At 43.2% G+C, this 131,461-nt stretch overlaps 1 protein-coding gene across 1 annotated transcript; it reads left to right on the top strand.

Annotated features, from left to right (window-relative positions):
- Positions 1-44,780: 44,780 nt before the first annotated feature.
- Positions 44,781-95,272, top strand: LOC144797960 (vomeronasal type-2 receptor 1-like). Its single transcript, XM_078668765.1, has 7 exons — positions 44,781-45,055; positions 47,262-47,558; positions 63,317-64,145; positions 74,267-75,364; positions 81,095-81,322; positions 93,391-93,514; positions 94,229-95,272. The coding sequence occupies exons 1-7, from the start codon at positions 44,835-44,837 to the stop codon at positions 95,155-95,157; spliced, it is 3,726 nt and encodes a 1,241-aa protein (XP_078524891.1). The 5' UTR covers positions 44,781-44,834; the 3' UTR covers positions 95,158-95,272.
- Positions 95,273-131,461: the final 36,189 nt, after the last annotated feature.

Raw genomic sequence — 131,461 nt, 5'->3', positions numbered from 1 at the left:
CTGGGGTGCTGCACAGTCTAAGGTTTGGAGCTCTTCAGTATCCTGCTCCCACTCTCTAGGCTCTGTGTTCTGTTTGTGGGTGGGGTAAGCCTACTTCCTGGTTGTGATGTCATCAGTGGGCTCGAAATGCAACTTCCCGTTTTTGCGATCTTGCAGTTAGCGAGATCGCAAAATGCGATATCGCTAATTGCGAGGTCGCAATTTCTACACGGAAAAATGCTGATTCTGCGATTAATTTGCGATTGTGGCAAGAACGCAATCGGCAATTGCGATCGATTGCGATGCGCATATTTGCATCGCATTTCTACATGAATGCCATTCTGCGATTTTCAAAATGCGAATCGCTATTTTTCGCAATTTGCTAATCGCAGAATGACACCTTCATGAATCTGGCTGTATGTCTGTGAAATCCAATTTTCCAGAGGAGTGAACACTTGAAATTTACTCTGATAATACTCAAAAGTTATAGGACTACTGTGTTGGGACTTAACTGCCAAGGAAATAGTGAGGTCGAGTTGTCAAGGCACACTCAAGGAAGTGGTGTTAGATAAAAACTCAATTCCTGTAACTAAATCATAGAAAACACAATCACTGTGGATGTCCTGTTACTTTTAGTTTTCATGGAAGAAAATAGGACTGTATTTACTGAAAACCTTTAAAGAAATATCAATATGTACACAAGGAACCTGATATTCACCTATAGGGAAAACTACATGCAAAAATGTAGTAAAAATATTAGTGGTTTGTTTACATTTAGAAGTTGTTTATGCTAAAAAACTAAACAGTGTTTGCAAACTGTAGAGTCTCAAACCAATGAAAAGTGAATGTGATCAGATGAATTATTATCATAGGATGTAAACCTCAGTCTTTCAAATGTAGAAGTAAATGTTCTATAGAGATGCATACGTTACCTAGTGGTACATTCAATGCTAAAAGGCAGACCAGACAATATGACAATTCTGTTGTCCATCCTCATTTCACTTGCTTGCTTTACCCACATAAATGCTGCGTTCCATTAAATACTATTTCCAAACACTCATGCCATGTCAAATCCATCACCAAATGGAAACAATGACAACCAGTCCAAATGTCAGTCAATGTGGGCTAATCCAGCTGGGGACTCATGACACTTCTCCTGCTAAGTTGTTGGAGGTCACAAGAATTGGTAAGGCACAGAGGCATAGCAAGAGGGGGGGGCTCCTGAGTTTTGGGGGCAGCTGCAGTTTTACCCACCCCGCTCTTCGCTCTTACCTCGGCCAAAGCTGGGTGGAAAATGCAGGGACCACCACGAATGGCAAAAGGTCTGGCTATGCCACTGGTAAGCAGGATGTGACACAACATAAAGCAGGTCCCCTAAGTCAAATCAAATCAATTTAAGAAACTTTATTTGGTCTAATAAATAAGCCATAAAAGTACTAACAATACATTACCATACCATGCTATCAAAGTAGGTTATAACAATATACATAATCAAAAATAGTTCAGATGTAAACATGAAACACAAGCAAGAAATATAAATTAAAATGTAATGCTCACCTGCACAGAAGTACATAATGATTTTGACAAACAGAAGAAAAAGAACAAAAACCTCTAATAAAAGGGTTCGCTATGTGCACCTACGCGAGCAAACTTCAAAAAGAAAACCTCAGCAAGGCACCACAAATCAAGACAAATCCTGATGTAACATGAGAAATCATAGTTGTGCATCTTCCTGGACATGATCAAAATTCTAGAACCGGAATTAGGCAGTTGCAAATGTTTCGTCAGGTGCTGTACATTAAACACTGAGGAGTAAAATTTGACTATATAAATCTTTGCAGTAATTGATCACTAGGTCTTTTTAATAGTACATGATCAAGGTGAGGAACGTATTGTGTGGCGATTTTAGTTTCCAATTTGAGCCTCTTAGTGTTGATAGCAGGTCACTCGTTTCTAACGAGGACGCTGTTTGGAATATTCCTGAGGCCAGATTTGCACCAATTAAGAAGTGTTCTATATTTGCTCCTCAGCTCAACACCCTTACATTTATCCAGGGACTGTGTGCATGTAATGGGAAAACAAAGATCTAAATTGGTCAAGGCAGTGAAGGGGAGGAATAGGTTATAGATTCTCAATGCCAAGTGCTGGTAAGCAAAAGCTCTCCTTGATGCTAAAAAAGGAAGGGACAGGGCAATTTAGGTAGGACTCTTTGAGACAGTGAGATCCAAAGACCATCAAACCTTTTAGAAGCTGGTGACCACTGGGAGATAGGATGGGTCTTACCCAATTGAAACTTATATTGCAGCTGATGAGTGGGTAGAACACTTCACTAACCTCGACTAAGGGGCTAATCAGGTCCTTTTCTAGGCCAGGAGTAATGGTCTGTAGTGACAGTAGGAAGGAAGAGAAATGTTTTGCGGCTGGTCTTCGGCAGACTACTGTTCACCACCCCTGTGAGATTTGAATCCCTGAATTGTCAAAAGCTATTGGAGCGATAGCCCTAAAAAAAGTACCAAGCCGTGGATAAAATTCCTGGTGATTCATTTCTGAATGAACCAGATATTGGGAGTGTTATTTCTCCGTAGAATTTCTGCCATCATGGAAGGAGGCCCAATTACCCCGACGTGGGTAGGAGCTGAAATTATTCCAATCTATAAGGGCACATGGGATTCCCCCTCACCCATAGTCCCATAAGTCTTATCAATAACATGCACAAGCTTATTAGCAAGGTAGTCCTGGGTAGGTTACAGAAAAGGATGGCCTCAGCAAAGTACTTAACCTGTTGCAGGCTTAGTTCTGCCTTTTATTTAGTTCCAAGAAGGACCTTTTTGAAGGTCCTTGCTGACAAGGAAATTCCGGCCTATTTGCTTGATATCCTGGTGAGTATAAGCACTGATAACTAGGCACAAGTGAGATGTGGTAGTGCTGGATATTTTACAGGATCATTTCCAGTGAACAGGTGAGTAAGGCAAGGGTATGTCCGTGCTCCCACACTGTTTTCTTTGTAAATAAATGGCGTTATAGATTATCTTGAATAGTGTGATAATGATGCAGCGAGGCTGGCTAAGGTGAGGATCCCTGCACTTATGTTTGTGGTAAAGCAAACTCAAAGAGATGATGGACGGAGAGCTGAAACTTTTGAGACACTCACCCCCAGTCACAGATCTGGGTTGAATCCATTATCGTTAGCTCACTTCTCCACCCCAGTTCAGACCCGTATGTTTGTGGATGACCCGTTGCTCCTCTCTAAAACACCAATGTGTTTGAAGAGGCTGCTGGATTGTTTCACTAGCTACTGTAATGAGAGGGGCTTGGAGATCAACCTATGCAAAATAAAGTCCATGATTTTTAACCCAGGGAACATCAATAGGGTAAACCCTAAATTAGCAGGCATCACCGTTGAGTATGTGGGTACATTTGATTATCTGGGTGTAACCTTGACAGAGAGTATAGTGTGGCACATTCACCTCATATGTCGTAGGCTTAAGTTGAAACAGGAATCAGTGGAATTATTAAGAGGATACTAAGGTCCCAGTGCTAAACAATCAGCCCTGCCCTAAAAATATATAATTCTCAAGTATTGGGGACAGTGTGTTATGGAGCTGAATTATGGGGTCATCTTAAAGTGGACCTCTTTCTAGCTGTGGAAAACCATTTTATGAGGCAGTTTGTAGGATTTCCTGTTAGTACACCTCTGCTGCCACTTAGGCAGGACCTGAGCTTGAGACCAATCTCTGACAAAATAGAGTTACGTCCACTGCTCTACTGGAGAAGAATCTGGTTTACACAAGAGCTCACCTGGTATTGTAAAGGCCTGGAAGATATTCTGTCTATTTCTGGTTCATTAGATAGTTCATAGATAAGGTATTTTAAGATCTTTTTAATGGAAATGGGTTTTGAGAGTTTGTGGATTTCCCATGGCGCAGTTAGGGCTACACCTAAGAAATTGCTTAAATTAGTGGTTTGGGAAAACAACATTTTTGTGTAGCTCTCCAGGCAGAGTCTAGGATCCCTGACAGAAACTTTCCTCTCTATTAAAATTCTTCAGGAAGGAAACCTTTCTGGATGATTAACATCTGCCACTAGCTTGGCGCCTATATCTGCAGCTTCAGCATGAATCGTTGCCTATCGGCTCGTTCATAGCTGGTTGGGCACAAAATAAGGAAAATTAATGTCTCCCAGTACTCAAGGTACGGCGCTTCCAAAGAAACTGTTGAACATGTCTTGTTTTTTTTGCCCCCTTTATAGCAACTGCACTGCCAATGTGCCACGTTGTCAAAGACTGGGAGTTAGAAAATACACAGATGCCTTTGGGAAGTTCAAATATAATGACAATCATTTAATTTGTTTTGGTGTTAGTAGGTTCCTGTTGGGAATGTGTAGACTATAAAAAAACAAACAGATGTGATGAAGGATCAAAGGGATATTTTACCGACCAGCCACAGATTACTTCCCCAAAACGTGCCAAATATAACAACTAATCCGGGGGTCTAAAAAAGGGGGGGCTACGCAAAAGCGATAATTGGAGTACAATATGAAATATTTTGCAGATTACGAAGAGTAGAAAGACCCTGAGGGAGAAGTTGGATTCCCATCAATCACCATAGCGATCAGTATCATCATCTGGGTATCCTTCCAACCATCCACTGTACCTCTTGATCATAAAGGTTATCTCAGTGGAATAGATCTCAAGTGGGTCATGAAGGAGGACCAGAAAAGGGAGAAATTGAGCTCTCTAACAGAACAAGAGTTTACTCACAAATGGTGTCTAAGAGAAGTGAGTGCAGTGCAATGGTGTGAAAGTGCAAATTAAAAAAGGATTTATAAGAGAGAAACAGTCTTTTATTCTTGATATATCCTATGATCCTTAATAATACAGTGCAAGAAGCAGTTTTCAAACATAGCTGCTTTTGAGTAAGGTCGACATGTTTCAGCCTGCTGGACAATTAGTTTTCAGCTTTCTTCAGGACCTGTCTATATCTATATTTGCTACTGCATTAAAAAGAAGTGACCAGTCAGTTCACACTCAAAAAAGTACGAAGAATAAAACTGAAAGGTTGAAATAAATACTTTCTTTCTACTCTTCCTAATCTGAAAAATATTTCATATAGTGCTCCAATTATCACTTTTGTGTAGCCCCCACCTCCCTTTTTTAGACCCCCAGATTAGTTGTTATATTTAATAATGTATAGACTAAGACAAAAAATAAATTCTGATTTGATAGGACAGGGCATGTGAATCATCTAGTGTATTGTTTTATATTATATTTTGATTACTGTATATATGTACTAGTGTGTGATATGGGGAATTTTATCATCATTGCATTCAGTGATATGTTCTTGTTAAAATATATACCCTAGAGAAGTGTAGTAATAGTCATATTTGCACTACTCACTTTATATGTGGTGATGCATATTTATAATTTTTTCATTATTTATTTAAGTAAAGTGCTATTATGTGAGTGAGAGGCCATATTTTGTATCCCAGGATTCAGTGGAAGTAGTACTTAGATTACTGAACTGTTTCTTTTATTCTATATCTTGTTGAAGACGTTATTGTTCTATTTTATCAATTGTTTTATTCTGCTTTTATGGCTTTGTGCCATAATAAAGCTACTTTGATGATGATGATGAAGATGAGGATATAGAAGGATTAATATAGTTAAAAAAACAATGTAAACATTACGAGCTCCAGCATTCAGCAGTCTATAAGTTTGATATAGAGGTAATTAATAATTTTTCATAGTGAAGTTTCAAAATCAGAATCAGATCCCTCCTAAACCAGAGCACATTAATGTATCATCCACTCTGAAATATGTAGAGTCAAAATCTCCTATAAATAGTCCGCTCCATACTTCTATTCATTGCTGGCATCAACACCGCGTAGCATCACAAGTCTAAAATAAGTCCCAAACAGGTCATGTTTGATCATGCTCAAGGGTCTTCCTAGCCTTCAATACAAGCCAAAAGTAAGCGTATAGAGTTGTTAATATTTCATCAGTTGCTAGGCATTGAAGTAAATATAGTGCCTGAGTGCAATGTCCAATGAAAGTTTATTCAGAAGGGCTTTAATAGTTGTAGACCATTGTTCAGAGTAAAATCTACAAAAAACATTACGTGCAATGCGATTTGTGTACAGACCTGGTCACAGAGGCATGCAGCCAGGTCTCGGTTACAATTGTTACAGTAGGGAAAAGCAACTAACCTATGAAAACGGGTTTAGTATAAACCTCAATAGAGGGAAATTTTTATGGGGCTGGACATTAAGTAACAGAAATGGCTGTCGGGGCCAGCGAGATGTAGGAAATGACAGATGACAGATGACAAAGTTCTAACTTTTTCCCACCTATCAGCTCAATACAGAGAATACACACATCCCTCAATTACCTTTTACTCAAGGAGGATAACATTGTAGGATTTTTAAACAAATCAGGTCTAGACAGTGCCAAGGCAATTTCCCTGACTGCCCTCAGCCAAGACATTATAAAGTTGTGGTTCAAAGATAGGCTGTCATCAATTATCACTCTATGTTCAGCCGATGACTTGTTAGTCCAGACTCAATACCACAGCATAAATGGGCAAATCTACATTGTATCCTCCAGATGAAACAACCCTAACTTCTTGAGGAAATTATAGATAGCAGTACATTGAGAAAGTGAGAGTATATGATGGACAAAACTATTTTCAGTGACCTCTACCACAGTTGCATTGTTGATTCCCCAGATTCCAGCCCCAAGGCTGCCACACTTAGGCATTTGGCCTTATAAATTGTTACAAACAGATCTTTTGCCAAATTTTGCGGCAAAGTAGAAGAGGGCATTAATGCTCCTGGCAAACAGGCTGTTTCTAATCCACTACTGCAGGAACCAAGAGCCCTTGTTGTTAAAATGTGCACCAAGATATCTAAAGTTAGTTGTGTCTTGGATGAGATGGGAATACAAATATAATTTAGGTTTAGCCATGTGTTTGGAGCTGCAGGATAAAACAAATGTTTTACTTCTGCATTGGCTAAAAGCGGTCTGGTATGAATATCCTGCCTTGTGGGTCGGCATACAAGGACAGTATCATCTGCATACAGCAAACCTGGTTTGGGGCTCTGTACAATCCAGGGCATATCCCTGCACATAAGATATATGTGAAGAGGAAGGGTGCCAGTACACAGCCTTCCTTACTCACCAGCGTACACCAAATGATGCTCAACATTCCCCCCAGGCCAAACCTGACTGAAGCGCTAGAGTCACAATGCATTCCCCTAATGGGATTTATAATTGCTTTATCCATGCCAAGATCTTTCATAATTCACCACAGTTTACTATGAGATTCACGATCAAAGGCACTGAACAGGTCCAAAACCCCAGGAATATAGAGCCATTTATTTCAATGGTGTACTTGCCCAACAAAAGGGAGAGGTTGAGACACTGATTCTCCATCCCATGCCCTCTCCTAAACCCATACTAGATAGCTGAAAGTATTCTGGTCTCCTCGTCCCAGGCCTCTAAATGTGACACGACCCAAGATTTTCACCGTTGAGCCCAGGATAGAGATTGAGTCGTAACAACTCATGTCCCCAAGGTCCGTCTTTTAAATATGGGAATGATCATTGATTCCGAACAACTGGGCAGTTTGCGGGAAAAGACCCGCTGGCTGTAAAATATTTGCTACCAACGTGGCCTTTAAAAATAAGACTGGTTCTTGAAGAGAACCAACGGAACCCCCTTGGGATCATTGACTTTACAAGTAAGGCTAGATCTAATAGCCTCCAACACTTTCTTGAGGGAAGAAGGTGTTTAGTCTGAAATTCGCCATTTGGAGCTGCATGTGGATTAAATAGGGATGACCCCCCCCCCCCCACACCATGTTCACTCGCCTTATCCTCTGACCTCTAAACGCTGCTACTTAAACTGCCCCAAAAAAGGAGACCCACTTCTGTCCTGGTATAGCAATTTTGATAGAGGGCTCATCAGCCTTCTTTAAAAAGGGATGAGTCACAATGCCCCAGAATGACTTCAGGTCTCTCTTGCAACTAGCTTCCTCTGGGTCCTCCCAAGCTTTAATATTTAAGGACTTTTTCCTGGCCTTATTTGCCATGTGATACGCTTTATAACACTGTACCACTTCTTGCAGATCCTAGTGGGTTCATGAGTACTCTGGGAGTACATGAGCACACTTTGTCAAACCACCCCTCTACTTACCTGTGGATGATGTGGGGGACCTGATGAGTGCTAACTTAATGGCCTCTGATAGGGAAGAAAAGGCCTCCATGATGTTACAAGTATCTGCCTCCATCATCTAAACAAATGTTTAACAGAGTATGCTAATCCCCTATCAATTTAGACATGAAAGCCACAATATTCATAGACTCCAACTTGATCCTAAAACCCTTCTTTTTGTGCATTGCGCCTGCCATTGGGAAGTGTTAATAGAAAAGGTTTGTGGCAAGTGATCACAAAAAAACACAAATGTATAGTGAATTAGTCAGCACACAAATCTAAGTTGACTGATAAGAGAATACAATCTATAAGAGGACCCTCTCCCTTGCCAATATATGCATTCAAATAGGGGACATTATTTTTTACAAGATTCTTTGGCAAACCCCCATATTGAACTTGGTCTTGATGAAGTTGGGGCTGCTTCCATAGATGTCATGTGAAAATTTGGTCTGATGACTTCCATCTATGACTAAGTCCACAGGCATCCCAAAGAGCAGTGTGGCAGAGATGAACATTCCAATCTGTTCCCCCCACACCAAGCCAGAGTCTTTGCTACAAATTTTAGTGTAAGGGCATCTATGCCCAGCTCCAGCCTAGCAACACACACTCTCTGTAAGCAGCAGGAATACTGTGGAAATTGATAATGCCCAGCATTGTGCCATTCCTGAATTCAAGGGAGAGTGGGTGATAAAAAGGTGTTTTGTTTAATATAGAAAGGTTCTAAGGTGGGCCATAACTGAAAGATAAATTACCAGGCTGGCCATTGGTCGGCCAGATGGAGATGGAATTGCAGCAAGATGCAAGGTCTTAAATCCATTTAAATGTACCAGCTAACCTGTCCAGGTTTCTTGGAAGCAGGCTATGGCAAATGTGACCATAATGTTAATCCATGATTCGTTTCCACTTTTAGCTCTGATGCCTGCCGCATTCCAGAAAAGGATAGTCAACTTTTGTGCTTCAAAACTAGATGGGCATACAGACGATTCTACAGCAGGAGCATTGATAGGCTAATCAGGGACGATCTCCTCTTTATAGGTTGATTGACAACCAAACATTTCCAGATTGCTCATGTTATTAGCAGCGAGGGCACATGTTGCTTAAATAATGTCAAAAATAGGGAAGTAGTGTGACCAATGGCTGTCACAGGAATAGCAGATGAATTGAGGCAGATAGGTTGATCAGATCTCATTTCATATAGAATGTGACATAAAGGTGAAGTTAAATTTGCCAGGTGAAAGCGACAGATATGAAATTCATGCACAGGAAGGCCCCCTTTTATACCTGGGCCCCGAATCACCAGCCAGAGGTACAAAAGAGTGTTGATTTGGTATTGAGATGGATTCATAACCCTCTCATGCCATTTTGAGCCAAAAGCACCTCTTAGAGTGCCACTGTGAGGTGAAACAAGGTTTTTAGGGGCTCAAGGCTAAGGGGGTAGGATAACGCAAAGGGGGCTTGCAATAAAACCTCAATGGCCAAATCCGAAAATGTATCACTAAATTCTCAGATCCAATTTGCTATTTCGTGGGTAGACCAGTGGATCACAGTAATCTCCGTGCTTCACAATGTTGGGTGGGGCTTAAATTCTACAAATTTAAGGTCGTTAGAGGTTATGTGTTCTACTCTCTTTGAGGTGCTAATCAATTCAATTATAGCATCTCTGTTAAGAAGGTCTTGTTTACCTTTAGACACAGCTGGGAAGTAGCCCAAGATTCATTGTTTGCAGACAAGATCTGTTTATGGTCTCAGGCTCCACAGAAGTTGTCACACAAGGCATTTTCCATTACTCCCAGATACCATCATCCTAGTACCTACAGATGATGTAAACCATAGTCAGAGGGTTATGCTGTTTCTCCAAATGTAAATGCGAAGACACAGGGTCACCTATGCCTAGGGGAGTTGAGCTGCCTGTTGTTTTGTCGTGCTTTTGGGTCTTGTTGACTAATAGGCAGTGCTTCATTCTTGGGAATAATGGTATCATTACTATTCCTGGAAAGAACAAGGCAAGGCACTGCTTGCTTTGCAGGGGGAAAAGCTCTGGGAAGCCTGACAAATTGCAATGGGAGGGGGATTGACTCTATTGCAGGGCAGGCGGGCCAGCAGAATATTCTTGGTCGCTGTGGACCACCCAGGATTGCAACTGTCCTGCCTTTTAAAAAGTATTAGCTTGATAAATTGGAAAAATGGATAATTCAGCTTTCTGGTTGGTGACATATTCACTTTTTTAAAGGAGTACCCTTTCAGCCAGCATATACGTAAAGCCCATTGAGATGTGATTGAAAACAAGCCTTGGGGGGCCAGGGACTGTCCCCCTCTGCACACTATGACTGGGGTCCTCCCTTGTGAGATTTGAGTGCAGAGGGGTCCCCCTAGGCCTACTCCAAGACCCAGGTGTGGCTAGCGCGGGATTGAGGCTCTCCCTTAGAAGGACTACTGTGGTGAGCTCTGGGTCCCCTCCTTCACTAAGGCACCGAGAGGGCACCATGTCGGAGGGCCTGCTTTTGGGCTGCAGCCTGTGTATGTTCGGTTGGGGGAACTGAAATTCCTCCACAGCGCTGGCAACCACTGGCCACATGCCGGCCACCCGCCCAGAAGGTGGCCAGAGCTAGACACACATAATCCTTGGCTCCAGCACCGCTAGGCTTGATGGAATTTCGGACTGCCACCAACTACTGCACCATACCCAGAAGTAGGGACTCAGTGGACAATTACTGAGGCACCAGGCAGTGCACTGATGTTGCAGTTAGGCAGCCACTGGTCCTTCCTCTGACAGGGTTGCCCTGATGCTAGAGGTAGTGAACTCTTGAAGAACCTCCATGTAGTTGAAGATAGACACAATGGGCATGGAGCTGAGCCTTCTCCAGGACCTACTGCAGGAGGAACAAAATAAATTGCACAAGAGGGTGACCCAAGCAGAGTCATCTCTACAACAGCTGCAGCCCCAAGACAATGCCTACGAGGGCACTATAAGTGATGAAATAATGTAAAATTTGAAGGTAATGCTAACTCGTGCTCCACACTGTTGGTTGAGGGGAATGCTTCTAAAACATACATTTGCGGGATCTGCATTAAAACCTCCTGAGGGGTACACTCCGCTCTGTGGTCCCGACTGAATGGCATGGACAATGAGCTAGGTTTCTTGAAACCAAGCATGATTTTGGATGTGGCGGCACGTCATACACAGAGCCAACAAAGACGGGAGCAAGTTGACGTGAACTCTGGCTGGACCAGCATGATTTCCGGGAACACATGCCATAGAGGCATGTGGATGTGGATCTGGCGAGACGCCCACTAGCAGATCTCCTGTAGGTGGAGCACAGCCCACCCCTGGCTACAGCTCTCTGACACCTGAAAGGCCACTGCATGCATAGGCAGGCAGAAATTATTGCAGTGTTCCTACACTATTACAAAACCCTGTATGGACCCGCACCAGAGGCGGATGAAGATTAGTTTATCTCGTTACTGGCCAACATGCCTCTGACCACATTGACCAAGGAAGACAGATTTGAGATGGAGAGACTAATCACAGGATCAATATAGCCCTGGTGATTAAGTAGTAGCCAACGGACAAGACACCTGGCCGCAATGGCCTCTCCTGGATATCTTCAAGCGATTTCAGGTGGGCCTGCTTATGCACTTAGCTTAGGTATACCTGGTGGGCCACATGATTTCCTGCATGGCAGGACATCTGCTGAAATCCTCACCAGAGGCCTTCATAGTAATTATCTCTGAACAGGTAAGGGGTTTCTAGACAGGAGCACTTATAGGAACTTGATCCTGGTGGTAATGAACACTTCAAAAACCTCCATGTAGTTGAAGACACAGTGGGAGTGGAGCTGGTTCTTCTCCAGAGCCTACTCCAGGAGGAATGAAAGAAATTTCACAAGAGGGTAACCCAAGCAGAGTCATCACTACAACACCTGCTGCCTGAGGACACTGCCAACTGGGGCACTATGAGCGATGAAATAATGCACAATTTTCAAGATAATGCTAACTCGGCATCCACACTGTTGGTTGAGAGGAATGTACATTTGAGGGATCCACATTAAAACCTCCTGTGGGGTACGCTCCGTTCTGTGGTCACAGCTGAATGGCATGGACCATGAGGTAGGTTTCTTGAAACTACTCTGAGTCAACAAAGACAGGAGAACGTTGACCTGAACTCTGGCTGGCCCAGCATGATTTCCCGGAATATGTGTCATGGTGGAATGTGGATGTGGATCTGGCCAGATGCCCTCTAAGAGATCTCCTGTAGGCGGAGACTTGCGGTTGACATTTCTGTCTCATCATCTGTATAATATGCAAAAGAAATACAGTGTAAAAGTTGGTAATACTATATTGGTGCAAAAGGTTGCCATTAATATTGATTTTCAACAATGACCACCTGTAAAGAGTAAATGATCAAATAATGTATTCTAATAGTTAAACATGTATTGAATTAAAAAAGATTAGGAGTCCAAACCTTAAACAAGAGGTACTAAACCTAACTAAGTAAATCATGTAAAACCATGAGCACTATATTCATCATATGTTGAAATACATAAAAGTGCTGATGAAACAATAAGTTTAGAAGAAAACTGTTTATTGTTGTATTACATTTCTCTCCTACCAATCAAATACCTCATGCATAATTAATAATCATTCAAATAATTATAGAGATCAGCGCTCACCTCAAATTGTATTTTAGTAATAATGATCTTCTTATATATTGAGTCTAATTTTAGGTTGTCAATCCAGTTTTCAATTCAGAAACGTTGTTGCAACCTCATGTGTCCCATTATACCTCCTTTCGGTAAGTAAGAGGTGAAAGTTTTGTCAGTCGCAGCTCCTGCAGGTAAGCGTCATGGGGCAGTGGGGCGGGTGCGTGGTGGGGGCAGACAGACGACGGGAAAGGGGAAACAAACCAAATAAATAAATCCTATTCTGGCGTCTGTTGACTCCCCCCTTCACCCACCCACCCCACCCCGCTGCCCCACTGTACTTACCTGCAGAAGCCACGACTGAGGTTTGGTAAACAGCCACACGGTAGGAACGAATTAGTCAGCAGAATGCATTGACTAAAAGCTACATTGTCAACTCACATGGGAAGCTAATGTAAACAATTAAAGACTCATTCAGTGCTACCTATCCCTCTCAAACTAGTGATCACAAATAAAGTTATATATTTATAGACAATGTTGTTTGTAACTAATTACTAAAACATTTCACATATTTAAAGATCACGGTAAGCTAAAAGAAATAAGCTTTGTGACCTAATCAGAAACAACACGTGCAAAAATAGATACATTCTAAGAACTAATAACGCCATCTCAACAACGTACTCAAAATAACTAAGCATCCATCAATAAAGGCATAGATATTGAAAATGTATGAGGGGCAATTAAAAAATGAGCAATGTCAGCAAGCTATGACATTGTAGGTAAGAGTATATAGCTTAGTCAGTCACATTATTGACCAAAACAGTAACAGGTCGAGAGGATATGCAGTATGTCACCCCAAATACAGCATGAATCAACCAAAACTAGATAGCCAAATATTTAAAAAAAACTTGAATTCTTTTATTTCCCAATCATATTTTTTTCACAATTTTCTTTTGATTTTGCCATTCAAATATTCGGACAATATATACAGCAAGCAATAATTCATAAAGAGCAGTACAACTAAAACTTAGACAAGTTGATGGCGGCAAGGCGGTAGAAAAGACTATGCGCATTTCGGCGTTATCGCCTTCATCAGGTCACTGTCTTATTGCACTGAAAATTAAATAAAAACAGGATATAACTTATAAATACAAAAGGATAATAATGGGAGACATGGAATCATTAGTATATACAGACCTGAAACAGTTTACTATTTGACCACATAAAGGAAAAACCATATTGTGTATAGTACATTTTTTGTCTCCAGTAATTCACCTACGTATATATGTATATGTATTTTGTTGAAGTGGGCTTTTTGGTTTTCATATCAAAGACCAGTTTGCTGTTTACTGGTCAACTGGTCAACCGGCATGCCCTCCTGATCTGGTGTGAAGCGCAAAGGCAGCAACCTTTGGACTTCGTATCAACCTACAAGCTCTTCACCCCCCCCCGAGTGGGTTCACGGTATGTGCCTGTGACTCACTATTTCGGGGAAGGAGGCTGCAGCGCGTCTGCAGGGACCCCCGCCAGGTACTGTGAAAAATAACCCTGTGGATGAATGACAGGGGTGTGGTGACATCGAGACAAGCCACTGGGCGTTTGCCAGCCTCTCACTGCATTGGCTGTCACATGGACTCGAAGTACCAGCGTGCTCCTGGTCTCAACATCTTCACAGGAGGCACTGCAACTGTGAGCGGAGGCGGGGAGTAATCACCAGTTTTGAAAAAGCGTGGCCAGAGACTGCTCAGAACACTGCAAGTATTCCCAGGTGCGAGGCTCTGAGAGGAAACAGGAACCGGCACTGAAGAAAGCTAACACACTCGCTAGAAACGCGTCTGCCTGGCGTTTCCTGAACGGTGCTTTATCTTTTGTTTTTTGCTGAATAAATCCTCGTGGGAAGTCAGCATATGTCGGGCTCATTTTGTTGAAGTGGGCTTTTTGGTTTTCATATCAAAGACCAGTTTGCTGTTTACTGGTCAACCGGCATGCCCTCCTGATCTGGTGTGAAGCGCAAAGGCAGCAACCTTTGGACTTCGTATTAAACTACAAGCGCTTCACCCCCCGAGTGGGTTCACGGTATGTGGCTGTGACTCACTATTTCGGGGAAGGAGGCTGCAGCGTGTCTGCAGGGACCCCCGCCAGGTACTGTGAAAAATAACCCTGTGGATGAATGACAGGGGTGCGGTGACATCGAGACAAGCCACTGGGCGTTTGCCAGCCTCTCACTGCATTGGCTGTCACATGGACTCGAAGTACCAGCGTGCTCCTGGTCTCAACATCTTCACAGGAGGCACTGCAGCTGTGAGCGGAGGCGGGGAGTAATCACCAGTTTTGAAAAAGCGTGGCCAGAGACTGCTCAGGACACTGCAAGTATCCCCAGGTGCGAGGTTCTGAGAGGAAACAGGAACCGGCACTGAAGAAAGCTAACACACTAGCTAGAAACGCGTCTGCCTGGCGTTTCCTGAACGGTGCTTTATCTTTTGTTTTTTGGAGAATAAATCCTGGTGGGAAGTCAGCATATGTCGGGCTCATTTTGTTGAAGTGGGCTTTTTGGTTTTCATATATATGTATATATATATATATATATATATATATATATATATATATATATATATATATATATATATATATATATATATATATACAGTGCAACATTGAGACAGAAGATAAAAATATAAATATATATCTATATACAGAATATTGGTGCAATAATACAGTTTAGCATGCTTCAAGAATATCATTCATATATGTACATATGAATAGTCCAGAGAAAAGGGCTTGATAACTTAAGGACACGAATTCCTGCCTGTAAGGGTTACAATTCATGTTGCTCTTAATGGCTGTGGTCCATAAGTATGGACTTGGTACACCTGTGTAGCACCGCAAGACTCCTGCTGGAGTTGTCATAACGCAAGACCATGCAGGCTTCAACAAGAGACGATTGCTTGGTTTTGTGGTACCACTGTTGATGCTTCAGCAGTGTTACAGCAGAAGTACCACAGGAGTGCAAAAAGAAAAAATACAAGAAAAATGTGAGTTTGGAGTCTACGGTTGGTAGGCCTCCCATGGGGATGTTGGACACCAGGGCGGCTGGTGTTGGGATCAGGGAAGAGTCACATGACTGGCCCCGAAGCCAACCCCGTTCTGCACACAACCTAAAGCTAGGCACTGTGTGGGAGTTGGCTGAATATGATAAAAAATAGACATTTACTGAAAATCCAGGTTAGAGTGATGTTATAATTAGGGATAGCAGTAAGATCTTATTTTACCCTAACAGAAAACGTTGCAATTCACTGAAAAAACAAAGGTTAAAGTGACACAACAGGCATGCTAATAAAATGTTACTTTACATTTAAAAAAGCCTCAGAAATTCAATATACAACAGAAGGTTAAAGCAATGTTGAAATTAAAAGATATTAGCTTATGTTTAAAAAACCATAAAAAATCCAATGAAAAAGGCAAAGGTTAAAGTGACATTATAAGTAGGACTTGTATTTGTATAAAGTTTAAAAATTTAAATTTCGACTGAAATTTGCCAGCTAAATCTAACATGCACTCCTACCATGCACTGCTTATGACTTCACATATTACGTCACCCATGACATGTTAAATGACATAATGTATGTAATCACTGATGACATCTCAAGTGACATAATTGATGACATCGCTGATCACATCACTAATCACATCATCCAATGGATATTACAGTTTGCTGTAAGCTTTTCAGACCGGGAGGTATTCAGCAAAGTAGACATAAACCTCATTTCCCATAACATCTGCACTACTAATGTGTGTCTCTATTTGCAACAAGTAGAGCAAGCAGTGTATGATGCATGTCTTTAAAATCACCCAACATAAGTAGCTAATATACCCTTTATACTCTTTTTTACTGGTAATGAGGTGCATTAGAAATGCAAAGGTTCTGTAGACGTTAATGAAATTATCCACATATTATAACTTGAATACGCCTGATAAACACCTCGTTTGACATAGAATTATAAGGTAGCAGCTGCCAAACAGGTACTACCAGGCCCTAAGTACAACTCTTCATAGTATGTAAAAGTACCCTACAGATATTGCTGAAATAAGCAGAATGGTGTGTATCATTTTAACAACGCTTGCAGTCAATGAGCCATCTGTAAATGATTCACCCAGAGATTTTTACATTTGAAACAATGTATAATGTCTCAGAATTCTCACTGAACTTTTGAAAATAATCTCCAGATGATATAGAAATTGTATATGACACTACATGACAGCTCTTTAACAAACACAGAAACTATCAGGTAAATAATGCACTGTGAGAAGAAGCTTTAGGTTTTCTCTCATATTTTTGGTAGAAGGCATTTGAATTAAGGCACAATCTATATGAAATGTATCACCGCACTGCAGTCACACTAGTTGAGCTGAGTCTCTACCTTAATATAATAAAGTACTGGTTGCACTTACAACTTCTCTGTCCGCTAAAGTGTGCACCATTTAATTTTTACTATACAAAATAAGACTTTTCTCCGGTATTGCGCTGTTTCTATTTCAGGAGCAGTACCTTAGATGATGTGATCAATAATATCATCAATGATATTATCAATGATGTCATTTAACAACTCCTAAGTTATGTATCATGGAAGGGCATAAGCAGTTCATGGCGGGTGTGCAAGTTATAGTTAGATCAGTAAAATATCACTGGTGACTTTTTATATTTTTTGTTTTTAAACATTACTGTAGTCTTTGTTTTTTTTCCAGTGAATATCTAGGGTTTTGTAAATGTAAGGAACAATCTTATAACCTCACCTAAATTAGCATTATTTTAACCTTTATTTCTGTGGGGAGTTTCTAAGGTTTCTAAAACATAAAGTAAAATATCAGTGTCAGTCATAGTCATTTAAGGCCCAACGGGAAAAGTGATCATCTTGCCCATCAAGTCTCTCTTCAATTTCCCAGTTTCTAGTTTTGAAAGATGTGTCTCCTGGAGGAGAGGAATGTGGGGCTTTTTTAAGCTAACTGAGAGTGTGCTTTCTTCCCTTTGAAATAATGTGTCATTCTATTCACATTGAGTGACCATATATTTAGGTCTTTTTTCCAGAGGAGAATAATTTCTCCCCCATAGCATTCTAAAATAGATATAATAAATGATGAGAGATCTCTGAATGCTTTCAATGTGACCTTGTTCAAGTGGCCTTGTGCCCTATAAGATAAAGTGGCAAGCATTTCTCAACTAAAGTAATAAAGGTGGGCATCTTCAGAAACTGAGCAAAACTTGTCAATTATATTTATATGAAAAAATTAAGAAGTGAAGATCAAGAAATAAAAGGATTTAGTCGGGTGAGTGGTAGCATCCTTCTCATGTGTGTGTGCTTGTAGTAAGAAAGTTATGAAACCCTTGTAACATATTTTAGTATTGTGATTAGGAGAAGGATTGGGGGGGAGCATTTGGCCACTTAAGGGACAACACATCACAGCTTAGGAGTAAATTGGTTTATGTGGAAAGTTGGGGAGCCACGCTTTCAATAGCAATTTGGATTTGTCCCTGTCTGTAATATTATGGGGTCCAACTCTGTGAAAATCGTGATCAGTATCTCTGTGCTTAGGGGGCAACTCTCATCTGAGATTCATTGGCTCTGTTATCACATGGTGAGGTATCTTTATGTCTGTGGATGAAGTTCTACCTTTTCCTACGCTTTTTCCAGTTCCTAAGGTTTGTGAACTTCCTTGGTAACTCCATTCAGAGTCACTAACAATAAAGCTAGGTTCAGTAAACCACATCTGATTTATTTTTTTTTGCCTTGAAAGAAGGACAAATCAATGATTTCTTGTGAAAGAATACAGGGCTCATGAGAAGAATCTACTTCAAAAAAAATTATATGGTCTTTGTATAGATAGGGGCCACGATAGACGTATAGCAGCTGGGTCATGTTGATGCTGCTGTAGACATGGAATGACACATCACCAGGAGCCTTTCAAGGTTTGAGTCATTTTTGTAATGCTCTTTGAATTGAATCATGTCTTTGGCCTCTTACATTTCCAGTGTGCCTGAAATCCAGACATTATCCTGCTAGCTTCGGTCCTAGAAGTTGGTCAGAATTTTCCGTAGAGGCGAGAGCTCAGCCCCTAGTCTACATATTTCACAGCTTTGCTTACCAGGGTATTTATTCTAATTTCTGTTGATTAATGCTGTGTTCTCAATGCAGTAATTTTATCTCAGAGCAATTTCATTTCTTTATTTTCTAGCGCCGTAGAGAACTTTACCACAGAAATTTATGACTGAATAGTCTTAATTTCACACTTTATAGTCTCTGTTGTTACTATTGCCATGTTGAGGTATTCAGATCTTGAGGTTGGCTTTTTATTAGTAAGGTCTTCTGAGAATAGTAGTTATCTGGCTATCTTATTCCCTGACATTGAGTCACACTCCAGTGTGCACCTCCGCAACACTGTCCTTAGGGAATCACAGAGGATTTGTCATGTTCCCAACTCTGTGTACTATGTTCTAAAGAAGTAGGGGAAAAAGCAGTAGATGCTCGGAGGAAGAGCAGTTCCATTTCACTGATATCAAATGGGGACAAATAACGGTCGTTTTGCACCAGGTGATGGCAGTGAATCAATTCCACCTGTCGATCAACAGCAAAAGATGGCTATTCCCTTTCAGAGAAGTAATGTCATACTAATGTGATCTCCCCAGTCCAACATGGTGGGACCCAGTGGAACCCGTAGATTGATTCTCTGCCCAATAGAGGGCAGTCATTTGGAACAAAGTGTAGTTCTGCGCCTTTATGCCCTTTGTAAGAGGTTGCATCTCCCAGTAGAAAGCCCTCCAGACTTGAACTCTTAAAATGGTATATTTTTAGGCATGTTTTACCACAACTATTCAGGACCCCATAATGCTAATTTGGTCACATTTCTTTTTAACAAATAATAGTGGACACTGAGTAAGAATTCTGACAGCTATTGACGGAGCAGATTTCATCTGGAGTCAGGCATTGCTTTATTTTTGTGCTTCAGACAGACTGCACTTAAATTGACACACACATTTTGGTGCAAGTGAAAACACATGGCACATAAGATATGAAATGAGGCCTAGTCAGTCTGAAATGTTTGTGCTGAATTAACATGTGTTTTTTCAGTGTAGAGAAAACTTGTGATTTAAGTGGCCTTTTTAGTTGTGAAGAATAACCATCGAATGTGTTCTCTCTTCCCAGCTCATTTTCCTTGCAATCTACATTCACTATTCCTGTCTTATGAGACATTGCCTTTGTTGCATATTTAGCTAAACATGTTCAGTTTATAACACCTCTTTTTATAATGTGTGTTAATTAACAATGCAACAAAAACACTACACGTGGGGCAAAACGCTTTTTGCATGAAAAGCTATCTAAAACATTAAAGAATGTTGCTGTGGATATGTATTCATTTTTTTTTGCATGTTGTGCACAAACAATAAGAAGAGCTGCTTTAAACTAATAGCTTTGCTAGGTAATCATTTATAAATGGTATTAGTATGGGGGTGGAAAAACATAATGGGTGTAGTTACATAAAGTTAATACTCTTTTGTGTTTGTTTTGTTTTTGGGCCTAAGATAAAATGGCTGCCTGTGAATCCAGCAAGGCTGTGAATGGTATAAAAGAAGAGAGCATGCGCAGATTATACCAGCTTGCCTCAAGAACAGAAGGAGTCAAGGCCACTGAACTGTCCATTCTTGTTATTGTTCTAATGTACCCGTGTTAATTAAAGTATCCTTCCTGCGTGCGATGTGACAGGAAGGAGGAAAATAGAATGAAACATTTTTCCTAGTAAATGTTGCTAAAACATATAAATGTATTAATCATTAACGCTTCTTTTGTTAAAACTGGTATGGTTTAGAATTTCCAATGAGATCAGGATGGTGAGACCAGGGAAGGCATGGCTTGGCAGTTTGGGCTGGACTGTTCCCATTAAGCACAGGGTCAAGACTGATTTGCATATGGCAATGTCTGAACTGGGGTGGCGTGGTGAGCAAAATCACGATAGATTAAACCCAGATCTATGACTGGGGTTGAATGTTTTGCCAATGTGCAACATTCCATCACCTTGTGTGTTTTGCTGGAGACCCTTATGCCATCATGGCTAACCAATCAGGTACAAGCTTTTCTGAATATGAAACATTTTTGTGTAGTCTGCAAAGAATTAGAGTATAAATAATGACCTCTTAGGGGCGTGTAGGCTTCCCTCTTTAAGCCAGGGGGCCTCTGTCAGAGATGGAGGAGAGAGGAGAGGCAACAGATGAGATCAGAAATCATATGGCTTTGGTACGTGATCGTCGCTGGTGCAGCCTGGGAGGAGATTGCATCCGAGGAGAGACAGAGAGAGGTGGGGGGCCTTTGCTCATATTTTTCAGAGAAGATCACATTCCTCTGAGGACTTGTGAAGGAAGGGCATTATCAAGGAGCAACTTTTTTGTCAGATGATGGAGAGGGAGAGAGACAGATTGCGCATCACCAGAGCAAAGAGTGCAGCTGATTAGAACAGGTTTAGATGCTAAAATTCTAAGTTTATGCTTTGACTAATTAATTAGTTTAGAAAAGATGTATTTGTCTTATGCATTTATTTCTCTTAACCTAAGGTCCCTGATAATCTTCCATGTAATTTCCATTGAAATCAATGGAAACTCCATGACGAGCTGAGCTCTTCATGAGCGTCGAAGGGGTTAATAGGAGATTTTTGCAAATTATTAATTATTGATTAGCCTTGCAAGACTCTTTTTTCCTAGAAACTCTTTAAGAGTTTTGACTGACATTTGCGCCACATTTTCCTTTCTACATGTGATGCTTATATGCAAACTGTAATATGTTCTGTATTAATGGTATTTTTCCTGTTTTCAAAATTCTGTGAACTGATTGGTATTGGAATAATGAATAAAGGGTTAGAGAAAACCTTTTTATGTTACTAGAAAATAAAACCCTTTAAAATACTCACCAACTCTCTTTATTGGCTTAAATAATAATTGCATTTTTGACTGTGCATATTTATGTAAAGTCTCCTGAAGGTAATACATGGTGTCAAGGGCCCAACACCTTTTCAGCGGTAAATTAGAGGTATATTAGGTTTTGTATTGAGAAATTACAGTGAAATTACTGCTGTATCACTATTCCCACCCACCTTGTGCGCACAATTTTGCTGCTGTGTTATCATTATATTGATTACAGAAACTGGCTAGCAACAGCTGGAATAGGTCTACCATCATTCTTGAAGATTTCTGTTGAGGAATATGTTAGTGGGGACAAAAGAGTTCTTTAAACCACTGTTAATTGGTAATTAGTTTACCCCATAATTATAGATTACATTTGAACATTGCTCCAGGAATTCTATCAGCCTGTAGAGTCTTCCTAGATGGCAAAATGCTCATTATCACTTTACTGACTCCACTCAATAAATTCAGTAAAATTTCACATAGTCATATTTATCAGATTTGGGCCACTAACACGGGTTAGTGAGAATCCAAGTTCTATAGATACATAAATATATTTTTCCAACTGTGGTGATAAATATATGAGTGTTACTATCATGTTAATAGTTAGCGATAAACCTTTTGTGATCACCTGCCAGAAACACTTAGTGGCAGATTTATCATGGGGTTTTGTGTTACCCTTGTGTTACGCAAGGTAAAGCAAGGGGCAACGCAGCACTAAAATAATATTTACTAAGCAATGCAAGGCCACCCTGCGTGGCCTTGTGAAGCTTGATGAATCTGGAGCAATGCATGACAGCGCAAGTAGCTGCTTTGTGTTACTCTGCCCTGGATGGGCATTCCATTGCTGGTGCGTAGTTGTTACCAGGAGAGGCATTACATTCCATTTTTCCTCATTACTCAGCACATGTAAAAAGGGGAAAAAGCATCAGAGGATTGTTTTTGTGCAGGAAGGTGTGTTGCCTCACAGGAAGCAGTTGTTGCAACCAAATAACCATGCTTCATATGTGCCTTTAACATATTGATGGTAATGAACCTTTGTGTCTGCTTCTAAATATGCACTGTACTGTGCATTTATACCTCTGTGTGACTGGTGACCCTTCTCAGCAAAATCGCATACACTGTTAACCAACACATGTTTGTTCACATGGTCACGTCCAGGGCACAAAAGATCTGTATCACCTGTGGAGTTCCCAAGGGATCCATATTGTCTCTTCCCGTCTTCAGCATTTACATGGAGTCACTTACTGCTCTATTCACAGATAACAGCATCAAGATTCACCAATATCCTGATAAATCACATCTCTGCTTGAATGTCTGCACTATTCAGGAATCCAACCCTCAAACCCTACTTGCACATCATTTAGATCTGTATATCAAGAGTCTAACCAAAGCTCAACAAAGCCAAGATAGAATTCCTATTACATTCAGAGAATAAAAAATATGATACAGTACAAACCTGGTTCAATGGGATGAAGCTTGCCGACTTCAAACTCCAACTCCCACTAAGTGCCAAATCACCTGGTTTCACTCAGGACACCAACCTCTATCTCAAGGAACACATTGCCATAAAGCAAAGACGGAATCACCATTTCTTTTTTCTAAAGAAAGACAAACCAATTCTACTAAAAAGTGACTTCGGAATTGCCGTTCTAGCCCTTAGAATCTTGCATCTGGGAGGTGGTAATGCCCTACTCATTCGTGGTATCCTACACACTTCAGCACATCTTATCCTGGGGCTGAAGAAATTTGTTCACATCACCCCCATCCTGAATGGACTCCATTGGCTCCCTTTGCTAGCCCACACCTTCTTCAAAATCAGCGGCGTCATCTACAAAACCATCACAAGCGGGACCATCACTTATCTCACAGACAAGCTCACCATCTCTGGGGGTCTCAGCAAACCCTCAGCCAGTACACTGTCAGACTGCAGACTAAAAAGTGTAAAAAAGAAAAAACAAGTCCAGAGGCCTTTTGCATCTATGCACTTAGGATCAGGATCAATGAGCCAGATGTACAAAGTATTTTTACGTTTGCAAACCCTTAGATCCACTAAATATGATGGCTGGCATCCGCTAACGGACTTTTTGAAATGTACCAACCTGATTTAATGATTCGAAAAAGTTTTCATGATCTTTAAGTGGATTAGGAAACATTCATGAATCACAATTTGGAAGTGGCATGTTGAGGGCATTGTTTCCAAATATGGATTCCTTATGTTCGATCCGGCCCTCTTTGCAGGAAATTCCTCCGATTCACAAAGGACCTCCACACTCGTGGTGGAGGACCAGCAGTTGTGGCCGGGGGCCCACACTCAAGGCAGGACCTCCAAACTGGGAAGCTGCAATGTGGAGGACCCACAATGAGTGCAGACCCCCATTAATGACTGCAAAGCCTCTGCCACAAATGCAGAGGCCCTTTGTAAAATGAGCCCTTTGCCTTTACCCTTCACTTTTATGTTGAATTTGTTTTTGTTATCTTTAGGATTCTGTGCACGTTGACACTGCTAACCAGTGCTTAAGTGCTTGTGCTCTCTCCTTTAAATATAGTTAATTTGGCTTATACCCAATTGGCATATTTAATTTTTCTGTAATCCCCTCATAGAGTGGTATACCATATAATCAGTGCCTGGAAATGATATGCTACGTGTGGGCCTGCAGCACTTATAGTGTCACCCATTTAAGTATCCCAGGCTTGCCATTGCAGATGAATGCAATATTAATTTGCCATGTCGACTTGCCATTAGAACCCCATAGAAAAGCTTCAAACTCCCTTTTTATTACATGTAAGTTACCCCTAAAGTAGGCCCTTGGTAGCCCATAGGGCAGGATGCTGTGTAGTTAAAAGGTTGCACATGCACTTTTAAGTTTTACATGTCCTGGTAGTGAAACACTCCTTAATTCGTTTTTCACCACTGCAAGGCATACTACCTCTCAAATAGGATAACATAGGGGATTCCTTATTACATTTAATAAGCTGAAATTTCCAAATGGGAGCCGGTAGCTATTTCATGTTTGGTGTCTATGAAATTGTAACGACAAACTCTTTGTAATAATAAAGCCACATTTTTCATTACAATTTAGAAAAAGTTCCATTTGCAAAGTTTGAAGCTCGCAAACAAACCAGTACTGGCATTACTTCACAGAATTGTTTGTACATCGTGTTGAGAAAACTGAATTTGAGTAGCGATATTTTATTTGCAAATTGATTTTCTCAATACTTTTGTGATTTTTGCTGAACCTGTCATAAACATTGGAGCACCAAACAACATACAGCACAATGTATAAGTCAATTTGATAACTCACACAACTAACAAAATAATTTATGTGTCACTCACAACAAAAATGAATTCTGACAGTGAAATTTGGCATCAACAAAACATAGACTTAAAACAATGAATATATTCCAGTCCTAAATTTTGAAGACAGGAGTAGCTGATATTTGATTATCGCATTCCTTCAATGAGCCACAACTAGGGGTTGGAATGTCAATTCCTAATCAGGCCATGAGAAAGGACCCAGAATAAGTGTTACTCAAAAAGAGGGTTCCCTAGGTGCCAGAGTTCCTTTTTTCACAGCAACTCCCTGATTTTTTAACTGTTTACACATTTTGAATCCAAGAAGTCCATGGTTCTCATCAGGACCAAGAACTGGCAGACAATGTTATTCATTCTTTAGGGCCGAACTTCTCACTTGAAATCTTTTTATTGTCCATTTCTATTGTGACAATTGCCATTCAATGAATTTTTGAAGCAACGAAGAATTTCATTTGGGACTTGTGTCTCATGTGTCTCATCATTTATGAGTGGTTTTTTAATTAAAAGAGACAAAAGACACACAGATGATGGCTGGAATGCAGAGCACATCAAACATTCGCCCCAGTCAAGAGATCTGGGTTAAAACCATTGTTCTTTTGCTCACCATGGTACCCCAGTTTGGACCCAGTCATATGCAAATCAGTCTTTACCCTGTGCCTCATGGGAACAGTCCAGACTGAACTGCCAGCCCTGGTCCTCCCTGGACCAGAAACAAGCATCCTAGGACCAGTTTTGGGGCATCACCCCTCGTCAGCCAAGCTAGCTTGAATCCTGTGGGACAGTGAGCCCAGGACCCACATCTGGGCATACCCGGCACACCTAGGGCAAGAAAGCAAAAGACACACAGATGATGGACGGAATGCAGTACAAATAAAACATTCATCACAGTCAAGAGATCTGGGTTAAATCCATGGTTCTTTTGCTCACCATGAATCGAGGCAGTCAAATTAGCAAGCAATCTATGAAGAATTTGTCTTCATCCATCAGAAATATTTAAGGTTCCTTGTTCATTCTCACTTCAAACCTTCACTCTGTCGGACCTCATTGCTTCATGGTAAACTTCGTCCACAGACCGCTGTGTCTTTTAGAAAGTTGACATTGACCTGCCCTTATCCCTTTTTTGCCTGCAGCCTGTCTTGAGTCACATGACTGGATGTAACTGACAGTTAGACTTTGCAAATTCCTCCCAAGCAGTCACACAATAGAGGGAGTTGGTGTAACTCAATGAGCGATCTGCTGACAGGATAGGAGAGAAGCACAGCACATGCCCACTTACAACTCAATAGCCTGTGCTCTGCTTTCAGACAAATGGCCTAATTACCTCACATTGTCACTGTGGCCAGCTTGGAGCCAGGGCAGGCAGGGGAGGCAGGAAAGTCCATGCACTTCAAAGCCACTGTCTAGAAGTGTCTTCCACCTTCCAGAACCAGGGCACCAGAATATAAAAAATGTACTTCAGACACCAACTCTTCAATACACTTCTGGACCAGTGGAGACTCTGCCAGGAAGAAGAACTGTTGTGTTGCTGAAAGGACTGCCACCCTGCTGGACTGCTAACCTGCTGCTGCCTTGCTGAACTGCCGCCTCTTTGCTCTGCTGTCCTGTGGAAGAAGAACTGGAACCTTAGCTTATTCTTGAAACCAGGCTACAAGAGTGACTCCAAAGGCTAGACCACTGGCCTTCTGATCTGAGCCTCAGGGATATAAAAGGCTCTCCCAACATCCTGCACCAGCACCTGAATTCAGCTGAAGTGAGTCCTGACCCCCAAGTGGTTCCCCTTAACTGTTGGACTACTGGTGTGGCTCAGAGAACTGCATTCAAGCTTTTGGGCTCTTTTTGACAGCGAATGGGCCTTTTCGCACCGAGACCTCGCAGCTCGTACTGCGATAAGTGACGTGCCTTCAGCCCCCCCTTCACGCTACAGCATCAACCGCTTGTGGGGACTGCCTGTGCAAAACTCCAGTAATGCCTGTCTATTATACCTGGCCTGCTCTTTGCGGTCCTGTCTCCCACAAACAAGACTCTTAAGAAGGTACAACGTCAGCGCAACTAACCCTAGATGGGCCTTTGTGCTTTTTGGAGCTATTTTCACTAAAATCTTTATAAATTCATAACTCAGTTTGTACTGATTGGATTGCTGTCCTTTTTGGTGTCAAATTACTTATTGAAATGTTCTCTGTTTTTCTAAATTGATGTGGGATTTTTCTTGTGTTGTGTTTTCACTTTGTTACTATTTGTGTGCTTCATAAATACTTTATAAATTGACTCTAAGTTAAGCCTGACTGTTTTTCTGCCAAGTTACTCATGGTTATGCACAGGTTAAAATTGCACGCTTATTGTGGTTCACCCTGCAAAACATGAATATTTTACTACCAACTTAAAGGGAGTTGTAACCCATTCTCAAACGGACTGCGGTCGCCAAGGGACCCTTCCTCTGTGTGAATGGTGAAAAAACATTTTTAAGAGAAGGCAGTCAAGGACGACCACTTAATCTTGAAAAAATATTTTAAACATTGGCAATTTCATTTTCAGACACATCCCATTTGGCTCTTAGGAAAAATGGCAGATTTTCTTTTTAAGTTTTCTTTATTTAAAAAGAATCACAGACCCCAGCTGGCCACCATGTCTGTGATTTCAGCCTAATTGCAGTGTGTCGGAATTTGCAACCTACCTCATTAATATTAATGAGGTAGGTCAATTTGCAACCTACCATGATTTTTTATTTTGTGACCCAATCCATTAATACATAGGTTGGTTTACAAAAGAAGAAAGCACTCAGTAAAAGGTCGCACTATAGAAATACCATATACAAACATACAAACATACACAATATTGATGCAGTTGTTGGTACTGTAGCTAAATTCTCTTGTGGTCAAAAATGTTACCAGCATTTGATAACTAATAATTAGGGCAGAGCCAGTGTATCATTTCAGAGATGGTGACAATGACATAAGTTAGAATCATCTACATTTTCTTTAGCGCTCTCCATAAAAACTGCGCATCAATGGAACTATTATACATACCTCAATGTGTTAAATGTACCCAGCGGCGGCCGCTACTTAACAGGGGTGGCGGCTGCTACTTACCAGGGTTAGCGGGTGGGTTGGATGGTGGGGTAATTCATTTTATTTTTAAATAGTTACCTAAAGGCCGGCTGGCAGCTGCCTTTCGGTCCTCCTAGGCTCCTCAGACGACAGCTGGAACCAGGAACCACACAGGCTTCCATACTACCCTACCCATTAACAACACTGGCTTACATCAGCATTGTGATTGGTCTGAGCACCGTGGTTTAGCGCTCAAAGAGGGAGTGAGAGCCTGTGTAAGTTCTTCACCCAGGCTGTGCATTACAGCCGATGGAGAACATGCAAAGTGCGCCTGACTGTTTGGCCGGCCGAAGACAATAGGCCAAACCGTAATGCGCACCTTAGAGTGTGCTCACCACCACTCCTCCACCTGGCCCCTGCTGCAGGAACGGAAAACTAAAATGATAATAACATTGGTTATTATCATTTTAGTTTTCCCTTTTAAACTGCTAGCAGGGCAGTGGGGCAATGCTCTTCCCCCTTAGCGGAGGAGCCGCCGCTGCATGTCCCTGCCATTCTCACAGTGTGCAATATGCATCTTACTAAGACGTCCATGTACATGCAGGATATGTTACAGAAAAACGTGCAGTACTGCTGCAGTTTGCATTTAGTTCCTATATTGGGCCTAAGTGTGTTATTGCATGGTGCATAGCATACCTCACCAATACAGTGCAACTTGTAGTCAAGACCACAGTGGACCCGCACTCCCACCCGTCTAAAGTTGTGCTTTCTCTTCTGCGTCGTCAGGGGTGGCTGCCAGTGCTCCCGCAAACACTCTTGGTAGAAGGAGCGAGGGGCGGCCAATATTGTAGCGCTAGGACGTCTCTTGATACTAGGTGTGCGCTGTAGAAACAGCATATTCTTTATTTTTTTATTTTTTTATTTTTATTGAAGGTTCATGACAATAGCATATCCAATAAATACGAGAAAAACACATTAATATAGAGATACCGAATAAGTATACATACAGGATGTTAAAACAGATAAAAAACCAATATTATAGGAGAAGTAATACTATGTATGTGAAGGACAGGAGGGAATATCTACATAGGTATTAAAAGCTATTGGCGCGTGGTTTTTGACCGCCTCCATGCTGCCACGGGCGACCAAATCCTTAGCCCCATATCCCTGGATTTCACTCCCTTCAGTGCGTACAGCTCCGACTCGATATTATGGATCCCGAGCAGCCTACAGATCCACATCTGAAAGGTTGGAGCATCAACGTCCTTCCATGCAGCAGCAATTAATATTCTAAGAACAGCTGTTGCTATAAACACAAGTGCCTCAGACTCTGTGCTTAAACCCAGTTTGGCGTCATACCCGAATATTAAAAGTGTAGGGGATAGGTTGATCCTGACAGCTAGCAGCCCCTCTAAAAACTTTGCGATTTCGTTTTTCGTTGGCCCTAGTTTCTCACAGCTACAAAACATGTGAAGCAGATCGGCAGGGCCCTTACCACATCTAGGGCAGTTGTTATCCGCTCTCTTACCCCAATCATACAGTTTTGCCGGTGTATAATATAAGTTAAATAGGGTTTTAAAATGCTGTGCTCTAAGGTTTGAAGAGCGTAGAAACCTTTTATCCATAAGGATGGCTCTGTCTAGATCGATATCGGGGTCGTTCAGTTTCCCAGCCCAGGTAGCCTCTGTCTTAAGCATATCATCAGGCAGCGTTCCCAGGAATAATGCATATATTTTCCTTATGCGGCGGCCGCCACCCTTCATGTAATGTTATGTTATGTTATGTTATTTTTTATTTGTTAAGCGCACATACGCCCGAAGGCTTCTTGGCGCTGGAGAGAATCAAACATAACAGTACATAAAAGACACAAATCACTACTTACAATAAGCCTGAGAAAAAAGAAAGGTTTTGAATGCCTTCCTAAAGGTGAGGAGGTCCCTGCTGTGTCGCAGAGTCAGGGGGAGTGAGTTCCACAATGAGGCAGCTAAAAATTGGAAACTGCTACCTCCCTGACGTTTTCTTTTAAAACGGGGAACCTCGAGTAGGTCTTTGTGGGCAGATCTCAAGCTGCGCAGAGGTTGATATCTACGTAGCAGTTGTCTAAGAAACATGGGACCCTTGCCCTCCAAAGCCTTAAACACAATACAACCCACCTTAAACATTGCTCTCTGCTCCACAGGCAGCCAGTGCAAGGTCTCCAGTCCATGTCTAATCGATTCCCACTTCGGGACTTTACAAATAAGTCTCGCTGCTTGATTTTGCAGGTATTGCAATCTTTTCAATTGGCCAATAGGAGCCCCCAAATAGAGGCCATTTGAAAAATCGATATGAGACAGGACAAGAGCACTGACTGTTTGAATTAAGGCCAAACCTGTGAGGAGATGTGCTATTTTCTTGATCTTCCTCAGTTGTAAAAACCCCGTGGAAACCACTGTTCCAACTTGACTTTCCAAGGAGAGGTCCTCACTGAGAGTCACTCCCAAGCTTTTTGTTGTACGGGATTTTATTGGAGGCGAGCCCATGTCCGATGGCCAAAAGCAAGGGCTCCAACTAATCTCACTCTTCCCAGGTAGAATGAGCTCAGTTTTTCCCGGATTTAGCTTAAGGTGGTTTAAGGACATCCACCTTTGGATAAAGGACATGGTTGCTCGAAAATCCTCAGCCGCATTGTCTGAGTTTAGGACAAAAACCAACTGCAGATCGTCTGCATAGTTGTATACCTCAACATTAAACTGTTGTAAGGAGAACAAAAGAGGCCGCATATACAAATTAAATAATAAAGGGGACAAGGAAGATCCCTGGGGAACCCCACAGAAAGAAATATTTTTAGGGGCTGTAAAAGAACCCAGACGAACCGACTGGGTACGTTCTGAAATAAAGGACCTGATCCAGGCCAAAGCCGAATCTCGAAGTCCAGCCTGTTCGACACGGTTGACCAAGATGGTGTAGTCAACCGTGTCGAACGCGGCGGACAGATCTAATAACACCAAGGCCTGGTGCAGGTCCCCGTCAGCGTTAGACCTCAAGGTGTTCTGAACGGCCATTATCACTGCCTCGGTGGAATGACCAGGCCGGAAACCTGCCTGGTTAGATTGTAAATAACCAGAGGCTTCCACAAAACTTGATAGACAATTGGTCACATGGGCCTCCAATATTTTGGATAGGTAAGGCAGTAACGATATTGGTCTATAATTTGAGAGGTCTGAGGAGTCAATGCCGGGTTTCTTTTTTAAAGGGATCAGCAAGGCCTGTTTAAAACTATCCGGAACAGTCCCTGACATCAGGGAATTGTTAAGCAGAGGAAGCAGGCTATTGGGGATTGCCCGACCAATCTCCCTCATTATTTGAGGAGGGCAGACATCCTGAGGGGATCCACTTTTAACTCTAGTAAGCAAATCTAAAAGGATTTGGTCAGTGATTAAAGGGAAAGAATGCAAAGTAAAGGGATTAAAAAAGGTATCATCTATCGGCATGCAGACTGGAAGCCTGGATAGAGTATCCTTAATCAACACTATTTTGTCATAAAAATAATCATTCAAGGAATTGCAGAGGAATTGAGAAGGGACAACTGGGGGAGAAGTTCTTTCATCATTGCACAGCTCAGTCACAATCCTGAAAATTTCTTTCGACTTATTAGTCGCATTGAGTATTTTAGAAGAGAAATAATCAGTTTTGTGAGTGTGCAGTGTCTTTTGGTAGGCTTTACGAATTAGACAATATGCAATCCTTGCTTGAGGACAGTAATTGGTACGCCATGTCCTCTCATGTTGCCTCACTTCAAGTTTTAGTTTCCTCAACTCCGGTGTGTACCACTTATGTGCGCCCACATCGCGTGAGTTATCGAAGCGAGTGAGAGGGACACAGACATTGATGGCCAACTTAAGCCATTCTTGAAGCCTACAGTCGGCAGTCTCCACATCCAAGCTCTGCTCTGGCAAGGTAGACTTTAACAGATTTAAAAAAGTTGAAATGTCCAAAGAGGACCATTTCCGAGTCAGACTGGTAGCCTTCAGTTTAAATTGAGGAGCTTTCACAACACAAAAAGAGAAACTAATAATAAAATGATCAGACCAACTACATGGTTTAATATCAATAAAATCAATAGGTAAGTTCAATGACCAAATTTGATCGAGACTGTGGCCCTTTTGATGGGTTTGAGTGTCTATATGTTGTATTAAATTCAGATCACTCAAAAGATCCTTCGTTTCAGCTGCTTGGGGGTCTAGTAATATATTATCAAAGCAGAGATTTAAATCCCCGATCAAAAGTAATTTAGAATTATTAGTGGTCAGCATGGCCAGTTGCTGAGCGAAAATAGCAGGAAACATAGCCATATTTTGGGGCGGGCGGTATAACAGAACCACCACAAGTGTCCCATTACCAGTATCCAATTTAGCAACAATGTTCTCCACATTAGGTACATCTAAGGAGGAGAGTTGTCTAAGTTGATGTTTCTTATTGGAGATAATGGCCACCCCGCCCCCAATTTTACCTGCCGGTCGAGACACAGACATGATGTAATACTCAGCAGGCAAAGCAGCCAAGATGTCCGGTAAAGAATCCGGTGTAAGCCATGTCTCGGTCAACAAGAGTAAATCCAGTTTAGTATCAGATAGCAGCATAAAGATGTCCATCTGATGTTTGGGCATAGAACGAGTGTTTAAGTAAACATATTTAAAATTGCAAATAGTGCCAGCCGTACTTTCCAACACCGCATAGTTAGAGCCAGGGTCCATAGCTATATTAATGGGATTAGTAATGCCTAAGCGAAATGTCCGTTTCACCGTATTAAGGGGTACGGGGGGGCATGTGATAATAGTGGGTCGCAACGCTAACAAGTCAGCAGATGTATATACTACAGGACCGACAGGGTCCTTAGCCCCTAGCCCCAGACGCTCGCGGACGAGCGCAGACGAGCTTGACTCTAGCGCGACTCTGGCGCGCCTCCGTCGCGCCCGCTGCGCTCGTCCGCTGCGCTCCCTCCAACACATTACGTTTTATGTGAGGGAGCCTCGAGCGACTGGACCGCTGCCACAGGTCCCTGCGCTCTCTGACTCCTCCCAATATGGCGCCCGTTCCCACCACCAGACCGGCACTAGGAGCCACGGTAAGTGAGCCGCCCTCCACACAATCGGCAGAAGCCGCGATGGAACGAGGCAGAGGGGCCGCAGTTCAGGTGAGAGTGCGAGTGGCGCTATTAATCAGCCGCCCTGCACACATACAAATTTAAAAGCACTCGCGCGTGCAAGTGGCAGTTGTAATCACCGCTTTGCACAAAGTGACTATTAAAAACACAATATGGCCCAAGAAAAATACAAGTTAAAATAAGTTAAGCAATTGTAGTCAGGTCTGCTGTTATGCAGTCTCTCAACAAATGGCGCCGGGCTGCTACCACCAACCCGGAATCCACGAGTGAGAAGGGACTCCCAATCGTTTTATGGGAGGGAGCCTCGAGCGACTGGACCGCTGCCACAGGTCCCTGCGCTCTCTGACTCCTCCCAATATGGCGCCCGTTCCCACCACCGGACCGGCACTAGGAGCCGCGGTAAGTGAGCCGCCCTCCACACAATCGGCAGAAGCCGCGATGGAACGAGGCAGAGGGGCCGCAGTTCAGGTGAGAGTGCGAGTGGCGCTATTAATCAGCCGCCCTGCACACATACAAATTTAAAAGCACTCGCGCGTGCAAGTGGCAGTTGTAATCACTGCTTTGCACAAAGTGACTATTAAAAACACAATATGGCCCAAGAAAAATACAAGTTAAAATAAGTTAAGCAATTGTAGTCAGGTCTGCCGTTATGCAGTCTCTCAACAAATGGCGCCGGGCTGCTACCACCAACCCGGAATCTAATAGTATACATTCTTTTGATATATCTATAGTAGGTCTTTTCGATTTAATTGTGTTAGTCAATTGTATATATTTAAACTCTTGAGAGCCTTGGAGTGAATATCGTGACTTCAGAAGATCGAGGGGCCTCAGAGCATCCTTTACCATAACTTGGCCCAATGTAGTGATTCCCTGACTTTCCCAGTGTCTCCAAGAGCCATCTTTGCTTAAGTGCGGGAATAACCCTGATTTCCAAAGTGGAGTGTGTTTATTAAACTTAGGAATGCTCTGGTTCTTTTGTATTGCCAGCCATACCACCCGGATATCTTACAATATTTTGTAGCCTGGGGACTTGAAGAAGCGTTTATCATAGTTCCTTAACAGTATACCATACGCCTCGTTCCCTAATGCTAGCTGGTATATGGATGGGATACTGCACTGGGAATGTATCATATCAGCAGGGAAGAAAAGTATAGCCATATCTGTGAGGAGGCAAGACCAGTGGTATAGTTTTAGATTAGGTATACCCAATCCACCCTGTTCCTGGGGTAGAGACATACATTTAATTGATCTCCTCACCTTGCCGTATTGCCAAACAAAATTCATAAAAATGGCCTCCATCTCCCTGATCAGAATATAATCTATTTTAAAGGGGATTGACCTAAACTTATATAGGATTTTTGGGAACATTACCATTTTGATGACATTGGCCCTACCTATAATTGATAAATGGAGAGTATCGATTCTTTTTAGGTCCTGTTTCATTTTCAAAATTAGTGGTGAGAAGTTATCTTTAATAATTTCCTGTGTCTGGGCGTTGATTGTAATTCCCAGATATACTACTGAATCCACATATCTATCATCCAGTTTAACTGTTTGGCTTGAACATAATACCAGTGTTTTTGCCACATTAAGTCTATATCCAGAAGCATTCCCAAAATCGGAGGTGATGTTGATTATTTCCCTCATAGCACTAGCTGGATCGACAGTGGGGATAGCTATGTCATCCGCATATGCGAGAATTTTGGTTTCAAGACCATTGGTGATAATTGGTTTTATATTAATATTACTCATAATGCGGCAAATCAGGGGGTCGATATAGAGTGCAAATAGGATGGGTGAGCACGGACACCCTTGTCTCGTCCCTCTTGAAATATGGATCAGGTTGGAGCCCTCGCCCATTAACTGGATGCTAGCTATTGGATTGTAATACATGGCCTTGATACCCTGGAGAAATCGGGGACCAAATCATTTGCCGACCAACACTTCCCAGAGAAAGCTCCACCTGACCCGGTCGAACGCCTTCTCTGCGTCGAGGAGGATCATCGCGATCCCCCCTCCCCCCGTGCATGCAAGTCAAACAAAGTTATGGCTCTTTTAATATGGTCGGTGGTACCTCTTCCAGGGATAAAGCCATGCTGCCAGGGAGAGACGAGGCCCGCGATGATCCTACCCATCCGTGAAGCCAATATTTTAGCATAGAGTTTATTATCACTATTAATTAGTGATATAGGCCGATAAGAGCCCGGGCTCTCCTTGGGTTTGCCCTTTTTGTGAAAGACCACAATATTGGTTTTAGTCCAGGATTCTGGTATAGTACCTGTGTTAATGACCCCGTTAAATAGATCTAGCAAGAGGGGGGCCGTTTCTTCCCTCAGGCATTTATAAACTTCAAGAGGTATGAAATCGGGCCCTGCTGCCTTGCCAGCAGAAAGATCTTTTAGTGCCTGAAGAAGCTCCTCCATAGTAATATCCTGTTCTAGGGATTCCCTCTCATTGGACGTCAGATTAAGACCTGTATCCTGCCAATTTATACCAGGATGTGCTGTGTCTGCCTCCTCCTTATAGAGGACCTGATAGAATCGCCTAAAGACCTCTATGATTTCTATTGGCTTTGTATACGTCTGCCCGCCATCTTTAATCTCGGTGATGATATTTTTTGAGGTGGCCTGTCTTATCCGAAGTGCTAGAGCCCTGCCAGCATTCTCGCCTGTTTCATACATGCCCACTCTGCGGGTCTGATATTCTGCTGCAGCCTTCTTTGCTAATTGTCGCTGGATATCTGCTTGTATAATATTTAGGCTCTCTAGGCTCTGCGACCCCTGGATCGCGTGACAGACATCTTTCCTATGTTGCTCCTCTGCCTTCACCAGTTTAACCAAAAGACATTCCCTATCTTCCTTCATTTTTTTCCAAAGCCGTGCAGAAAAACTAATTGTCTCCCCTCTTAGACCAGCCTTAAAGCTATCCCAGACCATGCCGCGGGAAGCGCTATATCTATTAGCATCAAAGAAGGATTTGGACCACTCCTTTATATGTGCTATATAGTCGCTGTCCACTAGTAGTTTCCTGTCAAAGGACCATGGTCTCATTTTTTCTCTTGGTTTGGTGACAGACATATTCAAGACAAGGGGATTATGGTCCGAAATTAGCTTTGGGAGCATTGAAATTTCAACATTGCTAAATTGTGTGGCTGAAACAAAAAAATAGTCCAATTTTGTGTATTTATTAAATGGGTGTGAGAAGTATGTGAACCCAGGTTCATTTTTCTTTTGGTTGCCCCAGACATCCTTCAGGCCATAAGAGTGGATTATAGAGGACACTGCCCTAAATACTCGAGGCTTGCGGCCACTATAAGGGGTGTTGCCTGTGAAATCGGCTGAAATATTAAGATCACCGCAAAATACCATAGGTGATGGCCAGTTAGTAAACTCCCGTTCAATGTAATCCATCACCCCTGAGTCGTCCAGATTAGAACCATACACTGAGCATAGAGTGATGCCTAGTTTCAATTCACAAATTGCCCATCTTCCCAACGGATCAGCTTTTGATTTTCTAGCACCCCCCAGTCCTACCCGGCCTAAAATGGCTACCCCCCTGATAGTTGAGGTCTGTGAGGAGCAAGACAAAATTTCATACCCCCTTATGTTCAGCCAATGTTTCTTTTTCCAAGGTAGGTGAGTCTCTTGTATACACATAATGTCGGCCTGGATTAATTTAACATACTCCACGAATTTTTCCCTCTTTTTCCAATCGTTCAGTCCTCCTATGTTGAGACTGATTATCTTAATCCTTGACATATCCCTGGAGAGAGACGAGCCAACATACTAACCAGTCACATTTTATCCTAAATCTGACATCAACAGGTTTGACCACTTTCAACATCTCCGATATATCAATAGACATATTTATTGCATGAACTTTCTTTTTGCTTCTTTTTCCCCCTTCCACACCCTCCCTCGAGATTCCCCCCCTCCCCTCCCCCCTGACCCCAACTTACTCCCAGGTGAGGCGCGCAGACTAGGTCTGTGCGTGTGATGGGTGCGGCCCTGCGCCGGACACAGTGCAATCAATAGATCCAAACTTCAACCTCAACCTTATGTGTACCCACAAATCTCCATAACGTGACACACTTTCTTCTGTGAGATTCAAACTTAAGCTTAAACCAAGCTAACCCTTAGACTTCAACCAGTGACATAAATTAGAGCCTTAGCCTTTGTTGGCTAACATAAGTGATATGACATATTATAGAGAGTCTAGGAACTCCTGAGCCTTAATTTCCGAGGAAAAGTATATAATCTTGCCTAGGTGGATTATCTTTAACTGAGCAGGATTGATAAGATAAACCTGCACTCTTTTATCCTGGAAGGGTTTGATTAATTGTCTTAATCTCCATCGGCGTTCCACGGTGGTATGGCAGAAATCCGGCCTGACAAAGAAGGACCCTCCTTCAAAGGTTCTTTTGGAGTCTGGCCGGGCTTTCTCTGATATGGACTGACGAAGAAGAAAATTGCCTATATAGATTAAGATCGCTCTAGGCTTATCCCCTTCTCTGGCGTTTTTTCTCAATCTGAAGGGTGTCCTGTGTGCTCTCTGTATTTCAGTAGTCCAGTTCCATCCGGCAATGTCTGGAAAGGCTTTCTCAAATGTTTTGACAATAAACATTTTGGCATCCTGACCCTCAGCCCCTTCCGGAATACCCAGGACCCTGAGATTGTTCCTTCTTTGCCGGTTCTCTAGGTCCTCCAGCTTCCACTGGATGTCGATTGCTTGGGCTCCCAGTGTTTCAACTTTATTTGTGGCTGCGGCCGCCTCAGCTTCAGTGGCGACTACCCTCTCCTCTAGATTCGAGACCCTGTCTCCAACATTTACCCAGGCTTTTGACATCTTTCTAACCACTGCTTTCATCTTTCTTATTGCAGCTTGGGATTTAAGGCTGTCTGAGCGGGTTTCTTCTCTGTGTGCAGTTATCCCTTGCTGAATTGATTCCATCATCGCCATCATTGACAACTGCGCAGTCTCGTTGTGCCTCGCATTACCCATAGCCAGGTTAGAGTTCCCTTGCAGAGATGTCGTAGGAGAATGGTCCCAAGTTAGTGCTGTGTGGTCCCTTTGAGGGTGCACATTTTTGATAATAGATGACGGTAGCCCTGCCTCACTGTCGCTCTCTGTCTCCGGATTACTGCCATCTATATCTGAGCTGTGTGGCTCGTCATCATCATCCTCTGACCAGTTGGCCTCCTCTGTGACAGAAAAGAAGCACTCGCTGGGGGTCTTTTCCTTTTCCCTCTCACCATGTGTGACCCCGAGGTGGATTGTATTAGCTTTAGAGTTGGCGAGTAGGCCCCTATGTATCTCTGGGGCAGTGAATATCTCAGCTGTTGTTGGGCCTCCTTGATTGCCCTCGCTGTTGACTGGTGGGGCTGCTGACTCTTCTGTTGAAAGGTTCAACGCAGGGTTCATCGCACCTTGTGAGGGCAGTGAGGTGATGGCAACTCCGATATCGTCAGCACTAAATTCAGCAACTAGAGACTCTGATTGTGTCATCAGGATCATGCCCCCGCCTGCGGCGTCCTCCCTGGCTCCCACCTGACATGACCGAGGGAGTTATGCCTGTGGATGAAACTGCTGCAACTGCTGCAGATTCGGGACTAATTGTGCTACTGGTTGCGGTGCTGGAACTATACCAGGATCCTCTACTGAAATAATGGCTGGTGTCGGTGGAGAGAGCAACTCGGGTAAAACAGATAGAGTAGGTAGTGCGGATGACCCCGGTAGTCCAGGCGCCGTGGCTACTGAGGCTGGCTCACTGTCCTTCAGTGTTTTTTCTTTCATTTCGATTCAGCATTTCCACCACACTGACAGTCGCTGTGGCTGTAGCTTGTCGGGTTCTGGCTGAGGGAGGACGCATTTCCTTAGGGGTGTTCTGCCCTGTGGGCTGTAGAGGTTTTGCCCGCCCTAATCCAACTTCCAATGCAGCACCTTCCACCTCGATGTTTGCCATAGAGTCTAAGCTTAGGACACTGTCTGCGCTGCCACCATCAGCCGTGCCTTTCTTTTTTGACTTGCCCCCAGTGTTGTTTTTAGGAGCCATAGATAGGGCAAATACTATGAGCAGAGAGACCCTCTGCCTCACCTTGACTGTGCCCCCGCAGCGCCGAGCCCCTCCGCCTCCTTGCACCAAACTGTCGTGTCTGATGGGTCTGTCGGGTCTGCCAGAGCCGCTGCTGCCGCCTCTGCACCGCTTCCCAAGTCTCGCCTGCTCCGTGTGGCCCCGCCTCCAGGCCGCGCGAACTCCGCGAGCTCCGCTGTGCGCCAGCCCAACTCCGAGCGAAGCTGCAGCCAGGAGCCGCCGCAGACCCGTATGAAGCAGCCCGCTGTGGAGACCGCTGACAGCACCATTGCTTTCCGTCGTGTTCAGGGAGGTAAACACCAAGCGCGCTTTGCCGCCGCTATGCCGCTTTAGTTTCCCCGCCGCTTTGTAGCTGTTAATGGCAATATATCTGTCTCATATGCGATGCGATATCTGTATGCCCCTGCCGCTCTGCTGGCATATGCACCGTGTACCGTGTATCCAGCCGGCCATGTAACCTCGATATTTTCGCTGCCCTTCCTTTTCCTTTCCTTTAGTAATCTTTTAGTGCTCAAAAGATGCTGGCATGAAAAAGCAAAGGACTTGGGTGTCGAAGTTGCATCAGATATAATCACTTCATCTCCGCACTGTGTCTGGTGCTGCCGCACTCCCACCCGTCTAAAGTTGTGCTTTCTCTTCTGCGACGTCAGGGGTGGCTGCCAGTGCTCCCGCAAACACTCTTGGTAGAAGGAGCGAGGGGCGGCCAATATTGTAGCGCTAGGACGTCTCTTGATACTAGGTGTGCGCTGTAGAAACAGCATATTCATAGTCATCCATTCATTCATTCTTATGGGATTAGTGTAAGGAAGTGTACTGTTGATGACTCTGCATGCGGTCTGTAAGGAGCCTCAAGCAGGGATGAATGTGTCTGCCCAGGCACAGAAGGCTAACATTAAGCATGCTGGATGTATACAAAATGCCTTAATAATGCAGTGCACGTGCAACAATTAATAGATTATTACTTATAAAAAATAGGCTCCTAATGTAAACAGATGCCCATAAGAGAAATATCAGTGAGGCTGCACATATATTGATTTCTTTAGCATCAGTTTCTTCTAAACTCCTACATTCCATGAAGTATACATGTGCATAAGCAGAAGTTGATTGTACTAACTTGATCTTTTTTTCTCTCCCTGGAGTACATGCCTCGAGAGCCGAGCTGTACGCGCGCTTTCCATATTTTCGCGTAAACGCATTCCCTCCCGTGGGATTGGACAGCTGTCAGCCGCAGCCGCCTGAATGGTATAAACTCCGGCCGGCGCGTGGCCATCTCAGCTGCGGGAGCTCGCGCTAACACCGGCTGCTGTAGCGTGATCTCACGCTTTGCGCGGCATCAGCCCACCTCGGAGACAACATGGCGGAAGGTAACATCAGTGAATGGGGTGGCTCGGAACCCTTCTGCTGTGTATGGATTGTAGCCTACAATATCGGGAAGGGAATGTTTGAGATATCTTAATGTCGTAGCCAAAATAATGAGGTGCCAAAAAAGACAAAAGGTAGCCTTTTATAGGTAGGAATAGATTTGATATTGTAAACACCACGTTTTCGTACCTTGAAGATATATATTGGCAAGGTACATACAAGTGGAATTAGGTATAGAAAATCTGTACATACATACCTGTCGATTTTTTTGTCCTCAATATGTCGGCTGCTGTACTATGGAGGAATTATATTCCCTACTCGATATTCTGGTCCCACAGGCTGTTTATGGCACCCTGTGCTGGTAGACACAGAGATTCGAAGAAGGCTTCCGAGCATCTCCAGTCTTCTTTTCCGCTCTTCCACTTTGTCAAACAAACACATAAATACAGTTGTTATAATAAAGAAAATGGTGAGCAATCGAACGTGTTGGATGAAAAAGAAAAAATAGATTTATAAGAGAGAAGAAGACCAAGAAATATCAGTTTGGAGACAATAAATGTGAAGAAAGGTTAATATAGATAAGATACATGAACAAAGAGAGAGATGGAAAGGAGGATAGAAGTGAAGAAGTGACAGAGAGAGAAAGGAGGAGGGGGAACTGAGATGTAAAAGAATAGAGAAAGAAAACATAACTGATAAAATAATGGAGAGCAAAGGAGATGAAGAGCTGCTAGAGAAGGGAACCATGAAAAAGAAGACAGGAGAGCGAGATCAGAGTTATATAAAGAGACATAGAGATATGGGATGAAGATATAAAAACAGATTGTAAAATGGAGACCCCGTCCTGGACAGCACCCTGGACCTCATACACAGTTCCATGCTCCCTTGAACTACCGTTCCACTAGTCACACACTGCACTACACACCATCTGCCCACCAAAGACAACAAAACACATCCAGGCATATATCTAACACATTCAAACATTTTCTTATTTTTTTCTTTTTCATTAATATTTTTTTACTTCGTTATTAAAGTGCATAGCCAGGCGCTTTGTGAAACTATCCGTGTGACAATCTGTGAATACATTATTAGCATATATAAAGAAACGGGACAGAAAACAGACAACTCTTGTCAGTCCACAGAGGGGCAAGTGAGAAGCCGCAATAGATGGCACTTTTTAAAAATTGATTTTATGTTTTTTTGTTTTGTTATTATAAATTGGTGATTCAAGGTAATAACCAGAGGACAGTACACCCCCTCCTCATTTTCACTGGGTAGAACTTAGTCCAGTGTCAGTCATTTATGGGACAGCCGTAAGCACCTGGACAGACATGCATTATGTTTACTGCTGACACTTAAATTCAATATTTCATCATCAGACTAGGCTTTGGAAGGATCATATTCCTACGTCCCTGCAGGATGGAGCAGGGCATAAACCTACGGGCAGGTTGCGCCCTCCCGTGTTACACCCGGATCATCGACAACTTGGCAAAAACGAACTTTTACAGAGTATTTTGGGGATGTGATACTGATAGAATACTGTGCTAAAATGCTGCACCTTTATTTTTAGATGCGGCAGACAGCTGCTCTCTTCCACCTCAAGCTTCAAAGACTCACCTTAGGAGTTGCCCAGGGATTCTTATGGGGCTTTAAGGCAGCACTGCATGTCTAGAGTGTTTCACACAAACTTCTGTGATCACTCAGAAACTGGCAGGGAAATTTGGATTCCCTCGCGACTTTTTTACATCAGTATGGAATGCTCATTTAATCCAGCCGCAGAATTACCAGCATTTCCGCTAGCTGTGATTTTGTGGGTAAAATATACTTAATTCACTGATGTAAATTCATCCAAGTTTCTGGCACAAATATGGCAGGCTTCTAGTGGTTCAGGGACTGAAAAGCAATCCACTACTGTACTCTGAGACCCCCATTAGAGAATGCAAACAACCTCGAGGCCCTTGTTCTCAAGAAATGTGCCACAGGCCTATGTTCGTTTCCTTGCAGACATTAGGAAACCTTCCTCTTGAATCCTGTTTAAAAAACGTTACTACAACACCTGCTACAAAAGCGTTCGCAATCCTATCACCCTCAAGTGTCACTGATGAAACATCACCCTCTTATACAAACCAGTTTGTTATATTCCTAATTCCGCTGCATCCTCTTCTTACACATGAGCTTTCTCCTAATGCAGTGTCCTTCCTTTCACTAAATCACTGAAGTACACAACCACAAATGTTCAGTGCTCGCACTCCGGTAGATATGTGCTCTCCTCCTTGAGGGAAGAATGATCAATATATCTTCCTTCCATGTGTCTCAAGACTTGCTTCTGGGATATTAATGTTTATCATCTTTATTCTTGTGCTGTAGTTACACAAAATTAACTGTATGGTCCTAACGTATTTATAAAGCGCACAGTTAGTGCTGCCAAATACCAGGGCTACTGGATGTCAAGGTTGCCTACTCCTAATTCCACCGTATGCCTTTTTGTTCCACCTCCTTCTATCTCCCGCCTCTTTATCTCACTGGTGCGGGTTAATTCCCTGCCCTGATTTTGCCCTTTTCCACTTTTTTCCCTCTTCCTCCTTTCACCCTTTAGTGACTTGCACTCTCTTGATTTGGGTCAAAATCTGATGATGAAAAGTTAGTCCTGTTCCCCAAAAATGAGTTTTGGTGCCCATCGCCTGCACACACTGGCACTAATTAACCACAGTTTTTTTACCTCCACTCATTGAAACAAAATAGGCAGGTCCTCTTCATCGACCACAAGGACTCATATGAAGAAAGTTCATAACGAGAAGAGAACCAGGGGCATACCTTGGGGGCAGGGGTTTACACCCTCCAATAAATGTATTATTTAATGAATAGTTGGGTACATGTGCTTTCAGTCTGGTATGGTGAGGTGTCTGTCAGATTTCACCTGGGAGGTTTACATACTCACTCAGACAAACACACATACACACACACACTCGTCTCCCTTTACAAAATATTGTGTTTTAAATACCCTCACAATCCGCACTTCTTTCCCTTTCCACGACCTCTTAAGAATCCCTCATGTGCTGCTTCTCATTTAATGATTAACATGATATGCACACATGATTGTTGGAAAATCTGAAGTCCACCCCACTCCCAGTCTTACTGACCAGACTACACACCTAAAGAGAAGGCCTTGAGGAACACAGCCATGACAATAAATACTTAGGGCCTCATTTATGAGAAGTGATGCACCGCTGCGTGAAAGCAGCGATGCGTCACTTCCCAGTGCGCCCTCCTTGTGACATGATTGATGCGTCATAATTACTGTATGATGCATCATGTCGCAAGGAGTTACAGATACGTCAGTATTTCTGACGTATCTGTATGGCGCAAAAGTGACGCATTGCTGGAGTGTGTCCAGCAATGTGTCCTTTCACATGGGGCAAGCCCCATGTGAAAGGGCTTGCGTCAGTCTTACGCCTGCTGTGAGGCAGGCGTAAGATTTTGACGCAATTGAGTCCTAGAAGTGGCGCAGTGAAATCTGATAGATTTCACTGCGTCACTTCTACGACCCTTTCTTGCGTCAATACGCCCCCCTTGCATACATTATACCTGGCGCAGGTATAATGTGGCGCAGGGGTTTACAAAGTGACGCATTTACCTAGATGCGTCACTTTGTAAATATGGCGCAACACAGCGCATTTTTTACGCCACTGGTGGTCACAAAAAGTGACGCACCGGCGGCGTAAAAGTGACGCACAGCCTCATAAATGAGGCCCCTAGATCCCTTTAGAGGAACTCACGTGTCAAGTAAGTGTCTTGAAGCACAATCACGCCGTGAAAAGACAAACATCCTTCTCAGGGTGTTCCACTCTCGAGTTACTGATAGAAGCAGAGGTCCAGGACTCACATTTAACACTGATAGTTATAGTTTTCAGACCAGTGTTTGATGCGAATGTTGCTAGTCAATCATTTCTTCAACCAGACAGAAAGATCTTCTTTGCTTTTGAAAACAATTTCAATTTTGTATGTGCTAAACATGAGATTTTTGTCAACAGGTACTTTCTGTGAGTGAAAAATTGAGTGCCAAGCCTCAACTCAAACTAAGATTTGCAGTAATCAATGTAAGTAGAATGCTGAGTTCACCACCCCCACTGAGGCTCTCCCTGATGCTGGTTCTGCTCTGGATGCCTGTTCCATCAAATGGAAAGAGCTGCAGTCTGAGGAGCTCTGAACAAGCCGGGTACAGAGAGGCCGGTGATGTCCTTATCGGAGGCACCTTCCCTGTAACCTATGACCGGATGGATTTTATATTTCCCTACACCGAGGAGCCCAAGTACCCTGAATGCCATGTGTAAGCCCATGATTACATAACCTCCATTGACGCTTCATTGAACTTCATGGTGTTCCTCCAAGCCTTGTTTGAAACAGTGGCTCTTACCACTAACTCCCTAAAATTGTACAATAATGAATACATGTCAATAAAATCAATGCAAAGTAAATATGATGTTCTCTTTTTATGTTTTATAGTTATGCTCCTACAGGTAGCCTTTTTATTTCTTCCAATCACTCTTTTTCCCATCAGACATATATCACTATTTCCCTCGCACAAAAAACGTAGGGGCATATTTACAAGCCCCTATCACCACAAGAAACATTTTTTTAAATGTTCTTGTGGCAATACAGGCTTCGCCTTATTTACAAAGCAGTGTTAAGCCACTTAATGTGGCTTAACGCTGCCTTGTAAACAAGGCACCCTTTTAGGCTATAATTAGCATGAAAAGGGGAGGCAATGGGTGTTGCGGTGTGCATTCTGCCACAACAGCCATTGATTTTGGACATCGTCAAAACTAAGACAAAAAAAACCTGGTCTGAACATGACACAATGAGGAGAAATACTTTATTTCTCCTCGTTTTTACTGTATCAATGTGTCCTGCATTGTGCAGCACACATAAAAAGAGAAAAATGCCATGCATGATTGTTTAGGTGCAGGAACGGACACCTTTTGTCCCTTCCTGCACATAAGGGAATCATTTCCACAATGCAGGCACCCTTGCACTATGGTGAAAGTGTGCCAGGGTTGGCACTACACAGCTGTAATTAGCACCAGCACAGGGGGAAACACAGGGCTGCACCGTATTGTTGCAAATAGGGTGCAGGGCTGCATTCCAAAAGTGGCAGAGCGCAACATTAACCCCTTCGCTGCGGCGGCAATTCCGCCGCAGCGCTAGGGGGTGGGGGGGGCGAGCGGCGCTCGAATGCTCGTGACGGAGCCGCTCCGTCACGAGCCGCGGTTGAGCTGTGCTCATGACGGAGCGGTTCCGTCATGGCACTGCCTGCTCAATGGAATGCTCAGCGCAGGCGTGGAATCCGCGCCGCGCAGGCGCGGCAGCAGGGCCATGACGGAACCGCTCCGTCATGAGCACAGCTCAACCGATGCTCATGATGGAGCGGCTCCATCATGAGCATGCAAGGAGTTAAGCCAAGAAGGCTAATGCCACACTCCGTCACTTTTCTTGCAAACATGCCCTGTAGTGTTGCTTAGTTTGAAGTGTTTTTGTCTGTCATTGCCAACCCAGAACCTTATAAGGGACATTAATTGTACTGTTAATATGCTCCAACCTCTTCAGTGGACATCATAACAAAACAACGTTTTTCTAAGACTTTGTTCACCTCTGACAGTAACTGATGGAACGTTGTCCTTTTCCCCAGTCCTTATTTGATGCATACTTATCACTCTTTCATTCTTTGATCGATCACTGCTAACCTATTTTGCAAACTCTTATGGAGTTGACCATTCTTTGACTTGTATTGGCTCAATGACTGCTCAGCTCTTTCAAAATCCCAGATTGTTGAGTGTACTGCTCCACTCTTTGAATGATACGAGCTCAGCCAAATAATGTAGTGCTTGGTTGATCAGTGCTCACCTTAACAGCCCATGTCTGATGAATGCTCATGATTGTTCTGTCTCTTATTGATGAGAGTTTACCTTTTTAGAATCTATAATGAATGTTTTTGCAATTCTTTGGTTCTTGTTTGTTGCTTGAGGAATGTGCTTACCTCTCTAAGAACCTCTAATCAATGTTTGTGCACTTCTTTGGCATGGCTGAAATGTTCTTTTAATATCCCTCATTAATGAGTAGTCATCACTTTTATTCTGTCTGATAGAGGAGTGCTCACCCTTAAACATGTATGATGTCACCGAATGGTACTTTTTTTATAGCCCTTGATCGATAGGTGCTTATTTCTTCCACTTCTTGTCCATTAATGAGCACTAGCGTCTTTTACCATCTCTGAGTGAAAGTCACTATTGTTTTTTTTACAAATATTGGTCATCGAGTGCAGAACCAATCTACAGTCCTGAACTGAAGAGCACTTGGCCTCCTATTTTTAGAACAAGAAATGAGGCATCTAACCAATAGTATTTTAGATCTGTTTCGCTGTTCTCTACCTGTGCTGAGGCACTTGGACAGCCATGCGGTGTAGTTACTTTACAAAGATTTAATACTGAGTAATTTACATATAATTAACGTTTAATTTCCATTATCCCTGTGTGAAGTTTTCACATCTACAGCTACTTTATGGCCCAGGCTATGGCTTTTGCAGTTGCTGAAATTAACCACAACAAGACCCTGCTTCCAAATATCACACTGGGATTTGTGATCTACAACACCTGTGTGTCTCTCAGAAGAATCCACCATGGCACCATGTGGATGTTGACAGGAAAGGAGGTGCCCATCCTGAACTACCGTTGCCAGAGTAACCCACCGATGGTGGCCATCATTGGAGACTCATCCTCAACTCGATCAATTCCCATGGCCCGGCTGCTGGGTCTCTCCAGACACCCACAAGTAAGGTCACTTTATATTTTTTCTAACACAACACCACTGTTGCACTTGCTGGTAGCCTAGTGCACAACTTTTCCTCAATCTACCATTCTGATTTTTAGTTATCACTATCTAATCCATTCCACCCGTTACCCTTCAATAGATCTTACATTTACTAATTTTCTAATACCTACCACTTTTCATTGCAGTGACTCCACTACTGGGTTCACCAGTAATCGTGTTCACATTTTCACTAATAATCATATTCATATTTTAAAAGGTCTTTAGCTTAACCCCCCCAAAAAAAACAATAGCTTGCTTATGTCAGGAGTTAAATGATTCATAATGCGCCTCATTATGAACTGTCTATTGTGAGGCCAAATAACTTCCCTCCTGGAGTTACTGATACCGGATACACAGAGTTACTGGATGTGCAAGTTGGACCTTGATAGGCCTTTTAGGAATGAGGAATCACCTGGGGAATCAGTGATCCCAGGACCGACTCCCCCAACAATTCCTCATCATTTCTTCCCTGAGTTTCGCCTGGAGATTTCGGTGCTTTCAGAGTCTGAAACCTCCTTGTGATCACAGAGGATTTGTGGTGTTCCCATGGATCTCATCATTGTGCCCAATAACTTTGATTATCGGCTCCGTCAGAATGACAGAGGACTCATAATAGGGTTCCCTGTGATTTCTACCTTGATCTTGCCTCCAAAGTTTGACTGCCTTCACTCTCCTCTTGATCACTTTCTCAGTTGCTGTAATTTTTTTGGTCCATGGACGAATTGATATGTTGTTTGTTGTTAATTAGCACTATTTGTTAAAGGCGTTTTTTGCACAATCCTGATTATTTGGGTGCGCGAGCTGAGCGTTTTGAAGTTCAGTGTTGCAGAATGCTTCCACTTCGGGTGGCTAAGGACCGATTAGTCACTCATTGCATCCCAGTACTGCCCGCATCTTATTACAATTGGCTACTGAGAGTGGCTGCTGGCCAATGTTAAATATTGGGCATGATAACTATGAGTTATTTTAATAATATTACTGCATTTCGCACAAACATATATAATCACATACCTAGGGGCCTATTTAGAGTTGATGGTAGTTATTTACTCTGCCCGTCAGGGTGGCAGAAGCAATACATCCACCACCCTGGGGCGCAGAGGAATGCCATATTTAAAGATCACAACCACCATGGCGATTCCTCTGAAGGTACCAAACTTTTGGTGGACAGCCTCCATCGGTTTTGATGGCTGCCTACCAAACATTTTGTTTTTCAACGACAAACTTTGAAAGTGAGATTTCGTTTTGTGTAAAAGCACATAACTCGATTTCCCACTCCCAGGAAGCTTTTTTTGTGGGGTGTCATTATTTTAATGTTTCTATTCATCACTGACAGTTTTTCCATGGCTGTGACAGACGGAAAAAGAACATAAGGTCTACAATTTGCCAGGTTTAATGGTGATGTCCTCACTATGATAGCTAGCACTCCACCAGGCAGTCGGGGAGTTCTTAATTTAAGCTGGTGGCTGCCGGTGGGGCCAACATCACTTCTTTATGGAGACCAGCACTTATTATTCCATATCAGATATTTTGGAGTGCAAAAGAGGTAAAAAAATAACAAATTGGAAAGATGGTGGAGGAGAAAGATGGTAAAATCATTTAGGACAAACCAGGGACCTGAAAGAGTGAGCTAAATGGGCTGGGAGTGTCTGGTAGTGGATGAAAGGGTCGTGAGGTAGATTTCAAACTACCAGCCTTGGTATTCAGTGCTCCAACATTTATTAGCTCTATCCTCTGGCATCTGAGCAGAGCTACTTGCACTTCCACTCTTTCTTTCACAAATTAGGCACAGCTATCACAGTAAACTGTGAGAAATGCATCCTTTTTGCCCTGATCACCCCCATGATTTAACTTGACTGATACTGGTGGTATTTGACTCTGATTGTGCCCTGATCTCTGCTAACCAGACCTAGGTTCAGTGGCCTATGTAAAAAGTATACAGTAATTAGGTGTAATTGCAATTGGTCGGACAACCTACCTATACTGTAGGGCATGTAGGTTTAGAGGCCCAGAAGATTTACTGCACTTGGATGTGCACTGCTGTGTTGCCTGCTGTCTATTTAAAGGCAGCCCTGCTTTGCAGGTTGCTTTTAAAATTAAATTATATGCAAATTAGACTTTAGAGTTAAAGGAATTTCCAAAGTCTTAAACGACCTTATTTTACATATATGCCTCTCCTAGGTTCCCCCCTAAGTGCCACGGGGGTAGGATGCCTTGCAACGGTAAGCAGGGACATTTTAAAATATGTTTTATATGACCTGGTGAGGAGAAAACTGCCAGTTTCATTTTTTCCCATTGTAGAACCATGGCTCCATAGGCTTGCCTGGGCATAGTTTAATAACGTATAACTATTGACAGGAGTGAGCTAAAATGTACTTCAAAGTATTAAAATGATAGAATAAATCCAACAACTTGCCAAGGTAGGATTTCTTATAACTATCACAGAAAAGAAGTTATAGAACTTGATTTGCCAAACTGCTATGATGAGGTGTGAAGTGCCCTGCATAGAGACAAAGGACATTCGGGGAAAGGAGATCTGCAGCTGCAGAGTAAAAGGCAGGATAGCCAAGCTGGTCTTCAAAGAGGCAATGCCAGTTAGGATAGGCCACATCCTGCACCCCCTGCCTGAAAGGGGCCCTAGTTATTGAATAAGCAGAGGGGCTGGAAGGGGAGTGTTAGGGAAACTTAGCCACGCCAGTCAGTTGACTTAACCAGATCTTAACCTCCAGAAGAGAGCTTCTCCATTTTGGATTTTTAAAGAACAGCGCTTTCTAGGAAACGAATATGCCACTGTAGGAAGCTGGCTCTGTACATACTAAACCAAAGTAAACTATAGTGTGCACAGTGTGGAGAAGTGTGGCTCACTGGTTAGAGGAGGCAGACCTGGAAGCAGAGGTCAGCCTGGGACCAGGGTTCAATTCCCAACTCGGCAGGGTCTTGAGTCCTAAAATGTCCATGGACTCGACAATTCTCGCTCCGGTGCCTACTCGATTCACGGGTTCACACTCTGCGACTCTGGGCAATAGCTTGCTTAATCTCCACAACGGCCCCTTGCAGCGGGATGCCTGGCTTTCACCTTGCGGATACCCTGCCGGGGTTATCTCACAGGGGAATACCAGGACGGGTTCCCTAAGCAAGCGCTTAGAAACCGCTCGGTGATTTGCGCTATATAAATTCCTGTACATTTACAGTGTCCGGGGAGTCCCCAGAGGTATATCAGAGGCTAGTTGTTCTCTTTGTGGTAGTGTGGGCGAACAGTTAGGCTTATCAAGTGGGTGTGTTAAGCATTTATTCTATTCACTCAGTCAAGGACTGATACACACACTCAGAGACAGAATCTAAACCAAGTAGGTAAGTGTACAAAATATATACTTATGTTTTATTTTAGAACAAAGCAGGACTTGGCACAGGTGAGTAAAATATACTTTGAAATGCAAGACTGTTCAAGGAAATGCAGTTGTGCTTACAATTACAATTCTTACAGGTTTGAATCACATTTAAATGCAGTTTGTATCATACAGTAAATACGTTTCGATTACTTTTGAGTTACCTTGGATTACTTTGAGAATTAGGGGTAGTATGCCTAGATACCACACCCAAGGAGTTCTACATACAAGGTATGTATCACTTTTTATGCTTTGCAATTGAATTCACTTTTGGCCATACATTAGCAGTTCCACACTTAGAACAATTTTAGGCTACAAATCTTACAACATGGGTTCCTATGGGAGAGAAATGGTTATCGGTTTAAGAGTTAAGTACTCGACTCACAAGGGTGAGCTTTGGGGAATAGGACCAACGTTCTCTAGGGTCTAGGAAGGCACTCAATTTGCACCACCAGCGGTGTGGGTCGGCTGGGTGCAGAGTGCAGGGGCCCAACTTTAGCGAATGGGGCTAAGAGGGCTTCGATTAGGGTCTGTTGACCACCAGGTCACTCGGCTGTAGGAGCCAAGCTCCTGGACTAAGGTCAGCACTGCAGGGTCCAATGGCCAGCACAGGAGCTGCACCACCAGCGGCACTTGGGCAGCCAGGTGCAGGGTGCAAAACGGATGTTGGGGATCCTGTGATTTCTAATAAAGACCTTCGGTTTTGGAAAGATGCTTCAGGCGTGGGCAGGAAGACTTCCTGAAGGTGACCACTGGCTTGAGAGGAAAGTTGATATCTTGGGGGATGCCTGGACACCATCTTTTGGCCCACCCAAGGCGGTGGGGCATTGGTTGCAGGGGTGTCTTCTGGGATCGTGTTTTTCTTAGCAGCTTTGGTCGCGGACGGGGGGACCCTTAAGGTTGATGTTGCAGGCATCGTCGGGAGTCTTGAGGCAGGTCAGCGATGACCAAATCCCATGTCATGATTGCTGGGGAGACCTCCTTGGTGTTGTGCCAATCAAACTCAGGCCATGGGCATCGGATGCAGAGTGGCAGGGAATTGCAGAGTCGATGGAATCCAGATTCTGGAGGTGAGACTTTGGTTGAGCAAACCTGGTAGTCTGTGGGAACGTAGCAGGGCATGTCCTCTGGACTCTGGGGGTTGCTGGCTCCTGGACTCAAAAGGGGTGATTGCTGTAGGCAGGTGATAGATGGGACAGGCCGAAAGGGCTGGGGCCAAGGGAGTTGGTGTCCTCTTTGTCTTCCTGGGTCAGCACGGCTCTTCAGTCCTTCTCCTTTCTTCCTCAAATCTGAGGAGACAAGGTTTAGGGTCACCCCTAAATACTAGATTTAGGGGTGTTCAAGGGGGGTGCATGTCAGGACCAATAGGTGAGTTCCTTGGGGTAGGTGCACCCCCTAATATGCCACTCTCTAGTGGGAGGGGGCATGAGCCTCTTCCGAATTGGCTGAGTCCCCTCATCTTCAAGATAAAGGGGACTGAGCTATCTGTTTCACTTTACCCCCCCCCCCACCTGAGGCTTGGGGTTGACATAGGTTGGCACACCTCTCTTCCTAGCTTGGATTTTCTGCAGATTTTCCTGCCCAAAGTGGGCAGCCAAAGGCAGAGACAGCGTCCAAAGGTGGCAGGCCTTAGATGCTTCTCCTTTCATGGACCTAGCGGGAGGAGGCATGTCACCTCTGCCCAGGACTGGCTTTCTTTTTGGACCCAGAGAGTGGAGGCTCACTACCCAGGGGAGCAGAAACCTGTCTGGTGGTGGCAAATGGCCGGCAGCCATTCAGGAACCGCACCACAGCTGGGCGATTTCCAGGGGGCATCTCTAAAATGCCCTCTAAGTGCTTTTACATTAAATCCCACATTGGCATCAGTGTGGGTTTAATGTGCTGAGAAGTGTTCTACCAAACTTCCCAGTTTTTGGCTATCTGAAACCAAAGTTGGGGGTATGTGGTGTCACCGAAAGATTTAAGTCAACTTGTTCTGAATAAAATTGTGCATAACAGCATCAATATGTTGTTTAAAAAAGTTTTTCTGAATATTGTTCATAAGTTTTGACTGCAAAGTTCTGGGGCACTCAGTTGTGAATTCTGGGTTTAGCTCATCTGCTGGTGAACTAGCTGGCTGTTACCTACAAGTTTGCCACCCCACATCATCCTCAGACTAATGGTCTGGTGTAAACATTCAATAGGACTGTGAAGGGCATGATCGTGGGTTTTTCTGGCTTACGAGGAGATGGGACCTTTCCTCCCATGCCTACTGTTTGCATACAGGGAAGTGCTACAAACAGTGCCATAAAAGGGGTTGGCTCCAGTCCCTTTGAAGGGGCTATTGTGTCTGGTGAGAGAATCTTTTGAAAAGCCTCTCAAGGAAGCCAAGGACAATATGCTTGATTATGTACTATGCCTAAAATCTTGCGTTGTAGAGTACATGTCCAAAGAAAGTAGAGAACTAGAGGCCGGCCAAGAGCTCATAGTTCTGATGGATGTATGATTTAACAACTACTACTTTAACAACGAATTTCAAAACCACGAATGATAAACCACGACCATTTCCCAACCACTACATTCTTAACAACGAATTCCTAAACAACGAGAATTATTCTATTTGCTCATTTCCTAAAAATACCATTCAGAGTTCATGTAAAAACGAAACCATCTAATTACACCAGATACAACACTTTGAACAGAAGAACGCTGTGCAAAGAATTCACAGCTGTGGTATTTTAAAGTGATTTAAAATCCTCGCTCAAATGCAGCCTTTTGCTCGGAAACAGAAAGGACAGAAAATAAAATGCCCGCACCTACTTGGTTTTTTGTAGCCTATCTCTCCCCGGTGTTGTGTCTTATTTCGCTGACAGCCTTTGACAACCACGAGCCTGATGGGTAGCTCTCTTCAAGGGCGAGTCCAGGAACAGATAAAACAGCCTCTTTGTCGGGTTGTCTGCCGTGGAGATGGCGATACAAGGAGAAACTTTGAACATACCCCATCGTCTTCATAGAAGTGCAAAGCAGAGACTTTCAAAGCCATGTATTTAAATAAAGACACATATGTTGCATATATTTCTTTTTGAGGAGACATGGGCCAGAGATTTTATATTTTCTTTGTAGTGACTCTATATACATATATGTAACTAATGAACACTTGTGAGAGATTACAGGCAGTGCATCAGGGCATACAAATCTAAATTGTTTCTTAAAGGAGATGATTTTACAAAACCCTTGTTTGTTTGCTTTTTCCTTATGTTCCCCAGATTTCTATGTCCAGTGGAGATGGTGCCGAATTTGTACAACGTACTGCTTTTATTTCAATTTCTTTTCCTCTATCAGTGTCAACCCTTGGGAAAAGGCTTTTCCTTAATTTTGCTTTATCTTATGTTAGACTTGACGGAGTGCACCAGGCTCCATCGTTCCTTTTGGGATTCCCATGGTTATGAATAATCATAACAAAAATACACATAACAATAGTGCCATCTATTGGCTTGGCCAGTTAGAAGATCATTTTATTTGTGGTTTCGAAAAGTCGTTGTTCGTGTTATTCGTGGATAATGATGTTGTGGTTCACAGAAAGGTCGGTGTTTTGGATTCGTAGCTCAGGTCAGTCATTGTTAAGGGTTCGTTATTAAGGCTGTTTCCCAGCTCTGGTATGACCAACAGGTTACTATGCTTGAATATACTCCAGGACAATTGGTGTGATGGTTGGAGTTCATAGCTCCCAGGGCACTCCTGGACAAGTGGACTGGGCCCTACACAATCCTAGAGAATAAGTGTGAGGTTGCCTACTTGGTAGACCTTAAAACCCCCAGGAATCCCAAAAGGGTCCTGCATGTCAATAGGTTAAAACTCCACTAAGAAAGGCAGACAGATTCCATGTTCACCAACCTTAAAGTCACAAAGCAGCTCCCTGAAAGAACCCAGCTTTAGTTAAATGGCAGGAAAATTCAAGCGTGCTTACTTAATTACCACGTAGTGCACACTGCTGTGTAATTGACACTCATCATTGACGGCTTCAAGGAGAATGGCGTATTGTTTCACTCTCCCTTGCTCTGGCCGTCTGACTTCAGCAGCAGCGTCCAGTGAATCCAGGATGCCCCTCCACTACTGGTAAGATTGTAACATTCATTAAGCCTCCGAGCACAGGCTTTGTCTGTAGACATGCTCGCAGTGTATATATACCGCAGCTTTTTTCAAAAACGACTCCATGAGTGATATATATATTTTTTTTAAACAGGCATTTATCATCATCGCGGTTTGAATTCACTGTGACTTAAGAAACTGTGCAGTGGTTACTGCCTCAAATTTCCAATAATAAGGGTGATGATCACCGCGGTCATAGCAGGTACTCCATGCTGTCATACGTGGAATATAATCATACTCATAGCTCACAACCACAGCGGTTTTCACCACTGCCCAGTGGTTACTACATCAAGGAATCTGTTTATATATTTCATACTACCTTCCCACATATCAGAAGGGCACACACTGTCCTACATTATGAGGTGCAATGCAGTTACGCTGTGACAAACACCAGAAAATTCTAGCCAACTCCCCAGTGGAGTGTTTGTCTACTAAGTTTCACTATTTCCACCTCTTCCAATAAATGTAGGCCGATAAATGTCCCACTAGTGAATTACCACCATCATACTGCTTTTCTTTATATGGGGGTTTTTACACCACCCCAGACAGTTTCAAGGTGCTCTTCTTTTATACAGATAATCATTGGATGATTCAAGGATCCATATGCCATTCTATCAAGCAGTTGCATTTCCAGTTGCATGGAATAACATCTCCCCAAAGGGTGAGTAATGGTATTTCCTACAATGCATTGACAGCAGCAGCACATTACTTGAGCCTCCACAATAGCCTATAATGACTCTTTTCTTTCCATTTTTAGATGGACTATTGACACATTCATTGTGTATGAACAATTGTATTACACTCCATACCCTTACATGATAGGACTGTCTGTCTACATGTCTCCCTCGCATTGGGGTGAGTGACCACATAGGCTATCATTACAGGTGTATCCATCATTCATCTATATGAAAGTATACTCAATTGTTTCATCTCTTTTCTCCCCTTCACTGACAGTACCTGGCTGGGCCCTTTTGTGAGGAACCCTTGTCTTTCCTAATCTTGTCTTGAGCTACACAATTTTTTGATGTATAAAAGCAACAAGGGTGCCCATACGAGTCAGCATAGGACCTCGGGGAACATATTTTCTAAAATAACAGTGGTCCCATGCATAGGTAATATACGGACAACAATGAATATAGACACAATGGAAACTATATTTAGTTATGACTTGTCCAGCCGGACAGAGGTCCCAGTCTTTTACTTTAAAAGGAATCACACAAAATAACTTCAACAATTCTTCGAAGTAGGGCACAAGCCTGTACCCTAACGCATACAAATTGGCATGGTGAAGAATTAGCAAACAGACAGAACAAGGTTTTTATGCAAAAGCTACGGATTTCTGTGAGTAAAACAGTAACAGAAATTCAATTCACACCATTACGAGCATATCACATGTGGTATACATTCACAGTATATGGTGTTTAGAAAAGTCGACGGCGTTTCGATCCCATTATAAAATCAGAGGGATCATCATCAGGACAAAATAATGCCTAAACAGTAAAAGCCTCAGTAGCCTAAAGGGAAGGAAAAAATGGGGAGAAGGCGTACAAGGAACAAATTAGTTGATCTGACAATAATTGTGAAATAATAAAATACCAGTGATAGTGACATACGAACGAGCGAGGTAATATTGTACCAGTGATGGTGAGGTACAGTTGTTATTGGTGGGATAAGCCAACCAGTTAAAATGTAAGCGACCGTGAGAATTTTCTAATTGTGAGAACGCTGGGAGGTCACGATAAAAATAGCAGCCGCATCCATAAATCGATTACCTCTGAATCGTAGTGAGTAAAAGTGTAGGTGGATCAATAAACAGGATGCCAACCAAGTACCGAAGGTGTATGGGCGAGCAATGAGTGAATAGTGGGTTTAAAGTGACTAAATCGTCTTGTGGGCGAACAATCAACCAATTACCGCAAACGCTTACAAATGAGGCCCGAACAATAAGTATTGGCCAGGCGGAATATAGAGAGAAGGACGAGTGACCGGACAACCTGGGAGTAAGGGACAAGAGATCCCATCGTACATGGGGTACGGTGCGTACACCCATCATTTATGGGGTACGGTGCGTACACCCATCGTACATGGGGTACGGTGTGCACACCCTTCGTACATGGGGTACGATGCGTACACCCAGCGTACATGGGGTACAGTGCGTATACCCAGCGTACATGGGGTATGGTGCGTTCACCCATCGTACATGGGGTACGGTGCGTACACCCAGCGTACATGGGGTACGGTGCGTACACCCCATGATCGCAGGGGTACGCACCGTACCCCTGCAATCATGGGGGTACGCACCGTACCCGGGGGGGCCGTTCTGTACCTGTTTCGGCACAAACTCTGCTTTTACGGCTGTTTTCAGCTCCTGTAGAAAAAGGGTCATACGGTGCGTACCCAACACGAATCGTACTAGCCGGTTTGGAAAAAGCAGCCGCGAACCGTACAGATGTCGCGTACAGCGGGTTCCGAGGGAGAATCGTACGGAGATTAGAGTCGTACGGTCTCTGTACGACTCGTACGGAGTACGGCTCCTGGTACGAATCATACTTCGTCGTACGTATGGGAGACGTTGCAGGGTACGATTCGTACAGGAAAAACGCTCCAAAACGCTATTCGGAGCGTTTTTTCCCGAATCGGAATCGGCCCCAGAGTGTATTTTTATCTTAATTTAGACATCAGAACTAACAGAATAGCATACATATAACTAGAGTTATTGATTTGTTAAACAATATTAAATCAGTGCAAAATAATTCAGTTAAACTTTATCCTCAGGGGACCGCTTCCCCTTTGTGAGTGTTTGCGAACATATTTTTTAAGAGCAGGCAGTAGTCCCATAAGCCACTGCTTCCTCTAAAAAAATTAAAAATTAATCGTTTCATTTTTATTTTTTAAATGTATCTCGTTTTTCTTTGAGGAAAACGAGAATCCATTTTAAGGCACTTGTTCTGGTCTACAGAGCCTACACTCATAAAGGCCCTCTATATCTTAGGAGAAGCTTTGGGCACTACTTCCAGTCCAGAGATCTGTGATTCAACAATCTCAAGCTACTGTATGTTTCACGCATACATAAAGCCAGGTGAGGCGAGCGCTCCTTCACGTATCTGTCCTCCAAATTGTGGAACACAATGCCGCTCAGTCTGCACAGCTGCCCCTTGGAATCTATCTTCAGACTCAATCTTGAAACCTTTTTGTTTGATTCCTCTCTTGTAGGTATTTAAGCATCAGTTCCTTCTTTACTCTCACGAATGTTCCGTTAGCGCCGGGACACCTCTTCGGAGGCAGCTGTGCACTCTATAAATATTATAAATTGGATTGAATTGAATAGACCAGTGATTTTGCCAATGCTTAGGTCAACTACAACTGATAAGCTTGTTAAGAAGTACAAACTTCCAAAGCTTGAGTCCCTTTTTCTAACATGAAAAATGGCCTTCACACACTGTGAGATTTCTCCTGCGTGTTTGAGTCATTCCTGAATTATCCTGTTTGGGACCACCAGGCTTCCATTTATGGTCGCAAACAGGACAAAAGTCCACAAGAATGCGCTAAATGCTGCAGACACTCCGAGGTACTTAGACGGGTGGCCTGATGTCTGAGGGGCAGTCAGTCTAAACATTATCCTTGCAGGGCCAGAAGAGACTACACCGAAGGAAACATGATGGTTTGACCAACTTTAAATAAAAAAAAAAAAACGAAAGTCAAGAAGCAAGGAAAATATTAGTTAATAGCAGGTGGGTAACAGAAATACAGGAAAATAGAAGGGAAGAACAAAAGGTTGGGCAAAACAACAGAACAGGCTACCATCACTGTCTCACTCTTTCCAAGGAGAGAACAAACATGTCTGACTCCTTTGTAAGTAAATCACTAATAAAAACCAAGTGATGACCCAATAAATCACCAGCATTTTGTATTCATGGATTTACTTTGCATACCTATTCCATGTCGATGACTCCACACATATGAGAGGAGGTTACACAGATTACACTTGCATTCAAATGTTGAAAGTGGGGAGTTGGGGATAGTGAAGCATCGCAAAACTCATGATTCTCACATGAGAGACCAGTGGCCTCCGCAACTTTGTTTTCATTGCTTTGGCATCCACCATCACCAGGTACAGGAAAAAATCAATGCACAACTCCACACAGTGGTTGGCCACACCAGTAGGTTGTTCATGTGCTGAATAAGCCACAGTTGTCCTGAAGTTTGGACAGTAGTTATTTGACATGGGGGTGTCCTTTGTCTGGGCAGGTCCAGGTAAGAATATCCCACATTCATTATCTTGCAGCAACCAACTGTAATGTGTGTTTTCTCTATAGTGCAGCAATGCGCCCTCTATGTTAGTTTGGTAACAACCAATAAAAATCAGAGGATGATTGAAACACAGCAATGCAAAACCCCTTGTTTTTAAATAAGTAAGTAAATCTTTATTGCATGCTTCATAAAAACATATGCAATACAATGCATGTAAAAACACCTGTGCAAAGCAATATGCAGTCCGCTTCTTAACAGTATGGTGAAAAAAAACAATTTTAAAAGAATTATTTATGTTGCTTTAGCAGTAAAATATAAGATCTATACCTAAACGGGCATTAAATGGGCCATAAAAATGATCAAATGTGCGTTATAGGGTCATTAAATACATTTGTGGAACATTTGTAGGACCAATGTTAAAATCAGGTGTGATCGGTCCCTCTTTCGAGGTTTGGGATTTTGAGTTGAACATTACAGTGGGTGATTACGAGTTTGAGGGTGTTAAGTGCACATATAATGACTTTTCAATAGATCCTGCTCCTCTGCGGTTGCTGGCTCCTTACTCGCAGTTCTCTTTTAAAACCTTTGTAGGAATTAGATCGTGGGACAGTTCACGCTGATGTCTATGGGGTCAAAGCAAATGAGCACAGCTCCCAGCAGGACCTTATGACCCAGTTTCTCCACTTCCTGCACAAAAGCTCACATCGGTCCCCCAAACTGGCGTGGCACAGGCCTCAGACATTGTATGCATTACCAGCATAAGTCTTTCCCTGGTCTTGAGGGGAGGTGCTTTATTTATGGTAGTGAGTCCATCCTGTACTTTAAAATTATGACTTTTATCCTGTTTGCCTTAGGTTTCCCCTAGGTAGCCCTGTGAATTTAGCCTTGTGTAATTTTTAAGTGTCCTCCACCCATGGCTGCGTGTAGACCGTTTTTCTTTGTTCTCAAGCATAGGTAACAGCTGTACAATAGATTTGGTCAGTTTCATGAGTTCCCGGTGGCCAAGATTTAAATCCCAAGCATCTGTTACCCCAAAGTCATGGCCTGGTTTAGATAGACTTGGGTGGGGTATGCCCAGACGTGGGTCCCGTGCTCCCCATGCCACTGGATTCAAGCTCTACTGGCTGATGAGGGGTGAAACCCCAAAACCGGTCCTAGGATGCTTATTTCCAGTCCAGGGAGGACCTGGCATGGCAGTTTGGATTGGACTGTTCCCATTGGGCGCAGGTGTCAAGACTGATTTGCATATGGCTGGGTTCAAATTGGAAAGGCATGTTGAGCAAAAAAACAATGGACTTAGGCCCAGGTCTCTGTACTGGGGTGAATGTATGACATTGTTCTGCATTCTGTCCATCAACTGTTCCTTTTGCATTATTTCACAACTAGGCACGGGTTTCATGTAACAAAAGCTGCAGCCCGACCTTAGTTCTACTTGCGAGGACTAAATCATTCCCCTAAAGTTGGTTTGACAGCAGGAAAACCCCCAATTTTGGCGGGTAAAATTTCACCTTTTTTAGTGAGGGTGTGAGGTCAGCCATGTACAGATTAAACAAGTTTGGGGCTAAGACACAACTCTGTTTCAAGTCTTGCGTATTTTTGATTTTCCTCGATTCGTGGGAGTCATCCCTACCTTGATCCTAAACCCATGTGTCTGTATGTACTGTTTCCAGGGCTCTTGACAGACCATTTGGAATGTGTACATTTGATAGTTTTCCTCCAGAGCCTCCCCCAATCCACAGTGTCAAAGGCAGCTTTAAAATGAATAAAACCCAGATGCATGAGGCATTCAGTTGTTTTAGCAACATCAGTCAGCATCGAAAGCACCATTGTTGGCTGTTGTCTGTGTTTGTTTAGTAAAACCAGTTTGATTCACAGGAATAATGGAACGTGCCACAGCCCAATGTTGTACTTTCTCAAATAGAACTCACACAAAGTATATTGCTTCATTATCGATTAACATTATTGGGAGTAGTTTCCAGGGTCGCTCTTGTCCTACCCCTTGTATATTGGTGTGAGGATTAACAATGAATCTCTTGAAATCACATGATGTCACTCCGTTATGATCATTATAGAACAGAGAGCATTGCTTAAATTATTTATGCGTCTTCATGAGATATACCTGGATTTCATGGCACCTTCATCAAGAAAACCTCAAGTAGGACTGTAGGATATCCAACATACGACTGGAAAAACTCTGGGGTACTAAAAACTCAGGAATGTCCGTGGGGGAATGAATGGGGCTGGGCACTTTATTCTATAGCTGGAGATGAACAGAATATCAGGAGATTAGTTTTAGCCCAGAATTGATTTGCCAAGGTTTAAATAGATGCATATAATGAATAGAGGTCCCTTTGGTATTTCAAATATCACAGAGCAAAGATGAATCACTCCATTGCAAAGGAGGAGGCTTCTGCTACTGAATACATACGTGGTGACATATGGAGCAGAAGTTGGATGAAAAGCTGATTTAAGGATCCAATGTCATGTCTTTCACCAAATTGAATGGCAGCCATTATTAATCATGATATTAAACGGAGCCTAAATAAATTTAGGACAATTACAATCATTGCAATTTGATGATGTGTTATTGTATGATTGTGTGACTGGGTGGATAACTGTTTGTTGTATTTATATTCTATTGTTTTTTGTGATTTATTCATTCATTATATTCCGCATGTCAGAATTTGTAAAAAGATAATGATTAAGTCATAAAAAAAGATTTTATTCATAAGTCTCAGTCTGTTGGCCAATGTATAGAGTAATCATGTATTGTGTGTGTATTCTCAGTTGCTCAGGGTTGCTCCTACTTTGACAAGAAAAGCAAGGCCATACTCCCATTGGGTACCTGATGACATAACAGGAAATAAAATAAGACATCCTTTGTTCCAGTTTATTTCAAAGTTGAGGACATCACACAACATTTAACTCTTATACAGTGATAGGTAGGGGATGTGAATGGGTAAATTACTGATAACACAGTTCATGGGCGAGAATTACTGGTGCTAAAAGCAACTACTCTTGCCAATAATTTTTCCCCTGCACTATGCTAGTCCATGTTTCTCGGCCCAGAGTATGGGTTAAATGCACAGACCAGATTTACCGGCGAGTTTCTTGCCTGTGGAGAGGTGATTCTAGACCGATTTCCACCATTTCTCATCCGGAGAAATGTCTGTGTAGAAACAGAGGCGACACCAGGTGAGTGTCCATAACCACTTGCACCCAGGTGGCAATTTCCCTGAAGAAATGCCTACTGAGACAGTAAAATGGCAGCCATACACTTAAAAGGGGGAGCCTTGGGTTTACATTAGCCAATGCTGGAGTCTCCTACCTGATTTCACCAAAGGGCATTGCATTAATATGCAATCAATGTCTAGTTGGCTTCTGTGTTAGCAGAAGCTGTACATATTCAACCACATGACCATGTCTGTGTAGTCTAGAGATGCAGGGAATGGCTAATAAAGAAGAGAAACATCTCATGGGGCTGATAGACAGACATAGAAGTTATTTGAAGTACGATAAGAAGCACAACCAAGGCTGTAGATTCGATAGTATCTTCAGATTTCAGTCTTCCTCAGTATGAAGTAACTTACCTTTAGCCAGACATTTGGCATCTGTATTTATGGAGCTATAGTTTTCGTGTTTTTACTGCGTTTGGGAGAAAATGAATTCAACTTACTAAAGCTTGTAAACTTCTTAAGTGTTTTGCACGTTTTTTGAAAATGTGGCAAAAGAAAATGTTTCTATAAAAAATTTGAGGAAGTCACCATTGCACCTTAGTGACGTGAGGCAAGTTCAGAGACTCTACAAACTCATGAATGTAAATGATGTGATCTTTGCCCAATATTGTGAAAGTACACTTTTACTCGCCTCCAGTTTTACTCCAACTCAGATTGAAATGTCTTCTCTTCTCCTCATGCTCCAAGCAACGCTCTTAACAACATTTGTTGTCTATTTTAGATAAGCTACTTTGCAACTAGCCCCCTGCTCAGTGACAAGGTCCAGTTTCCTTCCTTCCTCCGAACCATCCCTAGTGACATCCACCTGATCCTTGGTCTTGCAGAACTTGTGGTGCACTTTGGCTGGACTTGGGTGGGGCTCCTCACCAATGATAATGACTATGGAGAATTTGGTGGCAATGTATTGAAAGAAGAACTTCTGATTGCAGGAGTTTGCATTGCCTTTCATGAGATCATCCCTGTTGTCATCACAGCTTCAAAGACTAAAAGCATCATTGAGGTGCTGAAGAAGTCCTCAGCCAGAGTTGTCATTGCTTATACTACCGCAACGTATATGATCCCAGTGATGGATGAGCTTTCTAGAGAAAATGTATCTGGAATAGTGTGGATTGCAACAGAGAGTTGGGCAGCCTCGCCCACCATTGCCAACAAGGGCTATGGAGCAGTGATGAATGGCACCATAGGACTTGCCATACATGAGGAGGAGATGCCAGGCTTTAAAGACTTCCTCCATCACCTACATCCTTCTACCTCTCCCAATGACATCCTCTTGAAACCATTTTGGGAGGCAGCATTTGGATGCCAGTGGCCACGTTTGGAGAACACCATCACACCTCAAAGTCAGGAAATGAAAAGACTCTGTTCAGGCATGGAGAAACTAGAGACCAATGAAAATCCAGATATTGCTCATCCAGATTTTAGACTGACCTATAACATTTACAATGCAGTTTACATAGTGGCGAAAGCTCTCCAAGACATGCATGCATGCATTCCAGGAAAAGGTCCCCTTTACAACAACACTTGTGCCAGTCTGTGGAATTTTAGCCCATGGCAGGTAAGAAATGTTGTCTTGGGTGAAGTGGGTAAGGTCAAATGAGAAAAGAAAACTTACAGCTACCATTGGAGTAGAAGAGGAATTGAAAGCAAATCCGTTTGTTTATGAAATATCTGTTCTACGAAGCAGCTATTTGGACTTCTTCCAATAACTTTACCATCACCAAATTTATTTGAGGTTGTCAAACACATTTATTGCCAAGCAGGGACAGTGAATTTGGCCCCAAATTCAGTCTCCTTCTCATTGCGAGTTATCCAACATATTTGCCTCTAATTCGAGTTGAGTTAATTCAATTCACTCAAAAGTAAAATGAGTTATTTGTGTCCCAAAATATATTCTGCGTAAAATTGTGATTAATCCCATATTCACCCTAAGAGTCACCCTTAGAAAGTGGCAAATACAATTCACTTCTCAAAACAAAATTGATACTTAGAAAGTAAATGATTACACCTATTATCAATCTGCCACAAAAGCTAATCTGCTATAAAAAAATCTGACTGTATTGGATGTTACCCACAAATTTCAATAGCAATACATCATATTCTCATTTTACTAGCCTTGTTAGCAATTCAGTGAATGATGGCAAAAATAAAACATGTGCCTAGCCTTAGTACTTACAAGAGGAACATCAAGCCTTTTACAGGAAGTGGTATCAAACAATCCAAGAAAAAGCTAGATGCTAACGATCGTTATTATACAGGCAAACTAAGGTGACAGCCATTTGAAAGGTAAGAGCACCAAAAGGTTGTAGGTGAAATCATTGTCTGTGAAAGTCTGTCCATTTTGGGATTATGGATATTATGCAGCTAGACTGAAGTTTTTCAGGGAAAACAAATACTCTGGTCTGGCCATCTCCAAAGTTCTCAATGTCATCAATACTATCTTTTGTGAAATTTGAAAACTGACTTGTTGACACCAAAGCTCACATTGGATGTGTATTCACTGGATGATATTAATTAAGAAGCTCAGTTAGAGTTTTAAATAGAGGATGTTCTCAAAATCAAACCTCAGACAAAAAGACATACATTAAGGATTTTAGATCAACCTTAACATAGGTATGAAAATGATTACAAAATATTATGAATGTATACATGTTCATATTTATGCCGACTACGCTCCCATAAACGATCCTAAAATTGGTTTAGCATATAATATGCAAGCTCAAAGCATTTGAGTGCTCTGACAAATGCAGAGAGATATCACACTCAAATCACTATTTTTGTAAATTATCATACAAATGTTCGAAACAAATGAATAATGCCAAAGAGATAAAGTTAAAAAAATACAATTAATTAAACCCACATACAGATGAACAAGTGGATACGAAAGCAATGGAAGAGAGAGAGGGCACAACAGACTTATTGTTGGCTGGAAGCAAAATAGATCACTTTATATTGAAGCATAAAGCAACACAGGTCAGGCAAAGAGAATCAGTGCTGATGAATAGGTTAGTATAGGAGAAAGCAGGTATGGGAAGCTCTATTGCTGTGAATTGAGTTAAAAGTGAGACAATTATGAAGAATTCAGACTAAAACAAAAGCAATACACTGATAAGTGGAATAGATGCAGAGATGAGTGACACAGTGGATGTATGAATGAACAATATGGATTGCTGAGTGAAGGGAGGAGCCACTGGACGAACAGAATAATGACTGAGGTGAGAAGATAGTGGATTTACTGCATGAAAATCAAACTGTTGGGCCTACAGCTACATGATTTCTTTGAATAAGAACAGTAAAGGGAATCAACTAGGAATAATCCTCACAATGGAAGTTTCTCAGCAACTGTGTGAAGGCTTTACAAACTGTTCAAAAAACAATAAACATAATATAACAACTCTTTGCCTTTGTTACTCTGGTGGCGGAGTTCTCTGTTTTCGGAGGCCCCTCTTTCTCATAATTCTTGGTTCCTCTCATTCCTTCCAGAAGAACATATAAGTTTACAACATCTGCCCGGTGTAACATTATTTATAATTCGCGTTTGGCCCTAAAAGATTTATAGAAAGTACATACTCAGAAAATGGAAATTTGCTCTGCAAGAAGGCTGATTTGCTATTTTGTACCCTTGGCTGCTTCCCATAAATGCCACAAATAGCAATATTACGGGTATCTTGTAAAATTGATACTACATGCATCTTCTAATGTAACATATGTACACACGGAGTTCACGGAGACAGCGAGTGGAACGACCGAGGAGAATGCGGCGATCCTGATGGAAACAGATTGATTTTCAATTAATGCTTTGAGACGCCATATAATAGAATTACATTCTTTTCATGGACAATACAACATGCGGTATATAGTGAGGTGATATAAGAGGACCCCGGCTCACAGCATTGTGATTGACCAGGGTACATTCCTATATACGGTCCAAACTGTGAGGTGGAATTGAGAAATTATGCACTCGGCGGCCCTAGTCCTGATGAGGTCTATAATCAAAATGGCTGAAACGCGTCAACAGATATATTAAGACACCATATACAATTAAAATAAAATATATTGAACAAGTATAGATCGCCTATAGTAGAAAAAGGGTTGGAATTTATTTTACCTAGAGGCGACCTGAGAAATGGTGATCGAATATAGGAAAATGCACTGTGGTAATGATTTGTGAGGTGCACCTGGTTAGAAAAAAGATAGGGCAAAGAGAGCAGAAAAGTTCCTGTTGTTCATTTACATGTTTATATGTGTTATATGTATACATGTAAATAAGTGTCTACATACATGTCAAATCAATGTATCTATGTATGAAAATTGTGTTTTGAAAAGATAGTTTGTTGGAAAGTATATACAGATAAAAGATTAATTTAATTTGAACAGAGGGGTGTACTTGTTTTTTCTTTTTTTTGTCCTTGGCTACAGAGAGTGAAAACTAAGGAGATTTATTGCAGAGATTTATATGGATAGGAAGAGTTGAAATTAATTTTCTCTTCATCTTACTGTTTAGCCTCTGTATCGATCCCGTGGCATTATTTGTTTTTTTGATTGTAACATATGTACTAAGCATGAGGGAATGAGATTACTACTGAGTTTGTCTCAGTGTGCATGAGAACAATGTAGGATCTTCTCAAGAAGAAACACACCTTTATGTGCAATACATTAAAATCCTCAGACATTGATACATAGAAACAATAGCCAGTATGAAATTCAGATATTAAAGATTATCATGTATAATAATAACTAAAGGGAACCCCTATATTCTCAGTTCAGTAATCATGAGCCTTTATCATCTCAACCCCTGTTGAGGGCCTGCTTGTATACCCCTTTAACCATTAGTTATGTGGCAAGCTCCTCCAGAATCCATCAGTGGGTATCCCTATGTCCAAAGTACCATGACTAGATATTTTTTACAAGGAGTCAACAGAATGGATTTTCTGCAGAGGTTCACAGCCTGTGGTGGATGGTTAAGAGCTGTATGCTCCCCTCTTATCACTAACCAATCCCAATAAGCTCATGTTTTCCTCTAGGCTGTAACAAACAATACCTGGGTTTATTATAATTACTGGCTCTTGGCACAAATAGCTTTTCCAATCCTCCTCTTGATGGATCCAACTGACAGAGTTAAAGTTGATTACTGATGAGATCAAATTGTGATTTTAAGTACTTTGATATAGTCATTAATGTTCTCTCAAAAACGGACGTCATCATTTCTTCCTCACTGCTAGACCTGGCATCCCCCTAACCTTTTTTCTTTCAGACCTCTTGTTTTGCTGACATCGTTTTTGGTGTCCTTAGGACTCTGCACACTTTATCTCTGCTAACCAGTGCTGAAGTGTTTGTGTTCTCCCCTCAAAACATAGTAGAAATGGCTTATAAACAATTGGCATATTTAGTTTACTTGTAAGTCCCTAGAAAGGTAGTACTGCATGTACCAAGGGCCTTAAATGAAATGCTACTAGTGGGCCTACAGCATTGGTTGTGCCACCCACTTTAGCCTGGTAAACATGTCTCTGACCTGCCATTGCAGAGGCTGCGTTGGCAGTTTTACACTGCCATTTTCACTTGGAAAAATAAACTGTTTGCCAGGCCCAAACCTTCCTTTGTAATACATATAAGTCACATCTAGGGTAGGCGCTGGACAGCCCAGAGGGTGCAGTGTATTAAAAAAAGGTGGACATGTAGATTTAAGTTTTACATGTTTGTTCTGATAGTGAAAAACGATTTCACTACTATTTCACTACTGCAAGGCCAACCTCTCACATAGACTAATGGAGTTACCTTATTACATTTTATAATCTGTAACTTCCAAATGGCAGTTCATTTTTGGTGTCTTTGCAATTTTATTGAAAAATCCTAACTTGTGGTGAAGTCGGATTTTTAATTACAATTTTTAAAATGCCAGTTTTAGAAAGAGGGCATTTTTCAGCCTTACCTGTTTGGTGCCTGCAGCCTGTCTCTGTGTCACACCACTGGGTGTAGCTGACAGTTGGGCTTTGTGTAATCCTCCTAGACAGCCACAAACAAGGAGGAGCTTAGTTGTGGCTGGATGGGCCATCACTGGCAGGATAGGAGGGAGTTGCTGGGCCCAACCTCACTTACACTTGAATAGGCTGTGTCCTACCTCCACACAAAGGGCTGCATAACCCCTGTAGTTAGTCTGAAGTAAGGGCTAAGAAGGAAGGTAGCCTGCACAATTTAAAACCTGCCTCTAGAAGCTTCTCCACACTTCAAGGGCACACCTGGGTATAAATACTGGACCTCTGACAGCAACTCTTCAGCACACTTATGGACCTGTGGATACTCTACCACGAAAAAAGACTACTGTGCTGCTGAAAGGACTGCCGCTCTGCTGGAATGCTGCTCTGAAGAAATTGCTGCCCTGATGAGCTGAACTGCTGCCTTCTGCCCTCTTGCCTTTGTGAGAAGAACTGAACTTGCATCTCTTGAACCCAGAAATCAGAGTGATGCCAATGGCTAAATGGCTAGCCTCCTGATCTGAAGCCTCAGGGACATAACAGATTTCCAACAACCCTGTACCTGCACCTGGACTCTGCCATTTGTGAATCTACCCTGCCAAGTAGTGCACCCCAGTTCTGGACCCTTGCAAGTGGGCTTAAGGTGCTTGCCAGCCTCTGTGGATCCAATGGAACCAAAGCATCTACTCTGCTGTACGGCACACTCCTGAGCAGAACCACTGCACCACCACTGCTGCATGAAATGGACCCATCACAAAGACTGCGTCACCCTCGCAGTCCCCAACCACTTCAGACCTACCGATGCACAATACACCCTTGGTGCAGGCACTCATATCCCTCGTCGACAGCAGCCGTGATGACAGATTCCACATCACAGTCTTGCAGCTCCTCAGAACCAACGCATTGCCCCAACTGTACATTGCATTCTTGATGCCAGACTTTGCATCGGAAGCCCATGTCAATGAGTTCTTCAATGACTATGCAGGACCACACATCGCAACCTCACTGCATATCTGAACTGATTTTTTGCTTCTGCTGCGTGACTCATCTTGGACGTGAATCCTTGCAATGCTCTGCATACCAGGATTTAAGGTACTCTGTTCAACGAGTCTAACTGGGTCACTGTAGCCGGCCCACACTCCATAAACCTGTGATATTTGTTGCGGTCCTGCAAGCCCAGATAAGCACACTTGACACATTGTGCAGTTTGGCACTATTTTCACTCAACTCTTTAAAATTGCATATCTCCAATTCTTCTAATTGGATCTTTGTGGTTTTGGTCTTATTTTATTTATTAGAAATAATTATTTATTCTAACTTGCGTGGGATCCTCTTTCTTCTGGTGTTTTCACTTCATTACTATTTGAAGTGTTGCACAAAAACTTTACATATTGTCTCTAACTTAGGTCTGACTGCTCTGTGCCAAGCTTCCAAAGGGATGAGCACAGGTCAATTTAGGTTGGCTTGTGCCTCACCCTCACAAGAATTGTAGTTGCTGTTTTTCCAAGGCTCTCATCCCAGCTAACCAACAACTCAATTTCTCACAATCAATTTGTACTAAAAATAATTCGATTAGGAAGGGTCACGTTTCCTAAAAGTGAGTGTCATTCTCTTACATAACGACCGCTGCTACTTAACATTTCAAGCTCATACTCACCACTCCTGTCATTGCCTTTATCCTTACTGCTGCCTTTCTTCTGACAAGGATCATGCCCTACTACTGATAATTTGCAGTTACTTGTTCTTCCACATATGCTCTTCATTCTTGTATAATGCCTAGCTGATGTGAGCTAAATGGTGCTTAGGGTAAGAGGTGGTCTAACAGAGTCAGTCTAACAGAGTCAGTCTTGTTCTCCAGTGCTACAGGCCTTTCAGCGCTCGTCATCTTACCAGCCTCTCTACTCGGTTTCCTTTTCATGCTGTTTATTCTAATCTGAACTGAACACAGATAATGGACCTATGGTGCTCACCCTCTAGATACACCACTCTGAGCAAGCAACTTCTTTAAATAGAACAAGCACAAGAAGGCATAGAAAAAACAGAACCCACCCAAATATGTTGATCAACAATCAACAACAAATTCCAAATGCAAATGTATTGTTTATTATTTGAATATTTAAAACAATGTTACTGGTACGAAAACATGCTAAAAGCCAATAGGACAATTTAAGACAATGATACTATAATAATGCAGACTCAGGTGGACCAAGACATTGATTGTTTAAAAGCAAGGCGTGGCACATTATCAAAGGTAAAATCCACAACTTAAGTAAATCATCACAAACCAATAAAATGCATGTGATGTTGCAAATTGACATAAACAAAAAGAATCCACTCCTTGGGTGTATCCTCCAAAAGTGGGGAACACCCTTGTTGTTTTTGGTCCCCTCACACACCAACAGGCCCCTTAGTGTCATGCTTCATGATCGGGGTCATCTTACCCCTCTGCGGGGTACGGCGTGCTGCGACCTACGAATACGCGGGAGCACTTAAGATGACTATGTGTGGTGTGGATGGGGTATTCAAATGTGAGTGTAAAGTGGGGTTTAGATCTAAGTGAGTGAAGTTTAAAAAAGAACCTGGCCTGCGGGGTAACAAAAAACTTTTAATGGGCCCCCAGGCTGGTACTAATAAAATAGAGTGTGGGTGGTTGATAATGCAAACAATGTGCACTACCTCCTCTCTGTGTGCGTCGACATGTTTAGGTAAAAACACCTTCTTCAGGACGGGGTACACAAATCCCCACCTTACTCACGTTTCTCTATCTTATATCAGGATTTCTAATAAAAGTGATATTATAAAGTGCAGATAATAATGTACCTAACAAAAACGTCGCTTATTGGTCGACCTGTTGGGAGAAAATAGACAAAATTATTTTTGTGGTGGTCTACTTTTCACAACCATAGGTAAAGTGACCGGTGGTTACAGGTGACTTGATAGCGGTAAAAGTATCAGACTATAGGTGTCCATTGTGCCTATAGTGGAAAAAAGGACAAACTAGACTCACTAACATATAACATTAAAACACAAACTTTTTCTTAGTGAATATGGCATTATAGCGACATTCTGAACATTGTATCCTAGGTGGTTAAGGGTTGTCAAATCTAATGTTGAGTGCTCCTGTGAATAAAAAGGGGAGACACTGCATGGCCATATACACTGGTAACATACTGTTTTCTTAGTGAATATGACATTATAGCTATATTCCGAACATTGCACCCGTGGTGGTTGGGGGTTGTCAAATATAGTGCTGGGTGCTCCAGTGAATAAAAAAGAGAGACTATGCAAGCCCATATACACTTGTAACATACTGTTTTGTAGGGGTAGAAGTGCCTCATGAGCGCATCGTCAGGGTCTTTTTATGCTAGTTAGCACCTGTCAAAAGAATGGAGTATCAGATTGCCATTTTTACTTACATTGGCGTCATGGAGATAACCTTGCTATCTACCCATATTACTCACGATTTCAGCGAGGAAATTCCTCCCGACCGGCCCCTCCGTAGCTCCGGTGATTCTGTCAAGGGAGGTGCCGAGTACCGGTATTTGTACTTTTTCTCAGGCTCCGATCATTGTAAGATTGGATAATTGGCGTTTCCTGCCTGCCCTTGTAAGGGCTTGGTGCCGGTTCTGCTCGCGTCCCCAGGCATTAGTGTTGCGTTACCGCCCATGCGTGCTGCCATCCTGCACAGATGTAAATGTCTGTGGAGCCGCGCATGCGTTCTGCTCACCCTCACGTGTCTTGCGCACGTTGGATTGAAGTGGGCAGCCCAGGCGTGTATGTCTGTGGAGCCGCGCATGCGTGGTGCTCATTCTCATGAGTGTTTCGCTAGGTTTGCTGCGGGCGAGCGCATGTGAGTACTATTCTTATCGCCCTACTTCTTTCATGCAAACATTTTTCTGGCTAATTATTAAAAAAAGGAGAGGCGGGGGGAAGGATTAAACGCTAATGTGCCTAGATATGTTACCTGACCATTAGTGGGAGTTGATAAAACCCACTTGGTATTACCGATAAAACATATGCAATCCAGGGAGGACTCTATTGCTTTATGAAAAGGTGTGATCCACCGGGGAGATCGAATACATCTAGACTGTGTTCAATGTCGATGCAATACCTCAGTCTATTCGCTCATTGTTCTATAGTACATTGGAACCGGTCGGATGGGGTCCTTTCTAGGCTAAGTGAGTATTACAGTGTCATCCCTTAGGGTATAGGTGGGGACGCTCAGGTAGACCAACCCTAGGTCAATTGTCCCCACGGGATGTCATCGTTCAGGCCTTGGGTACTGGTCCCCTGGCGAAAAACCCACCTTTGCTCTTTTTCAAAGAGTCCTTGTTCTGATTGTAGTTGTTCCACCACTGTCCACATTATGTCGTTGACACAATGTTTGTTCTCCAAGAAATGGGTTGCCATTTATGTCGTGATTTTTCTGCAACATATGTTGCTCTTGTGCTCACCTATTCGTACCTTCACAGGTCTCGTTGTCATGCCAATGTACTCTAAATTACACGGGCAGGTGATCATGTAAATAACATTTCTGCTATTATAGTTAGTCAGTTTATGTTGTTCCCACTTGGTACCATTGCTGAAGGTCAAATGTTTACTTTTCTTTGTGAGATGGCAGCTTGCGCAGTTTCCACAAGGGTAGTGGCCACCCAGACCATGTTGTGAGAGGTGGACTTGCTTTTGTGGTTTTGGGCGCGTGTGTACCAACATGTCTTTGAGGTTTTTACCTCTTCTATGAGCAAACATTGGCTTCTCAATTTTCAGGGTCCCACTATTCAAAATGCGCCAGTGTTTGTTCATTAAGTTGGACACTTCGTTGGTGCTGGAACTGTAAGTGGTAACGCATATAGGTCTAGTGGATGCCTCATCTGGTGGGATTTTGTTCTCCAGCAGAGCTTCCCTGTTATTGTTTCTAGCCCTTTTCATTGCTACATCAATGATCTTCTCTGGATACCTTCTTTGTTGCAATTTCTTTTTCAGGTCTTGTGCTTGTGTTTTGTAATCCTTGATTTGGGTACAGTTACGCCTTAGTCGTAGAAATTGTCCGTACGGTAGATTGGTCCGTAAATTACGCGGATGGAAGCTGTCATACCTGAGGAGGCAGTTCCTAGAAGTTGGTTTGAAATGAGTGGTAGTGTGCAATTTGCCATCCTTAGAGAAATGTATTTTCAGGTTACATACTGAAGTACAGGAGTTCATTCGAAAGATCAAACTGCAAGTCTTTTTCAAAGGGAGAGAGAAGAGCCCCGAAACCGACACGGGTTTAAGACCTAAGTCCACCTTCACAATACCGGACAACGCTCTTCCAGTCGAGGTTCTGGCTTTTGAAAACGCAATAATGGCTGAACTAAAAAACATGACCAGAGTACACCAATAAGTGTTCCACAACACCAGCCGCCGAGAACAGGACGCTATTCGCGAACTGTCCAGCAATCAAGACATAACCATTAAACCCGCTGACAAAGGGGGAGCGATAGTGGTGCAGACAACAGAAGCTTACAAAAGAGAGTGTATGAGGTTGTTATCAGATCAACGAAATTACACTATCCTTCCCACAGACCCGACAGAATCCATCAGGATCACCATCGGAGGCATGGTGGAGGAAGCCCTAGCACACTACTGGCTTTCCAAAAAGGAAGCGGAATTCCAAGTGCAAAAAACTCCGAGAATACCGTACTTTTATTGTATTCCAAAAATACATTAGAGTCTTGAAAGTCCACCTGGTAGACCTATTGTCTCAGGAATTGGCTCCATTTTGGAACCACTCTCGAAATTCTCTGATGCATTCCTGCGCCCTTTGGTACAAGGGACAAATACCTACCTCAAGGACACAAAATCTGTACTGCAACTATTACAGAACCTCGATTTTGACCCCAACAGCCAACTACTCCTAAGTCTTGATGTGGAAAGCCTGTACATGAGCCTCCCTCATGATGAAACCATTAACATAATTGAGGAGGTGTTGTACAGTGCCAACTGGAAGTACCAGACACCACGTGGTGTGGTCATGGAGTGCATCACCATGGCACTAACAAAAAACTTTTTTGAGTTTGAGGGAACCCTCTACCTCCGGAGCCATGGCACCAGTATGGGCAGTACATTCGCGCCGAACCTGGCCGGACTGTACGTCCATCATTTAGAAAGCACAAAAATTCTACACACTAACAACCCATACAAACAACATATCGTCATCTGGAGGAGATACAGCGACGATGTGTTTGTAATCTGGCAGGGTGACCACCAAACAGTGAGCGAGTTCATGCAATGGCTGAACCAGCAGAACCGTTTCTTGAAATTCACCCACACAGTCTCTAACAAAGAGCTGGTGTTCCTTGATCTTAACATTTTCTCTAAGGATGGCAAATTGCACACTACCACTCATTTCAAACCAACTTCTAGGACCTGCCTCCTCAGGTATGACAGCTTCCATCCGCGTAATTTACGGACCAATCTACCGTACGGACAATTTCTACGACTAAGGCGTAACTGTACCCAAATCAAGGATTACAAAACACAAGCACAAGACCTGAAAAAGAAATTGCAACAAAGAAGGTATCCAGAGAAGATCATTGATGTAGCAATGAAAAGGGCTAGAAACAATAACAGGGAAGCTCTGCTGGAGAACAAAATCCCACCAGATGAGGCATCCACTAGACCTATATGCGTTACCACTTACAGTTCCAGCACCAACGAAGTGTCTAAATTAATGAACAAACACTGGCGCATTTTGAATAGTGGGACCCTGAATATTGAGAAGCCAATGTTTGCTCATAGAAGAGGTAAAAAGCTCAAAGACATGTTGGTACACACGCGCCCAAAACCACAAAAGCAAGTCCACCTCTCACAACATGGTCTGGGTGGCCACTACCCTTGTGGAAACTGCGCAAGCTGGCATCTCACAAAGAAAAGTAAACATTTGACCTTCAGCAATGGTACCAAATGGGAACAACGTAAACTGACTAACTGTAATAGCAGAAATGTTATTTACATGATCACCTGCCCGTGTAATTTAGAGTACATTGGCATGACAACGAGACCTGTGAAGGTACGAATAGGTGAGCACAAGAGCAACATACGTTGCAGAAAAATCACGACAAAAATGGCAACCCATTTCTTGGAGAACGAACATTGTGTCAACGACATAAGGTGGACAGTGGTGGAACAACTACAATCAGAACAAGGACTCTTTGAAAAAGAGCAAAGCTGGGTTTTTCGCCTGGGGACCAGTACGCAAGGCCTGAACGATGACATCCCGTGGGACAATTGACCTAGGGTTGGTCTACCTGAGCGTCCCCACCTATACCCTAAGGGATGACACTGTAATACTCACTTAGCCTAGAAAGGACCCCATCCGACCGGTTCCAATGTACTATAGAACAATGAGCGAATAGACTGAGTTATTGCATCAACATTGAACACAGTCTAGATGTATTCGATCTCCCCGGTGGATCACACCTTTTCATAAAGCAATAGGGACCCCCCTGGATTGCATATGTTTTATCGGTAATACCAAGTGGGTTTTATCAACTCCCACTAATGGTCAGGTAACATATCTAGACACATTAGCATTTAATTCTTCCCCCCGCCTCTCCTTTTTTTAATAATTAGCCAGAATAATGTTTGCATGAAAGAAGTAGGGCAATAAGAATAGTACTCGCTTGCGCTCGCCTGCAGACATACACGCCTGGGCTGCCCACTTCAATCCAACGTGCGCAAGACACGTGAGGGTGAGCAGAACGCATGCGCGGCTCCACAGACATTTACATCTGTGCAGGATGGCAGCACGCATGGGCGGTAACGCAACATTAATGCATGGGGACGCGAGCAGAACCGGCCCCGAGCCCTTACAAGGGGAGGCAGGAAAAGCCAGTTATCCAATCTTACAATGATCGGAGCCTGAGAAAAAGTGCAAATACCCGAACTCGGCACCTCCCTTGACACAATCTCCGGAGCCACGACGGGGTCGGTCGGGAGGAATTTCCTCGCTGAAATCGTGAGTAATATGGGTAGAGAGCAAGGTTATCTCCACGACGCCAATGTAAGTAAAAATGGCAATCTGATACTCCATTCTTTTGACAGGTGCTAACTAGCATAAAAAGACCCTGACGATGCGCTCATGAGTCACTTCTACCCCTACAAAACAGTATGTTACAAGTGTATATGGGCTTGCATAGTCTCTCTTTTTATTCACAGGAGCACCACAGCACTATATTTGACAACCCCCAACCACCAAGGGTGCAATGTTCACAATATCGCTATAATGTCGTATTCACTAAGAAAACAGTATTTTACCAGTGTATATGGGCATGTAGTGTCTCCCCTTTTTATTCACAGGAGCACTCAACATTAGATTTGACAACCCTTAACCACCTAGGATACAATGTTCAGAATGTCGCTATATTGCCATATTCACTAAGAAAAAGTGTGTGTTTTATGTTATATGTTAGTGAGTCTAGTTTGTACTTTTTTCCACTATAGGCACAATGGACACCTATAGTCTGATACTTTTACCGCTATCAAGTCACCTGTAACCACCGGTCACTTTACCTATGGTTGTGAAAAGTAGACCACCACAAAAATGTTTTTGTCTATTTTCTCCCAACAGGTCGACCAATAAGCGATGTTTTTGTTAGGTACATTATTACCTGCACTTTATAATCTCACTTTTATTAGAAATCCTGATATAAGATAGAGAAACGTGAGTAAGGTGGGGATTTGTGTACCCCGTCCTGAAGAAGGTGTTTTCACCTAAACATGTCGACGCACACAGAGAGGAGGTAGTGCACATTGTTTGAATTATCAACCTCCCACACTCTATTTTAATAGTACCAGCCTGGGGGCCCATTAAAGGTTTTTTGTTACCCCACAGGCCAGGTTCTTTTTTAAACTTCACTCACTTAGATCTAAACCCCACTTTACACTCACATTTGAATACCCCATCCACACCACACATAGTCATCTTAAGTGCTCCCGCGTATTCGTAGGTCGCAGCACGCCGTACCCCGCAGTAATAAAGTTGCTAATTGACAAACATATGAGTATACATTTATTGTCAAGCATACAAGGGCAGGGTGGCGATGATATTAATAGAGTATTAATAAAGTCAGCTATAAAATGTTGTTAAAAAGAGTGGACTTGACCAATAAGTGCAACTGTGCCATCTTCATAAAATATATATCACAGGTATGTGTTTGAGGCTTTGTCACAGGCCCATCTGGTTAGTATGGTATTACTAAGAAAATTGCAGATACCAATATACAGAGTAGAATCAATTGACAAATGCAATTCGGCCAATGGGTTATGTCTGTGCACAGCAAACTATTCTCAGCCTCCTTTTGACTCTCAGTTCTTGGAAATCTCTAATTTGTATCGGGTTTTCACGTAGCTGTAGATATTGGATCAGTTTGCAGTTCATTTGTGGGTCTAAAGGGTCCAAGCTTTTTATTATTGCAGCCCTACTAGTGCCTATGTCTTCAATGTTTGAGCACTTTTTTAGCAAGGTGACACAAGCTTTTTACATGTTGGGGCATATGCAAACCACATGAATGAAGTCCTCCTTCGTTGATCCACAACCTTTGAATGCAATCACCATCATTTTGTACCTTTTCTTGTGTTGGGCTTTTTTCAGTATCTACTTGTTTTTTACTGCGAACGGAATATAGGGCCAGGTGTAGGTAATCCTAATTTACAGATTCTAAAATAACGAATTTTATGGATTCATTATTTTAGAATTGGTAAATGCTATGTAGGAAAAAATTCGGTAAGTATTACCGAATCGGTACGATTCGGTATTTACCGAATCCGTATTTACTGATTCGGTAATTCCCATTTATTCCTCTGGGCCTGGAGGCCAATAGTAATGAATGGGATTTACCGAATCGGTAAATACCGATTCAGTAATGGGGGAACACATTCAAGGGTGGCAGGGTGTCACATTGATACCCTGTTGCACCCCTGAATCGTGCATGTGTGCACATGTGGCACACATACATGCCCTAATGTATGTCTGCCACATGGCACTTTTGGAAATGCACAAAAATGCTTTTCCAAAGGTTTTCGATATTTACCACCAACTTTTAGTTGTTCGTAAATACCAACTCCTTAACTATGTAATTCACTCATTTGAGTGCTCCCTACATTGCAGATTCTGTAATTTTCCGATTCGGTATTTTAAGGAATCGGTAATTTACCGATTCCTTAAAATACCAATTCGGTCAAAAGCCTAATACCGGTCGGTAACGGCCGAAATTCAGAAATTTCGACCGTTACTGACCAGTATTAGGCTACCTACATCTGGCCCGTAGTTAGTCAAAGTACCTTATTCTAGAAGAGACCATGCTAGGCCCATGATTTCAGCTGCGATATTAGCAGAGGTTTCAGGCTCAAACTCATAGATAAATTTACATTATTGAATTATAAATGTAACTAATTAAATAGTAAGTAATTTTCCTGAAATTCTGGAAAACAATAGGCACCTCCACCTTAATGCAGTTGCGAAAGGTATTCTTGGCAGTTACAATTTTCTATCATTGGTGAAGGTGCGTTCATCTATGAGCAAATGATATAACAACCAATGGCGAAGTGGAGGTGATCTTTGCACCTCTCTGTTGAACTTATATTAACTCTGTGAAACAGCTACGGGTACATCATCCAGTCAGGCCTGCAAACAAGAGCTGTGAAAGTCAACAGAGTAGAGATAGGGAGAAACTATATGTAGATAATTGCTCACTATGAAGCAAGACGTAAACCACAGTAATGACATAATGCAACATGAGGTCACAGGTCTGTTCAGAATGAAAGCAGAAGTACAGCAAAACACAATTTGTCAGAAGTATGAATTGTTGAGCCGAAACAGTCAATGACACACCCTTGATGCTGTGGAGCTCAGAAAGTTGTGTCTCATTGGGATTCAAGAACGAATCAGTTCTAAATGTCTGTGTTTCTTCACTTTTCCATTGCAAATAGAGAATTAACATTCCAACTAAATTGCCCAAATCAGCATGTTGCCTCAAGAAGGGAGGAAAGTGCTCTGTGGTATAGGGCTAGACCACAGACTATGGAATGTGAAATATTGTGGGGTGGTTCTTAAGTTGGCGGTAAGGAATAGCAGTTGCTGGTGGTGAATGTTCATAATAGACGCTGGTGCCACTCTTTGGGAGGAACATTTTAGTTAATACATATTTATGATCCTCTTAATGTATGATGACTTGTTTGCTTCCAATATTCCCATTGCAATTTTGGGAAATATTGGTGAACAGTGGGACTTGCGGGTGGGAAGTTGAATGGACAGTGGTCAATGAAACAAGAGGGTAGCTGTTTGAGTGGAAATTGTGGCTTAATGGTGAATAGATAAAATGGTAGACAATAATATGAGTTATACTTATGGTATTATAGATATGGGATGGGTAGTTGAAAGCTCAGTAAGTTAAGCTTGACATGGTATGGAGAGATGGATAAGCAGGTTGGAACTAATGTAGCAAATGGACGGATGTATGGACAATGGCCTCATGAGACAGGCAGGTGGTGGGGAATAGGAGAATTACCAGTGCCAAGCTCAGTGTCTAGAGGGGCAAAAGTCAGATGGCTAGATAGGTGGAAATATGCAGAAACAGATGTCTGAATAGGAAGAAATATTTGTGAACAGCGAAGTATATTTGTGGACACGAAACTAAGTGATGGATGTATAAACAATGAGATATATATTTATCGGCTCTGCTGTATGATGACATATGGGATCTTCACAGAATGAGATATGTTCTTCTAACCTGGTCTAGGCAATGTGATAGGTAAGTGGAAAATGAGACAGGGTAGTTTGACTGTGTGACAGCTTGATATTCATTGGATTATGGAGCAGATTAAGTGAGTGAGATTGAAAGGGTGAAAAATGGATGGGATGACTGATAAGAAGGTAGGTGGTGGATTCTATTGCTGAACAATTGTATTGATTATTGAACAGTACAATGGAGAGACAGATGGTGGGTTGGGCATTTTTGTAGAGACTATGAAGAGACATAGATAGACTATTTGATGAGACAGACATGGAGTAATGAAAAAATTAGAGTGTATAAGAACAGATAAAATTGATGAATTAGCTAAGCATAGGACGGAGGGGTGTATAAAAAACATGCGTGGATAATTAAAGCAATGCATTGGAGTCAACTAGAAAAGCCCAATTCTTAGTGTGCATTTACTATAACACACAAGAGCACTCATTAAATACAAAATTACGGAAGAATGCGTAAATTTGTAATTGAGGATTAAAAAGGATGGCCCAAGAAAATGGGTCCAATGATGTTTCAAGGAAAATATGCAAAAATGAAAGAAAGAGTGCAAAGGATTTAGTAAAATAAACATTCAGAAAGAAAATGAGCAGATAACTATTAATGTGAAGTGAAGTAAGGCAGACTGAAAGTGGAGGTTCAGGGAATAAAGCTAAGTAGAATAAATGGAATACTGTATTGAAGCACAACTTGACCTCCTTAGTATCCCTAACACTTCTCCTTTCCTTTCTCCTCAATCCCTCATCCTCCAGCTCCTACACTACTTGAAAAGGGTGCACCTCAAGAGCCAAGTGGATGGAGCAATGTACTTTGACCAACATGGTGACCCCCCCACAGTGTACGACATTGTGAACTGGCATCTTCAGCCTGATGGGAATCCGCATGTTGTGACGGTGGGAAGCTTCAACAGGCGTGCACCCAAGGGCCAGCGACTCATCTTCTATGGAACCGCACTCCACTGGAATACACAAGAAACACAGGTGTGATGACCAACAATGCAAATAGTGGGCAATGGGTACTTGAATGGACTTTTTTCTAATCTATGTCATGATTATAGATTATGGGAGGAATAAATGTTGCAAACACAGTTGTTCATAAGAAATGAGATGTCAAGCCACAGGGACTATTGTAGTCATAAGGTATGCATGTGTCAGCCACTTGCATGCATAAAACTCTGCAATGAACTAGATCACAGATAGCTTCTCTTCTCCTAGGTAGACATGAGTGCCTGTATTTACATAACACCAAATGTAAGCAATTACTCTAAATTCTTCCTGGATTTATCAGGGTGTGTCTGGTAAGCAAGAGCATGGCAACGATGGGAGCGGCAGGGTTAATTTGGGTCAATGAAAATACAATGATCATAGAAGAGAATGGCAAGTGACTAAATGGAAACACACATACACACAACAGCAGAGTTCAGGGGAAGAGCATTATGAGTTAGTGGCATTTATGTTTTCAATTTCCCACCACAAATGTGAAGGAGATTGGACACAATGCATTATGCACAATTTGCATCAGAAGAGTATAGGAACAAATCCAGGAGTTTTTCATTTAACTAGTGCCACATTTATGGTTTTGCTCCCTCCGAACATGATGAAAACCTCTCGTATGTGTGATCTGGCCCAGAATGTATTTACCTTTCCAACACCCCTGCATGTGTTCCCTGTATATTGAAGGCATCAAGACTACTCATTGAGTGGCTAGCTGGGGGCTAGGTCTGCTTAGAATGCAAGAAGTTATTGGTCATGAGCTGAAAATAATAGTAAAAGTGAAATCCGAAGTGCCGGTGGGTCGTCTCCTGGTTTAAGTACGAGCTTTGCACTGTGCACAATGCATCCCTTTACCCTTTCAGAAGGTGTTTAAAAGGAATTATGTAGAGAGGGGGTAATTTACGGTTTGACAAAAGGGAGTAATACCAACTACTGACTGACGCCTCCTACTATCCCCACCCCAGAAGAAAGATGGGAACCGCTAGGTTTATGACAGCATAACTTCAGCTCAGAGAAAGCCTTGGACCGGAGGAGCACTCACCACAGCGCCCTTGATTTATTTACAGCTGAATATTTCGGCTGTTTCCTCTTTGTTTACTCTGAATGAATAACAACGTTCAAAGCTCATTGTTGCAGCGGCCCACGTCTCCATTTTGCCCATTGTCCTCAGACGTTTACCTTTCTTTTTCACTGTTGAGTCACTTTTATTGGTTAATCTAATAGTCCTGCCAAAAATGCAAATGTGGTGTTGTTGAGGGATAACTTGTGTGACAGCTTGGATCATCACACCCTAATCTCAATGGGGTATTTACTTAAAACTCACATCCATCATCCTGATAGGTGGCAGATTGTATATAATCCTGGGGTGCAGTAGCAAAACCTATTTTTTTAAGGAGTTTTGTTCAGGTATTGTGGGCACATTAATGATCACAAAAATTGAAATGCTTAAGAATGAGAAAATGGAGGGGGGCATAGCCCGCAAGATGGCCGCCCAGTAGTGTAGAGCCAGAGCCCCTTGCCCGTCGACAAGATCCTGTGCATCCTCCCATCCCAAAGCACCTGTGAGCCCCGTGCGCTTGGTGCTAATTAGCAGTTTGCACCAAGAGGGTGGAAGAACCTTAAAATTCCAAATCCTGCGTGGGGAAGCAGGATTATACAGCGGCGTCCCTGAGGACAGCTGGTGACATTTGGGAGGCCTTGCTCTTCAGCGCAGTGGTTCCGCCCCTGGGCCTGAGTGCTGCCAGTGCCACTGGCCTCCTCTGATGGCTGCACACCTGCAAGTGGTGCAGTACCCCCGGGGCATGACCTCTCTCTGCTGGTGGGGGATCACATCGCCCTTGAAATGCTGGATGCGCCACACCAGGGGACACCAAAGTTGGAGCCCAGGAGGCCTATCCTGAGTCAAAGGAGGTCTGGTTCCTCACAGGGCAGCAGGCTCGTCTTTGGGCCTGAAAGCGGGCTGCACCACATACCTCTTATGGGCTGCATATGCCTGTGGGTGGCATGTTTGCTACCCGGCCAGCCTCTTTCCCCAGATGAGGGCCTGTATTGAGTGACAATATCAAAGACGTGGGGAAACCCAATCAACCCTTGTAGGCTCGGGCAGTCAATTGTCAAAGTAAAAGGTAGCTACAAGGGAATTCATTCAGTACTTTTCAGTTAATATATAACATCTTTTTGGTTCATTAAAAAATTGAACCCTGTGTATCCATAGGATTACTTAGGCTACTAGTCAAAGTATTTCTTTACGGAACAAACAACATTTAAATGTAGAAGAGAGAAGAGACACACAGCAGTAAAGGTTATATTATAAATCAATTGTATTGGCATAAATCACAACATAAATTGATGGGGACAAATAGTAGAACAAAACTAATAAAAGGTCATGAAAAGCGATATGTTAACATCCAATTGACAGTCCATCACATTGACATCAGCTCTATAGAATAATAGGGAAAACAGAATCATAAATGAAACTTGATATCCTTCTGTGTACAAAATGGCTGTGGAGTTGATGCTTTATGTCGACGTTTCGGTCTTGTAAGCTGACGTCTGTAAGACCATCATCAGGACTAAGTTTTCATCAGATATGTATCAGAGACGGCTCAACCGAGTGATACCGGAGCGCCTTTCCCTACAAGACTATCTCGAAGGATTTCATCCACTACCGCCTTTTTGGCATACAAAATATACTCATCTATACTGCCATCCTATAAGCCTCGATTGAATAGAGGAACCCAACCAGACCCTTCTGGAGAATCTTCTTCACAAGGTGCCCATTTCAAGATTGGCTTCATATTCTGTATATACCCAAGGGGTTTTTATCTGATGAAAACTTAGTCCTGATGATGGTCTTACAGACGTCAGCTTACAAGACCGAAACGTCGACATAAAGCATCAACTCCACAGCCATTTTGTACACAGAAGGATATCAAGTTTCATTTATGATTCTGTTTTCCCTATTATTCTATGGAGCTGATGTCAATGTGATGGACTGTCGATTGGATGTTAACATATCGCTTTTCATGACCTTTTATTAGTTTTGTTCTACTATTTGTCCCCATCAATTTATGTTGTGATTTATGCCAATACAATTGATTTATAATATAACCTTTACTGCTGTGTGTCTCTTCTCTCTTCTACATTTAAATGTTGTGTGTTCCGTAAAGAAATACTTTGACTAGTAGCCTAAGTAATCCTATGGATACACAGGGTTCAATTTTTTAATGAACCAAAAAGATGTTATATATTAACTGAAAAGTACTGAATGAATTCCCTTGTAGCTACCTTTTACTTTGTATTGAGTGACAGCAGCTCAACACACTGCAAGTAGAAGACAGCAGAGTTGTGGTCCAGCCAGGGAGGCCTCACCTGAGAAGTCAGATGCCTTGTGCCTGTGCAGACTGGTCTGGGTGCTGCTGCATCCATCAATCCCCCCTTTTCTGGACTACCATAAGAAAGCAGGAGGCTTGGTTCTCCCCTGGGGCAGATCTCAATATACCAGCATGGTACTACATCAGCTAACGACTCCTCGCCACGCCACCGTTGTAATCTGCAGAATTTGTGGTCCAGCCCGGGTTGCCTCATAAACCCGGTGGGGTTGAGGACTGGTGCATCGTGGCATCAGTGAGATGGCCTATCCCGTTGCCTGGTGCGTTGAGCGAAACTGGCCTGCGTTGGGCCTGGTGCTCTGGTGCCATTGCTGGTGGGGAGGTACGGTCAGCCTTGAAGGGGCAGCAAGCCTTGCCTTGCAAGTGGGGGCCGCAGAAAAGTGATCTTCTGCTTTCATCCTCCCCCTAAAATCCACATCTCAGCTTACTCTGGAGTGTCCTGGGGAGTCTGACCATGGATGGAGTCTCTTCCCTCCACCTTGTTGTGTGTTTTTACATTCACCTGGTGACATCACAGCAGACCCCGTGTGAGGAGGGGACATCTGAACTGAGTTGGGAGCCCACCTGGAGGTGAGAAACTATGGAAAGGGGGCCTCCTGGAACTTGTCAATCTGTTCTGCAGGGGCCGCTGTTATGGGTGAGGCTGCTGGTGTGACCCATTTCAGATTGAACATGAGCAGAGCCAGGGCACCACATGGTGCCCAATAGACTAAAATAGACCAGTTCACTGTCAGAGGGTCTGCAGGAAGTCAGTCGGGTGAGACTGGAGGGAGCTTGAAGGCGTGCCTGTGCCCCAACGAAGCACAGATTTTAGTGGCCATTGAAGCTTCTAGCATAAACGTCCAGGCTAAGATCCACTCTGTCTCCCTTGATGTAAACCTACTCTGGGCGGACCTCCGTAAAGTGGCAGAAAGAGCTACAGCAACAGAACAACAAGTTGTACAAATGTGGGAGGAACTGTCGTCCCTAAGGGCCATGGTAGCGGCCCTCACGACGCAGACACAAAAGTTGGAAATGAGTGCTGAGGATGCGGAAGATCAGGCAAGGAAATGCAATTTATGCTTCGTGGTATTCCTCATGAAGATTAAGGGCAATGCACCTGAGCTATTCCTGGCGAGGTTGCTCAGAGAAAAGATCTCTGAGGCCTCCCTTTCATAGGTCTTTGTGGTGGAAAGCGTGCATCAATCCCTGGCATCGCTCCCTCCCATGGGGGGACTACCTCAAACTATAATTGCAAAACTCCTTAGTTATAGTGACAGGAATGCCATCCTGCAGACAGTTTAACGGCAGGGAGACCCAGTGTTTGACAATCATACAATTCGCATCTTCCAAGATTACACTCAACATGTCCAGCAGCAGGGACAGACTTGTGGGGGGGCAAACCGAAACTGAAGGCCGTGGGATGGCATACATGCTACGCTCTACCCTACAAAGTTGAAGGTGCTGCACAAGGGTCAATCACATTTCTTCACCAGCCCGGAGGATGTGTAGGACTGGTTGTAGACGCATGGGGAGGGTTGTCCCCCTGCTTAAGGGGAGGACGCTGGAGGCCTGGTTGCAGAGAAGATGCCTCAACGGTAGACCTAAACATCCAAAGGCCAGACACAGGTGGAGATCGACAGCCGGGTGGGGGTGCGAGAAGATGGTACTCTGGACATGGAGAGCCGGAGACAGGAAGCCAGAGCCCTTGTGGCATCTGTCACTTTGGCTACATCTGTAGATATTGGCTTAGAAGTGGTGGAGTATACGCCGGACCTTGGGAATGAACAGCACCCATACCCCTCCCTCCCTTAGCTCATGACAGTTGGCTTGTATGAGCCTTCTGTATTGGGACCTGCCTGGCCCAAAGAGTGGTCTTGAACATGACTCTTGGCCTTGTGTAGCTGGCATGGGCAGTGGTGGCGAGATATGGCGGACTCTACGAAACTGGCTGAAACTGCTTTCCTGGTAACTGAACCGTACAGGGATGCCAGACACTTTGGCATTGCTGAGGGCAGTCCGAGGTGGGGAGAGAGATGGTAAGCTGGGTCTGACTTCAGTGGCCACCCTGTCACCCTTTTCTTCACTTACCTATTACCTTAGGACTGCTCTTTTCTGTTCTTTTCCTCCTTGTGGGGGGAAGGTGGTGTGCTGTTTCGCCTCTAAGTTCGATCCGCAGAAGTTGGAGTACAAGTGGGTTGTTGTGGGTGTTTTGTGGGTGGAAGACAGACCTCTCTTGCCCCACACACAAATAGTTGTCTAGTTGACATGTGTTTTTGCTCTCACTAGAGACAGTGGAGTAGTGGGGTTTTCATGGGATGCTTAGTTGTTTCTGATTTGTTTGTTGAGGAATGAGAAATGTATGGATACACCATGTTGCCAGCCAGGACGGGAGGTAGTCTGGGTGGAACTACATTTGCACCTTATGGCACCTGTTGGGCTTCCTGACAACACACATAATGCCCTCAAACATGAATGGACTGGGTGATAAGGTGACACGGGCCATTAGAAATTAGATATAGTCCTACTCCAAGAGATACATTTAATGAGGACACACGAGGTGTGGGATAGAAACTTAACATGTGGGAACTCAGAAATGCAGAGGTTGCCTGGGAACTGCAGATCAACTCTATTTTGCAGAAAACAAGGGGACTGAAGAGACAACAGTAGTGCTCTGGGAGGCCTATAGGACAGTCATGAGGGATAGAGCACAGAATGTCTTGGCAGAAAAGAATCATAAAGCAAATGCGTAGGTAGAGGGGATCGAGCATCAGCGCAAAGACCTTGAGGACTCTCCTGGAGCCTGGACAGACCCACAGATCTTCTGCGCCGTGGAGGTGCTCCAGAGGGAATATCAGGACCTGGTACAGGGGGAGCTTAGGAAACAGCTATTAGCCATGCAATACAGTCTTTATGATTCAGGTGACAAGGTGGGAAAGTTGCTTGCCTGGATCAGTAAATGGGAGGAGAAGGAAATATAGGAGCAGTGTATTACTGACGAGACAGGGGCTCCCCACTTGACAGATATGGTAATTGCAGAGGCCTTTGCACAGTTCTATGCCTTGCTTTACAGGGCTCGACTGATGGCCGGCAATCCGTGAATAACAGACTATTTGGATACGATTGACATGTCAGTGATACCAGTTGATAATTGGCTGGTGCTGGAGGATGATCTTACGTTTCTGGAGATTTAGGCGGCAATTGCGCGACTCACACCAGGGAAGGTGCCGGGACAGAAGGACCTGCTGGCTGAATTCCTACTGCCCTATCGCTTTATTAAACATCAAAATGAAGGTGTTGGCCATGATTCTGGCCACAAGAATTTTAAAGTTGATAGTCCCACTCATCCACAAAGATCAATCGGGGTTCATGCCTGGCAGACCCACCAGACTTAGCCTCCATCATTTACACAACTGGATGGCAGAGTTTCGCAATAGGAAGGAACTCTGTTTATTGTTAGCATTGGATGCTTAAAAGGTGTTCAACACAATCCACTGACCTTTCCTTCATCAGACTCTGCATGAATTCGGCTTTGGCCCTAAAGATGGTGGGTCTCCCTGCTCTACCAGGCCTCCACTGCAATGGTGAGGATGAATAGCACCCTATTGTCTGCCTTCTCGATTGGGTGGGGCACCTGACAGGGATGCCCACTGTCCCCTTTGCTATTTGCCCTCCCCATAGAGCCTTGGGCTGCAATGGTCTGTGCCTGTCCTGACAATCATGGGTTCAAAATTCTGGAACTGACTGAGATGTAAAAAAAAGTCTAATTATACGCAGATGACATACTCCTTCATGTCACCAAGTGGACAATCACGATTCTGGATATTCTACAGTTGTTCAAGACCTATGGGGCTTATCCTGGCTATCATATCAACTGGGATAAATTGGTTCTCTGTCACTCCTATGGCTTGAACCCAACTGATCTTCTCCGGACACTCCAGGTGACAAACAAAGGCTTCCAGTGCCTGAGCATTTATGTCACTGCTCACAGCGAGATGTATCTGACTCAATATCTGGGTAGGGTGATACAGGACATCCAGCGGGTTGGTCATGCTACCTCTTACCTTGCTGGGGAGGGCGGCTGTTTTTAAAATGATTACACTCCCTAAGCTAAGTTATTATACGCCCTGCAGAATACTTACTACCCAATCACGGAGGCTTCTTTTTTCAAGTTGAAGGGTGACTTGAGGACCTGTGGTGTAGAGGTCACCCAAGAATAGCACTCGCAACCCTCCAGCATAACCCTTACAATGGTGGGATCACTCTCCCTTACATATGGGCCTAAGAGTAGGCTGCCCATATGGTAGCCATAAATGATCAGGTGTTTACACTGCAGGATCAGTCCAAATACAGACTGGAGCTAGATTAGTTTGCCAGTCTGTCCTGTCTGCACTATCTCTATGGAGGGTAGGGAATTCAACAGCTTCTTCAAGTGCCATTGAACGCTTGGCAGAAAGCTACTAGACACATAGGCTGGGGAGGAAAGATAACGCGGGTTACACCGGTCTGGGAAGGTGCATGGCGGAGTGAGATGGGAAAACTCACAGGCTGCACAGCATGGGACCTGCTAGAAATCTCCCGGATAGGAGATCTTCTTGGAGAGGGCATTTTGATGCCCTTTTCATCCCAACAGAGGGAGTATTCCATGCACCAGAACCAGTATCTAAAGTATGCTCAGCTGAGGCATGCCTGGCATGTGGAGAGATTGGAGACTTGGACATACCTGACTATGCCTGGCTAGAAGACAGGTTGTTACCTGAAGACCTAGAACAGAAGACTATCTCTCTCACTGACTAGGTGAGGGCAAGGTGGGAGGTGGACGTGGGGGAGCTGGAGGCCATCGACTCAGAGGAGGCACTGATGCACCCAAGTAATGTTTACATTAAGTCATGACTACACCCGATCCGATTTTGGCCTCCCCAGGCTGTCTGCACAGTGGGGATGTTAGAGATCGATTCATACACACGATATGGGGCTGCCCAGCTATTCGGACATACTCGCAACAGGTGGTCTGGGACCTCAGCTAAGTGCTGAAAACAGACATCCCTCTTGATCCTAAATACATATTATTGGGTGTACCGGGTGATGTAGATGTTCCTAGGCTGTAACTCTTCTTCTGAAATTTGAGGCTGGTGGTGGCTAAACGAGATGATATGCGCCACTAGGGTGCACAGGGTCATTACTATCAATGAATGTAAGACGTGGGATGAATCTATACATAGCTGCTGAGAATGTCACGAACAATAGTTGGGGGTGCCCTTGCAAGTTCTTCAATGTCTGGGGAGGTTGACTCAAGCACTGCAGGTTGCACCCCTCAGGGGATGCACCAGGTCCCATACCTCGATTTTGACTATTAATGTACACTGTGATGTCAGCTCAATTCATACTGTATTCCATTCGTCATGACCCTGCCTCTTGTTGTCATGTACTTGTCCCTTTCAAACAGTTACATGTGTATTTTCACCTCCTCTGTTGTTTTGATTTAATTTGCATGTGGGTTTGTGCCCTAAACTGGTATTTACTGATGTTCAACATTTAAATAAAGATAATTTTCAAAGAAAAAGAATGAGACACTGGTTTTGGCCACATTCTGTAAACGTATTGCTAGCATGATAAATAGTAAGTTGCAACTGGCATGGCTTGCGGGTGGGCGGGTGGTACGGCGCGGGGCAAGGAGTTGTGGGGGGAGCATAATAAAACATATTTTTTTCAAACTTACCTTGAGGCCGATTACCACGTCTTCTCTGCTCCTCCTCTCCTGTCTCCGACTCAGACAGGGACAGAAAGCAGGCAGCCGGGCTCCCTACCCTAAGCCAATTACAATGCTGCAATGCAGCGTTGTGATTGGTCTGAGTGTCATGACACGGCACTCAGCCAGGGGCTGGAGGTGTGGGCATGTTCTCCATGCAGGCTGTAATGCAACCTACATGGATAAGGGAAAAGTGTGCATGACTGGCTTGGGCGACTCGGGAGGGCCGACCAAACAGTCATTGCGCACTTAGGAGTGGGCAAACCACTCCTGTCCTACTCTGTTAGCAGAACAGCCCCGGCCACCCACAAAGGAAACATAAATGGTAATACCTAAAAGTTATAAACATTTTATGTTTTTGCTTCTTGCACTGCGAGAAAGCAGTAGTGCGATGCTCCTCTGCCATAGCGTAGGAGACGCCACTGTAAATAGCTGATTGCAGACATTGCTGTGCTCATATGGTGTGTGTAAGACAGAGGGTGGCAGACCACAGGAATGACAAAAACAGGCCAAATTATACTTCTGACCCTGATCTGTCAATGATAAACAAGAAATCTTGCCAGAATGTCTTCCTAGAGTTTGCTCCCTCCCAAAAAATAAAAGCTAGGCCCAGCTGCACAGTTAGTTATTAAAATGTTAACAATGCACTGATTGGTAAAAGAAGCAGGCTGGTACCCAACTGCTAAAGGCTGAATATGTAAGCTGTTCCACTCTCCAGTACTTGAAAGAGTTACATCAACATTGATCTATGTGGACTCTGCAATGTGCTTTTCAGAATGTGGAGCTCAATCCCATCCATTCCCTCATGGCTAAGCATAAACATCATTCACTTCTGAAATCCTGCTTAACTTCGCTGCTTCTGAACATGCCTCCATGGAAGATTCAGGCTAGTTCACAGAGTCCAGAAATTGTGACTCAGAGCATCAAGAAGCTGACTCCACCCTTCACCAGACACTAAACACGGGCTTCTTAAGATCAATCTGTAAGTGCAGGCAAACTGAATAGTGAGTGCCATCCCTACCTCTGCCTACCTTTGTTTCACCATTGTAGACTCTTGCCTCCTGACCTTTCCTGGTATCATCTAGCCCTCATCAGTACACTACATGCTGAAAGAAATGTTTCCAAGCTTTATTTAAGATTCCATTGTCTGGATTTGGTGGGCTCACAGTTCCCATTTTTCATTTGGGCCAGAAGCTTTTCTACTCATTGTTTCAATCAAGATTTGTCCTCCATGGATGTGAAGCAAAAGACTGAATGTTCCATCGTCCTGGGTTGCTAGATTTGCAGCATTTAAGACACGGTAAAAACTGTAATTAACTATTGAATGTGAATACAGAGGCCAACAATATCCATATGATATTATTTTGCTGATCTTCTCAACAAACTGCTTTCATTATACTGTGATTTTCTTATGCTCATAATCAGCTATTGATCTCTTACCTTATATCAAGTGTTGCACAATTATTGTCAATAGAACTGGCAGTCAAAATCCCCCACGTAGGTGCTATATTAATAAGGAAAGGTAGATGCAACCTCAAGGCATGTGCCTGCAATGTGCCATTATTTATTGATATGAGCTTCAAACTTAGTCAAATACCTTCTCACTTTATGCAAGTTGACCAGTGATAAATAGACCACCTCCTATATTGTGCCCTCCATAGAACAGTTTTGTATGAACTGGTGAATAATAAACAATGGGTCCACAATATGGGATAACAATTTTCAATCCTGGAAGCTAAGGGGCTGATTCTGAGTTTGGCAGTCTGTGGACTGCCAAACCTGGGGTGGCACAGCGGTGGTGGTGTGCGCCATTGGCCCGACTGCCATATTGTGATTTTGGCAGTAGGTCCACCATTGGACTACTGCAACCGTCAGGTATCCGTGATCCCTCAGCGGTGGTGCAGTGGTCAGAGGTCATAATATGGTGGTGCAGCTGCTGCACTGCTAAGCATATTATGAGTTCCTCACTGTCATAGTTTTCATGCCAGTGATTTCACCATGGAAACTGTGGTGGTAAGGGAACTCAGGGAGCCCTACAGAGTCCCCTGGTGCCTCAAGTTACGTGGCACAATAGGCGCTGAAAGCCCACTAATAGCATTTAATTTACAGGCCCTTGGTACATGTAGTACCACTTTACAAGGGACTTGCAAGAATATTAAATATGCCAATTGCGCATAAGCCAATATTACCATGTTTAAAGTAGAGAGTACCAGCTCTTTGGCACTTCTTAGCAGTGAAAGGTTGCACAGAATCCTAAAGCCAAAAAAATGGTTCCAGTAAAATAGGAAGATGAGGACAATAAGTTTGGGATGACCCTGCAGACAGGGTCAAGTCCAGCATTAATATGCCAATCAGTTATAAACCAATGTTACCATGTTTTAGGGGGTAAGCACAGGCATTGTAGCACTAATTAGCAGTGCACACAGTCCTAAAGCCAGCAAAAACAAACCCAGAAAAACATGAGGGGTGAAGGCAAAAGGATTGGGGGAAGACCACCCTAAGGCTGGTAGGTCTAACAACAATGGAAAAGTTGAAATGTATTAGTATGTAGAATATGCCAACACCAATCCAGAAAACATGAATCGCTATGAAATATAAGCTTTTAGGAAACAAATAAAACACTTATCTTAAAGGTCCTAGAAAGGCATGGTTTAGCTAATTTGTGGAACTCCACAGGGATGATGAAATTTGAACAAAGGCAGTTACAAGCACTACTACTTATACAGTTCATAGATTCCCCAATACAAACTCTTATTGATTACAACTCCCAAAAAATATGACAACAGTAATGCAGTAACTTTGTGTTTTGCAGTAACAAATGCATAGTCAATATTGTGTTTGTCTGTAATCCTTGGAGATTGTGGTGACAAAGTGAGTCTTTGTTCCAATATAATGAATTAAAAATGGTATTCTTTCCATTTGAAACTATACTCAAGGTCCCGGTTTCTGTCTGCAGCAATAGCTGCTCAGCTGGCTACAGGAAAGCTCTCCAGAAAGGACGCCCAGTCTGCTGCTTTGACTGCGTCCCCTGTGCTGAAGGAGAGATTTCTAATGAAACAGGTAAATAGGAGAAACCAGAAAGTACTTGTGTGGATTGTCTTTGTCTGCTCCAAGGTTCTCCATATACATGGAGACAATTTATATGTCTCTGCTTTTAATAACTTAGCACGTCACTTTGTCATAGAATGCCTCATTATGGTAACTATGTTAAATGAAAATAATTTGCAAACAGGCCACAGAAGAGACCGCATGTCTTTCCTGTTTGTGTACCTACTGTGCACGCCAGCGAAACAACTGATAGCTGGAATCTCTTTGGGCCTCATATTTGAGGTGCCCCTTTAGCCCTTGTTTCCGGTCCATGGAGGACTTGGCTTGGCAGTTTGGGTTGGACTGTTCCCATGATGCACAGGGTCAAGACAGATTTGCATATGGCCAGGTCTAAAGTGGGGTGCCATGGTGAGCAAAATATGATGGATTTTACTCAGATCTCTTGACTGGGGGTGAATATTTTGATTTGTTCTGCATTCCGTACATCAATTGTGTGTCTTTTGCCTTCAGCCCTTATGGCACAGCTCGCTTGAGAGCTGCACCTGGTTCTTCCCATGAGGTATTTGTTAGATTGCCAGTTATCATCAGATTAGTAAGTCCTCAATACATCTGATCATATTTTAGTCACTCCACACATGAATACCATCTAACATTAACATTAACATTTCTCATTCTTTATTCAACAGTTGTAATTAATTCATTCATTACACTTGATTTATGTTCTAGATTCTACTACATGTTGGCTGTGCCCAATTGAACAATGGTCGAATGACAAGAGAACAGCATGCATCCCGAAGAAGATAGAATTCCTGTCCTATCAGGAGCCCTTGGGCATAACTCTGGCTGTGGTTGTCACATTGACTGCCTTCTCCACGTGTGCTATTTTATGCATCTTCATCAAATTCAGAGAAACTCCCATAGTCAAAGCAAATAACAGGGAGCTCACCTACCTTCTCCTGGGTGCACTTGTGCTGAGTTTTCTTTTCTCCTTGCTCTTTATTGGGGAGCCTCAGCCAATAGCATGCCTTCTCCGCCAGGTTGCTTTTGGGATCATTTTTGCCGTCTGTGTTTCTTGTGTGTTGGCTAAAACTCTTATGGTGGTTATTGCCTTCAATGTCACTAAGCCTGGCAGTAATCTGAGAAGATGGTTGGGCCCCCGGGTTCCTGTGATCACTGTCTCACATTGTACACTTGGTCAAATCCTCATCTGTGTCATCTGGATTCTGCGTTGCCCTCCATTTGCAGAAAAGAACATGAAGCTTAAGATTGGCACCATTGTCTTTCGGTGCAATGAATGTTCAGAGACTGCCTTATGGTGCATGTTAGGATACATTGGTCTGTTGGCTTGTGCCAGCTTCCTAGTAGCCTTCTTAGCACGGAAGTTGCCTGACAGTTTCAACGAGGCCAAGTGGATCACCTTCAGCATGCTAGTCTTCCTCAGTGTTTGGCTGTCATTTGTCCCAGGATACCTAAGTACCCAAGGAAAGTACACAGTAGCAGTGGAGGTCTTTGCGATCACTTCTTCTAGTGCCGGATTGCTCGTTTGTATATTTCTTCCTAAGTGTTACATCATATTGCTCAGACCTGATCTCAACACTAAAGAAAACCTTTTAGGAAAAGGAAAGAACACAACCAACAAAATGAAGACTTTCTGAAGCAAGGTATATCTGGACTAAGTTCTGACTGTGACTTTATGCCAGCCCAACAAGGATCTTACACTCCCTGAAATGGTCATGATATTTCATACTAATTCAAATAACTTTAATCGTAATACCCCTTTCCTTCAGAATTTATATTGTATACAGAAATATTTTAAATGGAATAATGTGCTGTTTTGTGGTGCATGAGGGCAAAGAGCAGCATAATGCTTTGAGCTGTATGCATCATTGGAAAGGACGTGAACCAAATGATGCCCACTTCTTCATACACTAATGATCACATAGTCCTTGATAGTTTAATTCAACTGATTGTTTGTCAGGGAAGAAATCTTACCTAGATTATTGTCTCCTGTACTGCTGAACATACATATTAAAAAAAGTTTAAATCTCTGTGCCCTTAAACTGCCTTTCAATACATTGGCATATTGTTGCCTTGCGGTTTCAAGTGTTCTAACTGAGCACAATGATTCTATGAAGCTTTTCACAACCAATGGGCATAATCTTTCTATGAAGCTTTTCACACCATGGCGCATATTTTATAGGCCTGGGTGGTGAACTCTGCTCCGTTCACAGAGTTTGCTGAGTTTTCTGCACTCCGCAGAGCACGCCGAGTGCGGAAATCTCTGCTCCGCGTAGTATAGCGGAGTTTTTTTTGAGCTTTCAAACGGTAAGTTGTCTGGTAGAATTACTACCTGAGTGGCAGGAAGATCAGCGCGAATGTCAGTTCGCTCTGCACTCCGCCACTTGCTGAACTCTGCTGAGCATTATTCTCACTTTGCGGAGTTCCACTTAGCGAAAAACCCCGAACTACGCCCAGGATAAGGCACTTGGAAAGCTGTCATCTGAGACTGAGATTTATTATCAAGAAATCAACCAGGACTGAGCTATTAATTTGACTGCTGAAAATAATGTAAATGTTAAAGATGTAATCTACCATATTAGATTCTGCAATGTTGTTGGCTACATGAGTAGGTAAGGGTAAATTGTGGGACATCAAATGATATATATAGATGTAATTTTACATGCACACAATAGGATTATACACCTATTTGTCTTGCACTAACATTTTTCTTAAGTTTTCATGAGAAAAGAAATCTAAATGCAATAAGGTTTTGTGCAATAAGACCAATGAGCTGGAGAATTATGATACATATATATGATAAAAAGGTAAACAGTCAGAACACTGTGGTCTAAACCACAAGTGTTCCGACCCTGCAAACTAAACCACACTTGCTTAACCATGCATATGCCCTAACCACGAATATCTGTGGTTAAGGAAATGCGTGGTCCAGCTGCTGGGTGCTGTGGACGGAAGCAGGAAGACCTCGCGTGAAGCGGTGAGGTAAGTGGGGCTGGGTGTAGTTCTGGGCTGGGGGTGGGTTGGGGGATGTTTTGTGGTAGTTTTAGTAGGCTGGGGGTCGGGGTAGTTTCATGAGCTGGGGTGGGTCTGGTTTGCTTTGTTGATTGGCGGGGCGGTATGGCATGAGTTGTTTTGTGGGCTTGGGACGGGGATTGTTTTGTGGGCTCGGGGTGGGTCAGGGATAGTTTTCTCGGTGGGAAAGTCTGAATAGTTTTCTGGGCCTTGTCAGTTTTTTGGGCAGGGGTGGGTTAGGGGTTGTTCTGTGGGCTGGGTGTTGTTTTGTGATCTGGGGGTGGGTCAGGGGTAATTGTGTGGGCTGGGTGAGTCGACATTGTTTAGTGCGCTACGGGTGGGTCGGGGTAGTTTTCAGGGCTGGGGGTGGGTCGGGGTAGTTTTCATAGTTGGGGTGGGTGGAGGTAGTTCGCAGGGCTGGTAGTTGGAGATAGTTTTGAAGGGCCGGGGGTTCGGGCCTAGTGTTGGGAGGTTGGGAGGATCAGGGGTAGTTTTCAGGGCTGGGGGGGTCAGGGGACATTTTCAGGGCTGGGTAGTTTTGGGGCTAGTCTTCAGGGCTGGGGTGGGGTAGTTTTCAGGGCTGGAGGCCTCTGGGGTAGTTTTCAATACTGGGGGGGGGGTCGGGTAGTTTTTAGGGTTGTGGGTCAGGGTAGTTTTTTAAATTAGGGTTTAGGGTATTAGGCCTCAGGGCAGAGGGAAGGGAATGGGTAGTCAGGGTTATTTTTATGACTTAGGGGAGGGCGGGGTCGTTTTTAGGGCTAGGTCAGGGCTGGGCGGGGTCAGGTTAAAGGACAGGGTTTTAGGCCTCAGAGTAGAGGGAGTGGAATGGGTAGCCGGGGTAGTATTTAGGGCTTAGGGGAGGGCGGGTAGTTTTTAGGGCTGGGAAGGTTGTGGTAGTTTTTTTAAAATAGGTGTTTGTCTAAGGGCAGTGGAAGGGGTTGTGGTAGTTGTATGGACAGCGCAAGGGCTGAGAGTGGGTTGAGGTAGTGTTTAAGGGACATCGTGGGGGTTGGGAGGGGGTAGAGGTATTTGGACCTCAGGGCAGGGAGAGGGGTGGGGGGAGTTTGTATCTTAGGGCGGGGGAGAGAGTTCATGATCTTAGCCACGCATACCCCTTAATCCATTCATGCCTTTACCACAAAACTACATGGTAAAGGCATGCGTGGTAAAGGAATGCATGGTTAATACTCATTTGTTGTTTAGGTTGCGTGGTAGAGGCATACTTGGTTTATCCACTCATGGTTCTATCATACAACTGATAAAAATACCTAATAAGGAAGGCACTGACTTGACGGCAGAGGAATGCTTAGGGAACGCTAAGTGAACTTCCAAACTACCGCTTTCCAAGTATTCACAACCAGTGGTGAGCTTAGATAATTTTTTGTACTCTTTAGATCTGCATCTTTTACTATGGTCAAGCTCAAATTCTTAGATCCAAAAGAGAAGCTGAAGAGGCAGGAAACAACAAACACAATACAACCAGATGGAACCGGAGATATATAAAAGTGGATTCTCACTGTCCCAATGCCAGCTGTCCACTTCTGAGATGACTCAGTACTCTCGCAAATATTGTATCATGATTGTTGAGAAGTGCAGTTCAATCCCATCGGAATATAAGAAGTGCAGATATTCAGTACCTGATAGGACCTGACCACCTAAGAAACTTACAACATTTCCATGAGATAAATAATGGAAAGAATGGAAAGCCCGGAGAGTAGTTGATGCCAAATGACAATTTATTTTTATCTAGATACCACAAAACATTTTAGAATGAAAAGTGGCAATTGGGGTTTGACAGCAATTTTATTGTAACATCAAGGACACATAGCATAATAACATAACGTAACATATCTATTTGTAAGGCACACGTTCACCCAAGGGTATCATGGTGTTGAATAACAGATGTTTATTTTGTATGGAAAGAGTAAAATGGGTCTGGAAGACAACCATGGTGACAAATGTGCTCCGTAGGCCTGCAGGTACACGTTTGTCAGGGTGAGGAAACACTATCTTTGGAATTTCTAGAGCGCATCAGCTTCAAGGAGGGTATAACAGGTGGTGAAAAAAGCGAATGCAACGATAAGGCACTCCAGACATCTTTCGCCTTACAGCAACAAGGATCCACATGAGGCCACCAGATTGAAACAAATGGGCTCAAACTACATGTTGTTGAGAGAGGAATGAAAGTGCTCAAATGGCAAGGCAAAATATAATTTTGCCAGCAGCTCATAAAATGCATGCATTGGAACTGGTCAAGATCCGGCTCCCCCTCTGATCCCTGTCTCATGTTTCTCCTTGCTCTTGGTGTGGACACCATCAATCTTGTCTTGAATTCCATGCTTAATATGTCTCTAGCATATGGAATTGTCCCCATGTGCTGGAAACAGGCTAAAATTCTGCCACTTCTTAAAAAAACTAACTCTTATCCCAATGTCACGAGTAGTTATAGTCCTATTTCGCTTCCGTCAGCATCATCAAAACTGGTGGAAACATTTGTTAATCAGCAGGTGTCTAGTTATATTGAATCTGATGGACTACTTCACTCCAGTCAATTGAGTATTAGGCCAAAAAATAGCACAGACACAGCTCGACTAGAAATCTCTGAATGGATCAAAAGCACTCTAGATGCAGGTGGGAAAGCAGTCCTGGTATTGTTAGATCTGTCAGCAGGTTTTGATACGGTCCCTTATTCCATGCTGCTTTCTCGTCTTCATGATATAGGCATCAGAGACACTGCATGGAAATGGATAACATCTTTTCTGGAAGACTGAGGCGAGGAAGTCTGGTTGCCCCCTTTCTCATCTGGCAATAGCTGTGTCTCTGTAGAAGTGCCTCAGGGTTCAACCCTTAGCCCCACGGTGATTAACATCGATATGGCCTCTTTGGTGCCACTGGTTGAATCCTTTGGAGCCAAGATAGTATTATATGCAGATGATACAGACCTGGTCTTCTCCTTCAAAAAAGGAGAGATAACGGCCTTGGATGATATTAAACCCTGTCTATCAGCTGGCATTCTTATGTTTGGGGACTTAATCTCCACTGAATGATCGGAAGACCCGGAGAAGTACGGATCTGCCAGATCTACTCCATTCGGGAGACCCTGTAACCGAACTACGGCATGGGTAACGAGTGGATTTGATCGCGACAGTCCTGAGGAAGACCGAAGTGACCTTTCGAGGCACAATTGAAGCGGTCGAAACATGTTGACTTCAGCAGTGGTAGGAGGGTAGTCTTGAGGAACCTTATTTTCTCAATAAGACATTTCCCCATCGTTTTCATACTTTTTAATCCTGATAAGGGTATCAAATTGGGTTCAATAAAGTAATTATTTCTATTGGCACCCTTAATCAGTTTTAAACACATCCTTACTGCACTTTTTTGTCGCACTATCAGCTTATCCACCAGGTGTTCACTGCACGTTCTATCACTCATGTATTTTATTCGTTGTACGTATTGACCGATTGTGTTGTACGTCTCATAGTGTGGAATTTATTACTTTTTCCCCTTCCCTAATGCTCCGCCCTGGATGTGGCTACACCAGGGCGTTTGTAGCAGGCCCTATGATGAAGCATGTCACATACCTCGGTATGTGAGTGAGGGCAGTTTTTTCAAATTGGAGAATTTTCCTTTGTTGTAGTTGTGTACTCTATATACCCCTTGTGTGTGATCAATAGCTCAAACTCTCGTAAATGTGAGACCTGTTGCATTGTTTTGAGGCCATTATCTGATCTTGTTCTTGATCTTGATCCTAGGGTCAGGGGTAAGTGATTTAAGCCTTCATAGTTTTATTTGTGCAGCTCCAAATAAATCATTAATCATCATGGATCATGCTTATCAAAACATAGCAGCTGTGACTATCAATTTCATCTCAGTGGTGATTTCATCCAGATCCATAAATCCTATGGTGAAAATAAACATTTTACTTTATTTTTAAGGTCAAGATTTGCCCTTCTGTCAACTTCATCATCCTTCACGTGGTCAGGGGATGCACATCCTTCCCGCTAAACACCCTCCCCAATTTATTTTTATGTAATGCAGCATATGATGTCCACAGCACAAAATGGTCAATGTAGGAGCATTTTTCAGCACACAGCCAGTCAATCAGATGATTTGCGACTAACTGATTAATTGCTAAATCTTTACACTTCTGTTTGACCACTTACTATAATGCACATGTCTAAAAAAATCTACTAAGTAGATTTTACCAAGTCTGAAGGTATAACTTTAACCTGTAAATTTCATAAGCGTTTGCTGGTGTAGTTAGCATTTTAATGGGCACACTTCATAAATATTTCAGTTTCTGTGGCCAAGCCTCTATTAAAATATTAGTCAACCTTAATTACCTTTCAACGTTGGGTGTTTTATGAGATTGTATTACTATTCATTTGTTTGAGTTTGTCGTATCATATTGATTGTGTGGATAGAAGATATTGGATATGTTGGTGGATGTATTGTGTGTGATTTGATTTGTGTGGAAATAATGATGGTTATGTTGGCTTATGTTAGTGGATGTGTTGGCACGGTTGTTGTGTTGGTGTATGATGATAGGTGTGTTGACATTTTTTTGATGTACAGTATGACAACAAGTGTATTGATGTTTCACTTTGGTTGCTTCTATGATGTTTAATTTTTTGAATGTTGCTCTTGGGATCTTGTTGTTTGGATGTTGGCTTTCGAACCTAAGCTGGTACATCATGGTGTGGATGTTTGCATATGATATTACCAATGTGGGTATGTGATGGTGGATGTCTTGCCATTTGATGTTGTGTGTTAGTTTGTGAGGGTGCTTGCATTAGAATATAATGTTTGTTGTGTTGATGCAAGATGGTAGGTTTGATGTTGTATGATGTTGGGTGTGTTGGCTTATGATGTTGATTGGGCATAAGTTGTGGTTGTGCAGTAGTATGTGAATGGGGAGTACCCGGTACATTTTCAAAAGTAATGTCACTATAGACATACAAGTTAAAGGCCTCAAGCCTCATTATTTAGTAACATATCCAAGTTCTTTTTTAAAAAAGGACCAGACTTAATAAACAACCAATCAGCTGATACCACCCCTTTAGAACCTTCCTGAAAGGAGCTCCAGTCCCTCAGATTTTCTACCACAGGTCGTGCTTGGGAGTATCCACCGAGCTCTGCTCAATTTTTGGCTCACAACTTTTGTAATCACCTTGTCTTCAGATTTTTTCTTTTTCTAAACGTATTTTACAGGTTCTATTATCTGTTCCTAGGTGAAATAACTGACTTCTTTGTGTTAGACACACCTAAAATAGGTATTTTCAGGCCCTGTGCCATCTGCAGGAAGAAGTGGATGCATATCAATGACCTCTATAAAGACTGCATTTATTGCTACTATCCAGAGCATAACCCAAAGGACTGTAAGGTATGTTGTACCTTTTCATGAAAAACTTTAAAAGATCGTGAGGGGAGGCTTTAATATGGTGACAGAGGTTTAAAGATAGAGATGACCTTGTTTTTTCTGAGGAGAATGACAGTTCCTCAAGGTCCTCTTCCAAGGCACCTCAAAAAAGACCACTGGATCACTCTCCATGTCATTCCTCACAGCAACCTCCAAAGAAGACGCACAAAAAGTCTTCAGAGGATACTAAAAAGCAGGATTTACTTTCCAAATTGTCTCCCCCTCATCAGAGTTCATTTTCTGTCAAAATACCTCTTAAGAAATCAGCTTCAGACCCTTCTATTCCTCCTGCGAAGATCAAACATGCTTTTAAGAAGCCTACCTCAGCCCCTTTGATGGACAGCTCATTGACAGCAGCTCTGACAACAACGAAATCTCCATTGGGTGTCATAGAAGTAACATCATTGACGACCACTGTCGCCACTGTTATGGTTTCATCAGCGCCAATTTGATAGTTGACAACGTCTTCGTTGACAAGTCAATGGTACAGATATTGTCAACGGTAAAGATTACTAAAGTCTTTAAGTCGTCATCGTCGCTGAAGGCTCCGACAACAGAGGTCCAGATGACAAGGATGATGGCAAGTTCTTAATGGACGGCGCTTCCTGCATCGACGGCGAGTCTACAGTTGACTACTCTCTTGTTGATGAATCCCCCATTACTTCATCAACGGTTTCATCGACGGGGGATGCATTGTCGACTGCAGTTTTGTCATCCATGCCAATTTGCGACAGGGATGTAACTGTCATCTTTCGCGACGACTCTTTGTCGAAGATGTGTATTCCGGCAAGGTCTACGGCGTCGAAAACTCCATTGTCTAGAACAGGAAAATTGTGTTTTCAACCAGCATTTCAGCAGGAGAAGCTGACACCTTCACTGACTTCACCAAGTTAGAGTCCAGTCTTTGTTACCAGGTTATGTTTTGGATGATGAAATTGATTCTGACAAGGACAGCCTGCTTGTAGTTGCGCAAAGCCCTTCAGAGCTGATTGTAAAATATCAAGAAGACTCTGATGATAAAGAATATTATGACCAGCAATTTTGCTATCTTGACCAATGATGTCAACAGCAATTGCAACCAGAAATGGTATGCCTACCTTCCACCCTTATTACAGACTTACAATTCATGTTGGCGGATTATAAAAATAGATCTCGTCCCTCAAAACAGTCTCCTGCACCGGCACCTCCACCACTACCTGCGGTACAAAGTCCGCCCCCACCTCCTCCTCTGCCTCAAGTGCCTAAACAACAGCTTCTGTCTACGAATGAAGAGGATCAGCAGGAGGAAGAGGAAATACAAGATGTACAAAAACAGCAAGACAAATGGGATGATTATATTATCCTACCACCAGCGTCACCATCTCTGTCACAAACTGACTTGCCTCCAGAGGACATTGGGGGATTTCATAACCTCTTAGAGAAAGCAGCCAGGCGTTTCGAGCTTCCGATGCTTGTTCACCAACAGGACTTGTTTTCTTTATGATTTCAAGGAACCCTTTAAGAAATTGATCAGATCAATGCCAATTATTGACTATATCTGGGAACAAGGAGTCGAAATAATGCCGAATCCAGCAACAGTGCCACAAGTCTTACTAAGACTTGACAAGAAATATAAAGCCCCTGACGGCGCACATGCCTACCTCACGGGTCATGCAAGGCCTGATTCAGTGATTTCTCAGGCTGCTCAGCACAGGTCAAAGAACCCATCAGCTCCGTTATCAGTGCCTTCAGTCAAGGAGAGTTGGAGACTAGACAACATTGGAAAACGTTTTTCAACTATGTCTGTGTTAACACTTATAGCGTCTAATTCCTTAACTTTGTTGGACCGTGACAACAGACAAATTTGGTCGGATATCGCTCCTTATATCAACAGTCTCCCATCAGACATTAAAGATGAGGCAAAAAAGATTCTGCTGGAGAGTGAACGCTCCGCTTCAGAGATAATCGATTGTGCGATGGACATTGTCTCCATTGGTTTCTGTCACTGGCTGGGGCTGCAGTCTCGATGCGCCAGGGATGGCTAAAGGGCACAACATTCAGGTTAGAGGTTCTAACTAAATTTTTAGACATGCCTTACGACGGAGAGGAATTGTTTGGAAAGCATATCGATGAAGCCCTCCAGGGAGTCAAAATAGACATGTACACGGCTAAAGCTTTTGGGACCTTCCAATACAAAAAGGATGCTTGTTGGAGTGGTCGAGGCAAAGGTCAACCATCCTACTGTGGAGGCTTCCAACAGGACTGGTATCTAAACTATACCTCTTCAAACCAACAATACAGAACACAGTTTGCCCAGAGGCAACAACCTGGATCTACCTATAACAAGTCTTCCTTTCGGGGGAAAACAGGATGACAGAAAGAGCCTACCCAACGTCAATGACCTCCCACTACTGCTGGTTACTGTTTCTCCATCGCCGACCAAGAAAGGAGGAGGAATTTCCAACTTTCTAAAAATTTGGAGACAAATTACAATGGATTGTTGTGTCTTAGACCTGATACAATACAGCCACTCCCTGGAATACATACAGACACCCCATCCGAACCCTCCTCAGCCACTGACTCACAAGTATTTGCACCTCTTGAAGTTAGAAATCATTTTCATGATTCAAAAAGGAGCAATAGTATATGTTCCTTTTCATCAAAGGGAAAAGGTTTTTATTCCCGGCAAAAAAGTGGAGACCAATTTCAAATTTGAGAAACCTAAACAAATTCCTCAAGAAACAGTCATTTCACATGATCACCACTCAGGAAGTCTTACAGCTTCTCAATGGAAACAACAACATGGCATTCCCAGACCTTCAAGATGCATTTTTCCACATATCCATACACAAGAAACACAAGACGTTTCTCAGATTCTCAGTAGCTGGCAGGCATTACCAGTTCCAAGTGCTGCCCTTTGGGCTCAAATCAGCTCCTCGCATTTTTACAAAATGTCTAGTGCCAGTGGCTACATATCTCAGGAGACATCACCACCAAGTCTTTCCCTACCTCGACGACTGACTAGTCAAGGCTCCTACTTCCAGCACCATAAAAGCGATTTCCAAGTCCTATCTATGTCTTTTCAGCCAGCTGGGTCATACTCTCAACACGGAGAAATCAGTTCCACAACCTTCTCAATGACTAACATTCCTAGGAGCCATACTGTATACTACTCTAAGAAAGGATTATCCCACATTGGAAAGACAACACAGACTTCTGACCTTGGCAAACTGCATACAGAAAGTATCTTTCTTTACGCCTATACAAATCTCTACTGGACATGATGTCCTCCTGTATCCTTCTGATTCCTCATTACTGACTACACATGCATCCTCTTCAGGAAGCTCTGAACACCCAATGGGTGCAAGTCAACAGAACATTCGATGACCTAATCCAGGAGACCCCTCAAATGATCGCCTCACTGTCCTGGTGGAGTCAGCCTCATCATCTATCTTGAAGGTTACCATTCCCACCGCAAGCCTCTCCTCTGGTAATACCAAAGGATGCTTCTTCAAAAGGTTGGGAGCTTTCCTTCAGGAGCTTCCGATCAGTGGCAAGTGGCCTCTATCTCAACTGAGCCTACACATATATCTCCTGGAACTAAGAGTGGTGTTTCTAACTCTGCAAGCTTTCCTACCAAGAATAAAGGATTCTCCAGTGCTTGTCAGAACAAGCAATACTATGACAATGCACTATCTAGACAAGCAAGGAGGAACTAGATCTTTCACTCTCTTCCAAGAAGCTCAACTGATTTGGAACTGGACAATTCAACATAAAATCTCCTTGACAGCGGAGTACGTGCTGGGGAAACAAAACCGCATAGTGGACTCGCTGAGCAGATTGCAAACAACATGCCATGAATGGGAATTGGATTAAAGTACTCTCGACCGAATCTTCTCCCAGTTTGGTAAACCAATTATGGACATGCTCGTCACTTGCGACAACGCCAAATGCCAATACTTTGCTAGCTGGCATCCATAACAGGGAACTTGGGGGAATGCTTTTTAAGTAGCATGGTCCGGCATATTTGCCTATGCTTTTTCTCAAATTCCTCTCCTTCCCAGGGTGCTGAAGAGGATCAAGGCGGAACCCTGCAAAGTAATAATAATAGCACCAGCGTGGCCTCGCCAACCTTGGCTCACAGAACTAGGCCTGGGCATTGAACTCCACTCCGTTCGTGGAGTTAGCTGAGTTTTCTGCACTCCGCACTCTACGGAGCTCGCAGAGTGAAAGAAAACCCCGCTTCGCGTAGTGCAGTGGAGTTTTTTCCCCACTCTCCTTTGCGAACGGTAAGTTTGCAAGCGCGAGTTGCCGCTTGGGTAGAATTTCTACATGAGCTGCAGAAAGACCAGCGTGAACAGCAGTTCGCACTATACTCCGCCACTTGCAGAACTTCGCAGAGTTTTTTTGTAGCCTCGCAAAGTTCCACATAGCAAAACTATGCAAACTACGCCCAGGCATACACAGAACTCCATCTCCTGTCCCTGCAACAACTGATTTTCCTGAATCCGATTCCGTGTCTTCTCACAATGAACCAGGTACCCAGGTTCCCTGAGACTATCTGTTTGGCTTCTGAGTTCCAGGAATTTCGACACCTAAACATTCCACAGGAGTGCAGACAAATCGCGTCTCGTGCTTGAGCGGACAGTACCAACGAAACGTATTCTTTAAAATGGAAGAGATTCTGTATTTGGTGTAGATCGGCTCAGGTGCATCCCCTCGATTCATCCCCAGAGGAAGTTTTACTGTATCTCCTACATCCAGCACATTTGGGTTTAGCTCATGCTTCGATTAAAGTACACTTAGCGGCTATCTTCCGTTTCTGGAGATCATCTGAGAGCCCATACTTATGGTCTAACAGATTGATAAAACAGTTTGTGAAAGAACTCATCAGGACCTTTCTGCCTGTGAGATCTCCTCCTCCGACGTGGCAACTCAACATGGTGCTTGCTCAACTTATGAAGCACCCTTTTGAATCAATACACAGAACTGACATGAAGTTCCTTTCATGGAAGATCGCACTCCTTCTGGCCCTTACATCCACAAGACAAGTTACGGAACTTCAAGCTTTCACCATACATGATTCCTTTCCACAGTTCAAACACGATAGGGTGATCCTATGGACCAGTCCGAAGCTTATCCCTAAAGTCCTTTCGGATTTTCATCTTAACAAACCAATTGGGGTGAAATCTTTCTTTCCAAATATTCAGACGGCAGCTGAATGAGCTCTGCATTACTTGGACTTAAAACGCTGCCTAAGGTTTTATCTGAATAGGACCAAATCCTTTGCAAAACCAATCAATTGTTTGTAGCTTATAGCGCGCCTTGCAAAGGCTTCCCTTTAACAAAACAAAGCATCTCAAGATGGATTGCTAGTGCACTTCTCTTCTGTCACCAACAAGCAGGTCAACCCCTGTTATCAAAAGTTCATGCTCATTCTACTAGAGCAGTAGCTACATCTATGGTGTTGTTTGCTGGTGTGTCCCTATTAGACATTTATAGAGCAGCAACCTGGAAGACGCCACATACATTCACTAAGCATTATTTCTTGGCCTCTAAGACGATGAAAGATGCTCCTGTGGGACAAGCAGTGCTGAGGCAACTGTTTCAATAAGGGTGAGCCTTCCTTTCTTCCCACCATCCATTCTGATGCACATCTGTAGTTCTCCAGTATTGGAATCTTTCATAGATTGACATGCGACCCACCCACCTCCTGTGGAAGGACTAATCCTTACGTCTCAGTTACTTCTTTTGTGCACACGGTGCTTGAGAAAGTCTGACGGACTGGAGCTCCTTTCAGGAAGGTACTAAAGGAGTGGTATCAGCTGATTGGTTGTTTCTTAAGTTTGGTCCATTTTAAATAAGGACTTGGATAAGTTACTAAATAATGAGGCCTTAGGCCTTTAACTTCTATGTCATTAGTTTTATAAATGAACCGGGGGCTCCCATCTCAATGACAGGGAATGATTCAAGCATGTGAATCTATGAAAGATTCCAATACTGGAGAACTACAGTTACAGGTAAGTAACATATTTCTTATGTTGGTTGTTTGGGCATATGATGATGGGTGTTTTGACATAAAATGTTAGTGGTCTGGACTCATAACGGTTAGCGAGTTGGTATATTTTGTTAGTTGTGTCAACATATGATAGTGGGTGTGTTTGCAGATGATACTGTGTGTCGTGGTGGTGTTAATGGTAATAATTAGGAATAATGTTAGTGGTGAAAAGGTGTTAGTTCTGATAGTAATGACAATGGAGATAATAGTGGTAACAATTGTGGTAGTGATCCTGGGAGCAATAATGATAGTGGTGCAATAGTGTTTGTGGTTAATCTAGTGTTAGTGGCAAATGTCATGGTTCTGGTGGTAATGGAGCCAGCGCTGCTAATAGTTGTGGTGATAATGGGGATTATAAAAGTGGTGGTAGCCATGATGGTTATGGTGGTAGAGGTAATGGTTTTGGTTCAGGTATTGGTGCTGGTGTTATTGGTGACAATTGTGCCAGTGTTGGTAATTATGGTAATGTTTATGTTGATGGTGGTGTAGTAATTGCGTCAATGCCGCTGGTAATGGCTGTGGTTGTGGTTATGGTATTAATGCTAATGGGGTTGTGGGTAATGGTGGTTCTAATGGTGGTAATGGTGGTAGTGGTGTTGGAGTTCCAATGGTGGTAGGAATGGTGTTAAAAACTGTGCTGGTTGTTGTAATGTGGTGTTTTCGATTGTAATGGTAATGTAGTTGAGGCAGTGGTGGTAATAGTGATGGGGTATTGCTGGACTTGGTGGTACTGGTAATAGTGATGGTAATGGTGATGTGGGAAATAGTTGTGGTTGTGACAATGGTAAGTGGAGTAGATGCTGATAAAAGTATGGGGGATAGGTAGATTATTAAACCCCCACTCAGAACACTTTTTTTTAAATATCTCCTGATATTCATGAACACTGTGAGAGGCTTGTTAATTTAAGTCTGGATATTAATGGATTGGTTCTTGAATACCCCACAGACCCTGTGCTGAATTATATATTTAAAATATCTCCTGATGTTCATATACATAGGTGAGAATTAAAACATGTTTAAATTAATTTATAAGAAACCCATATGGGGCGCACAGGGGTAATACTTTTAAAATACCTGCTCTGACTTGTCTAAGAGTTGTGGTTGTTTGACACTTACTACCTATATCTTGCCCAAGAGTTCGTTTTTTTTTATAATCACTACCCCTGCCTTACTTAAGATTGTGGTTAGTTTGTGCTCCCATATTCCTACTGACTTACCTAAAGACTGGCAAATTAACCTAAACACCCCCACAATGCCGCCTCGATCCCCTCCCTCTTTGCCCAGGGGTGAGTGAGGCTAAAAAGAAATGCACTTTACCACTCCTTAGTTGCAAATACAATGCTGCAGGCCAAGGAGGAGCTTAGGAACTGCCACTTGCCCATGTCCCCTGTTTACAAAAAGGATATGGGGCAAGTAACCGGTGATCCTCTGTTCTATCGTCTGCAGCATTCTTTGGGCCACAAAGAAGCTAATCTGCTGGCATTCACTCCTGAACCTTATTCTCATTTTGAAAGAGGTTCCAGGAGTAGGTACCAGTTGACACTCCTCAATGTCCTGCCGTATTCCAAAAGCCACAGATGAATGGTAACCATTACCTGTACATATGGCTCTTTTCTTGAAGCTCCCCTTGCCTTGGACAAAGTGAGGGGGTGCTACAGCGGAACTCCAAAAATAAATTCTAAATCAGCATCACCATTTCCCTGAAACCTCTGGACACACATTTATTCTCCAGTGGGGCCCATAACACTGCACACTTTCTCTTCTAATTTAATTCGACTGCAGGGATTGGTGAAATACACAGGAGTAATGCTGTAACATTGGCGGAGTGTCTAAACCTTTTTAACTAGTCATTTATTTACATCTATAGTTTAAGCAATTTACCATGGTTTTGACAAACAATGAATTTTATTCAGACACACCACCATAGTGGCAATGGATCTGCTAGAAAGAAAATCAGGCGTAGGAAAAATTACAAGACCAGCTTTAATATTCAATTTTCCTAATTTTATTAAAAGCAAACTTTTAATATGTCTGACATTTAGGCATTAATTAATTCTTTATTCAGTAAAATCTTGAACTTTAATTCAGAATAATCATTTCATTTAGAGCTCGGGAAAATAGTCATTTATTTTATAAGTCAGTTGAAAGTTTAGCAAAGAATAGATAGTTCCAAATTCATTCTCTCAAAGGGTATTGTTTAGGACAGTCTTTGGCCTAGTCACTTCCTTGACTGGTAACTTCACGTTTCTTTCCCACGTTCAGAACACTCGAGTGTCCATGTTTTGGCAACCAACCTGACTTCCAGGGCACAGTAGCCTTGAACTTCCCATCCGAGCACAGGCAGTTCACTCTCACTTGCAGGGTTTGGGTGCGCATGTGCAGTCCGGCACTTGCTTGCAGTTTACCAGAGCACCCATGTTTTCACTAGGCCTCAGCGGCCACTTTTGGAACTATCATAGAAACAAACACAAATATATGTTAAATATGGTACTAAAGCCCTTCTGTTTACCTCCCACCGTACTAATGTTTCCGCATTAGTTATTACCTAGCAAGTAAGCCACATAAATGCGTTTCATACTTACATATCCGACGACTTTCTGGCACAATAACATGTACAATAAGCACATTCATGCTGCGTTTATTTATATTTAAGCTGTGCATTAATTCACATCACAATAACAATACAAATTAGTTAGTTATATTGCTTCATGCAGGCAAAATTAGTATTCCCACGTGTGCATTTGTGTGCATCTTATACTATTGTTGATTATTTCACCACAACACACCATTAGTAAATGTTAACGTTATGGAACATCGACTTTACAAGGGGTACACAAAATTTTGTTTTGCCACCTTGCTCCATCATGGGCAAGTTGCGTAGAATCCTTGATACCCGAGGGAGTACTGTGTCTATGGTTCATGCTGGAGGGAGTGCACCACTCCCTGGCCCTCTTGGTCCCGCAACCGCCCAGTTGCTTATTTACCGTGATAGAGACGCTGTCCAACAAGAGGAACACAAAGCAGGACCTCAGCCATTTTAATCTTCTCATGTCATGATCTTTACTGACTACTCGAGTCCCGGCCATCCCAACTGCAAGGAAAATCATTTGGGTAGGTGAAGCAAATATTTTCAAAGACTGAAATGCAATACCTAAAGTACTATCAATATTGGTCCTTAAGGGGCATGCCATCACACACAATAACATCTCATACCCACAACAGCAAACACACAAATCCAGTCTAAATATCTGACACTTTCAAGTGTAACACCACAATACAATAGGAAGTTGTTATTATAGTAGCAGCATGCTATAATGAGCTAATACACCTCCAGACAGCAAAAAGACTGATCAACTATGCTCTGAGAGTCAGGCACACAAAATAGATATTACATACACAAGCAAATGTCACAATTACCATTTCAGTTTATTGCCACTCAAGCAATTTAGCTACAGAATTATACAAATGTTTACACTTCACTCCTTAACAAATGACATATTCACAACTCATTACAACCTTTCACAAGTGATAAATGGTGGGAGTTGAGCTAATGTTAGTACCACATGGGTTCATGATTAGGTTACGATAGTAAGTTAACTTGTGAACTTCATGTCTTTCGATGTTAAGTTCTGAAACAATATAGATATCTGAGAATAGTTCACTTCCTGATAACTATAGTTTTTTCAGGAAGCTCATATATGCATGTAGTAAGAATCTTGTGAAGGTGTCATCAACCTGCCTGAGGGGAGGTAGGGGTTGGGTGTTAGCTATAAAATTGAATTTGCAACACTGCAAGTTACCACATTGCTCTTAATGTTTCCACACATCTACATCTCAAGTGTTGAAAGTCTGCCAACGTTGACAAGTCTGAGGCTAATATTGAAGAGTGTGCTCTAGATTCAACCACATTAGATTGGGACACAACTTTTCTAACTCATACAGAACAATTTCATTCCATCTAGAGCCTCAGGGCCAGAAGAAGGGGCATAATAATTATCACTGGCTGCGTTTAGCGATACATTTTTTATCGCAGGAAATTATTGCCATTGTAGCGCTGTATCAAGAACGCCTAGCGCAATGGCGATAATTATTCCTGCGATAGCGGTGTTTTCCATGGAACATCGCTGGTTTTCTAGTGATGTTCCATGGAAAACGGCGATAACCTTGCTGAAATTACCCTGTGGTCGTATCAGCATAATCCACCCCCTATGTTATGAATAGGTATGTCAGGATTTTAGCAGACGTTAGTTCGAGATTTTCGCCAAAAAATTAACGTCTGCTAAAATCCTGAGGGCCACCTTGTAAATATCGCGATGTGCATTTTGCGATAATTTACAAGGTAGTTCGTCTGGAGTACGCCCAGTGACGCCCACTTTGCATCTCATTAGAGATGTAAAGTGAGGCGTCGGTAAAATGGCTGCTAACATGCGTTAATGCATGTTAGCACTTGCTTACAAATAGGGCGATAAGATTATCTCTGCTTTTTTGGCTTTTAAAGCCAAGAAAGTGGAGATAAGGCCCTTGTTAATATGCCCCGTAGTCTTTATCCCTCCTTGAACCATTTCATTATTCCTCTTCTAAATGCTTTCTAACTAATCCAGAATTGTTGACAAGGTTCTTGGGATTGGGGAAACATGGTCATTAGCTTAGGCTAGAGATGCATACCAATATACCAATTGATAACTTGCCGCTCCATGCAGATAAAAATGTCCCCGCAACCATGGTCACTTTTGGATCTGTCGACGCATTTGACACCATTGACCATCACATTACTGCTTCTGGTCTCTGCAGCTGGATGGTGGAAATCCAGACTTGAATGTCAGCAAAACAGCTTAAACTAATTTCAAAAAGACTTAGGGGCAGATTTACAAGCGCCTTGCTCCACCGGTGCGTGACTTAACCTGTGCTTGTACATATCACCCCTGTTCTTGCAACACTTTGCGTGTTAGGGGTGTGACATGGGGGTTGCTGTTGGTGTTTCCACGCAACACCCATGTCCACTGATGCATTTCCAGATTTACAACAAATTATAAATCTGGAAATACGCCAGAATGCTACGCCACCAGAAGGGTGGCGTATTGAGGTGCAACGAGGAGAAATGTTTTAATTTCTTCTAGTTTTTCCTCTTTCAATGCGTCCTGCATTCTACAGCACATATTGGAAGAGGAAATCCCCTCAATTTATTGTTTTTTTGCAGTAAAGTGCCCCTTCCTGCACAAAAACAATCTCCCACGATGCAGGTATCCTTGCACCATGCTGCAAGGGTGCCTGCACCGGCGCATGGCAGCAGTTTGTGGACCAGCGCAGTTGGAAGCACAGAGATGCGACATATTGTTGTAAATATGTTGCATCCCTGTGCTTCGAAATTAACGCAGCGCAGCAAAATGACTTGCGGCACCATGCTTCGTTAGTTTCGAAGCACAGGGATGGGACATATTTACAACAATTTGTCGCATCTCTGTGCTTACCCCTGCACTGGCACACAAACTGCTGCCATGCGACGGCGCAGGAACTTTTGCACCATGGCGCAAGGATGCCAGCGTCATGGGGAGATTGTTTTTGTGCAGGAATCAATCAATCAATCAATTGTATTTATAGAGCGCAAAACTTACCCATGAGGGTCTCAAGGCGCTGAGGGACGGGGGTGCCGCTACTGCTCGAAGAGCCAGGTCTTGAGGAGTCTTCTGAAGGTGAGCAGGCCTTGGGTCTGCTGTAGGTGGGTGGGGAGGGCAAGGAAGGAGAAGGATCTGATGCCGGTGGTCGCTCGTTGGATGCGGGGGACAGCGGCGAGGGCGAGGCTGGCTGAGCGGAGCTGGCGGGTTGGGGTGTAGAAATTGAGTCGGACGTTGAGGGAGGCTGGGCCCGTGTTGTGGAGGGCTTTGTGTGCGTGGGTGAGTAGCTTGAAAGTGATCCTCTTTTCGATGGGGAGCCAGTGTAGGTCTCTCAGGTGCGAGGTGGTGTGGTTTCGGCGAGGGACGTTGAGGATCAGTCGGGTGGAGGCATTTTGAATGCGTTGCAGTCGTCGCAGGTGTTTGACCGGGATACCTGCGTAGAGTACATTGCCGTAGTCCAGCCTGCTGCTGTCGAGGGCCTGGGTCACTGTTTTCCTGTTTTGGTGGGGATCCACCCGTAGATCCTGCAGAGCAAGCGCAGGGTGTTGTAGCAGGAGGAGGCGACGGCGTTGACCTGTTTTGACATGGAGAGGGAGGAGTCAAGGATGATGCCCAGGTTGCGTGCGTGGTCAGTGGGTGTCGGTGCTGTTCCTAGCGTGGTCGGCCACCAGGAGTAGTCCCAGGCTGAGGGTGTGGATCTGAGGATGAGGACCTCCGTCTTGTCCGAGTTCAGGTTCAGTCTGCTGTTCCTCATCCATTCGGCAACGGCCATCAATCCCTCGTGGAGGTTGGTTTTGGCGGTGTGCGGGTCCTTGGTGAGGGAGAGGATCAGCTGGGTGTCGTCGGCGTAGGAGATGATGTTGAGATTATGCTGGTGAGCGACGTGAGCGAGGGGGGCCATGTGCTGTAGAATGCAGGACGCGTTGAAAGAGGAAAAACGAGGAGAAATTAAAAATTTCTCCTCGTTGCATCTTGCTACGCCACCCCTCTGGTGGCGTAGCAAGATGAAGCATTTCCAGATTTACGATTTGTTGTAAATCTGGAAATGCATCAGTGGACATGGGTGTTGTGTGGGAACACCCACAGGAACACCCATGGCATGCCCCTAACACGCAAAGTGTTGCGTGAACACGGGCGATATTTACAAGCACAGGTTAAGTCACGCAGGGCACTTTACCTGTGCTTGGAAATATCACTCAGCAGGCTGCGCCACCACTGGGTCAGGCAACGTGATGAACCGGTGGCGCAAGGGGCTTGTAAATCTGTCCCTTGGCGTCAAATTCGATCAGCATTTAAATCTGGAAGCTCAGGTTACTTCATTTGTTAAGTCCTGTCTTCTTTATCTGCAAGTTTTGAAATGAATTCTTTCTCTGTTCTCTCTACAATATAAGGTCTAGATTATAAATGCGTTAATCTCTGCCAAGCTTGACTTTTGCAATGACATATTTTGCTCCTCCAACTTCAAATAAACTGCATCCCGTCTTAGAGGATGTGGCTAAATTGACTCAGCCTCAGCAGGTTTGAGTAAGCTACACTGGTTTCCTTTTCTGTAAAGGGTCAAATTTAATTCCTTAGGTTTGATCCCTAAATCTGTGTATGATCCATGTCCCACTCCTCTTTCTGGCAGGTTTACTCGCTACAAGTGCGGGCGCTCACTTAGGTCTGCCTCTCTGTCTCTTTTAACTGTGCCTAAGCCTAGTCTTCCTACCCTGGACGGCCGACCTTTACAGGCAGCATCTAGGCTCAGAAATGAGTGCTCTTAGAGATTAGATCTGTCTTACCTTCTGAAGTGTAGGAAAGCCATTAAACCCCGCTCCATCTGTATAACTCCTACTGTTGTATAGCTCCTATATATCCATATTTCGTGTTAAGTTAGCATAGGTACATTTCAGATTTAAACGCCATTTTTCCTTTCTTGCAACTTCTGCACACGACCCTTAATTGTTGACTTAGCTTTCAACCTAGTGGTTTGCCGTGGTGAATGTGAGAATAATATGTTATTGCTCTGATATCTGCTTTGTTTAATAAAACATGTCTGCACGGAGAGTGCTGAAGTTTCAGGAGCAACACGATATGGAATTGTTATGAGGTCTGATCTCCACGCCTTCATAGTCATAACACAAGTGCAGGCTTTGCCAACTTGGGCTTGAGGCGGGATTGATATTGCTTTGCACGAGAATTGTTAACACACTTGATGCGGTGCACATGCAGAGAGAGCTGGTGTATGCTGATGTGATTCCTTCATGCTAGGACACTAAGGTATGGGCCCGCCCTAAAACAACCCAAAGAGACCTTCTTAGATAATAATATAATATATGTGATAGGGAGGGTGAGATATAAGTGTTGTTAACTCTTATTCATTACAGCATGTTAACATGCTGTCACCATTCGCTTTTTATGTCTTAGTAACTATGCTGATAATTTTGCTACTGATAATAAGTATACTTGTATTATCAAAGATACTGCGCCTGAGAAGACGGCATTAGTAAATAAACATTTCAAATGCACATGTGTCTTCTTTACTCCATGTTCTGGTTTGTAATGATAATATAACGAAAGAGTGTTCATGAGTCCCACGTACCCTGAGGTACTGTAAGTTCATGTTCTGGTTTGTCTAAACATTGGGTGTTTGATATGTCCAATGAGACACTGTAGCTAGCTAGGTAAGGGGTGAGTTGGTTGCTAAGGTAAGTTTTGGGACATCCTAATTTGCCGAGGTTCCACTCCTCTGTGCACAGTTCTGTGTGAGTACAGAAACCCTGCAACATGGCGCCCAACGGTTTCGGTGGTCTTATATCATGACACTCGAGTAGTTTATCGTTCATGCCTTAACCCCTTCACGTCCGTTTCCGGAAAACGGGGTGTTGGTGAAACCTACCTATTTTTTGAAATAGGTCTTTATTCAAGCTTGATTCTTACTTAAACGGTTTCTTTGAATTACTACCCAGTTGTGCTACAAAGTATTCTTTGTGTTTTCTTGTTTCCATTTCTGTGATGGCGGCAGCGGTGGCTATTGCGCAGCATAGTCGCGTAGCGGTACGCAACCATCTTCAGACGTACCAGGTCCCAGTAGATGGGATGGCTGTGATTTTCGTGGTAAGTGCAGATCCGGCGTTTCCTTACGAGTTGTTTTACTCTTGGGTTACGTTTCCGGCTGTGGACGCTAATTCTGGTTTGTACCACTCCTACACCGCCTCGGATGTCCCGGCTGAATATACGCCATACAGAGCTTTGGAAATACCTATTGATCATTGGCAGCATCGAGTTTGGTTTGATGGCGCCCTCCCCCACTCTTTGTCCCGTGCGAGGTTAGGTCCTCTCTCGATTCCAGGTACTAATTGGCCTGCGCTGGGTGGCTTTACCCCGCACCCGAATCACGGGGCTTGTACCCTGATAGAAATTCGCAGGCTGCATGTAGTTTCCATTTCCGTGATTCGTGCTTTAGTGCAATACATCGGTCGACATCTTCCTGGTGGTCCCCAGGTGGGTGTGATCGCTCCCATGGAACGAGGCGGAATGCGTCTCAATCCTGTTATGGTAAATTCGGTTTTTGGTGCGCGTCCTGTTGACAACGATGACTTCCCATTCTGGCTAGCAGAGAAGTTTGATCAACTGGAAGCGGTTTTTCCGAATTCCACTCCTGCTGATAAACATAGAATGTTGACGATTACTCTCCCGAAGGATATTACTCCTGAACTTGCTGACTGTGACAGCTGGGGAAAAACATTTGCGGCAGTTTATACAAGGTGCTTCGGCACCCCGTCTATGACTGCCCTGCCTGAAATCGTTCGACGTGTTCAGAATGATCACGGTCCAGAGGCTGCGGTTGAATTGGGTATGCGCCTGTGTGGTTCATTTGAGATTGTAAGTGATCTCATTCTCTCCAATGTTAAAGGAGATGCAGTTAACTTTCAGGTGTCGAATGCTTTGGCTGCTCTGCCCGATGCCGACAAACCCCGCCAGTTAGCAAGGATTGTGGTGGCCGCTTATAAAACGATTGGCCGCACAAGTAGAGGTCTGAAATATTTTCCAGTGAAGGAGAAAAAACAACCACTGGGACAATCTGCAGTGACAGATGCCCAGCCCAAGTCCAAGAAACAAAATTGGCCTAAAAAACAGACACAGGGGAAGCAGACAACGCAGACTCAGGGTCCTTTTCCTGCAATACTAGCTCCTGCACCTCCCGAAAAAGTTTATGATTTGCGCGACCGCGCGATGATTAAATCACCTGATCGTTTTCAGGGTTCTGATCAACGCTCTCCTCGTTCCTTTCAGGACACATCGGCCCAGAAAACCGGTGGAGGAGGAGGGGGTGGACGTGGACGTGGTGGCCAACAAGGACGTGGTCAGTCCCGCCAGACGGACGGCGCAGTGAAGCAGGAGGATTCTACGCCTCGGCGTCCGCAGTTTGCGAAAAAGAAAGTCGCAGCCTTAACAGCGCATCGATATGCCACAGATAGTGAGAACGCGGCTTCGGAATCTGACGTGGGCTCTGACCTTGCTGGACAGCGCGGCGGAGATAACAATAGTCAGAGAGGCGCTGCGTCCACTACTGAGGGTGACAGCGACTGATGTCTACGTTGTGATAGAAACAGCGGATACGAGACTTGCTCCCCCTGAAAGACTATATGAAATTGTCCTGTTAATTGAAGGTGACATACAGCGTACCGTTAAGGGTGTATTTTGGGAGAATCTGTCTTCTACATATGATATTTTACTTTCGGAGGCTGACTGGCCCCCTCCTTTTGTGCTCGCGGCGCCGCGAGGGGAGGAGGTGATCCTACCCAGTTTCGCGAACACTGTCTCGAAAGAGCATGCGCAGCATTTTGCAGAAGAGTGGGCTCGGGCTCTCGCGCCGGCTCTGTACCGTAACCAATGTGGTTGGGATAAATTGTCGCCTTGCCACGAAATACCGTTGCGGTCTCAGCCGCAGCCTCAACCTCAATATCCCATCCGGCGTGAAGCAAAATCTTCCGTCGCGGAAATCCTTGAACAATTGGAATATCAGGGAGTTATTGAAACGTGTGTGTCACCAATGAATAATCCCCTTTTTACTGTGAATAAACCTGACGGATCATATCGTTTGGTTTTGGATTACCGGCATTTGAACTCGCATTGCCGTAACTGTGCAGTACAGAATACTCACGGCTCTGCCCTTGTGGATAGTCTTGTGCGTAAGCGTTTCAAGACAACGCTTGACATATCCAATGGTTTTTATGCCCACAGATTGGACAGCTTTAGCTCCCAATGGACCAGTTTTACAAGCGCTGGAGTCCAAAAGCAATTTCGGCGTCTTCCAATGGGCTACAAGAATAGTCCTGGTGTATTTACCGCTCGAATTGTCTCTATCCTGGAGGCTCTCGACCCGGATGCTTTTTCGTATGTGGATGACATATATCTCACAGACGACGATATTTGGGAGCATCTGTGTCGTGTAAATTCTCTTGTTTGCAACTTCGCTGACATGGGTTACAAATTCAACTTTGCAAAATCGCACATTGCTGAACACACAGTGTTGTTTTTGGGCTATGAGCTCAACAATGAAGGTAGAGGTTTAGCTCCTCACTTCTTGGAGAAGTGCGCACAATTGCGCGCACCAACAACACTGAAAAAATTACAATCCTTACTGGGCTTTTTGAATTTCGGCAGAACATACATTCCGGAATATGCCCAGCGTGTCAAGCCTCTGTATGCTTTGATACAACCAACTTTCTCAAAATCATGCTGGCTGCCTGAGCATTCAGCCATTTTGCAATCTTTGCAGGCTGATCTGCTCGCTTCTAAATATTTACTGACTCGTGATAACCACACCAACCTGGTAATAAGAATAATTCCTGGGACGGTGGGTTTCACCTACCTCACTTTTAATGAAGGTGACACAGTACCTATTGCTTACAAGTCACACTTGTACACCTCGGCTGAGATGCGGTTTCCCACCATAGAAAAGGTTTTAACTGCTGTACAGATGGCAATTCTAAAAGAACGTGCTCTGTCACAGGGGAAACGCATGCTAGTGGTAACACCCTGTCCTCATTTGGAGGCAGTCACGAAAGCCAGTGTACCAAATTCAAAAGCTTTGCACCCTCGGTGGATTCAGTGGGCTGCGTCATTGTCATCCGCAGATGTCATGTTTATTTTTGACGCTTCCTTACGGTCGCAGGAGTACTTGCAGTATGAATTCGTTCATCCTGCTCCTCTGGCGATGCGACCTTTGGAAGACTTCCATTGCATCATTTACACTGATGGGTCGGCGCAGGTTGCGCATGGCTCTAAACATGCCTACGTTTCCGCATGCGCCATTGTGGTCGGTGCTATGTTGAATGATGAGTTCATTTCCAGGGAGGTACACACGTTGCCCCTGGGCGATTGCACCGCACAATTGGCAGAGCTTCGTGCTCTATTACTAGCTTTGGAGTACGCAAATCCCAGTGTTACTACTCTAATTGTAAGTGATTCCTACTACTGTGTCCAGTCTTACAATGAAAACTTGTTCTTTTGGATTCAAAATGACTTTCGTGATTCCAAGGGTAGCACAATAAAACATAAAATGATCTGGGTTCGAGTGGCAGAGCTTAAGGCTAAGTTGCCACTCGTTTTTGTGATTCATACTCTCGGTCATCAGCGCGTGGGAGTACACGCTCTTGGCAACTCGCTTGCTGATGAAGCGGCGAAATCAGCAGTATCTACATACTTAGTTGCAGCAGTTACTAGGTCTAAAACCAAGATTGATAGCGACATCTTGGCAGCGGTTGCTGCCTCTGAGAAGGGAAGTAAACATCCTTCGGGATTCCCTTCGAAGTATAAATACCACTTAAGTCCCGAAAAGGTTCCTTTTGTGACAATTCCTGATGTTGGGGAACGGCTGATTCCCAACTCGGATCGCAGAACAGACTTGATTACAGCGGCTCATGAAGGTGTGGCGTCTGCGCATGCGGGCGTCTCAGCCACTGTAACGCAATTGCAACAACGTTTCTGGTGGCGGGGACTGTACAAACAGACGCGTGATTATGTCCTCCTTTGTGACATATGCCAGCAGATTAAACCTTCAACTGCTACGCGTCCGCCTCAGACTCAGTTGTACATTTCTAATAAACCACTAGGCTGTGTTTATTTAGATCACTGCGGTCCATTTTCATCTGATACTGCGTATAAATACATCTTAGTAGCAGTTGACTCATGCACACGCTTTGTGTGGTTATGGCCACATCGCAGCGCTGATTCCCGGACTGTCATCAGAGATTTGCGTATCTTTATAGGGATTTTTGCCTGTGGTACCTTCCATTCGGATCAGGGTCCGGCTTTCGCCTCTAAGGCGTATAAGGATGCCATGACTTCGATGGGGGTCCAAGTCAAGTTTTCGTCGCCCTACAGACCCGAGGGTAATAGTGTAGTTGAACGAATGAACCGTGATTTAAAGCAATCTTTGACAGCCCGAGTTATAGGCACTGGCAGAAACTGGCTGGCCCACCTCTATGGTGTGCAGCGTGCTCTTAATAATCTCCCTAGAAGGTCTCTGGGTGGGCGGACCCCATACGAAATGCTCTTTGGCATCAAGATGTTCGTCCCTGACCTTGACGGTCTAGACTCGGTGGTTCGCGCCACTTCCTTTGACGCAGATGAACATTGCAATATTTTACAGAATCTACAAAAGACGAGAGACACTCTTGCAAAGGAACATTTGCCCTCCACATCGGATGATGCGTTGCAGATCCCGGTAGTTGGCTGGCTACCCCAAGTTGGAGAACTGGTTCGAGAGAAGATCGACAACAAGAAAGAGTTTGGTCCCTCCTATCGAGCTCCGGTCCCAGTGCTTGGAGTGAAGGGCACAAGAACAGTCATTTTACCACCACTTCCAGGTCGTAAGGAAAACAGGTTTATTTCTATTGACAATGTCAAGATACACAGAGTGGCCGATTCTTCTTAGCATGACACCGGCTGTTTCCTGTCCTTCCATTGTGAGAAATTCAATTATGCCCACTGCTTCTAATGATGAACCTGAGGTGGCCATAGACTTACCTGCTGTTTCCAGTCCATTATTGAATAATTTACCAGGAACTAACCTTGATGAGACAGACTATACATACCCCACTGATTTGTCCATGCCCGACCTGCAAGCTCGCTTAGCCACGGAATCCAGATTTTCATTTGACTCTGCTTCCCTTGCCTCGAAAAAACCCTCTAAAATTGCAGTATATGCCAGCCTGTTTAAAAAACATTTTTTGATGCCTCCTTGGATATACATTTGGCTGGTCCTTTTTTCAGTTTACCTTTTTATGTCAATTGGTTTTGTGTTTTATTTTTTTCGGATTATGAATGGACACTATGTCGAGGAGAGAACTTGCATTACTCATTTGAATGGAACTTTGGCCCCGCTTTCCTCTTCACATTCTACACACAGATTAAAAAGAGACTTGACTTTGGTTAACATCACAGCATGGCCTGTTCTGGATGGAATCGCGTGGGATGCAGTTCGTTTTCGGATTCATGGTCCAACGGAAGTCGTTAATGTCCCTAATGTACTGAGAGTTAATATGGGGGATGTGGTGAAACAAAACATTCGTTCTGATGATTGGGATGTTAATGCAGTGGAAAGTTTGTTTTCTGATTTGAAATATTATGCTGCTTTTGATGCTGAGGATTTATATTTAGAATCTGCTAATTATGGTGAATTGTTCTGTTACCAACATTATGGCAATCACTTCTTACACAAGACATCTTCCCGAAGGGATGCGGTTAATTTTACTCAGTGGGAACATTGCCCAGCACCAACACAAGGGAGTTCAGAAACGTTTCTTAAAAAATATACTTATTTCACTGACTTTAATCAGTCCAATCCCGAGTCATTTTATTTTAAATTTAACAAACAGCCACTGTCCAAGGTTCGACTTACAAATACGAAATTGTTGTATTCAAAGGCCTTCCTGGATGAATTAGTTACTGGAGGGTATGAGTTATGGAAGGATACCATAGACCTTAAATCAGTTTGGGGCTCAAGGGCCTGGCAGGTACAAGGCACTGAGGCTTTGCACCGTGCATGTCTCATCCCAAATCATATGTGGTTTTTGAATGAAACCATTTCCCAGACCACGTGCTTTGGATTGGCTACATCTAAAAGGTTAAACACCCCGTCTTTCCCGGAGTTGGAGGAATATGAGAATTGGAGTAATTTTACTAAATTGTCCATTAGAGATATACAGGCTCTGCTTCTGAATTCCTCCTTTAACATTTCCAGTATGAATCCCAAGGGTTGGCTGCTTTGGCACCGTAGTGCTGATTCTTGCCAAAAAAGATTTTTAAATATAACTGACGGTTTTAAGACTGTTAGATCTGATCCCCGTTTTGATTTGAGTCATACTGTCACCTCTTACTCTGTTGGCAAGTTGTGTCAAGCTTGGCTGAAACATTCAACTTTACCTGCGGTTAAATATCACCTTTCCAAACTGAATGCAGACGTGGATTTGAATGATTTCATTAAAGGCCCGGCTAGTGGCAGGTCGAAAAGATGGTTATATGGGGTTTACAATGAAATTTGGAAACTCTCACAGATTGAGGCTGCTTCACGCCTTAGGGCCATTGATCAGGCAAATCTTGAAAAAGTGCTTGCAGTGGTTGACAATAGCATTAACGTGCTTTCCTCTAGAATTTACACATTAGATAATATTGTGTCGTCTGTTGTTGATATTGTGCATGATGAAGTGTCTGTATTATACCATGGTCAAAATCAATTACGTTCAATCATGCAGTTTGCGTGGACACTACAGACTCTAAAAATGGGTAAAGTTCCCTGGGGATACATGAACGTTTCCTCTTTATTTGCACCGTTTAATTTGACAGACAAACAACGCTTGCTTTCAATGCGTGATGCTTCCTTTTCTATGCTCCATATTGAAAGATTGGAATCTTTACCTTTCTCTGTGGCAGAGACCACTGCTGCTACGTGGCTTATCCACGGTTTAATAACGCTGCCTTTTGCTTTATATAAGTTTTCAAATTGTATGAAATATGTGCCAATAGGTCGTTTTGAACCCTTAGGTAGCGGTTTTCTTCATGAGGTCTGGTCACTCCCATACACATACAGATGCTTCAAGGATGACCAAGAAGTTTATCTAACAGGGGATGAGTGTACTGAGACTCCAGATCATTCCTTAATGTGCAGACACATACAGTTACACGGTTCATGTAATAAGGACAGACCGAATATGGCTTGCGTTTTACAGGGCACGCCAGTTCCTGCTATCATCCCCACGTTTAAATTGTTAGAGAATGGTAGTTATTTAATGCTCAATAATGAAAACTGTTGTGGTTTAATTAAAGGTATAGCTTTCATAGTAACAGTTAGTGAGCGAGTTATTTGCTGCAGAAATGTTCTTTATCCTCCCACACGTGAACATAGGGAGTCTTCCATTTGGCCACAGATACCGACCTTGGGAGCAGAATTCAGCGGCATGGCTAGAATAAGAGCTCTATTGTCCCAGAAAGAGGTGGCCTTGAGCTCGGCCCGTGAAACTTTCGTGCTTCACATTGCTAACACCCGTACGGAGGTTCAGGCTCTTTTAAACACTGATTTGCCCTTGCATTTCGGAGCCATGGTCCGTTCTATCTTTAACGCATCCTCCACAACGGGCCTAGCACATTTTTTTAAAGTTGTTAGCGGTGGTCTCGTGACTTCCTTTGAGAAGATTTTTGGAGTCATCCCTGCTTTCTTCCATTCTATTTTTTCATCCTTATTTGGAGGGTTCCCGTTTTTGTTTGCATTAGCGGCTGGCGCCTTGGTGGTTTTCTGCCTTTTTAAATATGGATGCCCTTCCTGTGCAAGACCACGCACGGCTACTACTGACGCGGTTTCGCAACCGCATGCTTGATTATTATGGCACACTGCCGTTGGCGACTCTAAGCACGGCGTTTGGATTATCTTTTCGGTTCTCCTATTTCACCTGTGTCCAGCCTGTATTTCGCTGCCTGACCTGTGATTTCCTTTGGGCCATTGATTTGTGTCTCTGCGGACCAGCATCTTCTGACGTCGATTTTGATCAACTGATGAGTCCTATCATTGCTCACGAGTTGGTTTGTTCTGACGAAAGGATTATGGCCTTGGCGGTGGCACATGGACTAATGGGTCCCTGGGATGTGTTGTCGGCAGCGCGAAATTTCTTGGAACAAAGTTTTCTTGAAAACCCACCGAGCTGTCCTCTGATGGTTATAGAGGATCCGGTGCTGGAAGGTCACGTATGTTCCTTTCATCTTTTAAACTGGATGGCTGAACTGTTTTCGGATGAGGACAGTGACTTCCTCCTTGAGGCTGTTGCAGCTTACTTTTCGTATACGGTCTTATCATAGACACTGCCTCAGATTGGCATGCTGATTGATAGCATTTCCTTGATTTTATTGACTTTTGGTCAAGACATTTTATTTTTGCTTGCCTATTGGCTTGAGCCACATTATATTTGTGGGCTATTTTTTAGCATTAGTTTTTATAATTGAATTTTTATTCATGCTCGTTTTTAAATGGATTCTGCTCTCATGTGATGGCACTTCTGTTACCTTATTTAGTCCGTTCTCGGATCATGGGGGGGTGTTGTATAGCTCCTATATATCCATATTTCGTGTTAAGTTAGCATAGGTACATTTCAGATTTAAACGCCATTTTTCCTTTCTTGCAACTTCTGCACACGACCCTTAATTGTTGACTTAGCTTTCAACCTAGTGGTTTGCCGTGGTGAATGTGAGAATAATATGTTATTGCTCTGATATCTGCTTTGTTTAATAAAACATGTCTGCACGGAGAGTGCTGAAGTTTCAGGAGCAACACGATATGGAATTGTTATGAGGTCTGATCTCCACGCCTTCATAGTCATAACACAAGTGCAGGCTTTGCCAACTTGGGCTTGAGGCGGGATTGATATTGCTTTGCACGAGAATTGTTAACACACTTGATGCGGTGCACATGCAGAGAGAGCTGGTGTATGCTGATGTGATTCCTTCATGCTAGGACACTAAGGTATGGGCCCGCCCTAAAACAACCCAAAGAGACCTTCTTAGATAATAATATAATATATGTGATAGGGAGGGTGAGATATAAGTGTTGTTAACTCTTATTCATTACAGCATGTTAACATGCTGTCACCATTCGCTTTTTATGTCTTAGTAACTATGCTGATAATTTTGCTACTGATAATAAGTATACTTGTATTATCAAAGATACTGCGCCTGAGAAGACGGCATTAGTAAATAAACATTTCAAATGCACATGTGTCTTCTTTACTCCATGTTCTGGTTTGTAATGATAATATAACGAAAGAGTGTTCATGAGTCCCACGTACCCTGAGGTACTGTAAGTTCATGTTCTGGTTTGTCTAAACATTGGGTGTTTGATATGTCCAATGAGACACTGTAGCTAGCTAGGTAAGGGGTGAGTTGGTTGCTAAGGTAAGTTTTGGGACATCCTAATTTGCCGAGGTTCCACTCCTCTGTGCACAGTTCTGTGTGAGTACAGAAACCCTGCAACACTACCTGTGGTTTATTCTTTTACGAGTTTGTATATCCAGTAACTTTTCATTTAGCGACAAGAGAGAATGTGGCCTAACGGCTAGGGTGGTCGACCTAGAGGATGTGGGACAGGGTTTGAGTCTTGGCAGGGAGCGTCAACGTGCTGTGATTCTGGGCAAACCACTTAATCACCCCTTTTCTGACACAAATTAATTTGTCAGTTTGTTATGTAACTGGTGCTCAAAATTAGGGGTGGGCAGAATTCTCATAGTCGCGCTACGCAAAGCTCTGTGAAATGGTACAAAATCTCCGCGAGCACTCAAAAGTTCCGCGAACACGCATAATTACCATTCTCAATGCTTTTTTCCTGTTTGCGAACACTGTTTGCGTGTTCGGGGAGAAATATCTCGCAAACACGCATTTTGAAAGCGCAAACAAGCAAAACATTCTGCGAAGCCGTGGATCGCGCAACTTTTAGCAATTCCGTGTTCTCCGCAGAACGCGAAGTGACCCAAATTCTGCAAGCGGAACGCAATTTACCGTCCAGGCCTAGTGCTCATGTAAAGCGCTCAGATACCTTTGGGTCTGATTTGCGCTCCTGATGCTGTTGAGCTTTATCAATATAATGTGAAATGAAAAGGCTGTTCATGCTCTTATATGACTACGGTAGAACACAATTTTCTTTTGTGGCTGTTAGAGAAACCTGACAGTGTTGTGACGCCCTCTACCTCATTATAATCATGTGATAGTGACGCCATCCTTAAAACCAAATTAGAGACAATGTGAAGGAATCCCTAATTAGTAAAAAACATATTAAAACCAATGAATAATCGATGTCACTATTCTCCTTCATTGTAGCAGTGCCCAATCCGATGATTGACAGGCACGTGAAATATGTTGATTTTACTGGAGCAATCATCTTTTTAACATAGATGCAGTGTGAACAAAATGGCCATTGCTAGTTTCTGCTGTTGCGAACAATGCACCTCATGTTCCTAAACAATACACCTCCTGTTTGACAGTGGAAGGGTTTCCTAGGAGACAGACACATTATCCTAATAGCCAATATCATGACAGTGAGACAGACATACTGCCCTGGGTTGATCGAGATGTGATTAGCGCTTTCTCAAAGCAATAGTCCAAGAGGGTTGACCCAAGGCAATAGGTGGATTAAGGTAGCCGATTTGCAGCTCATTTGGGTTTTTTCCAAAATGAAATGTCTGTGCTATACCAGACCTAAACAAAACATATATGAGATTAGCTTGTACCTACATCCTAACAGCTGCTATCTATTTTTGCCCTCGGGTACTCCCTTCTCATTCCCTACATATGTGTGGGGATTTCAGAGTTGCCTGGATGGAGGCACCAGTCTGAAGAGGCAGTGGGAGAGAGGAGAGACAGAGGGGAGAGGCACAGAGTCAGATGGACATTGTAATGATGAGAGAGAAGGAATGTAGAGATGGGCAGGCATTGGCTGAAAGTATACATCTGGAGAAAGGACATTGGTGGGCAGGGGAACTGAATACTTGGCTAATTCAGGTAGTGGAGCGAACTGTGAAAACATGACTACAGACTGGGTTTGGCAGGAAAGGTGAATGGACGGATTTTGCTGCCCTTTAACTGCTTCTGAACTCTTCCAAGGATGGAGTAGATTGCTTTAGTGGCTTGAAATAAATGTGACTTTTATCGGTATACAAAGTATAGTAATCTTAGTTAGAGGCTGAACACTAGGCCTATTGGAAGATGTAAACTTCAGTTCTTTATCGAACTTGTATTGCTCAGCTCAGAGGTGGAGACTCATGGGTAGGGCATTGCAAATGGCTGAACTTTGAATGTAAATAGCTCTCTCCACAAAATATTTATCAATCAGGGAGAACATACGTAAGATCCTGGTAGGTTACTAGTGTGACACATTTTGCAATTTAGCCTGGTCTTCAGCTATACAAGGCTGCTTGTACATGGCAGAACATTTTAATTAAATGATCTGCTTCACCAGGGCCACTACTATATGCAAGGTGGTTGGAATCAATTCAGGAAGGACCACAAGACCTGGCTCTTCGAATGATTCTCCACCCAGTCTGACCAGCAGCCCCCTCCCTCAGTGCCTTGAGACCCTCACAGCTGAGTAACCACGCTATACAGATCCCTGATTGCTTGCATCTGAGGATGAGTCAGTTAGCACATTTATATGCTCCTTGGAGTAGAGCTATACTCCTAATAGGAAGGCCACCATACACTCCATGACAGTGGTTATGCAGAGGTCCACTCCTGGAGGTAGGTCAATCAGGCGAGATAGCAAGAGTGGTAGCAGGGTTCTGAGGAGGGGGTAACAGGCATTTTTTGCAACAGTGTTAATATATGGCACACATAACAGCTTAGTAACAAAAATTAAAACCTATATTCCAACCTATATAGACCCACTTATTGCAGATTTTTCATGAGCTCAGAAAAATCATACAGGCGAGAGTTGACTCATTTGACAAACAAATTTGGGTATATATTTGGACTTGGATATTCCCACGTTTGGAGTAGCTTAACAATTTTGGGAAAATTCACCAACGTTTCCTGAAGAATTCCCTGATCTTGCAATATTTCTAGAGTACTCTTAAAAAAAGTTGCTGCATTTCATGTACTATAATTCAGAGGTGTAAGTCTATGAAGTTCCTATGGTGGGAGTAAGTTGGAAGAATTGTGAATACCTGCAAACAAGGCCTGCAAAGCCCACTTGCCACGACTTGGAGTAGAATTACTTACAAGAAACCTTGAGTACGGCTTTCAATGAGAGTAAAACCACCTTTTGTGTATTTCAATAGCAAATTTACAAATGTGAAAAAGAGCTTGTTGCAGATTTATGAATAAGGCTTGAGGGGGCATATTTACAACAAGTGGCGCATCCCTGCATATCAGCCTCCGCCACCATGGATGTGCCACATTTATAATGCGGCGCACCATGGGGCAAAAACGGCACAGATGCGTCACACATCTGTGCTGTAAAATTGGCGCATTGCTGGAGTTGGTTCGCAATGTTCTGGGGGCCCTATCTTGTTAGGAGGCGTTCCTGCGCTGGAACGCCCCGCCCCTGCGCAGGAACGCCTCCTTCTGGTGCAGGGCTTTACAACGTGACGCATCTCCGAGATGCGTCAAGTTGTGAATACCTCGCACCATGGCGCATCTTTTGCACCGCCGCAAAGGTGACGCAACAGTGGCGTAAAAGAGGTGCAAGGCGCTTATAAATCTGCCCAGAGGTTTCTAACCAACACAGCAAAAATACCACCAATTTAATGTGTGAAGGTACAGATAATAGTGTCTTTATGAAATATGTGATGTAGACCATAACCAGCTTAAGAGGGCCAACTTCATACAATAACAGTACATGAATTTGCATATATTTGAGTATACATGTGACACCACTGCTGTAGCTCTCAGTGTCGATGGCAATAGTGCGGGATGCTAGGTTGAATTCAGATGAATCGGTGTCCATGCCGCCGACTTTAAGGCAACTTACAGGAGATGTTTGTGGCCTTAGAGTGGAAAGATACCACTCTAAATGTTGTGGATATAGTTAAACTGGTAAAAATGTATTTGGCCTGTTGCAAAAGTTTTCCATTCTCAGAATTCTTTTTTTTGTTTAAGAGATTTTTATTGAATTTTTAACAAGAAACAGTACAATAGAATATAAGTACAAAATGAAAAACAGAAAATATAAAGTATATTCAAAGATTAAATGAGTACTAAAAAGAGTCAAATGAATATTAAAATGAGGAAATAAGAGAAGAAAAGAAGAATATGTAAAAGAAAAGAGAAAGAAAGAGAGAAAGAGAAAAGAGGATAGGAAGAGGGAAGTGCAGAAAGGAAGGGAAAGGAGAGACTTAAAAATAACAGAAGAAGGGCAGCTAGGAATTAGAAGTAGAAGCAGAAAGATATGCAGTAAAAGGTAACCAAAGAAGATCAGATTTAATTTTGCTAGAGAGGGATAGGGAAGAGACAGTAGAAATCCTATGTTCATCACAAACAAAATTCCACCAAGTTATTATAGAAACTTTTGATGTATCTTTCCAAGAAGATAAAATAACTTTAAAGGCAAGTGAAATGAAAAGATCAAATAACAAGCAAATAGGATCAAGAAGCTTTAATGTCAGGTGATAATGATCCTAAAAAACCATTTTGAAATGACAATGGCAGATCACAGTGAAACACTTTCATACAAATATCCCAAACTGATTTCCAAAACAATGAAACATTAGAACAGTCATATAGTTGATGCAGCAATGTACCTTTAACGGCAGAACATGACCAGCACAGATGAGATGAAGACGGGGAAAATTTAGAAATGCAAACAGGAGTAATACCAGCTCTAATATAAATTAAATACAAAGATTGCGTAATACGAGCAGCAGGAGAAATTTTAAACAGTTTAGACGACAACTTATCCCAAGTAATAATAGGTAGGGAAACAGCTAAATCATTTTCCCATGCAAGTTCAGTAAGGGACTTATGTCGCTCAGCAACAGTGGACAACAACAACTTATAAACATGAGCCGCCTTAGGTCTATGGGTTGGGAAAAGAGAGAACAAAGGAGAAGAAGGAGTAAGTGATGGTGTGTCTGCAGGAAAGTCAAAGTTGGCCCGATGAGATTTTAAAGCAGTGGAAATAATGGTATATTGAGCAAGAAAAGAGTCAGATAGAGAATAGGTAGACTGGAGTGTAGGAAAAGGGATAACCGAACCAAAATGCACCATTTGATACACATACAGGATACCCTTTTCTTTCCAGTATTTAAAATAGAAAGATTTAGCCTTGTATTTAAGGAATTTATTAAACCATAAAGAAGAATGTAGAAAACATTGTAGTGGTGCGAAACCAACAGAAAAGGCATCATATAGCAGGAATTTGTAGTATTTTAAGGTGGGAATTGTGGACAGAAAGGTACTGTTGGGCATAAATATTACATCCTGGAATGAGAATTCCTTAAGAAGGGAACGCTCAAAGAGAATCCAGGTGGGGATGGGGGTATCCCCAAAATCATAAGCTAATGCAAAGGATTGTTTAAGTAGAAACGCAGAGTGACACAATTTGAAATTAGGAAAACGCACCCCACCTTCTCTCTTAGGACGAATAAGCTTGGCAATAGCAATACGTGGGTGTTTGTTGTTCCACAAGATTTTTGAACAAATCGAATTAAGCTGGGAAAAATAAGAAAGGGGAATCTTGACAGGGGAGCATGGAAAGAGTGTACAAAACATGAGGAGAAATCATCATTTTAATGGTGTCTAGCCTACCCCACCATGACAAAAATAAAGAAGACCAATTAAGTAAAAGAGATTTAAGTTTGGAGATTAGAGCAACAAATGTGAGCTTAAGGGTATCATGTAAG

The sequence above is a fragment of the Lissotriton helveticus genome, chromosome 12, assembly GCF_964261635.1.
Source record: "Lissotriton helveticus chromosome 12, aLisHel1.1, whole genome shotgun sequence".
In the NCBI taxonomy this organism is placed as follows: Eukaryota; Metazoa; Chordata; class Amphibia; order Caudata; family Salamandridae; genus Lissotriton; species Lissotriton helveticus.
This window is presented reverse-complemented; position numbering and strand designations above follow the sequence as displayed.

Excerpts from the sequence above, each read along its gene's own strand:
- LOC144797960 (XM_078668765.1), top strand. The coding sequence starts at position 44,835 with ATGCTGAGTTCACCACCCCCACTGAGGCTCTCCCTGATGCTGGTTCTG. Across the intron at positions 47,559-63,316 it reads TCCAGACACCCACAAGTAAG|CTACTTTGCAACTAGCCCCC; the intron begins GTCACTTTATAT and ends ATTTTAGATAAG. Across the intron at positions 81,323-93,390 it reads GGAATACACAAGAAACACAG|GTCCCGGTTTCTGTCTGCAG; the intron begins GTGTGATGACCA and ends ACTATACTCAAG.